The sequence below is a fragment of the Phasianus colchicus genome, chromosome 3 (assembly GCF_987193195.1).
Source record: "Phasianus colchicus chromosome 3, bPhaCol1.hap1.1, whole genome shotgun sequence".
Taxonomy (NCBI): Eukaryota; Metazoa; Chordata; class Aves; order Galliformes; family Phasianidae; genus Phasianus; species Phasianus colchicus.
In genome coordinates, this window is record NC_143438.1 from 95880957 (window position 1) to 96019391 (window position 138435).

Sequence of the window (138435 nt, forward strand, 5' to 3'; positions counted from 1 at the left end):
GAACGGCAGCGACGTGTTTTTGTGAGCAGCTGGACAAAGCCCTGCTGTGTGCAGTCAGGTGTGCAGGGAAACGCAACCTATTCATTTCGTAGTCATTTATTCACATTTTTATTGGCACGGATGGTGAGATGGAAACATGGATCTCAACCAAGGAGCCCAACACATGACGCACCAGAGCTGACAGGAGGAAAAGCATCTCACTGAGTCAGCAGGCAGATCTCATCCAAGTCCTGCCTCCAGAATGGAGAAGAGCGGAATTACTGAGCCCTGCCATACCCAAATCTCTTCCTTTCGAGCCCCAGCCCCCCTGAATCACAAGCTGCACACCTCAGTTCCATGTTAACGCGCTCCCTCAATCTGCCATCGCCACCACTGACTGTGCACACGGCGGTGCTGAGCCCTGAGCTGAGCCCTGAGCTGAGCATTGAGCCCTGAGCTGAGCTGAGCCCTGAGCTGAGCCCTGAGCTGAGCCCTGAGCCCTGAGCTGAGCATTGAGCCCTGAGCTGAGCCCTGAGCCCTGAGCTGAGCCCTGAGCTGAGCATTGAGCTGAGCCCTGAGCTGAGCATTGAGCTGAGCCTGACGCACGGCCAGCTGCAAACACAGCTTCAGACAGCAGTCAGGACAGGGGAGCAAAGGGCAAATGGAAAGCAGAGCCCTTCTTCTCAGGTGGGTTTGTTGCTGCTGCCATGGAATCCTAGCATGGCCTGGGCTGCAAAGGAGCACAGCGCTCATCAGTTCCAACCCCTGCTGTGTGCAGGTCGCCAGCCAGCAGCCCAGGCTGCCCAGAGCCACATCCAGCCTGGCCTTGGATGCCTGCAGGGATGGGGCATCCACAGCCTCCTTGGGCAACCTGTTCCACTGCCTCACCACCTCTGCATGAAAAACTTCCTCCTCACAGCCAACCCAAACCTCCCCTGGCTCACTTTAAAGCCATTCCCCTCGTCCCATCACCACCACCCTCACACACAGCCGTTCCCCTCCTGTTTATCCGCTCCCTCCAAGCACTGGAGGCCACCATCAGGTCTCCCTGCCGCCTTCTCTTCTCCGAGCCAAACGAGCCCAGTTCCTCAGCCTTTCCTCATAGCAGAGCAGCTCCAGCCCTCTGCTCACGTCCAGCTTCTCGTCCACCCAGACCCCCCAGTCCTTCTCCGCAGGGCTGCTCTCCAGGAGCTCTTCCCCCAGTCTGTATGGATACCTGGAGTTGCCCCAACCCAACGCAGCACCCTGCACTTGGCCTTATTGAACCTCACTGCAGGTTCCCCTGGGGGCTTCTTTCATTCTTTTGCAGCACCGAAGCCCCGCAGCGGCGGCAGCTGCAGCCGCCTGCGCCGAGCTTTGCGCCGAGCTTTGCGCCGAGCTTTGCGCCGAGCTTTGCGCCGAGCTTTGCGCCGAGCTTTGCGCCGAGCTCTGCTCCTCTCTGCCTCCTTGGCGGATCCCCGCAGCCTCGTGCCATTAGCTGGGATTATCGGCAATCCGGGGCAGCCAGGTTTCCCTCCTATTGGCTCTTTGTTCAAAGGCAATTATAGCATAGAGGAGCCCTGCTGGAGACATTAGTGACAAACAGTAATTATCCAAACGTGTTACCGAATGAAGCCAGCGTGACAATACCTACATTGTAATTAGAAAAGCAAAGCAAAAGCGCGAATGGGTGCATAAGCGGAGGCTTCCCTTTAAGTAACCACTATGGCCTTGGAAATAAGAAGGAAAAACAAACACAACTTGCAGAACAAAAGATTCTCAGCTTGAAAAGACGTATCCTTTCAAAACTGATTCTTAGTCACTGTTGATTGGAAACACGCAGGCAAAGTCCTCAGGCTGCAGTGTGACAATGACGGGCCATTGCAGACCCTCGGAGCTGAGATCTCTGCTAGGAAGACGCCCTGCAGACACCGCGTGGCGGTCACCCACGTTTGGCTCAATCCATTCTGCCTTAAACGTGCGTGTGAAAACCAAACCGTGTTCCCTTATTTGGACCTTAAGTTTCCCTGATAGATGGATCTTTTCAGTTTCCTGAGAGACAGACCATCCCAAAGGTTTAAATAATCAAATCGCGTTCTGCGTTCTGTTAGAGAGCCGAAGCCATGGATCTGCCCCGTGCAGATCTGCATGTCCAGCACCCTGCAGCACGAGGTGCAGAAACTGAAGACAGAGTGGCTGCGTAAAACAAAATAAAGCTGTACAGCAGTCCTCTGTTTGCAAGCACGTCAAAGCCAGGCTTGGGCTTCAGCATCCCTGGCAGGAGGCTGTGGATGCCCCATCCCTGCAGGCATCCAAGGCCAGGCTGGATGTGGCTCTGGGCAGCCTGGGCTGCTGGTGGCGACCTGCACACAGCAGGGGTTGGAACTGATGAGCGCTGTGCTCCTGTGCAGCCCAGGCCGTGCAGGAGTCTGTGATTCTGTGGGTCTCTATGTGTCCCTATGTGGCATCTATGTGTCCCTATGGGGATCTCTGTGCCCCTATGTGGGATCTGTGGTTCCCTATGGGTATTTATATGCCCCTATGTGGGATCTATGGGTCTCTATGGGATCTATGGGTCTCTATGTGTCCCTATGTGGGATCTGTGGTTCCCTATGGGTATTTATATGTCCCTATGTGGGATCTATGGGTCTCTATGGGGATCTATGTGTCCCTATGTGGGATCTATGGGTCTCTATGAGTATCTATGTGTCCACCAGGCCTTTCTGTGATTCTATGGTGATTCTATGATTTTGGCACCCCGTGGATCCCTATGGCACCCTGTGGACCATTTTGGCACCCTGTGGGCTCCCTGGGCAGCCTGGGCTGCTGGCTGGCGACCTGCACACAGCAGGGGTTGGAACTGATGAGCGCTGTGCTCCTGTGCAGCCCAGGCCATGCAGGAGTCTGTGACCTACGGGTCTCTATTCGTCCATGGCACTCTGTGCTCTGGACAAAGACCTCCAGGGTACGCACACAGGTTACAGAGCACACACGCACCCACACGGAGGTGTCCCAGAGCGGCACAGACGGGCTGCGAGCAGCCCAGCAGCACAGCAGTGCTTTCTGTGAGCGCAGTTTTGCTCGTGCTCCGCTTCAAAACGCATTTTTTTGGTCTTTAAAAGCACGAACAGAGCATAAAAGCCCTGTCAAAGGAAAACAGTTCAGGCCACGCACGATTCTACCCAGGAGAAAAGAAGAAGAGCAGAGAGAGCAGCACCACGATGGGCGCTGCTGGAGCATCCCTGGGATGGTGCTGCAGCCATCCCGACAGCAGAAACCGCTGAAGGATTTAGGAATCACAGATTTGAAGCTGTTCCACCTCGCAGGTGGCCGTCCAGCTGCACTCCCCAGAGGTGCCGGTCTGCACTTAACACGAGGGGGTGGGAAATGGAATATTCCCTTCCTTCCTGCGAGCAGGGATCATCGCCTCCTCGCATCCCAGTTGAGTAGCGAGGCGTTAATTGGTGTTTGTGCAGCATTCCAGCACGCAGAGGTGGAGGTTAATGGCTCTGTGGGTGCCACCCCATGCAGGAGCTGAGCGATGCCCGGGGCCACGCGGACGGACGGTTAACAGCAGCCATCGCTCCCTGCTCACCGCTTCAGTTGTGCCTCCCGTCTCGTAGCGCCCAGTTAAAGAAGGTCCTAGAGAAGAATGTCCCTCAGCCATGCAATGTCTGCATCATCCTGCCTATTCCCAGGCTCTCGGGGCACCGCCGCCTGACTCCTTGGTCATACAGTCAGAGAATCATAGACCACGGGATCATGGGATCATAGGATCATAGGATCATAGGATCATAGAATGAAAGAATCATAGAATCACAGAACGGCCTGGGTTGAAAAGGACCAGAATGACCCCCTGCTGTGTGCAGGGTGGCCAACCACCAAACCAGGCTGCCCAGAGAACCCATAGGGTGCCATAAGGACCCATAGGGTGCCATAAGGACCCATAGCAGTGCCATAAGGACACATAGGGTGCCATAGGGACCCATAGCTGTGCCATAGGGACCCATATGGTGTCCTAAGGGTCCGTAGGGTGTCCTAAGAATCCACAGGGTGCGACTGGGATCCACAAGGTAAGAATCCATAGGGATGCCCTGAAAATGCATGGGGTGCCATAGGGACACACAGAATCACAATATCATAGAATCCTAGAATGGCCTGGGTTGCAAAGGCCCACGATGATCACTGAGTTCCAAACCCCTGCTGTGTGCAGGGTCACCAACCACCAGACCAGGCTGCCCAGAGAACCCATAGGTGCCATAGGGATCCATACGGTGCCATAAGGATCCATAGGGTGCCATAAGAACCCATAGTGTACCACGGGGATCCACAGCCTCCTTGGGCAACCTGTTCCAGTGCCTCACCACCTCTGCATGAAAAACTTCCTCCTCACATCCAACCCAAACCTCCCCTGGCTCACTTTAAAGCCATTCCCCTCATCCTGTCAACAGCCTCACGACAACTGGTTGTGTACATGAGGAAGGATCACCACAGCCTCTGGGCCCAATGGAAATCAGAAAGGGTTGAAGTTTCTGTATATGAGCAGAAAAAGCTCGAGTAAATGAACATAATAATAATGTTCTGATTGAGGGCTACAGGCTTTACACACTGGAACAGGTTGCCCAAGGAGGCTGTGGATGCCCCATCCCTGCAGGCATCCAAGGCCAGGCTGGATGTGGCTCTGGGCAGCCTGGGCTGCTGGTTGGCGACCTGCACACAGCAGGGGTTGGAACTGATGAGCGCTGTGCTCCTGTGCAGCCCAGGCCATGCAGGAGTCTGTGATTCTGTGGGTCTCTGTGTGTCCCTATGTGGCATCTATGGGTCTCTATGGGGATCTCTGTGCCCCTATGTGGGATCTGTGGTTCCCTATGGGTATTTATATGCCCCTATGTGGGATCTATGGGTCTCTATGGGGATCTCTGTGCCCCTGTGTGGAATCGGTGGTTCCCTATGGGTATCTATGTGTCCGTATGTGGGATCTATGGGTCTCTATGGGTATGTATATGTGTCCCTGTGTGGGATCTATGGGTCTCTATGGGGATCTATGTGTCCCTATGTGGGATCTATGGGTCCCTATGGAGATCTATGGGTCCCTATGGGTGTCTATGTGTCCCTATGCGGGATCTATGTGTCCCTATCTGGGATCTGTGTGTCCCTATGTAGGATCCATGGGTCTCTATGGAGATCTATGGGTCCCTATGGATATCTATATGTCCCTATGTGGGATCTATGGGTCCCTATGGGTCTCTATGTGCCCCTATGGGTCCCTATGGCTACATATGTGTCCCCTGTGTCCCTCTGCGCCCCCTGCTGCCCCCGCCCGCCGCACGGTGTTGGAGCCGGACGAACGCCGCGCTCCCTTCCAACCCAGCCCGTTCCGTGCCCCCCCCGCCCCCCGCCCGGCCATAGCGCCCGCCCGGCTCCGCCCCCCCCCCCCACTCCCTAAAATGGCGGACTCCCCCCCGCCCCCCCTCCCCCCCCCGCCCCGCCCGCCGTGACTCAGCGCCGCCCCGCCTCGCCCCCCCCGCAGCGCGGCGCCGCCCGGCTCACGGCGGCCGCCGGGTTTTGCCGAGCGCAGCGAGGCGATCGAACGCGAAAGGCGGAACGGCAGCGGCCGCCACGCCCGGGGCTGCGGGGAGTCTCGCTTAACCCCTGCGCTGCCGGCGGGGGGCGGGGGCCGCCGGAGCCGCGGGGAGGAGCGGGGCTGCAGCGCCTCCGCTGTGCGGCTGCGGACAGCAAACGGCGTCCTGCGCTCCGGCAGCAGCGGGGCGGCAGCAGCGACGGGGAGGTGATTGTTCCCCTCTGCTCTGCTCTCGTGAGGCCCCGTCTGCAGCGCTGCGCCCAGGGCTGGGGGTCCCAGGACAGGAAGGACAGGGAGCTGCTGGAGAGGGGCCAGAGGAGCACGGAGATGAGCAGGGCTGCAGCACCTCCCTGCAAAGACGGGCTGAGGGAGCTGGGCTCGTTCAGCATGGAGAAGAGAAGCTGCGGGGTGAATCAGTGCAGCCTTCAGCACCTGAAGGGAGCCTACAGACAGCAGGGGAGTCAACTCTTGGGAAGGGCGGATAACTGCAGGACGAGGGGAAATGGCTGGGATTGAGGGAGGGCGGATTTCAGTTGGATGTGAGGGGGAAGTTGTTTGCTGTGAGAGCGGTGAGGTGCTGGAACAGCTGCCCAGAGAGGCTGTGGATGCCCCGTCCATCCCTGGAGGTGTTGGAGGCCAGGTTGGATGGGGCCCTGGGCAGCCTGGGCTGCTGTGAAATGTGGAGGTTGGTGGCCCTGCATTGGTGGGGGTCGGAGCCTCGTCATCCTTGGGTCCCTTCCAACCCAACCATCTGTGGTGCTGTGATACAGGCTGTGCTTAAGGCTGCTCTGCTGAGGGAGCCTGAGAGCCGGCCCTGCTTTGTGGTGCTGCTCCTGCATCAGCCCTGCTGCGCTCCACGTTTATAGGGCCTTAAGGGGCCTTGGGGGCAGTCCTGGGGACGTGGGGCTGTGGGAAAGGCCCTGGGGCTGTGGGGCCGTGGCTGTGGGTAAGAAGGCCTGGGACGCTCAGCGCTCTGCTGAGGGCAGCCTAGGAGCAGCCCTGCTGTGTGCTGCCGCTCCTGCATCGGCCCGGCTGCGCCGCGCACCAAAGTCCTTCCAGCCCGGAGCCAGAGCGTGGCAAGGCCCTGCCCAGCCCATGGCTGCCATCCCAGCGCCGTGCCTGGGCCTGGCCGTGCTCCCCTGCCATGGTTCCTTGGATTGGTTCCCTGCCGTGCTCCCCTGCATTGGTTCCCTGCCGTGGTTCCCTGCCATGGTTCCCTGCCGTGGTTCCCTGCATTGGTTCCCTGCCGTGGTTCCCTGCCATGGTTCCCTGCCGTGGTTCCCTGCATTGGTTCCCTGCCATGGTTCCCTGCATTGGTTCCCTGCATTGGTTCCCTGCCATGGTTCCCTGCATTGGTTCCCTGCCGTGGTTCCCTGCATTGGTTCCCTGCCATGGTTCCCTGCATTGGTTCCCTGCCATGGTTCCTTGGATTGGTTCCCTGCCGTGGTTCCCAGGCCGGCTCGCGGTGCCAGGCCCGAGCAGGTCGGACAGGCTCGGGGCAGACGGAAGGGAGCGGCCGCCCGCGGCTCAGGAATGCGCAGCCCTTATCTCTGGCTCCCCTGCAATCCTGGGGAGGGAAGGACTCTCCGGAGTTTGCCTTTCTCTCGCTCTTACTCACCCTCTGCCCTGGGTGGAGCTCGATCCTGCAGGCTCGGAGGTGCCCGTGAATCAGGCTGCAGGCACGTCCAGGGCGGCAGAGCCGGGCGGCAGCGCGACCCGCCACCTGCACGGCGCACCTGGGAGGTAGGGGAGGTTCGGAGCTCCGGCCCCGAGGGCGCTGCGAAGCGGTGGGCAGCGGCCGGGGGCTCCGCTGCTGCTCCGCTGCTCTGGGCCGGGCGCTCGGAGGCTGCGGGTGGGGGGTGGCTGCTGGGGGCTCAGGGTTGTGAGGGTTGTGAGAACTGCAGGGGGGCGAGGAGAGTCCCAGGAGGTCGCAGAGTCATCGAGGGGCCTGGGGTGAAAAGGACCGCGGTGATCATTGAGTTCCGACCCCCTGCTGTGTGCGGGGCCGCCAACCAGCAGACCGGGCTGCCTGGAGAGCCCATGGGGAGCCATAGGGAGCCATAGGGAGCTATAAGGATCCATAGGGAGCGGTAATCATCGAATCTTAGAATGGCCCGGGTTGAAAAGGACCATAATGATCATTGAGTTCCAACCCCTGCTGTGTGCGGGGTCACCAACCAGCAGCCCAGGCTGCCTGGAGAGCCCATAGGGTGCCATAGGGATCCATAGGGAGCCATAATCATCAAATCCTAGAATGGCCTGGGTTGAAAAGGACCACAATGATCATTGAGTTCCAACCCCCTGCTGTGTGCACGGCTGCCAACCAGCAGACCGGGCTGCCTGGAGAACCCATGGGGTGCCATAGGGATCCATAGGGATCCATAGGGTGCCATAGGGATCCATAGGGAGCCGTAATCAGAATCCTAGAATGGCCTGGGTTGAAACGGCCCACGCCGCTCATGCAGTTTCAAGCCCTGCTCTGTGCAGGGTCACCAGTATCGGCGTGTGTGCTGTGGAGCGGGGCAGCGTGTGGTGGCAGGGCTGGACGAGCCCTGCAGGAGGCCAAGAGCCGGGAGCATCTGCTGCAGCTGGCTGCCCCGTGCCTGCTTCGTGCCCACGCCGCCTGCCTGGCTGTGCAGCTGCCTGCCAGCACGGCCCGCGAGCAGCAGCGCAGGCGTTGGTGCAGGTACGTGCAGAGGCACGGGCAGATGTGTGTGGACGCGTTCAGGTGCACGTATAACTCATTTTTTCCACAGATGTGAGCCTGTCTGACTGAACTCTGGCTTTGTGTGTGTGTGCAGAGAGGAAGGAGGAGGGAGGTTTTGCGTTCTCAGCACTCTGAGTTGACTGCAGTCAGTGGGGCTCAATTACGGCCTTTGTCTGGCCCCGGGACCCAGGTTCTCTATCATCTACAATGGTTAGAGGTGCTTGGGGAGGGGAAGAAGCGCCGTAGAAACCTTCAGCCGAAAGCAGTCAGGTTGTGGAAGCTGCAATCAGCTCTGCTGTGACAGAGGACAAAATGCAAACAGCCTCCGTGCACAGCAGGGACAAATGCAGCACAGAACTCTGCTGGCCAGCATCGCTTTGCACGAGCTTCAGTGGCGTGTTTCTATTCTGTGATTCTATGATTCGGTGATTCTGTTGGGTGAGAGTAAGGAGACGAGCAGACAAAAACAAGGTAGCATCCCTTCATCCCATTAGAACTGGCCCCGGCGTGTGGCGTGGGGGCACGGCGTGATTCATTTTCATTTTAGCCCGGCCTCCGTTTATCCCAGGAGCTGCAGAGTTGGGTTGGGGTGATTGAGGGCGGTGTGTCTGCTGTCATCTGGCAGTGCAAATAGTGGCAGGCTGGGGAAGAAAAAAGTCACGCTCCTCGTGTGGTTGTAGGGAAACCTGCGCGTCAAAGGCAAAGTGAAAATGTCCCAGCAGAGTATGCTGTAATGGTCCCAGAGTGGGAGCAGGGCTCAGAGAGCTGACATTTATCTGCCCTCTAATGGTCCCAGAGCGGGAGCAGGGCTCAGGGGGCAGACATTTACCTGCCCTGTAATGGTCCCAGAGTGGGAGCAGGGCTTGGGAGGCAGACTGAGCCCTGCCTCGTGGCCCAGGCAATTGCTCTGAACAACTGGAACTCGCCAGCAAACCCGGCAGGATTGGACTTCTTTCACTTTCGTGAGTGAGGGGAACACTTCGGGGCTGCTTTTCAGGCCCCATTTGGCAAACCTTGACGGAGAAGAGTTGTTTTCTGAAGCCTCAGTCAGGGTGAGGGGGATCGTAAAGGGCATTTATCCTCCAGATTGCACCACGCATTATTGGGCCTTTTCTTGAAGTTACACACGTTCTCAGGAAATAGCAATCCAAGTGGCAGGCCCAGGGGAACCTCATGAGGTTCAGCAGATCCAAATGCCAGACCTTGCACCCGGGCTGAGGCAGCGCCCATTACCAGCACAAGCTGGAGGATGAAAGGATTGAGTGCAGCCCTGCCAAAAAAGCCCTGGGGGTGATGGTGGATGGGAAGCCGGCACTGGCCGGGAGCCAGCACCGTGCCCTTGCAGCTCAGAAGGCCGACCTGGGCTTTCCTGGGCTGCAGGCAGAGCAGATGGAGGGAGGGGACCCTGCCCCTCTGCTCTGCGCCTGGGGCCTCACCTGGAGATGAGCGGTCCTCAGCACGGGAGGGACGTGCAGCTGTGGGTGCGCATCCAGAGGAGGCCACGGGAATGATCCCGGCATGGAACGGCTCTCCTGGGAGGACAGGCTGAGAACTGGGCTGTGCAGGGAAGGGAAGGGAAGAGGAGAGAGGAGAGGAGGAGAGAGGAGAGGAGAGGAGAGGAGAGGAGAAGAAGAGAGAAGAGGAGAGGAGAGGAGAAGAGAGGAGAGGAGAGGAGAGGGGAGGGGAGGGGAGGGGAGGGGAGGGGAGGGGAGGGGAGGGGAGGGGAGGGGAGGAGAGGAGAGGAGAGGAGAGGAGAGGAGAGGAGAGGAGAGGAGAGGAGAGGAGAGGAGAGGAGAGGAGAGGAGAGGAGAGGAGAGGAGAGGAGAGGAGAGGAGAGGAGAGGAGAGAAGAGAAGAGAAGAGAAGAGAAGAGAAGAGAAGAGAAGAGAAGAGAAGAGAAGAGAAGAGAAGAGAAGAGAAGAGAAGAGAAGAGAAGAGAAGAGAAGAGAAGAGAAGAGAAGAGAAGAGAGAAGGCTGCGAGGTGAGCTGAGAGCAGCCTGTCAGTATCTAAAGGGGAGCGACCGGACGGAAGGGGACAGACTCTTGAGCAGGGTCTGTGGTGGCAGGGCAAGGGGAGATGGCTTCATGCTCCAAAAGGGGGGATTTAGGTTAGATATAAGGAAAAAGTCTTTTGCTGAGGGTGGCGAGGCACTGAACAGGCTGCCCAGTGATGCGGTGGATGCCCCATGGGGGCTTTGGAGGTAAGGCTGGACCCGGCTCTGAGCAGCCTGACGGGGCTGCGGTCCCCGTGCATTGCGGGGCACTTGGAGCAGGCGCCTTTGAGGGTCCCTTCCTAAGGATTCTGTGATTCTGTGACTGACCGAAGGAGAGCGAGTTTGGCATCAGCACTGCTTCCTCATCAGGTAACCCCTCTGAGAGGAGAGGACCCGCTTACCTGCAGAATCTCAGTTTTCAGCCCTCAGCACGCAGCTCTGAGTATTGTTGTGCCCCTGTGCCACTGCGCGCTCTTTTTCTTGCACAAGAGTTCAGACTGACAAGCTGAAATGCTTTCTCAATAACCACTTCACAGGGAAAATTACAACATGTAACTTCTCTTCTCCCTTGCCCTTCCACTGCCCCATAGGAGGATCCTGGACCTTCTGCTATGAGGAAAGGCTGAGGAACTGGGCTCGTTTGGCTCGGAGAAGAGAAGGCGGCAGGGAGACCTGATGGTGGCCTCCAGTGCTTGGAGGGAGCGGATAAACAGGAGGGGAACGGCTGTGTGTGAGGGTGGTGGTGATGGGACGAGGGGAATGGCTTTAAAGTGAGCCAGGGGAGGTTTGGGTTGGATGTGAGGAGGAAGTTTTTCATGCAGAGGGTGGTGAGGCACTGGAACAGGTTGCCCAAGGAGGCTGTGGATGCCCCATCCCTGCAGGCATCCAAGGCCAGGCTGGATGTGGCTCTGGGCAGCCTGGGCTGCTGGCTGGCGACCTGCACACAGCAGGGGTTGGAACTGATGAGCGCTGTGCTCCTGTGCAGCCCAGGCCATGCAGGAGTCTGTGGTCCTGGATGAATGGTTCATTTTGATTCTGCAGCAGTTCATATTTTCAGGGGTCCTTTGCACTGACAGGCAGAGGTGAGTGGGAGTGCAGGAGGCATCCAGCAGTGCTGAAAGGTTCCCAGCTCTGCTCTGCCGCTGGCTGGTAGCATGCAGTCTGTTTACTGCTCACTGGACGTTTTGCTGCTTACATCGGTTCACAAGGTGAACTCAGACGTGTGTAGAGTGGGAGATGGAGCTGTTATCATCTGTAGGAGTTCAGTGAGTGAACTGAATAAATGAAGCAATTTATTTTCTGGTGAGTGCGACTCCAGGTGAAATGAAGTTCCTGAACCACAGCAGAGGCGGCATCTTTTAGAACGACGGCTGTGATTCGTGTTCAACCACCGGGAGCAAAGAGTGGCTCCGTCTGCTCGGATGCTCTGGCGTGGGGCTGTCAGCAGGGGCTGAGCAGGTGCCACGCGTGGAAGCCTGGAGTTGCGTTCACACAACACTGTGACAGGAATAACAGATTTCCTAACTGTCTTCCAAATAACAGCAACCCAGGCACAGCCTGCAACCGAGGGAAACTCGGGATGAGAGCACTGAGAGACTTAGCAGAAATACGGACGGGAAGGTTGGATGTGGTGGGGCATCCTTTGCTGTAGCTCTTGTGAAACTTCCATGGCAGTTTGTTACGTCTGCACCAGGAAATAAATGCTGGGGTGCACTGAAAACTGGAGGTTTGGCCTTAAGCTGAGAGATCCTCCCTGGGTAGAATTAAAATCCTTAGCTGAGAATGCATATGGGAGAAGGTCCTGGAAGGGATGAGCGTAGCTGTCACTGTCAGTGGTCTGCTGCAGCAGGATTAGAAAGCGCCGGCCTTCCATCCATTGCAGTCAGAGCTCGAGAGCCAAACACACCTTCACCACGTTCCAGGAGACGGATCCATTCCCACTCTTCTGTCTAATGCAGCATTTCCTTGAGAGCAAGCCAACGTTCTCCATGTCCTGTTACCATGCCAGCCCAGGCAGTTTGAGCGTAGGCATCGCTGTGCTCTCCTAGAAGTTGGGTATGGGCTGCCTGTTCTCCTGTCTTCAATTTTATCAAACCAAAGGCACGTTTTTAAGTTTTAAGTTTCTGAGCTTTGGAGGCTCAGGACATTTTGGGAGCCTGGCAGTCCTTCGCTGCCCACCACGCAGAGCCATAAGTGATGTCGTTTGACAGGGGCCAGCCGTGGCCCGCTCACTCCTCTGGGATCACAGCTGAGAAATCTCTCCTCCCCACTGCTCTGCAGGCTGTGTCCTTGGTGGCACGCAGCGCCGTTCCGCCTCGCTCCTCCATTGCAATCTGGCAGCCCTTCACACGCCGAAAGCACGAAGCGGTCGTGTGGCCGCGCTGGGGGTCTGGCAGGACAAAGTGAATCACTTTGGGTTGCCCCCTCCTCTTGCTGGCACCCGGGCGACAAAAGCAAGGTGTGTAAGCCCAGGACGTTGCGCACACCTGCATGTAGGCACGGGCTCTCGGGCAGAGATCGTTTGCCAACCAGCACGGAGCAGCCGCTGCTTGTCAGGCCATCCCATCTGCTTGTGCACGGGGTGCTGGGGAAGCCTCAGCTTTTGGGAGTGTCTGAAGCAGAGGAGCAGGTCCGGCCAGGGAAGGCATCGCCTGAGAGAGGCAGAGTGGGAACTCGCTGTGCAGGCAGGACGCGTCACAGCAAGCACTGCACTCAGCGCTGCAAAGGTGATAAAGCTGCCCGGGGTGCTGAGGCATCGCCAGGGCTGGCACGAAGCAGCCGCAGATGGAAGGGAAGCATCGAGCCGGTTTCCTTCTCTTAGGTGGAGAAATAGAGTCCGTCTCAATTCGGTTTTGATTCAAGCCTGACGTTTCATTCAGCAGAATGAAGAAAAACGCAGGTCTTTTTTGGGTCGTTGTTTAAATGTAGGGCTTTGTGGCCGCATCGCGATCCTGCAGTCACCTTTCCTGAGCCCAGAACTTCACACTGCTCTTCTGGAAGTGAAGTGTACCCAGTGGGGCTGCGGACGTCCCTCCCTGCAGCCCTGAAGGCCAGGCTGGACGGGGCTGTGAGCAGCTGGGCTGTGCGGCTGTCCTGCCTGCAGCAGGGCTTGGGGCTGCCGGTCCTAAAGGTCCTTCCAGCCCAAAGCATTCCGTGTCTCTGTGCCCGAGGACCAAATGAAGCACAAGGCAACATGCTCCGCATACTTGTACTTAGTTTCTGCTGCTAGTTTTAGTCTAGAGGTAAAACTTTTATGTCTGCCTTCTGTTATTTCCCCTCCTCTGCCCTAGACGAGACGTTACGGCTGGACGCCTGTCCCTGCAGTACCTGCAGCTGTGCCCACATCTCTGAGCTGTTCTGCTGTGGGTGGGCAGCGTTCCCTGGTCTGATGGCTTCAGCGGAGCACAAGGCAGAGTGCTTGTGGTGATAGCAAACTGATGAAGGTGCTCCCAGCTGCACCTGTTTAACAGAGCCAGCCTCAGGCTGAGCCAGAGGAAGGTTCCGTAGGAGATTCGCTCCTCAAAGCAGCCCCTGGTAACTGAATGGAGAGCTGCACGCTGCTTTCCCTCCTCCTGTTTCTCCCCTGCCAATGATGGCATGAGGATGGGGGGGAATGGCTTTAAAGTGAGCCAGGGCAGGTTTGGGTTGGCTGTGAGGAGGAAGTTTTTCAGCCAGAGGGTGGTGAGGCACTGTTCACAGGTTGCCCAAGGAGGCTGTGGATGCCCCATCCCTGCAGGCATCCAAGGCCAGGCTGGATGTGGCTCTGGGCAGCCTGGGCTGCTGGCTGGCGACCTGCACACAGCAGGGGTTGGAACTGATGAGCGCTGTGCTCCTGTGCAGCCCAGGCCATGCAGGATTCTGTGCTGTGGATGAGGAGGGCAGGGATCACCTACAGCAGCAGCCAATGCGGCGTCTTTGGGAAAGCCTGAGCAGGTGGTGGGGGAGACCTTCGCTACCAGGATGAGATCCTGCCTGTCATCAGCCCCTTTTATCTGCTTTCATCTCCCACCTGTCAGGTTTTCAGCAAGCTCCTTCCTGCTTTCCTCCGTCCGCTGCCCTGAGCATGGGAGGAGTTGTTCAGAAGCAGCTCCAAAGTCTGCCTCCTCCTCCGGCTTCTTCCTGCACTGACAGCTGTGCTGAACTGCAGTGCTGAGCAGCGACTTCTGAGGAGCAGCATGTTGAGTGCTGCTTGGTGCTGCTTGGTGCTGCTCTGTGCTGCTCTGTGCTGCTCTGTGCTGCTCTGTGCTGCTTTGTGCTGCTTTGTGCTGCCCTCTCCTCCCCTGTGTTCATTGTCGCCTCTCCTCGTGGGCTGGGAGGAGGAATTTCTTGGGGAAGAACTCAGATCTGCAGTTTGGGTTCATTCATTACCTGCTATGGAAAGGTTCTAATTAATGACTGGTGCTTTTGGAAAGCTAGTCTAGAATCTGGAACAAGTAAATTCACTGCTGTGTCCTCCTGTTCCACGCACCCTCAAAGGTGGGGTGTGATATTCCCAGTGAGGCTGCTCATCTGCTGCATGCAGGTTTCTTTTCTCTGGGCACTGTGAGAGTTCTTACGTTATGAAACTCCATCCAAATGTTGTGTTCCCGGTCTCCCTGCAGAAGCTGGCCTTGGTACAGTGCCCATGAGCCACTGAATTGCAGAGCAGGTGATGCGTACCTGCTGAATTCGCACACCTCCCTGCTCCTTTGCACCCCTTGGATATCTGTGCCTTTCATCTCTTTGCCACGTTTAATGTGGTTTAGATTACGAGGGCTTCTTAAGCAAGGACCAACGTAATGAGAGCTGATACTTCATCATCTGACTCCCATCCAAAACCTTTTCCCGTACCCGAAAATTGAAGCAAAGCAGCAGGGGCGTTTGCCTGTCCCCACCTGGGATTCAGGGAAGTCGTGGCTTGTTGCCGGGGCAGTTCGGCAACGGGAGAACTGAGAGGAGACTAAAAAGAAGGTAGTGATCCTGTCCTACCCACGAGCAGGATGCTCCCTGCTCCGTGGTAGCCCAAAAGCAAACGGAATGCTCTGACAGGAGCAGAGCTACTCTGTGCTGGTGCGCGGCTGCCATAGCACGAGGAGGACGTGGAATTATCAGCATCCAAATGAAGGCTGCAGAGGTGGTGAGGGTGTGGGGGGAGATGGATGAGGGGCAGCTGCGGACCCTCGGTGTGTTCAGCCCAGAAGGAGGCTGGGGGGAGGCAGCAGTGAACACAGCCATCGCATCCGTGGCTTGAAGAGGCCGGCAGGGCGAGCGCTGGGAAAAGGCTGCACAGCGGGGGGCGCGGAGCAGCTCCGCAGGGCGGTGGGATGCCACGAGTGCTGCAGCTCGGAGGCACTGGGGCAGCACTCGGACATTGGCTCTGGGCTTTTGGTGGTCAGCGTGGGGCCGCGCGCTGGGCTCGGTGATGCTGTGGTGGCTGCGCCGCGTGGAAGGTATTCTTCTCTCTCACCTTGGAGCTCCGACCCCACCGCTTCCAATCGCGATACGGGAGAAGAGGGAAATTCAGAGGGGCTCGAGCAGAGGATTGCTGGAAACGCGCACGAAGCAGCTGGAGGCGGTGGTGTCCACCCAGATGTTGAGTTGATGTGCCATCAGTGCTGCACGCTGAGGTTCTGTAGGCACTGATTTTCCTACCCAAAGCCAGAAAAGAATGGCTAGCAGGTTCCCAAGCAAAGGAGGCTGTTGTTTGAACCTGAACTGTAGAACTTCTGCCTCTGGCTGCTGTGGGTACTGAAATTATGGGTGGATTTGGGGAAACTTTGTGAGTTTATGATAGCAAAATCCTTTGAAGTTACTGAAGCACGCCTGGCTCAGGACGTTGGTGTGCCTCAAGGAGCTAAAATGGAGCGAGGGGAGCTGGTGAGGCATTATAAATGCTCGTCCTACCTCTGTGCGTTCTCCAGGTTCTGCAGGATTCTTCGACCCTCTTGGAAATGGGATTCTGGATACCAGAATATTTGATCTGATCCCATACAGAGCACTTCGTGTTCTGTTCTCCCATTTCGGAAGCATGCAGGAAAGCTGGGGTTCAGGCAGTGAGGATGAACGCTGGGCACTGAACACGCGGGGACTCTTTGTTTAGAGAGCCCAGAAGTAAAGACCTTCAGTGCTACAGAGTCCCGGGTGTAGTGTTCTGCATGGGGTTGGGAAAACCTATAATCCTTATGCAGGGTTATGACCTAAATCAACATCGTTCGTGTGAGGAAGAGTCATCAGAGCAATTTAATGGGAGAAAATGGCTTGACGTGTGTCATTTCAAATACAGTTTCAGATTAATGGCCACCCACAGCAGCCCTGCAAGGTGAGGTGTGTCATCACAGAGTGGATATTGCAGGGCTGCCTGTGTGTAAATCCCCCGTGGGGAGCGCAGGGCACCGCCGCTCACTTCCACTGCAGAGCTAATTGCCTTTCACTCCTGGCAAGGAAGGTGCACGGCGCTATTGCCACGAGGTTTCTGCAGGCACGGCCGGCTTCACTGCGGTTGTGTGCTGGCTCCGAACTGCAGCAGTGATAGCCGGCGAGTGTGCGAGCAGCATTTCCGTCTGTGACAGCAACTTGCTCTCAGAGCCATTGAAAAGATCTGTCACAAAAAAACAGTCGCAGAATCCTAGAATGGCCGGGTTGAAAGGGACCGCGATGATCACTGAGTTCCAGCCCCTGCTGTGTGCAGGGTCACCAACCAGCAGACCAGAGAACCCATAGGGTGCCATAGGGATCCACAGAGTGCCATAGGGATCCACAGGGTACCATAAGAACCCGTAGGGTGCCATAGGGATCCACAGGATGCCATAATAACCCATAGGGTGCCATAGGGATCCACAGGGTGCCATAAAGATCTACAGGGTGCCATAGGGATCCATAGGGAGCCATAGTCATACAATCACTGTAGAGTCACAGAATGGCCTGAGTTGCAAAGGAGCACAGTGCTCATCTGGTTCCAACCCCCTGCTGTGTGCAGGGCCACCAACCAGCAGACCAGGCTGCACAGAGAACCCATAGGTGCCATAGGGATCCACAGGGTGCCATAATAACCCATCGGGTGCCATAGGTCCACAGGGTGCCATAAGAATCCATAAGGTGCCATAAAGATCTACAGGGTGCCATAGGGATCCATAGGGAGCCATGATCATGGAATCATGATAGAATCATCATAGCACGGCCTGGGTTGCAAAGGCCCACAGCGCTCACCTGGTTCCAACCCCTGCTGTGTGCAGGTCACCAGCCAGCAGCCCAGGCTGCCCAGAGCCACATCCAGCCTGGCCTTGGATGCCTGCAGGGATGGGGCATCCACAGCCTCCTTGGGCAGGCTGTTCCCATATAAGTGATAATAAATACTGGAATTATTAAATCCAGAGAGAAATGCAGGTAACTCCGGAACAAAGCCTCACCAGCCTGGCTGAAAAGCCAGAACAGTGCAAATGAAAGCAGGTGCTGCTGGTGCAGGGTGATTCGTACAGTTATTTGTCCTTTGGGATTACAAACAGTTTGGGCTGGTGATAGTGTGAGTGTTTTTATTGCAGTAAGGCCAGACTTCCCCAGGTAATCTAAAGTGCTGCTTTCTGAAGTGTGATTGGAATCCTATGTTACGTCAGTAGGCTTTCTGCTGGGCTGCTGTCCATCATTAAAGAGAAGGTATTAATGCTCATTGATGGCAGTGGGTCTGTGCCTGGTGCTGCTCAGGAGGATGCTGAAATGTTCAGTAGTCGTTAAGCAGTGCTGGTAAATTGCAGCGGTAGCATAAAGCTGTAGGAAATGGTAAATAGCAGTAGATGAAACGTCCAATCTGATGCAATGTTTGTTAAGGTGGAGAACAGCGTAGCAGAATGCAGGACGGAGGTTGGAATCGAACACCGGGCATCATGCTGTGATGTGCAGCATGAGATAAAGGCGCTGTTAGGGCACTTGTCCTTGCTCTGGTAAACTGGGGCAGAGACAAATGGCATTTGGAGAGGAAGTGCGGAGAGTTCGTCACAAAAAGCCACAACATTGCCCAGAGACAGGGAGCAATGGAAGGTGAGTTGGGTTTGGCACGGACGGAGCTCGGACGCGAGGCACCCTGCACTGGGACAAGGATGTGGCACTGGTCATCTTCCTACTAATGGAGCCAGTGAGACAATTAACATCGGAGGGCGAAGATTAATTTGACTTTGAAATGAGGTTCGGTGGCACTGAGCAGAGGCGAATGGTGGCTGAAGGTTGCTGAGAAGATGGGCGGCTCACGGCCCCGTGCTACTCTTCAAACAAAAGCCATTTAATGCATTACATAATGAGATGCATTACACTGCAACGTAGTGCCTGGGAGCTGCCTGTGAGTGCGGGGCTGTGCAGGATGATGGGTTGCTGTGCTCTTTTCTGCCTTCCCTGTCTGCCCTTCCGTGCTCTGCCCGCTGCTCCTTTGGCTGCCAGCAGTCAGAAGTGCAGAGCGGGCTGTCAGCCCCGTGCCTGCTGCTGCTCCCCTCGACTTGGAGTGCAAGCGATGAACTGCTCGGGTTGAGGCCGTGTCTGAAGCACTGGGCGAGTGCTTTCCTCATGGCTGCAGGACTGTATGTGGGCCTTCCGTCTTCCTTGGACAGCCACGGCTAAGATAGAACGAGAGGGAAGCGCTGAGCTGCAGCATTCGGGGCTGGCAGTGGTCGGTGCTGAGCCGGAGGTCTGCCGTGCTGTACAAGGTAATGCAGCGCCCCTTCCTGCGCTCTTGGGCAGAAGGAAGCTGTGACTCCAACACGCAGCAGGCGTTGGAATGGGAATGAATGGGAATGCACGCTTTCAATTATGAAGGAGCTTATAGAGATCGTTGGATAGGTTTGTACTGAACAGACATCCCAGCACGTCAGAGATGTTTGCTCTCTGTTTGATGTTTTGATCAGTAGAAGAGCAGTGATGATAAAGCTGTTAGGTACTCGAGTGTTGGGAAGCCAGCAGAAATAGAAGGCGCCCGCACGGAGCACCTTGGGTCCCTTGGTAAAGCGATGCATCAGAAGATGCAGCTCATAATGTGCTAATTAAGAATCCATTTCATAGGTGGAGAAAGGAGACTGCACCTCAAGACCCGGCGGGTGTCAGAGTAAGCCACGAGCTGAAGTTCAGCGAACGGATGGCTCTCATTGCACACGCAGCCCATTTTATTGGCGCACGCAGCTGCCCTGGGGTACCTGAAATGTGGCAGCCGTGGCACAGAGCCCTGTGAGAGGCTCAGCCTTTCTCAGCCGGCAGCTGGAAGGCAGGAAAAGGGCCTGTGGGCACCTGGGCTGGCATTAACCCGTGCGCAGGTACCTGCATTGCTCCCCTTCCCGTAGTTTGTTTGCACTTCTTTGTCCAGCTTATCAAACAGTGAAGGCTCAGGAGAAGCTGGGATGGCTCCTCTTACTGCCCGAGGAGTCTGCTCGGATGGTTCTGAATCAGCAGGGCTGCAGAGCCGGTTAATGAGTAAATTAACCAGCAAGCCTGACGGCCTGAAAGAAATTCCCGGGTCCCATTCTGCCGTGTTCTGCTCGCAAAACCGAGTGTCAGACAGTTGCCAGGCCATCGGCAGGATAAAACGGGGCCTTGTGCAGTGTAGGGGCAGCACTCTTGTGTGCTCCATCTTCCCCCTTCTGCTATTTCATTGTAGGTTCTATCGCTGTGCTGCTGCGGGCCTTCCTCCAGGACGTGGCACAGGGCTGCACGGAGGGATGCTCAGCAGTGAGGGAGCGTTTGCAACGTGGCTGCTGCCAGCTGCAGAAGCTGGAGGAGCTGAGTGATGGCTTGGAAGTCAGGGGAAATTCTTTACAGAGAGAGCAGTGAGGTGCTGGAACAGCTGCACACAGAGGCTGTGGGTGCCCCATCCATCCCTGGAGGTGTTCAAGGCCAGGTTGGATGGGGCCCTGGGCAGCCTGGTCCAGCATTAAATGAGGAGGTTGGTGGCCCTGCGTGTGGCAGGGGGTTGGAGCTTCGTCATCCTTGAGGTCCCTTCCAGCCCTGGCCGTTCTGTGATTCTGTGATTCTGTGAATGATAGCAGAGCATGTGGTTCGGTTCCTGAATCACAGAATCAGAATCCTAGAATGGTCTGGGTTGAAAAGGACCACAGTGCTCATCCATACAGTGCCATAGGGATCCACAGGGTGCCACAGGGATCCACAGGGTGCCATAGGGATCCATAGGGAGCCATGATCATAGAATCATGATAGAATCATCACAGAAAGGCCTGGGCTGCACAGGAGCACAGCGCTCATCAGTTCCAACCCCTGCTGTGTGCAGGTCGCCAACCAGCAGCCCAGGCTGCCCAGAGCCACATCCAGCCTGGCCTTGGATGCCTGCAGGGATGGGGCATCCACAGCCTCCTTGGGCAACCTGTTCCAGTGCCTCACCACCTCTGGCTGAAAAACTTCCTCCTCACAGCCAACCCAAACCTGCCCTGGCTCACTTTAAAGCCATTCCCCTCGTCCTGTCAACAGCCTCACGACAACTGGTTGTGTATATGAGGAAGGATCACCACAGCCTCTGGGCCCAATGGAAATCGGAAAGGGTTGAAGTTTCTGTATATGAGCAGAAAAAGCTTGAGTAAATGAACATAATAATAATGTTCTGATTGAGGGCTACAGGCTTTACACACTGGAACAGGTTGCCCAAGGAGGCTGTGGATGCCCCATCCCTGCAGGCATCCAAGGCCAGGCTGGATGTGGCTCTGGGCAGCCTGGGCTGCTGGCTGGCGACCTGCACACAGCAGGGGTTGGAACTGATGAGCGCTGTGCTCCTGTGCAGCCCATGCAGGCCGTGTAGGATTCTGTGATAACTCTCAGTCTGTATCAGCCTGTTTTCCATTCTGCACGACCACGAGGTGCAGGCAGTTGTTCCATTTCTCACACACCAGCAGCTGAATTGCCCATGCAATAGGACCCCATCTTACCCAGTGCCTTCCAGGTGGCTCCCAAGAACTGCCCTACTACTGCTTTCGCTCTCCAGAATCCCGTTGTTTTTTTCCTAAGATCTGCAGAATGTTTAAGAAAAGTCCTACTTAGGGTTTGTGTCATCTGCTCCCAAACAGCCGTGCTGCTGTGGGATTGCTTTGCAAGGAGGGGACTGGGGAAGCAGCCTGACAGTGGGAATTCGGGATTTCCTCACACTTCCATTCTGGGTATCTGAAGACTTCTGGAGGGAAAAGAGCTCATTTGTACGGCGTTGCTGCCTCTCCTTGGGGACAGCACAGTGGTCTGCTGCTCCGAATGCACGGTACCCACCCTCAGGGCTGTCCTTCTGTCACTGCAGCTCTGGCGCATTGAGGTTTATAGCGGCGGATCCGTAACTTCTGTTGTGTTTTTGTTTTTTCCCACAGTTCTCAGATTTGTGCGCCTGCTTTTGAAGGTACCAGCAGCACCCGAAGGACTCGAGGAGCTGAATGCAGAGCCCTAGCAGGCGGGCACAGGATGGCAGGCTCAGCAGACGGCAGCTGCTCGGCACGCAGGGTCTGATGGTGCATCCTCGGCGCCGCCTTCCAAGGAGCTGCCTGCAAGTGGACGCAGCACCTCCCTCCCCACTTCTCACCCCGTGAGCCCAGCAGGGTGACGGTGCAGATTTTCCAGCCCGGTCACTCGGCTGCAGGACCAGAGTTTGCCGTGATCCAGTTCAGGTTTTGCTGCAGCCCTCTGGCTCCGTTTTCACAGGTAAAGGTGACGTGGGGAACCGCCTCCCTTCCTGCCCAGCCCCACCTCAGCCCCGCAGCTCTGTGCTGCGGCCCAGAACCACAGCATCACAGAACGGCCAGGGCTGGAAGGGACCTCAAGGATGATGAAGCTCCAACCCCCTGCCACGTGCAGGGCCACCAACCATCCCACCTAATGCTGGACCAGGCTGCCCAGGGCCCCATCCAACCTGGCCTCCAACACCTCCAGGGATGGACGGGACACCCACAGCCTCTCTGGGCAGCTGTTCCAGCACCTCACTCCTCTCACAGCAAACAACTTCCCCCTCACATCCAACTGAAATCTCCCTCCCTCAATCCCAGCCATTTCCTCTTGTCCTGCAGTTATCCGCCCTTCCCAAGAGCTGACTCCCCTGCTGTCTGTAGGCTCCCTTCAGGTGCTGAAGGCTGCACTGATTCACCCCACAGCTTCTCTTCTCCATGCTGAACGAGCCCAGCTCCCTCAGCCTGTCCTCGTAGGGGAGGTGCTCCAGTCCCCTGCTCATCTCTGTGCTCCTCTGGCCCCTCTCCAACAGCTCCCTGTCTTTTTGTCCTGTGGGCTCCACATTTGGACGCAGCGCTGCAGACGGGGCCTCACGAGAGCAGAGCAGAGGGGCACCTCCCTGTCCCTGCTGCCGCCCCTCTGCTGATGGAGCCCAGGATCCCATTTGCCTTCCAGCCGGCTCCGACCGCCGCGCTCAGCGCCGCTCCCCCCGCTGCCGCCGGTGATGCCGTGCGCTGAGCAGCGCGGTGCTGACGGGCCGCTCTCGTCCCCGCCCGCGCCGACAGAGCTGCTCCCCGCCCGCCCCGCGGCGCACCGCACCCTGAGCCCAGCCCGCAGAGCCGCAGCCCGTGGCTTTCCCAGCCCGTGGCTTTCCCAGCCCGAGCCGACGCTCCTCAAAGCGCACGCGGAGAAATGACAGCTTCCAACACGTATGTGCGCAGCCAACGCCCTCCTGCTGGCTGTTTTTGCTGCGGCAGCACAACTGGGTGCAGATGTCTGTCCTTGTTTGTCTCATCAGCCTCCTTCCAAACCCTCCCGGGCTGCTGTCCCACCCCGGCTGTCATCTCTGTATCCAATCCCGCAGGAATCCCTCCAGCTCTGTGTTTGCCTTAAGCCAGCGACTTACAGGAAAACGCGAATAGGATTTTGCTTTTTCAGAAATGCCCTTCTTCTGTGGTTCGCTTCTTGCTGGTTCATGTTGACAACCAGGAAGCCTGAGGTGACTCCAGCGGCTTCCTCCATTGCAAACAGACACAGCCCCGCTCAGCCCTCCTTCGTTTCCTGCCCTTCCCCTCCAGCCACACGTCGTTAGACAGTGGGAAAGGGTTCTGACAAAGCGCTGCCTGTCCCTCCTGCTCACAGCTGCCTCCTCGGGCACTTCTTGTTGCCACCAGAGATGCAGGAGCCCAGCGAATCTTGGTGCTGACCAATGTAGGCACTTTGAGAAAGCAGGCAATTTCCCCCATAGAACGGCCTGGGCTGCACAGGAGCACAGCACTCATCAGTTCCAACCCCTGCTGTGTGCAGGTCGCCAGCCAGCAGCCCAGGCTGCACAGAGAACCCACAGGGTGCCATAATGGTCCCCAGGGTGCCATAGGGGTCCGTAGGGTGCCAAAATCATAGAATCACCATGGATCACAGAATGGCCTGGGGACCACAATTCTCACCTGGTTCCAACCCCCTGCTGTGTGCAGGTCGCCAGCCAGCAGCCCAGGCTGCCCAGAGCCACATCCAGCCTGGCCTTGGATGCCTGCAGGGATGGGGCATCCACAACAGAATCACAGGACGGCCCGGGTTGGAAGGGACCTCAAGGAGCCCTGCAGATGGGGCCCCACAAGAGCCGAGTGGAGGCGGGCATCACCTGGCAATCTCCTCCCTGTCCCGCTGGCCACCCCTTTTTTAATGCAGCACAGAACACAGCTGGCCTCCGGGCTGCAGCGCACGCTGCCGGCTCACATCCAGCTTCTCGTCCTCCAGGAGCCCCCGTCCTTCTCTGCAGGGCTGCTCTCGGGGAGAAGAGCATCTCCTTGTGTCCGACTTTCTGCACGCCAGGCTGCAGCTGTTCAGCTGCCACCCCCCCACCAGGCACAGTGCCGCCTCCTGCTGCCATTGCCCCCTCCTCAGCCCCCCCCGCTGCCACTTCGGCCACTGCAGCACCGGCACTGAAAGCACGCTTGCAGCCAAACCGAGCCGCCAGCATCGCTCATCCTCACCTGGATATTTGTTACCCTGCCTCCTCACCCATTTCCCCCTGCGCGGGTGTCCAGCCCAGGCCCAGCAGTGCTTATCAGCCTGAGCCTCGCGCAGTGAGCGCTGCGATGCGCACTCAGCTCGGCAGTGGGGCTGACCTTGTGCAAGTGCCAACTTACACACCCACAGTTTAGGAGAGGCAGAACTGCGAATAGCAGCGGCTCAGGATTTGCACGGTGATGAACCCAGCTGATTTTTCGTTCTGCAGTTCAGTCATCAGTGGGAATTTAGTTTGGAAAAGACCTGTCTGAAGCAGTTTTATTCACTCATTAGTTCTTGACTCAGAGATAGCTGGCCGTTGTCAGCAGTCGGGGTCTGTGAATCCCGGTGAGACATCAGTTGCTGTGGGATGAGACTCAGAGGTTCAGGTGGATCCATGCGTGCGCTTCAGTACAGCTGGCTGCTGTGTTGAAGTGGAAACGGTTCTTCATCCTAGGATGCAGTGATGCTGGAAGTGACAGAAGAGCCACAGTCAGATGAGAAGCGGTGCCACCCATCGGATTGAGGGTCAGAGGCTGCAGATGAGCACCGTGCTCCTTTTCAGCCCGGGCCGTTCTGTGATTCTGTGCTTCTGTGGGATCAGCTTGGTATTTCCTCACCAAGCATGGCAAGCAGGGATGCAGAGGGAAGAGTGGCAGTACTTCCCCAGAGATTCTTGTGGTCCTTGGCGATACCTTTAATGGTCTTCAGGGGATTTTCTCTCCATCTGTGGAGATGCCCATTTGCTTCCTGAACGCCTGCAATACATCAGTAGCTAAAGCATCCTTTGGGAAGGCATTCTGCGCAGTTGAGAAAGCCTTCCTGATGTCCAGTGTGAAACCACTGCCTGCTCGTTTCGTTTGAAAGCCTTTCATTTCTTGTCTTGAGGAGAAAACAGCCGTCTGTCCTGCTCATATTGCGTAGACCTCTTCTCCGGGCTAAAGATTTGCACTCAGCGTTTGTAACAGCCTTTTTAGATGTGAGGATGAGACTTTGGCATCTGCCACACCAGGTTTTGAGTTCCCTCTAACCCCGGATTCTCTCATAAGAAAAGCTTCAGATTAGCTGACGTTTTTCCTTTTAATATCCATTTTTTGCCTTCTTGGTTCATTAATTGATATCATACAGAATTAAGTCGCTCCATCAGCATTTAATTCTCTTTGCCACTTTTATTGTCAGGTCAGCACCATGAGGCCCCTCTGCTTTCTCTGCCTTCTTTGCGTTTGCGGTTACGTTCAGCTGAAGGTAGCACTTCCAGGCATCCCGCCTGCACGGCTGTCCCCCTTTATGGGTTTTGTCTGGATGTGCTGAGCAGCGCAGCCTCCAGCACAGCCCACGGGCTCCTGTGATGCTGTGGAGCACTGAACCCCGGGAGCATTTCCTTAAGATGAGGGGTGGAGACACTGCCAGCATGGCTAGGGGCGGCTGCAGAGGTGACTTGAGCACAGCGACAGGGAGGCATTCAGTGCTCACCACTTCACAGCGTGGTCCTGAAGACTTTTTTCCTTCCTCCCACAACCACGGCAACCATTTCTGCATCGAATGCTATTGAAAACAGGAGCTCCTCCCACCCTTGTGCTCAGCACCCCTGTGAAGGCACTCGACACGAGCAGTGGAGGGCTGCCGCGCTCCTTTCTGGCGATGAGGCAGGCTCTGTGATGTGCGTGATGGAGGCACTGGCATCACGCTGCAGGGCAGGAGGCCAGAGAGCTTTGCAGCTGCCTTCAGGTCAGTGAGGTGCCATGATGTGAGCTGCTTTTCTGCCACGATCAACTGTTCTGAACTGAATCAACTTTTGCTGGTGCTGGAACAGCTGCCCAGAGAGGCTGTGGATGCCCCGTCCATCCCTGAGGTGTTGGAGGCCAGGTTGGATGGGGCCCTGGGCAGCCTGGGCTGCTGTGAAATGCAGAGATTGGTGGCCCTGCATTGGTGGGGGTTGGAGCTTCATCATCCTTGAGGTCCTTTCCAACCCTGGCCATTCTGCGATTCTGTGATTTCTTTCAAAATCTGCTTAAAATCAGGTTTGTCTCGAGTCTCAAGCAGTATCTTCCCTACGGGCACTCAGTGAAACACCAAATGCCTTAGCTCAGCTTTTCCCACCCTTACCAGCAGGAGTCTGAATGAGAATCGTGCCCCTTGTTTTTATTTCTTCGTGGCTCTTGTGAGCACACAGCAACGTGGTGCCCTTAAACTTGCCTGCGTTCCACTTACGGCCTCGCGCTGTTAACATCAGGTGATGTTAAAACACAATTTCTAAGGATTCAGTGGCGGCATTTGTAGACAGAATTGTAGGGGTTGGAAGGGACCTCCAGAGATCATCGAGTCCAACAGACCTGCCTGTGCATTTGCACTGACTGCAATATTATGCACAGTAACTTTATTATTATTATTATTATTATGCATTTGGAAATGAGCTTCAGTGGCATTGAAATAATAACCAGCAGCACTGTTTTTTCAGAGAAAAAAATAGGAAGATTAAAATAAAAGACAAATTTTAGCTTAGCTATGAGCAATCTCTGGCCCAGACACCCCTGCATCGTTTTTGTTCATCACTGCGATGCCTTGATTTGTTTTGCCCCAAATATTTAAATCCTCCAGTGATTACCACCTTTGCCTGCTTTAAGGCGAGCATTAACTATGAATAAACCTTCTGGTAGTCCCAGATCTGGATACAGACTGGACGAAGAACCCCTTGGGAGCAGTCCTGCTGACAAGGACTGGGAGGTCCTGGCAGATGAAGAAGCGCGCCAGCATTGCGTGCCTTCATCCCGGCAGGTCGATGGTACCCCGGGCTGCATCAGAAGCGTGGCCAGCAGAGCAAGGGAGGCGGTGGTGCCTCTCTGCTCTGCCCTTCCGAGGCCCCGGGGGGAGGAGTGCAGCCAGGTCTGCGGTCCCAGGGCAGGAAAGTTGTGGGGGTTTCGGAGAGGGCCCAGAGGAGGGGCATGAAGGTGGTCAGGGGGCTGGAGCAGCTCTACTGGCAGGACAGGCTGAAGGAAACGGGCTTGTGCAGCCTGGAGAAGAGAAGGGGTGAGCTCACTACGGCCTCTCCGTGTGCAGAGGGAGGTCGTAAACAGGAGGAAAACCAGCTTTGTACGTGGGTGGGTAGTGGTAGGGCAAGGGAGAACAGTTTTCAGCTGAGGGAGGGAAGATTTAGGGTAGGTGTTGGGGAAGCTTTTCTCTGAGAAGGTGTTGAGCTGCTGGAACAGATTGCCCAGAGCCTGTGGGTGCCCCCAGGGTGTTCAAGGCCGGGTCGGATGGGGCTGGGTGGGATCGGATGGGGTTGATGGGGTTGATGGGGTTGGATGGGGTTGATGGGGTTGATGGGCTGAATGGGGCTGGATGGGGCTGGATGGGGTTGATAGGGTTGGATGGGGTTGAATGGGGTTGGATGGGGTTGATGGGGCTGGATGGGATTGGATGAGGTTGAGGCGGTTGGATGGGGTCGGATGGGGTCGGATGGGGTCGGATGGGGTTGGATGGGGTTGATGGGATTGGATGGGGTTGATGGGATTGGATGGGGTTGGATGTGTTTGATAGGGATGGATGGGGTTGGGTGGGGCTGGATGGGGTTGGATGGGATTGGGTGGGGTTGGGTGGGGTTGGATGGAGTTGGGTGGGGTTGGGTGGGGTTGATGGGGTTGACAGGGTTGGGTGGGGTTGGGTGGGGCTGGGTGGGGCTGGACGGGGTTGGGTGGGGCCCTGGGCACCCTGTGCTACTATTTGATCTAGTGGTTGGCAGTTCTGCCTGTGGCAGCAGGGCTGGTACCTGATGATCCCTGAGGTCCCTTCCAACTCCGGCCATCCTATGGTTCTGTGATTCCCCAATGTACTCATCCTATGGTTCTGTGATTTCCCAACATTCTCATCCTATGGTTCTGTGATTCCCCAGCGTTCTCTTCTTTTCTGATTTTGCCATCGTGACCCCTCAGCTTTCACTGTTTATGAGGACGGATGTGTCCCTGAAGTGGACCTGCTGCCGTACTCCGGCCGTTCTCATTGCTGGCCCTTCTTTTCTTACAGCTCTCCCTCCCCTCATGGCTCGCCGATCTCAAAGCTCCTCGCAGGGGGACAACCCTCTTGACCCCAACTACCTTCCCCCCCACTACAAGGAGTATTACCGCCTGGCTCTGGACATACTCACCGAAGAGGGCAAAGAGAGTTACGAGCGCTTTCTGGCAGAGGAGGCAGCCCCTGATTTCCTTTGCAACTCGGAGGTGGATCACATCCTGCAGAACCTTCAGAAACCCCAGTATGCCAACCAGGAGGGCAGCACCGACACGGCGGGGGACAACGACGTGGACGGATCCTCCGGGACCTACTGGCCCATGAACTCAGACCTCGCCGTTCCGGAGCTGGACCTGGGCTGGCCCATGGTCTTTGGGTTCAGGGGAACAGAAGTAACGACCCTGGTGCAGCCGCCGCCCCCCGACAACCCCAGCATCAAGGAAGAGGCTCGCAGAATGATTCGAGCTGCCCAGCAGGTGGGACGCGAGGGCGTGCGGGAGCAGAGACCGCGAGCGTGCGAAGGACACCCGGCCTCCTCCGCTGGGCTCCGCCGCATTCCCCGGGGACCTGCAGAGCAGGAGGTTGATTCTGAGGCTGCTGCTCATTTCATCAAAGCCGCCTCTGTTCTCTGGGCGCGAGAAAAACGGCGTAGGGCCGCAGTAAAGGGTTCAGAGGATCACGGAGCAGCCGAGGTCAGAAAGGGAGCTCTGAGGGGGTGCAGCCCAGCCTCTGCTCAGTCGGCGCCCATTGGCTGCTGAGGGCGTTTCCTCGAGCGGCTCCAGGAGCGGAGGCCGCTGCCTTTGAGGGCACCCCGCTGTTAATCTGCAGGCAGCTCACAGTAAGAAGCTTTTCTGTAGAAGTGGAACGCCCCGCGTTGCAGCCTGTGTCCGCTGTCCTTTCAGTGGTGGCGCTGAGATGAGTTCCACTCCACCCTCCCCACTCCTTCCCAGCAGGTGGTACTGCGGGAGCTGTTGGTAGCAGGTGAATGGTTGGACTGCGTGACCTTTTAGGTCTTTTCCAGCCTTGGTGATTCTATGATTCTATTGTTGTACGCTGATAAGAGCTGGGAAGGACAGGCAAATCCTACAGAGCTTTGAACCACGGAACAACTTTGGGTGGTGATGGAGATGATGATGAGGGGTTTCCCTTCGCATCAAGCAGCCCCAGCTCCCGCAGCTGACACTCACATGCCCCGTTTTCTGGAGCTGCTGTCAAAGCTGCGATTAAAAGCTGCTTCAGAAGGCATGGCGGCATCTAGAGGTGGCTCTGCTGACTCAACGTTGCTCAGGAATTTATTTAAAAGTGACAAATGTGCTGGGGGAGCGAGGGGGTGGCAGCCAGGCAGGTCAGCGATACCCGCCAGCGTGGTTCTGTGACCAAAAAATGCTGCTGTGACCACTGGGTTAATGAGGAAGGGAATAATCAGCGGCAGTGAGGACTTTCGCTCGCTTTGCACCTCATATACACAGTGCACATGTCAGGTAGGAAATCTGTGTCCAGTCCCGGAGCCCATGGAATAGGAAGTTGGAATGGAGTCAGTTGAACAGTGCAGCTTTGGAATGTGCTGGGGGACACGAGCAGGGAGCCCCAGGCAGGCACAGATCTCTGAAGCCCTCCCCGTTTCTTTCCCTAGGTGGTAGCCATCGTCATGGACATCTTCACTGATGTGGATCTGCTGTTTGAGGTGCTGGATGCTGCTGCTCGCAGAGTCCCTGTGTACATCCTGCTCGATGAAATGAACTCCCAGCTTTTCCTCGATACAGCTGCTAAATGCAGAGTCAATCTGAACTACGTGGAGGTGAGCAGACCACAGACCAACCCGACCCGCAGTTCCCATCCTGAAGGGGTTCATCTGGGGCACGTTGGGCTGTTCTTGCAGTAAAAACCTGAGAAAGGGGAAATCTGGGCCAGAGAATAGAGAAATGTATACGTGAAGCCAGGAGAGCTGGCACAGTATAGGCCTGAAGGCAAAGGCAGGCTGATAAAAAGGATTGCTCATCCATTGTGCACGCAGACAGAACAGCTGGTGCTGGAGCCAAGAATGGCGGCAGGAGGGACATTAAGAGATAAGGGGAAAAAAGAGAGGCAGGGGAGGTAACAGCCTTGTCTGCTTTGCAGTTCCTACGGGTGAGGACGGTTTCTGGCCCAACCTACTACTGCCGCACGGGGATGTCTTTCAAAGGACACGTGAAAGAGAAATTCCTCCTGGTCGACTGCATGGTGGTGCTGAGTGGCAACTACAGGTGAGAAGCCCTGTGATGTTAATGGCCCAATGCCGCTATATATGTATGTTTGTTTCCTGGGTAATGCAGTTTCAGCTGCTCCAAGCGAGGAAGTGTGAAACCTAACTCAAAAAAAGTGTCGCCAACTCTAAGCAAACAACCCAGTCCAAACCAGAACAGTTAAAAGAAACCCAGGAGTGTGTATTTATGTTTCAAGTGCAAGTTAGATGTATGGAATTACCCATTTCCCATGTTTTCCTTATTAACGACTACACTATGCTCATAGAATCCTAGAATCCTAGAATCCTAGAATGGCCTGGGTTGAAAAGGACCGTAATGATAATTCAGTTTCAACCCCCTGCTGTGTGCAGGTCGCCAACCAGCAGCCCAGGCTGCCCAGAGCCACATCCAGCCTGGCCTTGGATGCCTGCAGGGATGGGGCATCCACAGCCTCCTTGGGCAACCTGTTCCAGTGGTGGAAATCAGGATGAATTTCTTCAGACAAGCAAATGGTGAAAGATGGAGTAGTGCAGCGGAGTTACTTGATGCTAACACAACTTTACTTCTCTTTGTAGTTTCATGTGGTCTTTTGAGAAGATTCACAGGAGCATCGCACACATCTTCCAGGGCGAGCTGGTGGCCAGCTTCGATGAAGAGTTCCGAATTTTGTTTGCGCAGTCAGAACCTCTCGTTCCTCCAGCCAACGTCCTGGCAAAGGCAGAGAACCCGTTTGCCATGGCTCCCTTTGGCAATAACATGCCATTCTTTCCTAAAAAAGCACCCCTCATGTTCCAGAGGGACGACAACCTTTTTCCCTCCTTTATGGACAGGGTTGATCCAGACAGGTACTTCCTGTCCAACTTCCGGCGCGACGATTTGTTACGCCACACCGTGGAGGGGTCAGCCATGCGGATGTACAAAAAGGTGGAGATGGAGAACGCTCAGATGGACCCCGTCAGGGGTTTTCTCCGTTCCAAGCAGCTGGAGTTGGATGCTTTTAAGAGACACAGTTTTGCAGAAGGAACGTTTGAAAATTTTGCTTCTTCTAAGCAGTATGCCAGGCAGATGTTCATGAACAATATGGACGAATTTAAAATCCAGGCTAGCCATTTCCAGAAGGATCAGTTCTACCAGTACCAGTTTGAACACCCCCACCTTTCCGGCAGACCCCAGGGATTCTTTGACAGAATACGAGGTGGCAGGCCGGGATTCAATGAGTTGGAAGAGGGAGGACCTCTTCCCTACGGAGAGGGACCCAGATACCCCGAACTCGAATCCGGCTTCCCACAGGAGGGTTTCCCCTTAAGGCTGGATTACGTGCCTTCAAATTCTTCCAGGGAAGTGAGGCACGGCTCTGATCAGCTGAACCCTGCAGGCAATGGCCCAATGGGAATGATGCTCAGACGGCAGAATATAGGACAGAAGTTTATTTGCCAGACTTCTCCTACGCAGAAGCAAAGCCTGGAACAGCGCCTGTTCTTACAAGACAAAGATGAGGACCAAGATCAGGACAAGAACACTCAGGAAAATAGAACAGGTTTACGCAACTGGAGGATTTCTTCATACCTCAGTGCATACCAGTCAGAACCAGAAGAAGGTCTCCCAATGCCCATGGAATCGGAAGCATACAACGATGTTCTCGGGGATCCCCTCGCAAAGCACCCCACTGACCTCATCCCAGCATTCAAATCCCCTTTGTCTTTTAACAGCAAGTCACTGGCGGTTGAAAATGCCAAGGAATTTGCAGATCCTGAAAGAGGAGGTGAAGATTCACCTATGATGAAACAAGACGCCTTCAGGTCCAGAATAAATCCCTTGATCCAGAGGAGCTCAAGACTCAGGTCCTCTCTGATTTTCAACGCTGCCAAGTTAGATCAGCCTAACACAACAATAGAGAAGGTTCAGATGATCCATAAGGAACAAGTGTCCAATGAACTGACAAAGGACAACGAAACTATAAAGACAGCCACCTCGTCCAAAGTGGCAGAGCTTTTGGAGAAATACAAAGCTGTGGGCAAAGACGCCGAGCGAGCTACCGTCACTCACACCAAAGCTGTTTCTAGTTTTCTCCAGGAGGAATCACAGAACGCGGAGAAGAAATGCACCAAATCCCTGCAGTATAAGATTCTGGAGAGCAGAGTACTGGAGTCCAAGGACTCCTGCAGTACTTACAAGATGCACGGAGAGACTGACAGGGCGTTTGGAATGGCTTCGTCGACCCCGCAGCTCATCGATGCTTTGAGTAAAGATCCCTTAGCACATCTGGGCGCTAAAGTGGACAAATTATCGTCCCGGTTTTACCCGATAGAGAGTAAACCTGCTCTTCCAGAAAAGGAAAGTCTTATATTTGTAGGAGATACTCAGAAATTGGCTCTTCCAGAAAAGAAGGAAAGAGTGACGTTCAAGGAAGACGCTGAAAAATTGGTCAGTGCGGAACTGAAGAAACCACAGGTGAGGACGGGCACCACATCAGTCATCGAAAACCTGTCTAAAGGCCCGGGATCTGACAGCTCCCTCAATAAATCGGAGGAAGAGTGTTCCAAACAGGAACAAAATACAATGGAATTTTTAAGAAAAGGATCCCTACGGTTGAAGCAGTTTCTGAACCCGAAAGGTGAAAAGAAACTGGAGGAGGAACCCAATTCTGAGGTTGGAAAATCTGACAAACAGCCCATGGGTCTCAAAAGATCTTCCATAGGCGACTGTCAGGAAATGCTGGTGGAGGAAGAAAAAAACCATAAATTTGCAACGCCGCTTCCTCCCAAAAGCAGCCAAGCGACACAGGGCAGATTTCCTTCATCCACAGCCAACATTCTGTACAGCAGCAATCTCCGCGATGACACCAAGGTGATTTTGGAGCAAATCTCTGCTAACAGCCAGAAGAACAGAGCCGAACTGGCCAAGCAGCTGCCATCCACCAGCAATCCCGATCTTTCTAAGTCAACTATGAGCTTGGAAAGGAAAAGCGAGAAGGAGAAAAGCTGCAACATCCACAGGTCAGAGAGCTTCGGGAGCCAGAAACGAAACCTTCAGCGGCAGCCGTCGGAGGACAGAGACACCCTGCTGAAAAAAATGGAGAACATGAGGAAGGAAAAGAGGGTGTACAGCAGGTTTGAGGTCTTCTGCAAAAAGGATGAGCATATGGGTCAGAGCGAGGAGGAGTACGACACAGACGCCAAAGACAAGAAGATGGGAAAATTCATGCCCAAAATCCTGGGGACCTTCAAGACCAAAAAATGATCGTAGGAACGCTATTTAGTTCTGTCACTGACTGTCAAAGCCGATGGGGAAGAAACGCGTTTATGGTGGCTGTGAAGCTCTTCGAGGTTGGCGAGTGGGATGTGTTCAGCATTGCTCCTTTGGCACAGATTGCCCCGTAGGGTCGTGTGGTAACAGGAAACCTTATTACAGTATATTTAAAATAAAATTATTCAATTGCCAAGATGCTTAAAATAGCGATGTCTCTTTATCTGACGGTCAGGGAGTCCTCCCAGCAGTCAGGAAAAACAATTCCGCTTTCAGTAAGGAAAGAAACAGAAAAAAAATATAAAATCAATGGTTGAATTCAGTCAATGTCAGCAAAGCACTTACGTTGTTTCTCAGTGCAGATTTGGTTACTTTGCATGAATGGCCGAGCTGATACAGAGCTCCCTTTTTGAAGAATGACAGGAGAAAAATGTACACGAGTCACTTTTGTTCCCCTAGGTGTGACTGTGGTCTGGTCTGGCAGAAAATGCCCAGTTTTCCTACTTACTGCTTTATCAGCCTGCTGGTTAACTATTACTATTGGTTTGTTTTCTTGTGTGTAATGGAAGCACTGCATTGGAGACTGAGCCGAGAACAGCAGCTGGAAGGCCATAAAAGAAGAAAGTGACGATTAATTGATGGAGAAAGAGATGATTTCAGAACCATCGTCACACTTTTCAGCTGAGTGAGAATTTAAGCCTTTATAGTTAAGTAGTGATTTATGTAACCCCGATCCATTAGTGGAGAATCCCTCTGAAATTCCACAAAGTCCATTAAAAGAAGGGGGAGGGCTGCTAGCATCTTTGGTTCGAGATCAGAAGCGCTTTACTCACAGCTTCCTTGCAGGGCTTTGGTATCAAGCTTAGGCACGCAGTGTTGAACACCGCCCGGATCAATCAGTAATTAATTACAGGTACAGAACCAGTCAGGTTTGTGCTGATTGCTGTGTTGCAGAGCCGTGACAGACAGAAGATGCAGAGGCCAAGAAGCAGTCGGACACAGGCTTGAGTTTCCCTTTCCCTCAGCTTGGGCTGCTTCCACGAGCATCCCTAGGATTGCCAAACTGGGATCTGACTTCATTTTCCTTTATTTTTCCTGGCTAAGGAGGTGGGAGAGAGGAATGATCACGCACGGAAATAGGCTTCTGCATTTCTTGTTTCCATCGGCCGGAGTTACAGGTTTGGCTCCTGAGCTGCAAGCTCAGCAAACCTGTTGAGGCTCACGGCTGATGGACGGAGGCTGCTTCGGATCCTGAAGGTAACTGTGAGCCTGCAGCTGCTCTCGTTAGGATACTGCCTCCCACGGCAGCAGGTTTACCTGGTTTGCGTAGCTGTAATGATGGCTGTTTTTCTGCTCATTGGAAAACTTAGGAAATGAAGATATGAAAGAAAATTACCCAATCTCCAAATTACTGCTGATGGTGGTAAAAAAAAATAAAATAAAACAACTGTAAGAATCAAGGGAGCTTATCATTTTAATATAAGAAATTCAATCTAGAAGTAAATTTGAGAGGAAAAATAAGGAAGAACCAATCAAAATCGGGGGAAAAAAGGCTGAAGTAGCATTCTTACTAATATTCCATATTATACAAATGTATTCTGTCTCAGAAACAAGCTGTAATTGGTTACACAGCTACAAATTCATAAGTCAGGGCTGTACACAAACGTCATCTTAGTACTGGATCCGATCCGCTGGCTGAGAAGTCCCAGAATGAGCTGCAGTGATTGAGACACCTGTCAGACGGTGCAGATAGAGCCTCGCCATGCTCTGCTGTGTGTATACATGCACAGTGGTACTGCGCTGCACACCAGCCCTGTTTGGGTAACACAAATAGTTTCTTACTTCCCCAGCCTTTCACAAACCTGCTCCAGTATCGTTCTATATGAGACGCTGGGAACGGGATGATTTCTGTAGGGGCAGATTAGACAAACATCGTGGAATTCTGCTGTCGCTGTTTGGGTTGGCAGGATTTGATCCTGCTCAGCACGGTGTGCACAAATGTGTTCCTGAGCAGAACTAGAATGGCTCATCTCTTGTGGTGCTGAGTCGGTCAGCAGCTGCTGTGGGTTCTGTGCAAATACTGCTGAGTGAGTCATAGTCACAGAAAGGCTTAGGTTGGAAGGAAGCTCACGGATCAGTCAGTTCCAACCAACTGCCATGGGCTGGGTGCATTGTGGTCCTCCAGGCCGTTCTAGGATTCTGTGATTCTCTGGATCCCTATGGCACCCTATGGCATCCTATGGATCCCTATGGCATCCTATGGATCTCCATGGCACCCTATGTATATCGTGGCATCCTATGGATCCTTATGGCACCCTATGGATCTCTATGGCACACTATGGATCCCTGTGGCATCCTATGGATCCTTATGGCATGCTATGGATCCTTATGGCACCCAATGGGTCCTTATGGCACCCTGTGGGTTCCTATGGTACCCTATGGATCCCTGTGACACCTTTGGGTTGTCTGGGCAGCCTGCTCTGGTGGTTGGTGACCCTGCACACAGCAGGTTGGAATCAGATGAGAATCGTGGTCCCGTTCAACCCAGGCCATTCTACATCCTGCTTTCATCCATCAGGACCCCCAGGTCTTTCTCCATAGAGCTGAACAATTCCGTTGGTAAGGACAGAAGCCATTCTGAGGCCGTTACAAAGGTAGGGTTGCAGTCCATCACTTCTCAGCCTGAGCCTTGTTCGCAGTGAGCGCTGGATCACAGAACGACAGAATCACTGAGGCTGGAAGAGACCTGCGAGACGTCGGTGCTGCCCTGGACTCACAGCCCGAAAATGAGCTCCGCGCTCCTGCTGCAGTGAACGAGAACCAGCAGCTCAGAGTGCAGGTCAACGCGCTGTGTTGGATGCTCCCTGCACAGACCTCCCCCTCTGCTCTATCAGCTGTTCAGAGGCAGGCAGGAATTGCCTGTTTTATGAATAGAGCAGGATAAAATAGGATTTTATACGGCTGCATTTCCAACCCCCTGCCAGACTTAGGTGACCAGACTAGATACCAAACGTAAAGGTGCTATTTTCTTTTTAATTTAGCCATAGACTTCGGTGTTTAGGTACTAAAAAATAAGATGGACAAGCTATCAATGGCAGCACTACTCACATTTTCAGTTTAATGCCTGAATTCTCTCTTTGACCATAGTTCCAAAGCTAACAACACTAACTTCTCACAAGTGAAGTACAATTTCAGGGACAGAGACCTATGGAAATTAAATAAGAATGTATAAAGAATCAGCATTTGACCAGTTTCAAAATGGACTCTATGTAAAGGACCAATGAAAACTATGGGCTGTGACGCTGCAGTCCCACTGCTGCCTGGTGACAGCTTCGTGATGCTGCAGCAACAGCACCTCTTGCTTTCTGAAAGAAAAGAAGTTGCCATCATCTTGCATATTGAACAGGGCATCCCTTGTACATTTCCCCCTGCAAACAGCCACTAAACTATACGTTTTTTCTGTAGTGCAACACAGAAGATTTATTACTGCAGTGCTGATATGATGAATACATGGTAGGTAGAGTATGAAGTATTCTAGCAGAGCCCACTCATACTTCAAAGGCTTTTCTACTTGCTTGCGTTGAAAGTAATCATCACTGATTTTGCTTATTCAGGCTTTCATTCGCTTGCCCTGAAAGAGTCATACATCAGTTAGTGTGATACAAAATGAAGGGCTTGAAGATGAAGATAAGGATGAAGAGTTCAGCCTCCTTGATCTTCAGGAAGCAGACAGTTAATTGTTCTGCTCGAGAAAGGCCTGGGCCGAGGCAGTGCCTCTGACCCTGCTGAAGAAACGTGACTGTCTGAAGACAGCCAGCGCTCCGTGATTTTCTGCAGCAGTGAAAATCAGGAATACGGACAGGACTCTCACGGTATGGGAGCAAACAGCTGGGAAGGCTGGAAGGCAAAAGGATTCATTTCTTTTCCCTGTTGGTTTGTCCCAGGAAAGCAGCGCGTTGTTCCAAGCAATGAATTCCCGTTCAGCTGGGACAGCTTTTATACTGAGCTCCCGTTTGCTGCTCCCGGCTTCGTTAGGGGGCTGATGAGGCCTGGTTTGAACTCTTCCATGTTGGCTCCTTGTGTTGCTGGGAGGAATTTCGTATCGGAAGAGTCTGCAGTGCAGATTTGCATATGGTTCCATAGGCCTGAGAATAACTGCCCATGGATGCCTTCGGATCGCCGGCAGCTCCCACGTTCGCAGTAATACGGAACATCTTCTTACTGCATTTCAGAAGGGGGTGAACATCTCTGCTGTGAAATTCAGTATTTCGTGGGTTCTGGATGAGAAATAAAAGCCGAGGCAGTTAGGAATCTGCAAACAGCTTTCTGAAACACAAACAAGGAACACAGAATTTGCATCATCTGAGCAGTAGAAGGCATCGTGAATGTTAACTAGCAAACACTGAGGACAGTGTGCTGAAAATGGCATGAGGGAGAAAGGCTTTCAAATAGGAATGTCAAGGATGAGCTAATGGCACAGGAGCAAAAAAGCCTGTTGGGATAGTAACTATTCCCAAAGGTAGTGAATGCTTTAAATAAATGCACAAAACAGATCATCTTCCCCAAAATACCCTCCTGGTTTCTGCCAATCGAGTGGCTTGGTGAGCGTCTGGGCTGGAAGCTGCAGATGGAAACCAATCCAGCAATAAAGGTTAATCGTGTGCCAGTGCAAATGCTCAGACTGCTCAAACGGCCGAGAACAAGAGTTGCTCCAGCCTGGCTGGGTGCTGAAAGTGAACGCAGAGCAAGTGGGAATGTCAGAACTTTTCAGCTCCTGCTGAGGCTGCAGGAGGAAGATGGAGAAGTCATCATTCACCAAACACACCATCGGTCACAGTGCTGAGGAGCATCCACTGCCGCTGACAGTGGTCAGTGTCAGCCTTCTAGGGAACAAATACAAAGCACAGGCTGTGTGCAGCACGGTCCTCTCCCCGTTAGGCACTTACAGCAGCAGGGAGCGAGTCACAAGTACCCACAGATCCTCCAAATCACGTTGTTCCTGTCCTTCACTGAGAGGTGGTGAGGCTCGGGGAGGCTGTGGATTCCCCACCCCTGGAGGAGCTCCAGGCCGGGCTGGACGGGGCCATGGGCAGCCTGAGGTACTGCCTGGTTTAGTCACTGCGGCAGGGGGTTGGAAATGATGATCTCAGTGGTCCTTCCAACTCAAGCCATCCTGTGACTCCACAGTTCTCTTGAATGCCCGGGCTTAAATATTCCGGGGAAAAAACTGTTCTCATAAAGCCATCAGTCGGCATCAGGCATGTTGGAAGTGTAAGGTCAAAGCCACACCTCCGTCCTCAGTGATTACTTCACATGGGGTTTTAAGTACATTACCAGACAAAAGGCTGGGAATGCAGGTATTGCAGCACTGAGGATTAGAACATGAAAGCCCCTGTCTGAATCTACTGCATACCAGAAGTAAGTTACCACGGGTAATTTCCAGACACTTCAGTCAGCACACTCTGCAGCACTGTAGTAAAGGATATTCACATATCTCTGCAAGCCCAACTGCCTTATTAAACTCAGCTACTGGCACATTTCACTGACGCTACGTACAGGCAATGAGGCTGAATTCCATCTGAGGGGCACTCACTAATTAATAACTCTCAGCGACATCACTTGCCTCTCATCTGAGTTTCTTTACCAAGTTACAAAATGATGTTTGGTCACTGAACGGTTATCTTTTCTTCTGCAGAGGGCTGCTACTTACACAGGAAAGGTTTTCTTTTTTTCTGCAGAGGGCTGCTACTTACACAGGAAAGGTTGTTCTGTACACTTGCAGGAAGCAGCTGAGGATTTGCATTTGCCCACGCAATTTGTCTCCTCTGCTTCCCATTGGTGACAGTTCTCATCTGCTGAGGAGGTGGTGCAGAATGGTTCCTGATCACAGCACCAGAATTTGCATTACCTGCTGGAGGAAAAATGTGAGAGAAGGTAGGAAAATTGTGAGGACAAAGAATGCATTGAGGTAGGGACAGAATAGAAAGACAGAGTCAGCCACTTCCCTTCCTCTTACAGGACAAAAATACTCAGAATGAATCATAGAATCATCATCGAATCCTAGAATGGCCGGGTTGAAAAGGACCACGATGATCACTGAGTTCCAACCCCCTGCTGTGTGCAGGGTCGCCAACCAGCAGCCCAGGCTGCCCAGAGAGCCCATAGGTGCCATAGGGATCCACAGGGTGCCACACGGACCCATAGCAGTGCCATAGGGATCCATAGGCTGTGCTAAGGATGCATAAGTTCCTTAATGCACCCTGCAGATGCATAGGTCACCTTTGGGTGCCATAAGGATCCATAGGGTGCCCTAAGAATCCATAGGGTGCAATTGGGATCCATTGAGTGCCATAAGGATCCATAGGGATGCCCTGAGGATGCATGGGGTGCCATAGGGACCCATAGAATCACAGACTCCTGCATGGCCTGGGCTGCACAGGAGCACAGCGCTCATCAATTCCAAACCCTGCTGTGTGCAGGTCGCCAGCCAGCAGCCCAGGCTGCCCAGAGCCACATCCAGCCTGGCCTTGGATGCCTGCAGGGATGGGGCATCCACAGCCTCCTTGGGCAACCTGTTCCACTGCCTCACCACCTCTGCATGAAAAACTTCCTCCTCACATCCAACCCAAACCTCCCCTGGCTCACTTTAAAGCCATTCCCCTCGTCCCATCACCACCACCCTCACACACAGCCGTTCCCCTCCTGTTTATCTGCTCCCTCCAAGCACTGGAGGCCACCATCAGGTCTCCCTGCAGCCTTCTCTTCTCCGAGCCAAACAAGCCCAGTTCCTCAGCCTTTCCTCATAGCAGAGCACTCAACTGCAGGAAGGCAGTACCTACTTCGAACAGCAGAGTGTGTGATGGGGTTGTATGTCACACTGATCTTTGATGTCTGACACGACGACGCTGAGAAGTCTTTGCTCAGGTTGGACAGCTCTGCCTGGACACCGCCTGCACTCCCAGCACCCACGTGTGGCTGCTCGGGCAGAGGCGGTGTTGGCACTCTGAGGCTCTTCCTGGTGGTTAAAGTCGCAGGATTGGAATATGGAAAGAATGGTCTGGGTTGAGACTGACTCAATGCAGTGCCTCCTCTCTGCATTTGCTCCTTTGGATTGCCATTTATTTTCTTTTCAAGGATCATCTACAGAAAAAAGAGAAGCTGGTCAGACTTCAAACAGCTAAAATCAAAGCAGGGGAATAAGACACAAAACGTAGGAGACAAACGTGTAAATAAATTATTTCACAGGATATGAAATAATTATATTAGTACACCAGATTCCACTGATTATTTCAGAATGATATTGCAGGTAAGTCCTGATATATTGCAACTAGCAATTAAAATTCCTGACTCTGTTTCCCAATCCTTCATACAGAAACAAAAATGGCTGTTTACAAGGGTGGATGGTGATAGGAAAAAGGGAAATGGTTTTAAACTGAGCCAGGGGAGGTTTGGGTTGGCTGTGAGGAGGAAGTTTTCCACCCAGAGGGTGGTGAGGCACTGGAACAGGTTGCCCAAGGAGGCTGTGGATGCCCCATCCCTGCAGGCATCCAAGGCCAGGCTGGATGTGGCTCTGGGCAGCCTGGGCTGCTGGCTGGTGACCTGCACACAGCAGGGGGTTGGAACTGATGATCCTGTGGCTCCTGTTTGCAGGATGTCCACCACTGCAGTTGCAAATTAACACTTTTTCACAGGAGGATTGGTCTCCAAAAAATCATCCATTTCTCACACTACTGGCAGGACCTGGGGACGCACAGCAGCAGTCGCCTCATCTCTCAGGTTGATGGATCCAACACATTTTGTTCTAACAGGTCTGGAGCCCCAGTACAAGAAAGACAGGGAGCTGCTGGAGAGGGGCCAGAGGAGCACGGAGATGAGCAGGGCTGCAGCACCTCCACTACAAAGACAGGCTGAGGGAGCTGGGCTCGTTCAGCATGGAGAAGAGAAGCTGCGGGGTGAATCAGTGCAGCCTTCAGCACCTGAAGGGAGCCTACAGACAGCAGGGGAGTCAGCTCTTGGGAAGGGGAGATGGCAGCAGGACGAGGGGATGGTTGGAATTGAGGGAGGGCGGATTTCAGTTGGATGTGAGGGGGAAGTTGTTTGCTGTGAGAGCGGTGAGGTGCTGGAACAGCTGCCCAGAGAGGCTGTGGATGCCCCGTCCATCCCTGGAGGTGTTGGAGGCCAGGTTGGATGGGGCCCTGGGCAGCCTGGGCTGCTGTGAAATGTGGAGGTTGGTGGCCCTGCATTGGTGGGGGTCGGAGCCTCGTCATCCTTGGGTCCCTTCCAACCCAACCATCTGTGATTCTGTGTGAATGAGACGAAACACCACACTGTCACTGTAAGAATGTAAGGAAAGCCCAAGGGAAGGCAAATAGAAGAAAATGGCAGAATTCAGTCAGTCCAAGAATGACAGAGACTTGGGGGATTAAGGCTTCAGCAAACAGGGCAGAAGAATGTACCTCATACAGTTTGTTTCGATATTCTGCCACAGACAGCTGAGTGTCATCACCCAAAGGAAGAATCACATCGTAACCCAGAGAGGGCTCCCTGGCAGGGCAATGAAACCTGGAAGAGGACAACACGGTGTAAGGCACTAAGACTAAACCCCACAGATTAATATTATGCTAAATTAACTATTGTTAAGTCATCTAGCGTGACCTCTAGAGTAAACAGGCTTAGAGAGGGTAAGGAATTAACTTTTTTTTCTTTCTACAATTAGCATAAGGGCAGCTCGTGCTAAAAGCAGCTTTATAGCATGTGAGCAGAATGCAGGGATTGGCACACTGGCATCGCTCACCTTCTCACATACGGATGCTGGAGGGCCTCCTCTGCCGTCAGTCGTTTCTCAGGGTTAAACACCAAGAGCTTCTTCAGAAGATCTAAGGCAGGCAAAGGAGTAGAGGATGGTAAAATCTCCTCAAACGTTACCCGTTGCCTACAAGTTAGGAAACAATTAGATAAGCTCACATCATCTACTTCACAGTCCTCAGGGTGCTGAGAGTTGGAAGGGGCCTCTGAGGGCACTGCTCCTTCCTTGTCCCTTCTTTATGATAGAGGGGACCGTCTCAGCTGAAGGTCAGGACTCTGGTTTAGCCACAGCATCCATCTGCGTGCCCTCAGGTCCAAAGATCCCCTCACTGCCCTGAGGCACAGCACAGTGCAAGCAGTTCTCTCCCTGTGGCGCAGACGAGGCAACTTTTCTTTTGGCATTTCATCACCTCAGCAGGAAGTTGTGCTCGCTTGGGTGTGAAGTCCCACAAAACTGGAGGTGAAATTCACTCCAGGTGTTTGCCCAAATTCCCTCACACACCTCACGCCTGATGACTCGAGCATCTCTGGGCACATCCCTCTGTGGCATCCATAAATGATGCTTATCCTCCAGAAAGCCAGAAGGATACTCTGGGAGGCCAGCTGAAGAAATCGTCATAAATAGGCATGCATCGTTCACACGAGCAGCAGGAGACCTGATGGACATCACGGTCTGAGCCCTCAGCTAACCCTCCAAACATCGGGTCTATCTGTGAGCATCCAGAGAACCCATACAGCTCACAGCTAGGAGGACAGTACTGCCAATTCCCTCATGGGAGGGATGCCCAGATCACGGCAGATATGAGTACAAAGTAATTAGAATGGCCTGGATCGTTGAGTTCCACCCCCCTGCTGTGTGCAGGGTCACCAATCACCAGACAAGGCTGCCCAGAGAAGCCATAGGGTGCCATAAGGATCCACAGGGTGCCATAGGGGTCCATAGGGATCCACAGGGTGCTGTAGGGATCCATATGGTGCCATAAGAACCCATAGGATGCCATAGGGACCCACAGGGTGCCATAAGAACCCATAGGGTACCAAAATCATAGAATCATGATAGAATCCTAGAAAGGCCTGGGTTGCAAAGGCCCACAGTGCTCATCAGTTCCAACCCCTGCTGTGTGCAGGTCACCAACCAGCAGCCCAGGCTGCCCAGAGCCACATCCAGCCTGGCCTTGGATGCCTGCAGGGATGGGGCATCCACAGCCTCCTTGGGCAGGCTGTTCCAGCACTGGAAGGTGAACACTGGGATAACTTTCTGTCCACGCTAAACAGCCGTTGTTGACATCTGAGACACATTTAACATAGAGAGCTTACCGGGAACTCATGCGGTCAATAATCGAGGCCCTGTAGTCTGACTGCATAGCCATAATATCTGCAACAACAAAATGATAGTCAACGATTAGCAGAGCTTTATAGTTTATGTAGGAAAGCAAACACATGGCATTAAAATGTATAAAACAGAGGAAATGAGCCTAATAAATGTCATGGAAAATTATTCTAATAGAGATCAGGAAATCTTATGGAGTGGGGACAGAATATTTACTTACACATTTTCTGATAATGTTTCTATTTACATCCTCATGGGTTTCATAAACATGTGCTCTCACACTCCATACTTGGAAGCACCAAGACATGTGAGGCAAAATGACCTGCTCCAAATCGCTGCTTTACACAGAGAATGAGATGCCAGCTGTTTGTACTGCACTGCTGGGTTCTTTTTGACTGCTGGCAGTGAGCTGTTTCCTGGACCTATCTGTCAGACCCTTTAAGTCAACAGTCGCAATGGAACAGTCTTTTTTTTTCAGAATCTTGCTTCTCAGTTCCCTACAAATCTCATGGAAAAGTTGCTGCTCACAGTTCAGTTTTCCGTGTTTGAAAAGTTACAGCCTTCCTCATTTGAAGGATGGACTGTTGGATGCATTAGGAATTGGCTGGCTGAATGCAGCCAAAGGGCTGTGATCAATGGCTCTGTGTCAGGGTGGAGGCCGCTCACAAGTCTGTGTCCCTCAGGGTCTTGGGACCGGTGCTCTTCAGCATCTCCATCAGTGACAGACGATGGCATCGAGTGCAGCCTCAGGGAGTTTGTGGATGACACCAAGCTGAGCTGTGCAGTCAATACACTGGGAGGAAGGGAAGCATCCAGAGGGACCTGGACAGGCTGGAGAAGTGGGACCATGAGAAAACCTAATGAGGTTCAATAAGGCCAAGTGCAGGGTGCTGCATTGGGTCAGGGGCTGCACTTGGGTTGGGGCAATGCCAGGTATCCATACAGACTGGGGGAAGAGCTCCTGGAGAGCAGCCCTGCAGAGAAGGACTGGGGGGTCCGGGTGGACGAGAAGCTGGACGTGAGCAGAGGGCTGGAGCTGCTCTGCTATGAGGAAAGGCTGAGGAACTGGGCTCGTTTGGCTCAGAGAAGAGAAGGCTGCAGGGAGACCTGATGGTGGCCTCCAGTGCTTGGAGGGAGCGGATAAACAGGAGGGGAACGGCTGTGTGTGAGGGTGGTGGTGATGGGATGAGGGGAATGGCTTTAAAGTGAGCCAGGGGAGGTTTGGGTTGGCTGTGAGGAGGAAGTTTTTCATGCAGAGGGTGGTGAGGCACTGGAACAGGTTGCCCAAGGAGGCTGTGGATGCCCCATCCCTGCAGGCATCCAAGGCCAGGCTGGATGTGGCTCTGGGCAGCCTGGGCTGCTGGCTGGCGACCTGCACACAGCAGGGGTTGGAACTGATGATTCTTGAGGTCCTTTTCAACTCAGGCCATTCTATGATTCATTCTATTATTTAGATTTCCAGACCAAAATTACAATTTACTACGACTACACAAGTCCAACTGAGGTATGATGCTCTGTTTTAAACCTTTGCCATCTTATAAAACTGAAGAATGTTTTGAAGGCCTTGTTCTTCCTTCTCATCTAATCAAGTACAGGTCTGTTTTACTATAAAATTAGCATTCCTCAATTAAGTTTTCCTTCCTTGGGAAGATGTTAGAAGAAGTCATAACAGATATCTTCTTCCTGATCCAGATGGGCTGCTGCTTTCTTTCACTCTTTTTATCTCTCCTTTAAGTAACTTCCTCCGTAGGAAAAAGCCTTACCTTCCGGCGATGGGGCAGGAATGACCCTCAAGATCTGCTCTATTTGATTGATGGTTGATGTTCCAGGAAAAAGAGGTTTTCCAAGCAGCAGCTCACCCAGAATGCAGCCAATACTCCACATGTCTACCCCTTTAGTGTAGCTACGAAGAAGAACAGAACGGAGTTTGGACTATTTTCTTAGTACCTGGCATTCATATAAGCTATTTTACCTTATTTTGCAAGAAGATTAAGTTTACTCCATATAAAACCAGAGAAGGAAATATATGAAAGGTGGGTTTCAGAACAAGGCAATATCTACTTGTCACATTACCACCAGCGAAGATACAAAGCTGCTGCTTAGAAACAACTGATGGGTGTAATATGATTTTTCAGGGCAGAATGCAGCTAAAAAATAGTTACCATTATTTAAGCATATTCAATGGCAAACAGTGGATAAATCACAGAAAGGTTTGCATCGGAACAGAACGTAAAGATGAACGAGTTCCAACCCCACTGCAATGTGCAGGGACTTCCCATTAACCACACTGCTCAGAGCCTCATCCAGTGCGGGCCCTGAGCACCTCCAGGGACGGGACTTCCTCACCTTTTCTGGGCAAACTGATCCAGTGCCCACCCACTTTTACATCCTACCTAAACCTACCTCCTTTTATTTCCCCTTCTCTATCACTACATGCCCTTGTAAAAAGTCCCTTCCCAGCTTCTCTATTGCCCTCCTTTAAATACTAAGAAGGTATAAAGTCTCCCTGGAGCCTTTTCACTTCCCAGCTCTCAGCCTGTCTTCATAGGAGAGGTGCTGCAGCCTCTGAGCATCCTTATGGCATCCTCTGGACTCACTCCAACAGATCAAAATGACCGTCTGCAAAACATCCAGATTTCAAATTTGGGGTATAAAACCCACATGTATTTTCTATTGGGAAGCATCAGCTAGTACTGAAAATCTTCCTTAGGCAAAAGTAGAATAAGGCAAAGCTTTCAGCTCCAGCAGCAAAGAAAAGCAACGTACTTGAAAAGATGAGCAGGGCTGCAGCACCTCCACTACAGAGACAGGCTGAGGGAGCTGGGCTCGTTCAGCACGGAGAAGAGAAGCTGCGGGGTGAATCAGTGCAGCCTTCAGCACAAGGGAGCCTACAGACAGCAGGGGAGTCAGCTCTTGGGAAGGGCGGATAACTGCAGGACGAGGGGAAATGGCTGGGATTGAGGGAGGGCGGATTTCAGTTGGATGTGAGGGGGAAGTTGTTTGCTGTGAGAGCGGTGAGGTGCTGGAACAGCTGCCCAGAGAGGCTGTGGATGCCCCGTCCATCCCTGAGGTGTTGGAGGCCAGGTTGGATGGGGCCCTGGGCAGCCTGGTGCAGTGTCAGTATGGAGCTTGGCGGCCCTACATGCAGGAGGGAGGTTGGAGCTTTGTGATCCCTGGGGTCCCGTCCAACCCCAGCCATGCTGTGATTCTGTGAAAAGTAGCAAATGGAGGAAAAAAACTGCCTGCTTGGGTCCTTAAAGCCAAATTCTGAATAAGAGGACAGAGGTACTCAACAAAATTTTGCAATGATTCAGATTTAAGGAGAGAAAAAATAGGTCTGGTGGGAGAAAAGATGAAACATGAGCTGATATTGTAGGTAAGTGGTCAATCTAAGAAGCCAGGAAGGAAATGTATATGTAAGGAGAATTCCCTGCTGCAAAAGAAGTTGAAATGCATGTTGAGAAAACGGACCGCTGACACTGCACCCGGAGCCATCCAAAGTGAAAAGATTTAAGACTTCTCAGTCAAAAATTTTCCCCAGCAGTGAAGGAATTCCATAATGCCTTTCTTCTGCTCACTGCACGCCGTTACCTCCGGGAGGAAAGCAGGATCTCAGGGGCTCGGTACCAGCGTGTGGCCACGTACTCTGTTAAGGCAGGGCTGCTTTGTTCTTCATCCATCTGACACAAAGAACGGGCCAGCCCAAAATCACAGAGCTTCACAAAGCAGTCTGCATCCAGCAAGATATTCGAAGGCTGAATTGAAGAAAGGAAAATGAATGAGTTCTTTATGCTCTGAATGGCAGAAGGTCATTATCAACATTCTTCTACTGGTTGTGTTCTTTTCATGCTTTTCCAGTTAGTGTTTAACAGAAAGTCTGAGTGAAAGATAAGGACTAGGAACTGAAACACACCTTCTGATCCCTGTGAATAACATTTCCTGAATGGATGAATTTAGTGGCTTTCAGGAGTTGATAGAGAATGTAACACTTGTGGATGTCTTTCAGTACATTCCCCTTCTTAATCACAGCATGTAAATCTGTCTCTGTAATTCACAACAGGAAAAGATTACCGAGTTGCAAATAGAAGTTGCTCCAAACCAGGTCAGGATGGACCATTTTACAGACTGCAGCCTTTCAAGTGAACTCTCAGAGGAGGTTAACACCTCAATGACTGATCGCATTGCAATAGGATAACAGAAGCACAGACTACGGAAGGGACCCATAAGGATCATCAAGTACAACTCCTGGCTCCACAGAGGACCACCCAAAAATCACAGTCTGTCTGAGAGCACTGCTCAAACACTTCTTTAACACTGGTATGAACCCTGCCCTTGGGGAGCTGTTCCAGTGCCCAGCCACTCTCACTAAAGAACCTTTACTCACTTGACCCTCCCCTGCTGTAGCTGCATGCTGCTCCTTTGGGTCCCAGTGCACACAGATCAGGGCTCCCCCTCCTAAAGAAGCTGTGGGTCACCACGAGGGAGACTTCATTGTGGCCTCCAGTGCTTGGAGGGAGCAAATAAACAGGAGGGGAACGGCTGTTTGTGAGGGTGGTGGTGATGGGACAAGGGGAATGGCTTTAAACTGAGCCAGGGGAGGTTTGGGTTGGATGTGAGGAGGAAGTTTTTCATGCAGAGGTGGTGAGGCACTGGAACAGGTTGCCCAAGGAGGCTGTGGATGCCCCATCCCTGCAGGCATCCAAGGCCAGGCTGGATGTGGCTCTGGGCAGCCTGGGCTGCTGGCTGGCGACCTGCACACAGCAGGGGTTGGAACCAGCTGAGCATCGTGGGCCTTTGCAACCCAGGTCACACTAAGATTCTGTGATCATTCTATGATTATGGCACCCTATGGGTTCTTGTGGCACCCTATGGATCCCTATGGCACCCTATGGGTTCTCTGGGCAGCCTGGTCTGCTGGTTGGTGGCCCTGCCCGTGGCAAGAGGGTTGAAACTAAGTGACCATTGTGGTCCTTTTCAAACCAGGCCATTCTATAATCTGTGATTCTATACCTTCAAGTCCCACATTCAAGTCACTTATGAAAATTAAAATTAGAGATAACAGTCACTAAAATGGAACCTCTCCACCCACCAGTGACTGGAGCCAGTCTGAGTCCGAGCCTGCAGTCTCTATTATCATTATATTATCTATTACTTGCAGATTATGCTACAGTAATTGTTCCATTATTACACAATTTTCTTACAGCAGAATTATATATAGTCTCTTCTACATGAACTCTGCCATCTCTTCTATCTCTGAAAGTCTTCTGATTTGATGCTCACTGCCCTCCTTCCATTCCAACCCAACATTTCTCTCATCATTGTTATTCCCTCCAAAGTTTCACTGCTGTTCCCATCTAATCACAGGAAGGAAGTGATAACAGGGAAAGAAGAAAGATAACTTGCAAGACAGAGTGTGTTTAAATAGCCAACACAATGCTCAGTCACCCATAGACTCGAAAATGAGGTAGATGTCCTTGTTGTTCTGAGCTCGGATAACATCAAGCAGTTTGATGATATTTGGATGCTCTCCAAATTCCTGCAGAGGGAAGAGAGACCCAGCAGTCAAAGCTGAGTGCCTTTCTTGTGAATCATACAAAGAAACGGTAATTATTTCCTTTTGTATTATTCTCTAGGACAAACAGTAATGTGCAGTTTCCTTCATCAAGCTTCTACTTGAAATATCAAATGTATTTAATCCTTCTCCATAGTATGGAACCAGTCAGTTATTCAAAAACTCCGTTTAAGGTATTGATACTGCAAATGTTGCTGTGTTATGTGTGAGTAAAATTCACTCAACAGCACTGGAACAGGTTGCCCAAGGAGGCTGTGGATGCCCCATCCCTGCAGGCATTCCAGGCCAGGCTGGATGTGGCTCTGGGCAGAAGACTCAGACCATCTCTTCACTGCACTTGGGTCACTGTGATTTTCTAATGACTGCTTTGCAAGGCAGCGGAAAAAAAAAAGTGAAAGGTCATGTCAGTACTGAACTCTGCATTTTGAAAAAGAATGAGAAGAAAATATGTGAACAGCAGAGATAACTGAAAAGCTATTGGGAAACGTTGGGAAAATGGACCTTACCCGTAGGAACATAATCTCACGAAATGTTCTCTAGAAAGAAACAAAAAACCATTATCACATTAACAGAATGACACAAGAGAGCATGGGCTTCCTATGGGAAGGTTAAACCCATTCTCAGTTCTAAGGAAATGAGGAAAACTTCATGTAGTAGACAGGTGGGAAAAAAAACAACAGTTGCTCCCTTAGATAAGTGTACGTGTGCTCTCCAAGTTTAGGTACTGCAGGACATCATATCGGCCATCCACGTAAGTTTAGGTTGGAGACCAGGAAAAACTTCTTTACAGGAAGGGTTGTTAAGCCCAGGGAGGTGTTGGGTCACCATCCCTGGATGTGTTTAACAACCACCTGGATGTGGTGCTCAGGGCCGTGGTTTAGCAGAGGGCTGTCAGAGTTGGGGCAGGATGGTTGGTGATCTCTGAGGTCTTTTCCAACCTGAGCTATTCTATGATTCTATGCCTTTATGGACACATTTTATCCTCAGTGACTTTAAACAATAGTCTGTAGATGTTACAAAACACAAAACCTATCATTTTTTGCTTCTTATTATCCTAATGGAGCTGCAGACTGTACAAATAGCCAGGTGACAAGCAACTTTTACAGACACAAATAAGAAAAATATCTGCGAATTCCCAGCATAGCCCTCAGGACATGTTATAAACAGTCTCTTACCTGAGCATCCGTTCTGTTCCTGAAAGCATCAAAAATCTTTTTAACTGCAACTATTTCTCCTGTCCTGCGATTGATGGCTTTCCATACAATGCCGTAAGCCTGGAGGGGAGAAAGGGCAGGTGAGTGGAACACTGCAGCATCCCAGCTGAATTCAGACCTTCAGTGTGGGAATTCAGTAGAGAAACTCAACAATTACCTACAAGAAAGAGAAATTAGTCCAATAATTAATACTTTGTTCATTGGAGGACTGAGAACATCCATATTGACTCTGACCAAAGGACCTGAACCCATGTGTGACAGGACGAGGGGAATGGCTTTAAAGTGAGCCAGGGGAGGTTTGGGTTGGCTGTGAGGAGGAAGTTTTTCAGCCAGAGGTGGTGAGGCACTGGAACAGGTTGCCCAAGGAGGCTGTGGATGCCCCATCCCTGCAGGCATCCAAGGCCAGGCTGGATGTGGCTCTGGGCAGCCTGGGCTGCTGGTTGGTGACCTGCACACAGCAGGGGTTGGAACCAGGTGAGAATTGTGGTCCCCAGGCCATGCTAGGATTCTATGATTATGGCTCCTTATGGGACCCATCCTCCCTGTGGATCCCTATGGCACCCCATGGGTTCTTATGGCAACTTGTGGGTCCCTACGGCACCCTATGGATCCTTATGGCATCTTATGGATCCCTATGGCACCCTATGGATCCTTATGGCACCCTGTGGGTTCTCTGGGCAGCCTGGTCTGCTGGTTGGTGACCCTGCACACAGCAGGGGGTTGGAACTCAGTGATCATTGTGGTCCTTTTCAACCAGGTCCTTCTATGGTTCTTTGATTCTATGTTCCAGGTTCACAAACATTCTTGGGAAGTCCCCCTGAACGCCATTATCTCTTATCTAAGTATGAAAACCACTCAGCAAACACAGGAACTGTTTTACTTCGTTCAGACATTTAAACATTAACACGAAAGCAGTGACACCACTGTGCAGCCATAAAACACTCCTTAGAATGCGGAAAGATTCAAATGTACAACCAGAAATAAGCAAGTTGGATTTGTCCCACACGGCAGACCGAGTAATGAGCATCTGCAAGGATCACGTTAATTAACAGCCATCCAGAACAGCCAAAATTCAGGTTAAATTCCCAGCTCCATAGAGTCATGGAATGGCCTGGGTTGAAAAAGCCCACCATACTCATCAGGTTCCAACCCCCTGCTATGTGCAGGGTCACCAACCAGCAGACCAGGCTGCCCAGAGAACCCATAGGGTGCCATAGGGGTCATAGGGTGCCATAAGGATCCATAGAGTACCATAAGGATCCACAGGCTGCCATAGGGACCCATAACAAAGATGAGCAGGGCTGCAGCACCTCCACTACAGAGACAGGCTGAGGGAGCTGGGCTCGTTCAGCATGGAGAAGAGAAGCTGCGGGGTGAATCAGTGCAGCCTTCAGCAGGGAGCCTGTCAGTAGGGAGCCTACAGACAGGAGGGGAGTCAGCTCTTGGGAAGGGGAGATGGCAGCAGGACGAGGGAATGGTTGGAATTGAGGGAGGGCGGATTTCAGTTGGATGTGAGGGGGAAGTTGTTTGCTGTGAGAGCGGTGAGGTGCTGGAACAGCTGCCCAGAGAGGCTGTGGATGCCCCGTCCATCCCTGGAGGTGTTGGAGGCCAGGTTGGATGGGGCCCTGGGCAGCCTGGGCTGCTGTGAAATGTGGAGGTTGGTGGCCCTGCATTGGTGGGGGTCGGAGCCTTGTCATCCTTGGGTCCCTTCCAAGCCAACCATTTGTGATTCTGTGATTGTGTGATAACAGTGCCATAGGGATCCACAGGGTGCCATAGGGACCCATAAGATGCCATAGGGACACATAGCAGTGCCATAAGAACCCACAGGATGCCATAGGATCCATAGCAGTGCCACAGAGATCCATAAGGTGCCAAAGGGATGCATAGCAGCGCCATAGGGACCCATAGCAGTGCTATAGGGATCCATAGGGTGCCATAGGGACCCATAGCAGTGCCATAGGGATCCACAGGGTGCCATAGGGACACAAAGCAGTGCCATAGGGACCCATAGCGTGCCATAGGGATCCATAGGGTGCCATAGGGACTCATAGCAGTGCCATAGGGATCCATAGGGTGCCATAGGGACACAAAGCAGTGCCATAGGGATCCATAGGGTGCAATAGAGACACAAAGCAGTGCCATAGGGATCCATAGGGTGCCATAGGGACCCATAGCAGTGCCACAGGGATCCATAGGGTGCCTTAGGAACCCATAGCAGTGCCATAGGGATCCATAGGGTGCCATAGAGAACCATAGCAGAGCCATAGGGATCCACAGGGTGCCATAGGGACCCATAGCGGTGCCATACGGATCCAAAGACGTGCCATAGGGATCCATGGGGTGCCATAGGGATCCATAGGGTGCCATAGGGACACAAAGCAGTGCCATAGGGATCCATATGGTGCAATAGAGACACAAAGCAGTGCCATAGGGACACAAAGCAGTGCCATAGGGACCCATAGCAGTGCCATAGGGACACAAAGCAGTGCCATAGGGACCCATAGCGTGCCATAGGGATACAAAGCAGTGCCATAGGGACCCATAGCAGTGCCATAGGGACACAAAGCAGTGCCATAGGGACCCATAGCGTGCCACAGGGTGCCACAGGGGCCCACAGTAGCGGCAGCCGTGGAGCGGTTACCTCTGACTTTCGCCCTTCCGCTCGCTTTAGCAGCGCTTCAATGCCCGCTTTTCAGCAGCTCGGCTCGCTCTGCCGCCCGCGCTCAGAGGAAGGCGGCAGGGCGGAACCACGACCGGAGGCAAAGACCCGAAGCGGCTCCCCGCTCCCCATCCGCTCACCCCCTTTCCCAGCCGCCTCTTCATTTCGTACTTCCCCGCCACGGCCGCGTCCAGCTCCGCTTCGCTCATCGCGGCGCCTCTCCGTCGCCATGGAAACGGACGCGCCGCGCCGCGCATGCGCACAGGGCGACACGGCCGTGCCGCGGGCGGTGCGCTGTGCGCCGGGATCGGCGGGGGCGCTGTGACGTCATCAAAGCGCGCGTATCGCAGTGCGCTGTGCTCTGTTCTTTTCCCCTTTCTTTTTTCCCCCTTCCCTCCTTTCTCTTTCCTTTCTCTTCCCCCCCTTCCTTCTTTTCTCTTCCCCCCCTTCCTTCCTTCCCCACTTCCTTCCCTCCTTCCTTGTTGTTGTTCCTGCTTTAGACACTAAAAAGGGGAAGTTGCTCTGAAGAAGCAGAGCACAGTGTGCTTGTATTTGGTAACTCCTTGGAAATAGCTGATGTGAAAAAGTAGAAGTACCACATATGTTAGTAAAATACTTGGAATGTAGTTGCTGAATTGTGTGATTAATTCTTGCTTGCAAAACTGCAGTAGTTTTTAAATGTTCCAAATAGTATAGGTACAGTATTGTGGACCAGAAGGCACATTGTGGGGCTGTTCTGTTTGGAGAAGAGGCCCTCAGCAAGAGAAAAACAGACTTAACGAACATCAAAGAGGCCGGGGCCTCCACACAAGGCTGGATTGCCGTGCTCTGCGGGTGGGTTGGGATGCAACAGGCAGGGATCAAGATACTCCTCCTGTCCTCCTTCCAAGCTTATCTCCATGTAAGGACGAGCAGATGTGCAGAAACAATGACCAAGTGTTGAATGAGCAAGTGAGAGAACTTAACTAATTAGTGATATATGCTTAGCTAGCAACAATTGACGTTTATCCAGTGTCCATATGTTTAGTTGAGCATTGGGAAGATTGTGAACCTGCAGCTCTCAGCCAATGAGGAGCCAGGGGAGAAAGAGATAAGTGTCAAGTAACAGGGCATAAAAGATGTAACGCTGTTTTCTGCGTGCTCTCCTGCTTGCAGGAGGCCCGGCATTGCAATTGCAAATAAAATCTGCTTTATCAGAGATACCGTCCTGGAAAATTATTTGGATATTTCCAACACATTGCCTTCCCTTTCCCCTTCCCCTTCCCCTTCCCCTTCCCCTTCCCCTTCCCCTTCCCCTTCCCCTTCCCCTTCCCCTTCCCCTTCCCCTTCCCCTTCCCCTTCCCCTTCCCTTTGCCCTTCCCCCTCCCCCTTCCCTTCCCTTTCTCCTTCCCCTCCCCTTCCCCTCCCCCTTCATCCCTCTGTCCCACCCCCTTACCCCCTCTTCCTCCCTCTTCCCTTCCCCTTCCTTCCTTCCTTTCTCTCCCCCCCCCTCCTTCCTTTCTCTCTCTAGCAGCTGTTAATGTAAATGCCTGTAATGCACCTCTGTCCCTCCTACCCACTACTCTGGCAGACACTGATCCCGTAACATCCGTGCTGACAAGCTGATCTAAGTGTAGACCAGATCATCCCTAAATGACTGCTGTGACATTTGGCTTTGTCTCTCTCTGTATGCCATGCCCAAGTCACCCCCTAGCAGCCTTTTAATACGACGCATGTACTTGGTTAAGAACTGACTGAACAGAAGATCATCTTGTCTGACCAGAAAAGAATGACAGGATGAACAGTTTTGTGCTCGTGCTTCTTGGAGGTTTGTGACACCACCTGAACCAGCTGCACTGATTGCTTTTTTCAGGTTCCTAAAGAAAGTCTGGGGAGGCGAGTGACCGTACATCAGTTTAACAGGGTTGACCAGCCAGGGCTGTCTCCACCAGGTCCCAGCTACTGGTGGCAGCCGCCTGGTAGAGTGTCTGCACTGGGGTTTTTCCAGCAGATGCCAGTGGCTGCCAGCCAGCAGGAGCCCCACACACCCCTTAGGACCACGGCCATGTATAGATGTGTGTGTAGCAGTGGGAGACAATGGGGCATCATTCATCAAGATAGGAAGGTCCTCCACAGAAAGCAAGGGTACTTAGGTACAGCTGCAGGGCAGTTTGTGACAAGAAGTTTCTTGCAGCTACGTGCAGAAGCTTGAGGCAGTTTACTTGTGCTCCCAGGCTAATACAAGCCCTTTCCCAGGGGCTTCTCACCTCCTCAGGCTGTGACCTGTATTCTTCCACGCAGTCAGTATCAACTTGCAGAATACATAATAATAGGCTGTTAGAAGCCCCTTTGGCCTGCTGTTCTGTTTCCATTATCCAGTTGGTAGGAAAGGTAAAAATGACTGGAGGTCACTGGGCTCCCTTTGCTCCCTGAGACCAGAGTAAGAACCTCAATTTTCAGAAACTCATTTATTTGATTTATTAGCCTCAATCCCAATTAGCTTGTATTTCTGCTGTTAGTAAGATGGTTACACGGACTGCTAACTCAGCTGCTGGAAACAAACAGGTATCGACAGTGACTGGAAGAGCAGCTGAGGTCACCCACTGCAGTGGTTTACCCAGCAGACAGCGCAGGGATGACTGCTGTTTGCCTTCTACACTGACTACCTGGATAAACGGCTGGACTGCAATTCTTACAACTGCTGGTTGTGCTGCCCCTGGGAGGCTGTGGCAGGCTGGAGAAATTGGTCTTCAGGATTCTCATGCAGTTCAGTGCTGAAAAACGCCAAGTTTTGCACTGAGGGATCAGCAAGTTTGCTGCTGACGCCAAGCTGAGTGGTGTGGCTGAGCGGTGGGAGGAAGGGATGCCATTCAGAGGGACCCCGAGAGGCTGGAAAGGGGGGCCTGGGTCAACCTGATGAGGTTCAACACAACAGAGTGCGAGGTTGGGCACTTGGCCGGAGGAATGCCAGGCATCCACACGGCGGGAGGAGCGGTCCTGGAGAGCAGCCCTGCACTGAAGGACCTGGGGGTCCAGTGGGTGAAAAGCTGAACGTGAGGCAGCAGGCTGTGATGGCAGCTCGGACAGCAAACGGGGTCCAGGGCTCCATCAGCAGTGACAAGGAGCTGAGTGTCCCACTCTGCTCTGCTCTTGTGAGGCCCCGTCTGCAGCGCTGCGCCCAGGGCTGGGGGTCCCAGGACAGGAAGGACAGGGAGCTGCTGGAGAGGGGCCAGAGGAGCACGGAGATGAGCAGGGCTGCAGCACCTCCGTACAAAGACAGGCTGAGGGAGCTGGGCTCGTTCAGCATGGAGAAGAGAAGCTGCGGGGTGAATCAGTGCAGCCTTCAGCACAAGGGAGCCTACAGACAGCAGGGGAGTCAGCTCTTGGGAAGGGGAGATGGCAGCAGGACAAGGGAATGGTTGGAATTGAGGGAGGGCAGATTTCAGTTGGATGTGAGGGGGAAGTTGTTTGCTGTGAGAGCGGTGAGGTGCTGGAACAGCTGCCCAGAGAGGCTGTGGATGCCCCGTCCATCCCTGGAGGTGTTGGAGGCCAGGTTGGATGGGGCCCTGGGCAGCCTGGTGCAGTGTCAGTATGGAGCTTGGTGGCCCTACATGCAGGAGGGAGGTTGGAGCTTTGTGATCCCTGGGGTCCCGTCCACCCCAGGCCATTCTGTGATTCTGTGATGTCACTCTTGATAAATAAAATCCAGAGGTGTTCAGCTTGAAATGTGAATGACACAGCAGGCTGCTATTCCTGTCTGCCTCTTACTTTTCAAGTGAAAAACTACAGCAAGAAAAAAAATAAAAGAAAGCAAAGATTGAAGGAAAAAAGAAAAGAAAGCAAAGATTAAAATGAATGTATGGTACTCATTGTTAAGACCAAAGATCAAATATCTCGAGTGCATATATTGTTTGAAGAGTTTGGTTGCTTGCTCATTTATTTTCTGTCCTTTGCAGTCTAGCAGAAGGTAAAGTCAATGAAGTCTGTGCTGTATTTGAGATTTTGGAAATCGAAGTTGCTGGAGGAGTTGGCCTTCGCCAGTTCGTTGTACGGTGCCCATAAATACAGTCTGCGGCGTCAGCTGCGTCCGTGCCTCCTTTCGTCCTCACACAGCATCAGCCGCCCCGACCGCTTCTGAGGCTACCTGGCTGCAGCCGGCGATGCCCAGCAAGGCTGCTGACACAGCATCACTGGCGAGGAGCAGAGGGGTGTTCCTTCATGCCGGTACCCGCGTTTGAAGGGGCTGTGAGAGCTGCGGGCGCCCCGCTTTCCTCCTGCTGGCGCAGCCTGCGCCGTGCGCGCGCCATGTCCTGGCTGCACCGCCGCTCTCGAAGCAGCTGCTGCTGCTGCTCCCTCAGCTCAACCTGGGCTTCCTTGAGGACCTTCGAGCACTGGATGAGCCCCAGCAGCTCCTGGCGCAGACGGCGGTTCTCAGCTTTCACTTGTTGGATGTGCTGCATTAGGGACCGTATTGCTGCCTCCTCCGCTCTCTTGGCGAGGAGCAGGATCTTCTGGCGAGAGTCCTCCTCGCGATCGGCTTTGGCCTGCAGAAACCTGCTCTTGATTTTGTGCATTTCTTCCGAGTGGCGGATCTTCGTTACCAGCAGTTCCTTCTCCAGCTCTTTGATCTTCTTCGTCTGTTCCAGCTGCAGGTCTTTGAAAGGCTGCAGGTCTTCAACCTCGTCGCGCATAAGAGAATACTTCGCCTCCATCTCCGTCAGACAGTTTCTGACCTGCTTTTCTTTTTCTGCGTACTGTGAGACGAGCTCCTCTTTCTGCTGCTGGACCCGAGACAGATCGGCTTCATTCTGCTCGCTCAGTGTTATCAGCAGGTTCTGACACTTCTGGCTGTGTTTCGACAGGTAGGAGAGATAAACGTTACTCTCCCTCCGATTCCGCTTGGCTTCCTCTTCGAGGAATCGATTCTCCCGCAGGAAACGCTCCACTCTTCGCACGTACGTGTCCATGTGTTCTGCAAGGACCTCGCATTCCTTCTGCAGGTATGAATTCCTCTCTCTGACAAGCGCTTCCACGGCACTTTTGGATGCATCTCCACTTTTGATTCCTTGTAATTCTTCCTTGTTTCCTGTTCTCACTTCCTTATTTTTCCCGGCACCAACGCTGTCCTGTTTACTCTGTTTTGCCTTGGATGCCATGTTCCACGGTGGGATATCAGCCTTTGGCGAACTGCAATGGGATGGAAGATGATACATTTTGATTAAGCACTTGTACTGCACACATGAACATGACTTTTTCTCCCCAGCCGTGCCATTTTATGTCCTTCTGATTTCAACCGCTGTGTCAGCCACTCGTCCCGGCTTTGTATCGCCACATAAGGGTGGAATCGTCCCTTCATCCAGCTTGTCCATGTTGAACGAGACCTGATCAGCACCGAACCCTGGGAAACACCGACTCACAGAATCACAGATGGTTGGGTTGGAAGGGACCCAAGGATGACGAGGCTCCGACCCCCACCAATGCAGGGCCACCAACCTCCACATTTCACAGCAGCCCAGGCTGCCCAGGGCCCCATCCAACCTGGCCACCAACACCTCCAGGGATGGACGGGGCATCCACAGCCTCTCTGGGCAGCTGTTCCAGCACCTCACCGCTCTGTGTAAGGAACTTCACACTGCTGGTTACAGGCATCCTACCAGACTGGCTGATCACCACCCTCTGAGCTCTGCCAGTCCGCCAGTTCTCCGTCCACCTCAGCATCCACTCATCTGTCCTGCACTCCTTAAGTTCATAACCAGGAGTGGGAGACGACGGTGTCAAACACCTTGCTGAAGCCAAGTCACATCCATTGCTCTGCCTCTGTCCACCCAGCCAGCGATGATATCACCGAAGGCTACTCGAGCATGATTTCCCCTTGGCAAACCCTCGTTGACTACACCTGATAACCTTCTTCTCTTCCAGTTGCTGGAATGGCATCCAGAACAAATTGTTCCTCTGTCACATTTCCAGGTGAGCTGCCTGGCCTGCAGTTTCCCAGATCCTCCTTGCCAGGAGCGACGCTGGCTTTCCTCCAGACCGGAGACTCCATACCCAGACTGGGGCCCCCATATCCCGAACTGGAGACCCCGTAAGTCAGACCGGGATGTCCATAACTCAGGCTGAAGACATATATCCCAAACTGGAGACCCATTAACTCAGACTGGAAACCCATAACCAAGACTGATGACCCCATGGGACTCCCTAAATCAGACTGGGGACCCCATAGCCCAGACTGGGACCCAATAACGCAGACTGGGGACCCCATGAGTTTAGGTTGGATATCAGGAAGAACTTCTCTACAGAAAGGGCTGCTGAGCAGTGCAGTGGCTGCCCAGGGAGGTGGTTGGGTCACCACCCCTGGCTGTGTTTAACAACCACCTGGATGTGGTGCTCAGGGCTGTGATTTAGCAGAGGGCTGTTAGAGTTGGGGCAGGATGGTTGGGCTGTGGTTGGACTCGGTGATCTTTGAGGTCTTTTTCAGCCCGAACAATTCTATGATTCTATGCTGACAACCTCCTCTCACTGGCTGTACTCTAGCAGGGTGCTTGGAGCAAATGACAGACAAAGGTCAGCCTTAATTCATCATTATTAAACTGAGCCAGGGCAGGTTTGGGTTGGATGTGAGGAGGAAGTTTTCCACCCAGAGGTGGTGAGGCACTGGAACAGGTTGCCCAAGGAGGCTGTGGATGCCCCATCCCTGCAGGCATCCAAGGCCAGGCTGGATGTGGCTCTGGGCAGCCTGGGCTGCTGGCTGGTGACCTGCACACAGCAGGGGTTGGAACTGATGAGCGCTGTGCTCCTTTGCAGCCCAGGCCATGCAGGAATCTGTGATCATTCTGTGAAGGGATGATTCTAGCTGCTGAAGCCTTGCCTCTTGTATTTGCACGATAGCAGCCAAAAGATAGAAGCTAATAACTTGCAGCTTGCCAGAGCAATCTTCTGCAGTAAACCTTGGGCTGCCCAAAAGCTGTTTGAGCGTTGAAGGGCAACCTGCTCCGGGCGTCCCTGCTTGAGCGAGGGGTTGAATAGGTGACCCCCAGGAGTCCTGCCAACCTCAGCCATTTTGTGACTCTTTGCAACTCTGAGGGTAATGGAATGGGAATGCAAAAGGCTCAGGGAGCTCCTCAGGGAAGCAGTAATTCGTCAAGTAATTAGACATAATTTTTGTGTCGTCAGTGATGGAGGGAATTGTCGAGATAGCAGTGAATGGCAGTGTGGTTATTTGGATGTAAATTCAGGCTGTGAGCCCACAGTCCTGTTACAGAATTTGCTATTTTTTAAGCAGGCGTTTCATCAGAGGTTTTTAGCATTCAGCATTATGTGTTAAGACTGCTGAGTGCCTGCAGCGTGCAGGACAGCTCAGTGCACAGCAGATACCGAGGGAAGGAAAACAGATTAACGATTGTTACGTTACAGACAGTCAGAAATACAGGAGTGAACTGTACGCTGCATGCTGAATTTCTCAGTTGTTCCAAAGAGGAAAAGGATGTCAAGGATGCGGAGCCAGAAGTCTGATCAGACTCACGTTTTTCACGAACATTTGTAAATGAAACTTATCGCATCCTGCTGGGACTGGTAGGCCCTTTTAAAGAAAGTATGCAAAATTGGAGCAGATAGGTGAAGAAAATAGAAGAAATATATTGGTTAAAAATCTCTTGTCGGAGTAACAGCAGAACGGGGGCCAAGCTGGGAATGTGGCAGCTGTATGAGGAGCGGGGGAGGGATAGGGAGACATAAGCAACATAAGAATCTGTGCTGTGGTGTTTTGGGGAACAGGTTCCAAAGAGCTGCAGGGTGGCAGAGTGGCAAACAGCAGAGCTGAGTTAAAGCTGGTGATGTGGTTTGATGGGAAGGGAACCGCAGAGCTCCACGAACGTCAGAGAAATGGCTAAACCTGCACTGAGAAATGCTGAGGCTGCAATTAGACAAAACGCCTTGGGAACAACGCCCGAACACCAACCTTTCCTGCTGTCGTGGTCGTCACAGCGGTGCCATGTAGCCCCTTCTGGCTGCTCCTGGCTCTCCGGACAGCATCTCCTTGCAGCCACCGAGCTGCGAGCCGCTGTGTTTGTAAGCCGTGTGCGTCCATGGTGATGAAATGCTGCGAGGTCACAAGAGCTGGGACTGAGGTTCTCAGAGCCGATTCTGTTCATGGCTGCGTTGCGAGGACTCTGACACTCCTGCTTACCTACAGGACTCAAGTTAGCAGAAGCACGAGGGCAGTTTGGCTTATATGATTTTTTTTGTGGCCACTACATTGACAGGCTTCAGCTGCCTCTTAGGATTTACTGTAGGAAAAGTTACGTCTGCAGCCAGGCTTCTCCTTCAGAATTACATGCCAGTATTTACTCAAGCACTTTCCTATCAGCACCTGAAGGGAGCCTACAGACAGCAGGGGAGTCAGCTCATGGGAAGGGGAGATGGCAGCAGGACAAGGGAATGGTTGGAATTGAGGGAGGGAGATTTCAGTTGGATGTGAGGGGGAAGTTGTTTGCTGTGAGAGCGGTGAGGTGCTGGAACAGCTGCCCAGAGAAGCTGTGGGTGCCCCGTCCATCCCTGGAGGTGTTGGAGGCCAGGTTGGATGGGGCCCTGGGCAGCCTGGGCTGCTGTGAAATGTAAATATCCAGATTATTTTATTCAGTCACTTTTACACACATCTCATGTTTTGAAGACCAAACTCACCCGCTGATGAAACAAGTGCTGTGTCAACGCATCCTACGTCAGTGAGGACGTGAGGAAAATGGAACGGGATGCCCAGAATCACAGAATGGTTTGGGTTGGAAGGAACCCCAAGGATCACGAAGCTCCGACCCCCACCGCAGGCAGGGCCACCAACCTCCACATTTCATTCCTGCTGATTTTATCTGGCACCTGTGGTTCCTACTGAAACCACTATGAAGTGTCTGAAAGTTCCTGCTTACACCTCAGGTGACTTCTGCTTCCCTAAGCCCTGAGCTGCAGCTTTTCCCGAGCGCCGTGCGGAGCAGCACTGCCAGTACAATTCCTCCTCGGTACAGAAGGCATTGCTGTCGATGACATTATTTTGTAATCCTTGCACTTGTCCTGCTAATACACCTGCAGGTTTTCCACTCGAGGCAAAATAACTTCAACTTCTGCTGCTGGATTTACTCCAGAGCCTTCGCACAACATTGCTGCTTTTTTTGGTGCCAGTTACTTCTGATAAGCAGAACATGCATGAGGCTGGATTTTTTTTTAGAGCAGAATTTAACTAAGCAATTATCTAACTAATTGAAACGGTTATATTGCCATCTCTACGTAACAGCTTTGCTGCCACTGCGTTAAGTGTCACTGTGACGTAACGCAGCCACTTCCCAGGTAGCACGGCGTGGCTGCAGATGTGCATTATAGAATCATAGAATCACCAAGACCTAAAAGGTCTTTTCCATCCAGTCCAACCGCTCACCTATTACCAATGGCTCCCACTATTCCCACGGCATCACAGAAAAGAAGACAGTAATAGTGAAAAGGCTTTATCCAGCCTTCTGGGGGATTTCTTTTTCAGGCAGTTCAGGCTCACAAGAGCTAAGCTAATTAAACTTTAATACAGAAAATATTTTCAATCAGTTATTTTGATATCAGTAAATGCTATGATGATTTTTTCCATTCTCATCCTGAAGAAGAATCAGTTAGCAAACCAATTAGCTTGTCAGAGTATAAAGCTCTTCTATAAGCACTTAGCGCACGTTTGGTGTTTGGTCGAAGCTTTCCTTGGTTTTCTTCGCCTTTTTTTAGTTTTACGTTATTTTCTCCCCCCTCAGCCTCTACATAACTTCGCGTTTTTCCTCTGCCCCCGCGAGAAAGAGAACGGAGCGCCAGAGGCTGCGCTGCGGCTCCGCGTCAATCCGGCCGCAGTTGTTGTTTCCGCGGTCTCCGGTGCCCCCTGGTGGCCGATCGGTGGAATTGCAGCCGTCTACGTTTGGTGCCGCAGGCAGCAAGGCGCATGCGCCGTGGCACGCGGAAGGGACGCACGTACGTTCTCGTCGCTCTGCGCAGCAAATCTACCGAACTTTGTGATAGTCAGTCCTCCGGGTAATAGTGCGCATGCGCCAAGAAACTTATAAATAACATTAATTTCTAGAACGCCTTAAGGTGCGGGCGAGCAGTCAATTCTTGGACCGCTGTCTTAGCAATACTTTCCTCTCTTCCAATCCGCAGTGCTCCTTGTTTATTTCCTCGGGCAGCCTGCACTCGAGCCAGCCTCTGGAACAGACTATTGTGGTTCCCAGGGCACCCTGCGCCCATCGAAAGCGTAATGAGTCGAAAATAACGCATGCGCAGTACAGTGCAGAGATATGCGCATGCGTAATGATTTACCGAGACTCGCACCTGCGCAGTGCTGTGCCGCGAGGGGCGCATGCGCAGCGCCGTGCAGGAACAAGCGCATGCGCATTGCGGAAACGGGTCTGGCGCATGCGCAGTGATGTGCCGAGATTGCCTAATACGCAGTGCTGTGCCGAAACTAGCGCATGCGCAGTGCAAGACTGGCGCGTGCGTACTTCCTTCTCGAGACTTGCACATGCGCAGTGCGATGCCGAGAGTGGCGCTTGCGTGGTGCTGCGCCAATGCTTGGGCATGCGCAGTGCTGTGCCGTGAATGACGCATGCGCAGTGCAGTGCATATTCAGGCGCACGCGCAGTGCAGTGCTGAATCAGGCGCATGCGTAATGCCGTGCCGAGAGTGGCGCTTGCGCAGTGCGGTGTGGAGACTCGGGCATGCGTAATGCTGTGTCGACAGTGGCGCATGCGTAGTGCCGAGACGATACTAGCACATGCGCAGTGCAGTGCCAAGAGTGACACATGCGCACTGCTGTGCGGAGGCTGGGGCATGCGCAGCGCGGTTTCGAGAGCTGCATTTGCGCAGTGAGGTGCAGAGGCTTGAGCATGCGCAGTACTGTGTCTGGAGTGGCGCATGCGTAAAGCAGTGACCAGTTCGGCGCACGTGTGTTGCTTTCCCGGCACTTGGTGTGGGGTTGCTGCCGTGTCGGTGCTGCTGCGCGCCGGTATCGCGAACTTCCGAGCTGCTCGCGTTCCACTGTCGCTAAGAGGGCTTTTAAACGGCTGGGGGACGGTGCAGGGCTGGGGGTGGAAGGGGCTGTGTGCTACTTCATCGTAGCTGTGAGGAAGTTGGGTGCCACGAGGCGCTGAGGGGCAGCTGTGAGCCGAACCGGTCCGTTCCCGGGCGGCTCGGGCATAAAACGGCGGAAATAGACGAGGGGCATCCTGGATTGGAACCAGATTGTTGGACCAGACGACCTTTAGGGGTCCCTTCCAACTCAAATATCATTATTTTATGATAATGTACATTTTGTGATTAGAAGGGGAGAATATCGCTGGGCCGGCGGTCCGAGAATCGACTGTTTGCCCGTCCCCGTAGTGGTCTGTCGAAACAATTGCTATCTTTAAGTTGTCGGGCGCGTGTCCGCTATTACCTGGAGGACCGATCACCATAGAGAGCGGCGGATTAGCTGCGCAGAGCGGTTAAAACGTCACTTCCGCATTTCTGCGCGCGTGCGTTTTGCTGCTTGCGGGACTGAGCAGCGGGCAGCGCAGTTCCGCGCATTGGCCACGAGGTGGCAGCAGAGACCGCGGGAAGAACTCCGGCGGGATCGACGGGGACCCGCGGCGCCGTCCGTGGCGGTCCGTGCTGTGTTGTGGTGGCGGGGAAGAACACGAAGGTAGAAGGAAGGGGAAAAGACGAAGACAACAGAGGGAACAGACTCCAGACCCTGGAAAGCTGTGCTTATGAGTATCTGTTTAAAAAAAAAAAAAAAAAAAAAAAGGTGTTTTTTTTTTCTTTTTTGCCAGCATCCATTGCATTGCTTTTTAAATGTTCATGTACCAATATGTAACTGCCCAGCAAATTTAATGATAACGAAATAAAGCACTTTGGCAGACAGCACAGGGCTATACTAATGTTTGCTCAGCCTCTGCCTTGTTCATATTTTAATGTATTTTTTTCCAAGGCCTTTCTTCAACTCCAGGTTTTATTTTTGGCTTTTTATTCTTTTTAATGCTATAAAATGGGCAGTTTAGTCCCTAGCAGGTCTACACAGGCAGTCACAGCACAAAGCTGCAGTTCTGAGATTTGTGTGGACCATTACAGTGTTTCCACAGAGATTAACGAAGTTCTCCACCTAAGTTTACAGATGGAAAACATTAATTCACTTGCACAGAAAGAATCGATGTGTCACAGCTGCCATCGGCAGGACGGCCAGAGAGCTGTGCAGGTCCATCAGGCTCAGCTGCAGCTTTTCATCTGCCCTTCTCTGGTCCTCCTGCAGCTGGACAGATAGCCCACAAGGGCACGGGGGACGCAGACCCCCCTGCCAGCCGCAGCAGTCGCTCCTGCCAGTGCTCCCTTTCCTCCTGACCATTCCCAGTTTGCAGGCTGGAGCCCTGTGTGGCAGAGGAGGAGAGAGCTGCAGGCAGAAGGAAAACAGTTTGCTGGGATTCCTCCAGCCCGCTGCCAGATGTCTTCTCTGGCATTTTGGGGATGGGTAGAGAACTGTGGGAGCAGCTTCGAGGCTCTGGGCAGTAAGGAAGGCAGCAAAGATGCAGCTTCAGGCAGCGGACTCTGAGCTGGAGCGGTGCAGCCAGGCACGGCTGCACAGCTCACAGTCTGGACACACGGAAGAAGTTCGTCCAGCTGAGGGCTGCAGGGCTGTCCTTACCAAGCACTCCCCCATGCTGCAGTTCTGCATGGGCACCGATTGCTCAAGCTCTTCTCACTGCAGGAGCTCAGAAGCGACAACAGCCCCGACCCCAAACCAGGCAGGTAATGACAACATACACACACAGATACACACCCGATACAGAATCTGGCACTCTACAGTCCTCCCAGAGCTTGTTGCTGCTTTTTAGGCTGCTCCACCGCTATTCTGTCCTTTTCCCTTCATTCCCCTATGTCTTGCCCCCTTCCTTCATCCTGTGCCTTCCCCATTCCTTTTTCAGGCTTCCTCCTTTCTTTCCTCACTTCCTTCCCCATCCCTTCCCCCTGCAACGGCCTGTGTTCTGCTGCTGTTTCAGCTGACAATCCTGAAACCACACTTTTCAAAGACATTGGATCAGATCGCATACTGTCACTGATTTAGAAAATAAAACAAGTGCAGTATTATGTACGGATAACAAACTCCTACCTGCTTGAAAAACAGTAGCAGCTCCTCATCCTGGAGTGTCACCATCACCCCCACATTGGGCTGGCACTGCTCATCTGCCCCGCAGTGCTGCTCAAACTCCTGGCACAGCCTGCTATCTCCCTGTGTCACCTCTAACGTGTCACCTCCACGTGTCACCTCCTCTCTCCTCTGTAGTTCTGACCCCACGCGTAAACCCCATGTCCCTCCGTGTCCCCCCATGTCCCTGTGTCCCCATATGCCCTCTCATGTCCCCTCAAGTCCCCCCATGTCCCCTGCCCCACTTCACTCCATGCCGATGTTGTCGGGTTGAGGACAGGGATGCCTGTGGGAGTGGAGTCCAGGGAGACGTTGCTGGCCATGCGCAGTGGGGTGATGGTGTCCTCGGGGCATGGCTGTGACAGTGGGGCGGGGGTAGCACCCCACAAGTGGGGATCATTGCCCCCAGAATGGGGCTTGTGCTCCCTGCATGTGGGCAAGTTGTACGGGGAGTGCGTTCTGGAGATGCTTTGTCTGTTCTCCAGATCTGCAGTGACTTCAGCAATCCCACGTGGTGCCGCAGCAGAAATGGGTCCTGCGGTACGTCAGTGATCTGTGACTTGAGGAGCGCAGGGGCTGCACGAAGTACGCACGCTGCAGCCTCCCTACTTCTTTGGGTTTTGGGATTGATGTCTGAGCCAAAAGGCTACACGCTGCCATACAGGCAGGTGCCAAGTTCACCCTGTCATTGAGGACACCAAATCCCCTATGTATTAGAAATTTCACCAATTGCCATTGAGGACAGACTGGAATCAAAATATGTGGGTCATCATAGCTCGTCCATTGATAAAGCTCCCCTTGCTGGACAGGCAGACCCAATTGGCTGCTGGTCATTACTTTTTTTTTTTTTTGCTTCATGCCTTTATGGGAACTTTGAGATCACAGCCAGAAGCAGTGATGGAGCACCTGGTGAGGGGTGTAGCCCTGCAAGCACAGGTGGAAGCAATGCACCTGTGGGACCAGGTGGGGCTGAGCCTCGTTCCACCCCTCCCTCACCTCATTTGAGGGCCCAAAGGCAGTGCCTCTTTCTGGTGACTTTCTCTGGGGGTTGCTGGGTGAGCTCTGCTTCTTGGAAAGCGGTAAGTGATTCTTTCTTTATTCTAGGGTTTTGATCTCTGCCTTTCTGTGGGGATCCTAGGCTGGTTTAGAGTAGCTATATTTGTTATGCCTGTCCTTATGATGCCCTTCAATTGTTTTTTGAGGGAAGCGAAGGGGGTCTCTCCCTTTCTCTGAACTGGTAATGCAGGGGATGGTGTACATTCCTTTCTTTTGCTCTTATCTCATTTTTGGAATGCTTCAATCAGCCCCAAGGTAACACTGGTTGGCTGACTGTTCATTGTAACTCTGGAAATGCCTGGAGCTAATGCTCTTTTCCATAAGGGGATTCTGCCTTCTCCAGATCTTCTTTGCAACTCTTTTTAAGCTCAGTACTTCTCGTGAAGTCTCTGTTCCCTCTTTTGTGATTCTTATTGCAAAATCTCCAACCTGAGGCTCTAAACTTGGTTTGTCTGCAACCATGTTGTCCCAACCCGTTTTATGACATGTACCCTCTGTGTCCCCCTCCACGTTCCCTCTGTGTCCTCACATCCCACCTGTGTCTTTGTGTCCTCCCTGTGTCCTCTCCCCACGTCCCCCTTGTTTCCTGTGCCACATATTAATTCCACCCATGCAGAGTGTTGTTTAGGGGCATGTATTTAAATTATGTTCTGTGTCTCTTTGGATCTCATTCTGTTTTGCAGCTCAGTGGGGTTTAAGGGTTTCTGGGGCTCTTCTGGTTAGTGGTTTAAGCACTGTGAAATCTGTGGAGCAGAGCCCCTCATGAGCCCCTTGTTCATGCATCACTTGTATGCAGGTGGATTTCGTGATGGCTGTTGGAAGCTCAGTTGAAGATGGAATGGGGGTTACAAGGGGCTCTCTGGGGTCTGTTCTTCCAGCCCAATAAGCTACGTGGCTGGTGATAGAGTATGGTGCATCTATCAGGCTGGGACCTGAGCTTAAGAAAATCCCTGGGCCCCAGTGGCCATTTTCTTCATCCTCATTTAGTGAAATACAGTCGCTACTACTCAAGCATAGTGAACACAAGTATTCTGTTCCTGTTTTTGTCTGGTTCTCTCCTAGATCTCCCTTACAAATTTGTTAGTAGTAACAGATGCCAGGGCATAGTTCTGAGAGCATGCTGTGGCCGACCACCCTGGATTCCTATGGTTTTTTCTGTTTCTTGCAGATCTTGCTTTGTATTTATAGGAAATGTATTTATAGGAAAGATTGCCCTCTTCTGGACCACTTTGTCAGGATCACCCCAGATCTCCATCCTAATTGTCAGGGGATGCTCTTAGTTTTCTAATCTGTATGATACCCAATCCCCCCCCCCCCCCTTCCTTCCATCCCCTGACTCACATTAAATAGCAGCTATGCTATTCAAATTGCAGCTATGGGACCCAACAGTGTGATGAAACAAGGCCTCTGGTCTGCTGAATACTGGGACTGTTACAGAGAGGCTCTATGACTGATATGGATCTTCCTGATTGGACTACTTGGTGAGTTTCCCCAGAGCTGCTGAGTGTGGAGGCTTCCCTGCCTGCCCTGATTGCCATCAATGTCTTTTGTGTCATTGTGCCTCATGGCTTCAGGTATCATACCATAGACTTCTTAGAGTCGGAAGGGACCATCTATGATGATCTAGTCCAACTCCCCCACAAGGAACAGGGACATCCACAGCTAGATCAGAGCCCAATCTGGCCTCACCTTGGAAGGGACAGGGCGTCCAGCACATCTCTGGGCAACCTGTTCCACTGCCTCACCACCAGTGCTGTAAAAGATATTTTCCTTATATCTAACCTAAATTTTCCTTTGTTCTTTCCTTTTGCTCCCCTTTAAGTATTGAAAGGCTGTTACTAGGTCACCTTGGAGCCTTCACTTCTGCAGGCTGAACAGCCCCAGCTCTCTCAACCTGTCCTTGGAGAAGGGGTGTTTGATCCCTTGGTTCTTTTTTTTTTTGTGGCCATTCTCTGGATGTGCTCCAACAGGTTCGTGTCTCTTGTGCTCAGAGGACTCTACATCTGGACACGATCCCTGGATACAGGATTGTGCAGAATATGGACTCACATAAGGGAAGCCTCTTTACTTCACAAGTCCTACAGGAGCTAATGAGAACTTCAGAAATGAAGTGGGAGCTCCATACTCCATGGCACTCAGCCTTTTCAAGGAAAGTAGAATGAATGAATCGGATGTGAAAAAGCACTTGTCAAAATTGATTTTAGAGACAAAATTACCTGGACAAAGTGTTTACCTTTAGCCCTTGTCAGAATACGAACCGCTCCCAGAAAACACTGGTGGTGTGACTCTTTGCAAGAAAGACACAGAGATTGCACCCCTCAAATGGTAGTGGACCCTCTCCCTTGCCGCAGTCAAGCTGAGAGAGCTAACTTGGCAGAGGAGGAATGGCAGCAGGTCCCAGCTTGGTGATGCAGGCAACCCCCATCCCGACCTACCTCGGTTCCCCAGGTGCCTCTATGTAATAGGTTTGAAGCCCTGAAACTGGAGGATGCGGTGGCTGAGGATGAGGTGGGAGAACTGCCTCCAAGCGTTCCCAAGGAGAGGCATCCAGCTCCACGCTTAAAGACTGCCTCCTCCATTAAAGAAAGGAGGGTGATAGTCATAGGAGACTCCCTTCTAGGAGGAACTGAAGGCCCAATATGTCAGCCTGCCCCCACCCGCAGGGAGGTGTGCTGCCTCCCTGGGGCCCGGGTCAGGGATATTTCTAGGAAACTTCCTAGTTTGATCTGCTCCTCTGATTATTATCCCTTATTGATAGTCCAGGCTGGCAGTGATGAGGTCACTGACGGAAGCCTGAGGACTATAAAAAATGACTTCAGGAGACTGGGGAGGTTAGTTGAAGGAGCAGGCGTATAGGTAGTATTTGCCTGTATTCCTACAGTGGCAGGGAAGGATGCTGAGACGACCAGAAGAACACACCTTATAAACACGTGGCTGAAAGGCTGGTGCAAAAGCAAGAATTTGGGGTTCTTTGATCATGGGGCGGCCTACTCGGCACCTGGCCTGGGGTCTGTTGATGGGTCTCACCTGTCGCGAAGGGGGAAATGGATCCTTGCCCAGGAGCTGGCAGGACTTGTAGAGAGGGCTTTGAACTAGATATGAAGGGGGTAGGGGATAAAACCAGGTCTGCTAGAGATGAGCCTGGGGGAGCGGCAATGGGATTAGGGATGAGGCGAGGGGCTCGGCTGAAGTGCATCTACACCAATGCACGCAGCATGGGCAACAAACAAGAAGAGTTGGAAGCCATGGTGTGGCAGGCAAGCTATGACCTAGTCGCCATTACGGAAACGTGGTGGGACTGCTCCCATGACTGGAGTGCTGCAATGGATGGCTACAAGCTCTTCAGGAAGGATAGGCAAGGAAGAAGGGGTGGTGGTGTGGCTCTGTATTTTAGAGAGTCCTTTGATGTTACTGAGCTTGTGGCTGGGGATGATAAGGTTGAATCCCTATGGGTAAAGATCAGGGGAAGGGCTGACAAGGCAGACATATTGGTAGGCGTCTGCTATAGACCACCAAACCAGGATGAAGAGACAGATGAGGTGTTCTATGAGCAGCTGGTAGAAGCTGCGAGATCGCCAGCCCTTGTCCTCATGGGGAACTTCAACTTCCCTGACATATGCTGGGAATACAACGCAGTGCAGAAGAAGCAGTCTAGGTGGTTTCTGGAGTGTATGGAGGATAACTTTCTGATGCAGCTGGTGAGAGAACCTACGAGAGGAGCTGCCCCTCTAGACACTTTTTGACCTGGTAGTCTCTGCTGGGGAGCAGACTAAACCACCCACGATTCAGGAGGAAACAGTCAGAGACCTGCTACTCCAACTGGACTGTCACAAGTCCATGGAGCTGGATGGGATTCACCCGAGAGTGCTGAGGGAACTGGTGGAGGTGACAGCCGAGCCGCTCGCCATTGTCTATCAGCGCTCCTTGTTGACTGGTGAAGTACCAGAAGACTGGAGGCTTGCCAGTGTGACTCCCATCTACAAGAAGGGCTGTAAGGAGGACCCGGGAACTACAGGCCTGTTAGCCTGACCTCGGTGCCAGGGAAGGTTATGGAACAGATTGTCTTGAGGGAGATCACGTGGCAAGTGTGGGACAACTGGGGGATCAGGCCTAGCCAGCATGGGTTCACGAAGGGCAGGTCCTGTTTGACCAACCTGATCTCCTTCTATGACCTGGTAACCCGCCTGGTGGATGAGGGAAAGGCTGTTGATGTGGTCTACCTAGACTTCAGCAAGGCCTTTGACACTGTCTCCCACAGTATTCTCCTGCAGAAGCTGGCAGTCCATGGCTTGGACAGGTACGCTCTTGGCTGGGTAAGGAACTGGCTGGAGGGCCGGGCCCAGAGAGTGGTGGTCAATGGAGCTAAATGCAGCTGGCGACCGGTCACAAGTGGTGTTCCCCAGGGGTCGGTGCTGGGGCCTGTCCTCTTCAATAACTTTATCGATGACCTGGATGAGGGCATTGAGTGCACTCTCAGTAAATTTGCAGATGACACCAAGTTGGCTGGAAGTGTCGATCTGCCTGGGGGTAGCGAGGCCCTACAGAGGGATCTGGACAGGCTGGATAGCTGGGCTGAAGCTAATGGCATGAGGTTTAATAAGACCAAATGCCGGGGCCTACACTTTGGCCACAGCAACCCCAAGCAAAGCCACAGGCTTGGGGCGGAGTGGCTAGAAGACTGTGTAGAGGAAATGGACCTGGGGGTGTTGGTTGACGCTCGGCTAAACATGAGCCAGCAGTGTGCCTGGGTGGCCAAGAAGGCCAATGGCATCCTGGCTTGTATCAGAAGTAGTGTGGCCAGCAGGAGCAGGGAAGTAATTGTTCCCCTGTACTCAGCTCTGGTGAGGCCGCACCTTGAGTATTGTGTCCAGTTCTGGGCCCCTCACTGCAAGAAAGACATTGAGGCCCTGGAGCGTGTTCAAAGAAGGGCAACAAAGCTGGTGAGGGGTCTGGAGCACAGGCCTTATGAGGAGCGGCTGAGGGAGCTGGGATTGTTCAGTCTGGAGAACAGGAGGCTCAGGGGAGACATCATTGCTCTCTATAACTACCTGAAGGGAGGTTGTAGTGAGCTGGGGGTCGGCCTCTTCTCTCGTGTAACTGGTGATAGGACTAGAGGGAATGGTTTCAAGCTGCGCCAGGGAAGATTCAGGCTGGATATTAGGAAATACCACTTCTCTGAAAGGGTGGTCAGGCACTGGAATGGGCTGCCCAGGGAGGTGGTGGAGTCCCCTTCCCTGGAGGTGTTCAAGGAACGTTTGGATGTTGTGTTGAGGGATATGGTTTAGCGAGAACCATTGCTGATAGGTGGATGGTTGGACTGGATGATCTTATAGGTCTTTTCCAACCTTAGTAATTCTGTGATTCTGTGAAAAGACTTAGGAGTATCACCATACAAAATGCTGTTTGGGTTGCTGTACTTGGGAGTGGTGAGATGCCCACTCTCGAAACCAAGGATAAGTTTCTTAAGAACTATATACTTGGATTGTCTGCTTCTCTGTTATCCCTTAAGGAATGTGGACTGTTGGCTCAAATTCCACCTCTGGAATTTCCAGTGCATGCGTTGGAGACTGGGTCCTAATACGCACCTGGAAGGAGTCAAAGCTTCAGCCCAAGTGGGATGGACCATTTCGGGTGCTGCTGCAGTGGATGGCGTCTGCCTTGACTTCAGCAATGCTTTTGATACAGTCTCCCACAACATCCTGCTAATGAAGCTGAGAAAGTGTGGGATAGATGAGTGGATAATGAGGTGGGCTGAGAACTGGCTTACTGGCTGAGCTCAGGGGGCGGTGATCGGCGGTGCGGAGTGCGGGTGGAGAGCTGTGAGTGGCAGTGCTCCTTGGGGGTGGTGCTGGGTCTGGTTGTGAAAGGTAGATTGTGTTTTTGCAATAGAAGCTTTTAGTATTTTCTGTATGTAGTATTGACCTTTGCTGAACTTATAACCCTCTTGTGAAATAGCTGTTTACCTTCCACTAAGAAAGTTGCTGAACAGAGTGAGAAGTTAAAGATTTTGGGTGTTCTGAATTGAGCCAGGCACAAAATGAGGCCAATATGCAGGGTGGAGAGAGAGAGAGCACAGGACAGAACGTGTTCACTCTTGGAAATATTGCCCTCCTATCTCCATGAAGAAGTACAAAACATACCAAAAAACAACAGTTTGGTAATGGACCTTATATGGAAATATATCATAGCAACAGCATAGGCGAGACTGTGAGTCTGAGATGCTCAACCAATGAGTGCCAGGAAAGCATTGCCTGCATAGGATTTAGAGTACAGAACGGAACAAATTTTGCTGAGTGGTGTGATTTCTCCCTTGCTAATAGGGAGCGTGTGCCTGTTATTGCAATAACAAATAAACTTTGCTGCTACCACTAAGATACTTGCCTAGCCTGAAATTTGTGACTTTGAGTGTTTCTCACATGGCCTTGTTCAATATCTTCGTCAATGACCTTGATGAGGGGATAGTGTTCACCCTTAGTAAGTACACTGAGACAAAGCTGGGAGAGAAGTGGTTGGCACACCAAAAGGCTGTGCTGCCATTCAGCAGGACCTGGACAGGATGGAGAGCTGGGCAGTAACAAACCAGATGAGGTGTAACAAAAGCAAGAGTTGAGTCTTACACCTGGGAAGAATAACTGCAAGTATCAGTAGAGGCTGGGATGTGACCCCCTGGAGAGGAGCTCTGCAGAGAAGGACCTGGGGGGTCCTGGTAGACGACAGGTTGGCCATGAGTCAGCAGTGTGCCCTGCTGGCCAAGAAGGCCAATGGGGTCCTGGGGTATATTAAAAGGAGCATGGCCAGCAGGGCAAGGGAGGTGATCCTCCCCCTCCCCCTCTGTTCTGCATGGTCAGGCCTCACCTGCAAGACTGCATCCAGTTCTGGGCTCCCTCCCTGGTACAAAACTGACAGGGATCTCCAGGAGGGAGTCCAACAGAAGGCCACGAAGATTATAAAGGCCTGGAGCATCTCCCCTGTGTGGGAAGGCTGGGTGACCTGGGTCTGTTCAGCCTTGAGGGAAGAAGACTGAGAGCAGATCTGATTAATACTTTTAAATATGTTAAGAGATCTGTGGGAACAGAAGAAGGGGAAATGGCCATAAACTGGAGCATAGGAAGTTCTGCACCAAAATGCAAAGGAACGTCTTCACAGCGAGGATGCTGAGCGCTGGAACAGGCTGCTGAGGGAGGCTGTGGATTCTCTTTCTCGGGAGATGTTCCAGACCCTCCTGGGTGCCCTACCTGTGCAGCTTGCTGTACGGAGCCCGTTGTGCAGGGGGGTTGGACTCAATGATCTCTGGGGGTCCCTTGCAACCCTGATTCTGTGATTTTATTCATTGCTTCTTGCAGCAGTCCAGTGTTTCAGAAGAGAGAAAAGCACGGTGGGCACAAACTGGATTTCTGTGGTTGGTAAAGCTGTGCTGAGAACTGGGCTGGCTGTTGCACCTGGAAATGTGTGCAAAGTCTGCAGACACAGAGGAATAACTTTTCCCTGCAGGTTGAGCTTGTCTAAGGTAGGTCATTGCTTGGTGAGCTGCTTCTTTAAAGTACCAACCTGTATAAGAAAGGTAGTTTAAAAAGCAAGCCTGCCAGTTCATTTTTACCTAAGTGATTTTTTAGCAAGGAAAGGTTTGAGATGCTGTTTGCTAATGGAAGATGGAGAGAGGAAAAGCATGTCAAAGGCGTGCTGTGCGTAGCCACCGCATAGCATCTGCACCATTTCCCCCTGCACAAAGGAGCAGCAGCTCAGCAAGCTTGGCCTGGGCCATGGAAGGGAGCAGACAAACATCTGGACCGACCCCAAGCGAGCTGGTTCTGCAGGTTGGTTGTCTTCTGCTGCTTGTCTCACATCCTGTTGCTCAGCAGTAGATTTGTTCCTGCTCAGTGCTAACAAGAAACTCACACAGCATTTTTGTTTCAGCTGTCCCAATGCTTTGATCCCTTGCTGCTTGGATGGGGCGTTTGAAGAACGATGCCTGTGCTGATGTCCAGCCAGGCTCTGGGGATGAGTCTCCACACCCAGGTATGTCTGACAGGACTGAGGGTTGGGGATCGGGCCAGGTTGAATCCAGCGTGCTTTGTCCTCTTGTTCTTAGTGCTTGTTTTTGCTCAGGAGGGCAGGAGGTGAACCTCATGAACCAATGCCTGCAGATGGGGTTTGCAGAGAAAGAGGTCCTGCAGGCCTCGTGTGGCAGCCACGGAGCTGCAGCAAGGCTGCATCAGTGTAAAACATCAGAAATCCACGGAGGTGTGAAGGGGAGCTGTGGGCTCCAGTATCGCAGGAAGGGATGCGCATACTCGGGGTTTGGTTGTTGTGTGTGTGTTAAGTGACTGTGATACCACTGCTGGGCCAGTTTGAGTGTATGGAACAAGTGTGACATCCTTTTTGATGGAGTCCTGTCAAAGGAGTCCCATGGATTTGAGATCCAACTATCAGCCTGTGGGCATCATCCAGGAGTTGGGGTAGGGGATGAGGCAAGGGAAGTTGGGGTAAGAAAGTTATAAAGCAGTCTGGTAGTAGTTCTGTGTTTCTCCCATCTCCTCCTTTATTTCCTTCCAGGTGAAATAGATCGGTGCTGTAACTTGCCCTTGAATTAAAAAAGAAAAAAAAGGACTCTAGTGTGGATTTTACATGGGCCCAGCACTGCAAGGTACGCTGCTGGGAGGAAGCGTCCATCTGCCTGAGGGCAGGAAGGCCCTGCAGAGGGATGCACTGAGGACAGTTGTGCGAGGCTCAACAAGAGCAAGCGCCAGGTCCTGCACTTTGGCCATGACGACCCCGTGCCAGCTTCTCCAGGATTTGGCTGAGGTAGAATTCCAAGCACCCCCTGATTCTAGAATGTTGGGGTGGGCTGTTGGAATATTCTGGTCTTGTGATGTGGACTTGCCTCCCCACCCTGTCCGTCATGGTGGAGCAGCCTGGTGGCCCTCAGTGATGTCATAAGGGCTAGAATGAGGGGAGGAGCAGTGCGTGCTGCGTCCCTTCATTGGAGCGCTGGAGCTCTGACTGAGCAGCTCGCTTGTTGCACTTGTGCATCGACTGAGTACCTTTGTCTTCACACCGTCTTGTGCAGCATCTTGTAGGTAAGCTGAGACAGTGTGGGATAGACGGGGGGGCAGTGAGTGTTGAGAAATGCTGGCTGGCAGAGCTCATAGGATCATATTATCTCCATTAGAAGAGCAGTGGCCAGCAGGGACAGGGAGGTGATTGTGCCCCTCTACTCTGCTCTTGTGAGGCCCCATCTGCAGTACGGTGTCCAGATCTGGAGCCCACAGTACAAGAAAGAAAAAGAGCTATTGGAGGGGGTCCAGAGGAGAGCCACAAAGATGAGCAGGGGACTGGAGCACCTCCCCTACAAGGACAGGCTGAGGGAGCTGGGCTTGTTCAGCCTGGAGAAAAGAAGGCTGCGGGGTGGCCTCATTGCAGCCTTCAGTACCTAAAGGGAGCCTACAGACAGGAGGGGAATCAACTCTTTGGAAGGGTAGATAACAGCAGGACAAGTGGAAATGGTTTTAAGTTGAGGGAAGGAAGATTTAGGTTGGATGTCAGGGGAAAATTCTTCACAGAGAGAGCGGTGAGGTGCTGGAACAGCTGCCCAGAGAGGCTGTGGATGCCCTGTCCATCCCTGGAGGTGTTCAAGGCCAGATTGGATGGGGCGCTGGGCAGCCTGGTCTAGTCTTAAATGGGGAGGTTGGTGGCCCTGCATGCGGCAGGGGGGTTGGAGATTCATGATCCTTGAAGTCCCTTCCAGCCCTGGCCATTCTGTGATTCTCTGATATTGCTTACTCTTGACCATCAGGCGTAATTTTTGCCCAATAAATGCATTCCGAAGCGATCCATAAATGAGGCATTTGTCCCATGTTTTTTCCCTCACTGTCTTTGCTAAATTGTGGAAGCTCACTGACCCGCTCTTTCTCTCTCCTCTCTCCACCCTCTGCCTGCTTCCCTGGTGCAGCTTTTGCTCGTGGAAGATCAGAGCAAAGTGACAAGGAACGGCTGCGAATCCAAGGCATTTGTCTACCACGTTCTGATCTCTTGCCAGGTACCTGCCATGCTTTGTCCCCCCACATGCTTTAGCAGCCCGTAACGCCCCACGTTTAGTAACACAGCCTCATCCAGCTTTGATGGGACGCTGGTCACGTGTGGGTTTTTTCCACGTGCTCTCCAGCTCAGCCCTCACAAGGATGCTGTCTGTGGTGCTGTGACCAGCTGGTCTTAAGGAAACCAATCCCTTAGGCAAAGAGTCCTAGCCCCAGCTTGTGCAGAGCTGCACAACATGACCCAGGGACACCAGCAGGCATGCTTCGGCTGTGTGAGTGTGCCCGACAGCTGTGGGGAGCACAGCAGAGATGCAAGCAGAGGAAATCCATGTGCAAGGCTGGGCAGGTGCTGGTGGTGAGGCTGCTGGGAGATGAGGGCTGGGGAGCAGATCCACCCCCAGCAGTGACACCTCTCACTGCCCTGCTGCTGCGCTATCAGAGAGCTCAGGGCAAATGCATGTGCTGCTTTGTGCCAGAGTCCCCACCTGCTAGCAGAGGGATAGCCTCTTGTGAAGATGCTGCATAACAGGCTGCCACGTTTGAACTGACGGAACACAGTGGTTGTTTCTAGAACACCTGCCAGTGGGTAACTGAGGGTAGTTCTGAAGAAGTCTCTCAATAGTGTGGTGTGTGAACAGAGAAAATAAAAGTGTGTTTCTTTTCAGTTCCAGCTTGTCACACCCGTGCTGATGGCCGTGGCGTGCAGTGAGATCAGCTGTGGGCCTGACGTGGCGTGGGCAGAGGTAGAGTATGAAGCTCTGATTGGTCTTTGTTCCCTGACTGGAGCCAGCAGAGTGCAGCAGAGCCGCAGATGTGCTCTCCTGCTTTTCAGGAGAGGCCGAATCCTTGCAGCTCCTTACGCTCCTCTTTGGCAAGACAGTAGTGCCAGTGTGGCAAGTTTATAAAAGTACTGGAGCCATCTCGGTTGTGGTGTTTGTCCTCTACTGATTTTTCCCTTGAAATAGCTGCAGAAACAACAGACATTTCTGCTCCTGTTTGGCCTCACTGTTGGTTGAACTGCTCAAGAGAGCTGCTTTGTGCTTGCAATGGCACTGTTTGCACCTTGTAACTGCAGCCGTAGCTTTCGTTTCCCTCTTCACGGTCTCCTAGCATCTTAAACAGTCAGCCTTCCTGCACAAAGAGTGCAGGAAAGGATGGGGCAAAATGGACAAGGCCACCTGTCTGCGTCAGTGCCATTGCTGATTAGTCTGGGTAGGGAGAGATGCATCTTTGCATTGCCTGGCGTGTGCCTGCTGCACACCAGGAAGAGACACAGCTGTTATTAGACTTGCAGTTCCTTCTTATGTGCCCATGATAAGGACCGAGTGCGTTTCCTGCAGCTTTTTCTGCAGATGTGCTCCTCACCTTGAAATCCTCCCTATTTGTTCTCCGCTCCTCACCGTGGCCTGTGCTCTCTGTTTCAGACTGAGAACAAGGGGAAGCCCCTGCTGGTCCATGAGGAGTCAGCTGTGAATATTCCAGCTATTGCTGCTGCCCATGTTGTTAAGAGATACGTTGCCCAGGCAGCGGATGAACTCTCCTTTGAGGTAAGCAGTTAAAGGCGTTCCTTGTTGTCCTGTACAGAAGAGTATAAGGTGTGAATGCATAAGGAATATTCTCAGACACCTTCAGAATGCTTTGTGAGACGAAGCTCAGAAGATTCAGTTCCAGATCAGACTTGCACCGGGTTGGATGCAGGGAGGAGTTCAGCCATCTCTAAAATATGGCTTTATTTGGCTTCTGAATCTTCTGATCAAACAGATACTGCCCAGTATTGTAGCCTGGTCCCTGAGCAACAGCAGACCAGCATATGGAGTGTGTAGATCTGTTCAGGAAGCCCTGCCACCTTACGTGTGCGGTTTAATTGGAACTCTTCCATACCCTGCTGCTGTTGAGAACCATTTCCTACTGCACAGCTGTATTCTGTATGTTGTGTAACGTAGTGACTCTTCTACCTCCAAGTTCAGTTGTACAACGGCAAATGCCTTCAGAGCTGCACTGGTGCAATTGCTCTCAAGCTCGGCGATGTTTGGCAGTGCAGAAGAATGCGGTCATTTGAGTTGTGCTTTCCTCCCAGCCGTGCTGAAGCTGGGATTGACGTTGCAATCTCTTGCAGGTGGGAGACATCGTGTGTGTCATTGATATGCCCCCCAAGGAGCAGACCCCCTGGTGGAGAGGCAAGCACGGCTTTCAGGTAGGCACAAGCTTCAGACTGGAGAGTGCAACTTAAGTGAAGGCAGGAAACTCAGCTTAGAGCTGCTCTGCCTGCACAGGATGCCTAACGGACGTAAACGGTTTCCCTGTGTCAGTGTCAGAGGACCTTGCCTCTGGCTGCAAATGTTGAAAAATTATTACCTTTATGCAGGCCATATTCTGCTGGATAGTTTTACAGAGTGTCAGGCAAGCACGTTCCGAGGGAAATGTTATGTGGATTTTGGTTTAACAGTTCAGACCTGAGAAATGCAGCATGCAATAGTTGGCCTCTCTTTTTGTTCTTGCTACAGGTTGGATTTTTCCCAGGGGAGTGTGTGGAACTCATTAATAAGAATGTTCCTGAGGCTCTCATCAATTCAGTGCCAAAGCCAGGTACGGATGTTACATTTGATGGTGTGGGGAAGAAAAATGAAGTTTCTTGGGGGGTGTGTTCCATATTTAATACCTCCTTTATCCATCCGACGTTGTCCTCTGTATTGATGATCCTTCATGCACACCACGGGGCAGAGATTTGGTCCAATCCTCGTGTGTTTATGACTGGAATTGGGGGAATTATAGGATCTTCATAGACTGGCTTGGGATGGAAGGGAGCTCAAGGATCATTAAGCTTTCACTTCCCTGTATCAGGCTGGGCTGCCAGCCCCCACATTTAATGTCAGATTAGACCAGGCTGCCCAGGGCCCCATCCCACCTGGCCTTGGGCTCCTCCAGGCATGGGGAACATCCCTTTTTGTATATACTTGTTAGTAATGTTCTTCCGTTTTAACATGCTCTGTAGAATGTGCTGTGCTCGGCCTCGTCCTACTGAGCCAAACCTGAAATGACCTGGCTTCTTCCTTTTGTTCTGCAGTGCCCAAGAAACGCAGCAAGATCATCACCTTCCTTCGTTCCTTGGTGAAGGCCCGCCCAAAGAAACCGACCGAGCGGGAGGTGGAGAAGGAAAAGGTGTTTGGCTGTGACCTGGGAGAGCATCTTCTCCACTCTGGTCGTGATGGTAAGGAACAGCCCATTCCTGAGATCTTCCTCTCTTGGGCATCTGAAGAAGATGAAAGGGAGATCATATCTAGCAGGGGGCAGGCTGATAGCAGTGGAGAGACGTGTAATGGGAGGTGATGGCTGAAGGATAAAGTGAGGCAAATGCTCCTCAGAGACAAGCACATTTGTATTTGCTTCAACCAAGCCTGGCTGGGCTTAGTGGATGGGATGTGACGAGACCACAGCCTGAACCAGAACTTGAATGAGGAGCTCAAGTAACCGCTGGCACGTGTTCTTTAGTCCCCCAGGTCCTCCAGAGCTGCGCCGAGTTCATTGAGCAGCACGGCGTGGTGCAGGGGATATACCGGCTGTCCGGCGTCGCGTCCAACATCCAGAGACTGCGGTAAGAGTGCTGCGACTGACACAGCTGGATTGCATTTGGTGTGGCTTTGGGCTTGCCTTCCTCTTTCTCAACCGTTTTTGCGTCCTTCTCTCCAGGCAGGAATTTGAGTCTGAGCAGATTCCTGAGCTCACCGTCCGTGACACTCACAGCGCGAGCTCCCTCTGCAAGATGTACTTCAGGGAGCTCCCGAACCCTCTGCTCACCCACCAGCTGTACGGCAAGTTCTCGGTAAGCACAAGGCAACATCTTTCATTTCCCTCTTCCCTGGGCCTCTTGAGAGATGGCTGCAGCAGTGCCCCAGCTCTGAGGCCCTTTTGCTGTCAGCCCCGTGAGGTTTACTCGCATTGGTTTACTAGCCTGATTTGTGTCTCAATCCCTTTCTGCACTCTTCCAGGATGCTGTTGGTGCCGCTACAGAGGAGGAGCGGCTGGTCAGAATGCAGGACGCCATCCAGCAGCTGCCCGCTCCTCACTACAGGTCAGTGCTGCCCTCAGCCTGTTGAGCTCAGCCTGCTGCATTGCAGAGGGCAATGATGCGATTCCAGGCTTTGTCTCATGCCAGCAACACGATGCCTGTGTATGCTGAAGGGTTGAAGGCTCCATGGGGTTAATGTTTGGGGTCAGTTCCTGGGCACGGGGGCACGCTTGGTGCAGCTGATGGCTGCAGCTGTGCTGTGCTGGGGCTTGGTGCTGCAGCGAGGCACTCAGTTAAGTTGGATCTGCTTCATCTTCCGTGACAGTAGCAATAACAAGAACTAGCATGAATGGAGGTTTGCTTTCTGAATTGCAGCACGGCATGCTCGTTGGTGCTGAACGCTTGCCTCTCTTGTTTTCCAGGACACTGGAGTACCTGATGAGACACTTGGCGTGTCTGGCTGGGAGCTCCTCCATCACAAACATGCATGCCAAGAACTTAGCCATTGTGTGGGCTCCAAACCTCTTAAGGTAAACTTCTGGTTCCGTTTCAACACACTGCTTCCATCTGTTCTCCAGTTAAGAAAAGCAGTCCTCCCTTTTTCTCCATCAAATGTGGTCTTCTCCTGTAAAATCTGTGGCTGACAGCAGAGCAGGAGCCTGGCCTGTTCTCCAACCCCACGGGCACAGTGTCTAGGTGACAATTTCTGCTTTCTTCTTTAGATGGGACTGCTGTGTCCTTGATCATCCAGGAGCATTTCTGCCGTGGCATCACTGATTGCCCACTGCGGAAGTCTCCAGAGCCTCAGTTGACAGCTTTTGGCTGCAACAATTCAGACTTGGGGAAGCGATCTTGGAGAAATGACTTCTAAAATCTGCCTTTTCTACAGATCACAGCAGAACGAGTCTGCCTGTGCCAGCGGAAGAGCCGCCTGCATGGAACTGCAGGCGCAGTCGGATGTTGTGGAATTTCTCATCAACCACACAGACGTCCTCTTCTGCTCCAAATCCGCATCAGACATGGCAGATGGAGCAGGTGAGTGTCTTCCTCCATGAGCTTTATCTTGATCAGACACCCTGATCAAATCCAGGCCTTCTCCAGGGCCTTTGAGATATGCTTTTGCTATCGAGGGGACAGCAGACTTCTGGGCTTCGATTAGAATCTGGCATCCTGTTGCTGGATGCTGAGAATGTCCAAGCCCAAACTTTACTAGGAGGAAACTGTCACTGTCATGATGATGTTACAAATACAGCACCTCCCCCAGAACTGTGGTGGCTGTGCTGCTGCTTTCTGATCCTCGCTCTTACCTGTGGTTTTCCCTTACAGGGCACAATTCTCTCTCAGGGCCCAGGTCTGTGGGGGTCTCTTCTGCTGCCACAAAGCTGCTCAGCCTGGAGGAGGCACAGGCACAGAGGCGAGGCCACAGCAGCTCTCCCATCATGCCAGAGAGCAGCCGGGACCTTGAAGTGGAAGAAAGCCCTGCAGCTGAACAGGGCAAATTCCACACAATCATCAACTTCCCAACTGAAAGGTAAAGAGGACTTTCTTTTCCAGCACCTATCATCATTGTTTGGGTGGGTTTTTGTAGTTTTTTTTCCCCATTATTTCTAGTGCCAAAACTTGCTGCAAGTAAGTTACGCTAATGATGGGGTTTTCCAGATTTCAGGGCCAAGTGCCTGAAACCAATGCCAGTTCTCCTCTAAGCAGAGCAGTTGGTCAGACTTGCTGGCACTAGAAATTAAACATGGCAGTGAGATGAGGCCGATCAGCTGCTAATGTAGGAGTCAGAGATGCTTTTGAACATTCTTTATGGCTGCACGGTTCCTCAGAAAGCAGTTACGCCTGACAGCTCAATAAAAGCCATCCCTCAGATGCTGTGCTGTACAGCTGTGGAGCCTTTGCTCACATGCTCTGCATCTTGCTTGATAGAGTTGAGGGAAATTTAGCCAGCCAGACTTCAGGGCTGAGCTATAGGAATGGAGCCATCCTCAACTGTTGGAAACAGAGCGAGTTTGTAAGCTGTGTTTCTGCAGAAACCAGGCAATGCTAGGAACAAGCAACTGCTGCCAAGAGCTCAGTGCAGCTCTTCCCTCACCCTGCACCACGCACGACTCACAGCATTCACTGTTTTCTCTCTGCAGACAAAATCCACCCAGCAAGATGAGGGAATCACTAGCTAGCAGTTGGTGTTGCTGCTTCAGCGTAAGAAAACCATCCTCTGTGGCCAAACGCCAACTGCAGCGCATTGCCAGGCAGCCCTCAGAAACAGCAGTGGTAGTCCTGGCAGGTAAGGGTGCAAATGCAGCTTTCAAAATCCTGCTTTTCAGGAACACAGAATTCAAGCTTGCAGTGCACTTGTATCTCCTTCTAGCATTCAAGCGTGTGCCTAACATCTTCAGTTCAGCCCTGATCAAGAACCACAGTCATAATTCAGCTTGTGAAAGTTTGACACTAATCCCTGTGTATCCTTTCTAGGTGAATCGAGCCCTTGCCAACCCAGAAGATCCAGGGCAAGTAGCAATGATGCACTATGTCCTTCCATCAGTGGAGAGCTCATAGGGAGCACGAATCGCTGCAACTCCAACAGCAGCCTTCCATGTAACAACCGTAACAACAGTGATGGAGTGAAGGAGCTCATTGAAGTTTGTGCCCTCATTACACCTGGCTCTGCTGAAGGTGCTGACCTGAGCCTGCCAGACACCACAGTCATCAGTGCAGATTGTAACCCAGTGTCTCTGCAGTGCATCCCATCCCAAGCACAGTCTGAGTGCCCCGAAAGCAGCACCTCCATGCAGGAACAGGCCAGGATCAGTGAGGAGGAGCAGAACCTCTTGGATGGGGACTTTCAATCAGGCCTCCAGTCCCAGGCACCGGACAGCAGCACAAGCTCTGAGCCACTCTCTCCATGACGAGAGAGGATGAGTGCCATCTTTACCTTGGGCCTCTCACACCCTCCTGCCTTTTATATAATAATAAAAGCACACTCGTGCTCAATCAATGTCTTGACTGCCTTCCGAGTCTTCACACGGATTGGGATGAATGCCACACACAGCAAGGCACCTCAGCTTGCAATGCTGTGGCTGTGGGGTGCGTGCCGCAGAGCTCCGGGTTTGTTCCCATTTTGTCTGGCTTTGGGATGTCTGCAGAGAGAGAGATCTCTGCTACCATTTGGTCTGGTAGCAAATAATCTCTCGCATCCTGGATGCTGCTCATGATAATCCTAAGCTTCCTGGCTGTGGCTTTGTGATGCTTTTCAGGAGGAGCTCACCTTGACCAACGTCAGGCAGTACTGCTTGGTCTGCAGCTCAGTGGCCATTTCCCTTTTAGGCGGCTGTTGCAGAAGAATCAAGCAGCAGAACCTTTTGCTCACTCTGGAGCACACAAGTGATACAAAAGAAGAGACAACCTGGGAATCTCTGGGTCTGCAAGACTGCACAGACACTCACTGACTGTGTTTGATGCTCCCTCCCATCCTTGGTTTCCTTCTCCCCTCCTCCTTGTCTGATCCCACTGCTGAGCCATGATCAAGCACCCCAGTGTCGCAGAGCATCATGCAGAGCCGTGCTGGGAACTGCTCCCCTTCCCCTCCTGCAGCTCGGCGTGCAACCTCACCTGCTTCTCTGCTGATCCCACACGTGCCATCGAGATGCTCTGGCGCAGGATGTGCCTCTAACCCAAAGCTCCTTCCCACCCTCCCAAGAAAAAGCAAACCAACCGCACTGCCACCAGCACAACCCCACAGCAGACAGCAGGGAATGCCAACAGCTTCACACTGCTCCCCTTCACTCCCATCCCAACTGTGTGCACATGGATAGGTGGAAGGATGAGGTTGCAGGCTGACCTCTGCTGAGGTGAGTGAGGGCTCACCGTGTTGCTCTGTGGTAGATTTGTTCATGTTCAGTGCTAACAAAAAACTCACACGACACTGAAGGCCTTGCAAAAGTCTGGCAGGTGATGTCAGTTGCTGTTTGCCAATGGAAGAGAGTGCTCAGGAGTGTTTAATGGTGGTAGATCTTGCCTGTGACTAACTAACTCCAGCTTGCTATGGGAAACTGGGGAATGATGCCACTGTATCCTGTGAAGGCAAGATACATGTTGGCACCTCCCTGCTCCCTCTTATCTGCTGGCAAGGCCAGGGAGATGGGAACAAAGGAGTTTCCGCTAAGATTCTGGAGCCAGAAGCTGTCACTCCAAAGACAGCTGACTCCACTACTTTGAAAGCATTGAAAAGGGGCCATCATCACCATGGTCACCGTCATCATTGCCGTTGTCAACAGAACAACAACACCTGATGACCCACCACTACTGAAGATCAATGGCTGAACTACGAACCATGCTGAATTCATGGTGGTGACTATCTCCCTCTTACTTCCTATAAAGACTCCTTGCTTCTTCTTTCCTATCTTTTCTATTGCCCTCCTTCCGTTCCCCACTACCCTAATTCATAATAGCGTCCATCCCCCATAGGATCCCCCCCACCCCATAGGACCCCCCCAAACCCTATATGATCCCCCAAACCCCATAGGATCCCCCAAACCCCATAAACCCTTCTCTGACCCTAATATTTTTGCCCCTCCCCCCCCTCAATTTGCAGCCCCCCACCCCCTCCTCCTGCAGGCCGCCCAGATCCAAGCTCAAAGCCCCACTTCCCATTTGGAGGGGGGAGTCTGGTTGCCCCCCAAAACCCATAAGACCCCCCACAAATCCCATAGGACCTAATAAGACCCCCCCAAGCCCCCATAGGACCCCCCACACCCCATAGCACCCCCCCCAATCCTATAGGAACCCATTGGACTCCCCTTACCCCATAGCATCCCCCCAAATCCCATAGGATCCCCCCAAACACCAGAAGGACTGGTGGGAGAAGTGAAGGTTGGGGACTGTCTTGGGCAGAGTGACCATGGAACTGTACAATTCTCTATTCTTGGGGATGTCAAAAGAGTGACCAGCAAAACTACTTTCTTGAACTTCCAGAGGGCGGACTTTGATCTGTTCATGGCACTTGTAGCACGGGTCCCTTGGGAGTCGCTTCTTAAGGGTAAAGGGGTCCAGGAAGCCTGGATGCTCCTCAAGACGGAAATCTTAAAGGTGCAAGAACAGGCTGTCCCTGAGTGCCATAAGGCGAGCCGCAGGGTAGATGGCCAGTGTGGATGAGCCAGCAACTACTGCTGAGACTCAGGGAGAAACAGAGAGTCTACGTCCTCTGGAAGAAGGGACAGGCTAGTTGGGGAGATTACAAGGGAGGAGCTAAGGTAAGCAGGGAGGAAGTTAGGAAGGCAGAAGCCCAACTTGAACTCAGACTGGCCACTGCAGTAAAAGACAATAAAAAATCCTTTTATAAATATATCAATGGCAAAAAAAGAACCAAGGACAATTCTCATCCTTACTTGATGCAGCAGGGAATGTGGCCACTGAGGACAAGGAGAAGGCTGAGGTCCTCAATGCCTTCTGTACATCTGCCTTTAATAGCCAGACCAGTTATCCTTTGGGCATTCTACACCCTGACCTGGAAGTCTGGGACACTACTCAGAAAACACCCCCAGCGATTCAGGTGGAGGCAGTCAGGGAGCTCCTCCTCCATCTGGACTGTCACAGGTCCATGGCACCGGATGGCCTACACCCTCGGTTGCTGAGGGAGCTGGTGGGGGTGATTGCTGAGCCGCTCTCAGCCATCTGTCAGTGCTCCTGGTTAACTGGAGAGGTCCCAGAGGACTGGAGGCTTGCTGATGTGACTCTCATATTCAAGAAGGGCCGTAAGGAGGATCTGGGGAACTACAGGCCTGTCAGCCTGACCTCGGTACTGGGGAAAGTCATGGAGCAAATCATCTTGGGGGAGATTGCACGGCATGTGTGTGGTGCCCAGGGGATCAGGCCCAGCCAGCACGGGTTCATGAAAGGCAGGTCGTGATTGACCAACCTCTTCTCCTTCTATGACTGGGTGACCAGACTGGTAGATGAGGGAAAGGCTGTTGATGCAGTCTGCCTGGACTTCAGCAAAGCCTTTGGCACGGTCTCTCACAGGCTTCTTCTGGGGAAACTGGCTGCCCGTGGCCTGGAAGGTACACTGCTTTGGGTAAGAAACTGGCTGGAGGGCCATGCCAGCGGGTGGTGGTTAATGGAGCGAAGTCCAGCTGGCGACCTGTTTCAAGTGGTGTCCCACAGGGGTCGGTACTGGGACCCATCTTGTTTAATATCTTAATTGATGACCTAGACGAGGGGATTGAGTGCACCCTCAGTAAGTGTGCAGATGACACCAAGTTGGGAGGTGGTGTCGATCTGCCTGAGGGTAGAGAGGCCCTTCAGAGGGATATAGATAAGTTGGATCGCTGGGCTGAGCTGAATGGGATGAGGTTCAACAAGGCCAAGTGCTGGGTCCTGCACTTTGGCCACAACAACAAGTGGCTGGATGATTGTGAAGAGGAAAGGGACCTGGGGGTGTTGGTTGATGCTCGGCTGAACATGAGCCGACAGTGTGCCCAGGTGGCCAAGAGGGCCAACGGCATCCTGGCCTGCATCAGAAATAGTGTGGCCAGCAGGAGCAGGGAGGTGATCATCCCCTGTACTCAGCTCTGGTGAGGCCACACCTTGACTACTGTGTTCAGTTTTGGGCCTCTCACTACAGGAAAGACATTGAGGCCCTGGAGCGTGTCCAGAGAAGGGCAACGAAAGTGGTGAGGGGTCTGGAGCACAAGCCTTATGAGGAGCGGCTGAGGGAGCTGGGATTGTTCAGTCTGCAGAAGAGGAGGCTCAGGGGAGAGCTCATCGCACTCTACAACTTCCTGAAGGGAGGTTGTGGGGAGGAGGGTTTGGCCTCTTCTCCCAGGCAACAAACGGGACCCGGGGAAATGGCTGCAGGTTGTAGCAGAGGAGATTTAGGTTGACTTAAGGAAGAACTTTTTCTCTCAGATGGTGGTCAGGCACTGGAATGGCTGCACAGGGAGGTGGTGGAGTCGCCATCTCTGGCAGTGTTCAAGAGGCGTCTGGATGAGGAGCTGCGAGATCTGGTTTAGTGCTTGTGGTAGCAGTGGCAGTGTGAAGACGGTTGGACCAGATGATGTTATAGGTCGTTTCCAACCTTGTGATTCTATGATTCTAACTTCCAGACAGCCATGCATGATGTGAGAAATGCTTCAAGATGCTTTCCTTTGATTGTTTCTAAGTGGCCAGATATTTGTTAAATATCCTTCCAATATGAATGGGCTGCCATATTTTTTAACATATTTATAAAACCTTACTCCTTTGCTAGTCAGAAAATATTCTTTCTTTTTTCCCCTCCCTAGTTGTGCTAGTTTTCTGACATGAATTAATTTCTTCCAACTATTCTCTTCCATAAAACTGCCGTTACGAATTAGAACCCCCTCAAAAAAGCTTTCAGTAGATTCACAGCTTAAAGATTGCAAATTGCTTGCAAATGGTATTTCTGTGTTAAGACAAATTCATTTTGAGAGAAATATGATTAAAAAAACCACACTTTTGTAATATTTCTGCTTTTTCTGAAAGATTCTGATCTTTCTTTAATTTTTAATTTTTTTAATATTTTTTTTTGCGGGTGCAATGTTGAGCTTTGTGGTGATCAGTCAGAACTTACAGTGCAAATGTGATTCCTCAATCTGGTTAAGTTTGAGGAACTCAGAAGAAAAAGCAGTCTTAAAAGTAATGATGAGATTATGGACTTTCACAAATAACCAAAGGCAATAACAAAATTCAGTAACTGAACAATCTCACAAACATTTTTGTTTGCCTCTGCCTTTCTCTACTCTGAAAACCCATAGCAGTAATGATGCTAGAGCTTATCCTGTTCAGAATTTTTTCTGTCTAGTTGTCAGACTGAGTTGTTAGATTTCTTTAGAAAGAAAGATATCATTAATTCTGTTAGATAAACTGGTGGAGGTATAATGAGAAATAAAAACTTCTGGAATAACCAATAAGTACAAAGTATAGCTAGGGGCAAGCTGAGCAGCCATTGGTAATCTGTCATTATGTCAAGTAACTCAGGGCTTTGTGTCTGTTGCTCCTTCAGCAAGGTTTTACTAAGAGCACATCATATTTGACAAGTCTGACTGCCTTCACTGATTGCTTATGTGGGCAGGAGGCATACATTACAGGACATACATGCCAGGACAGAGCAACTGATCTTGAGGTATGAGGGACTTTTAGGGGTTTCCTTTGCCAGGGAAACACCAAGAAAGTAAAGCGACCCTACAGCAACAGGCAGCTCTCATAGGAGTGGCTGATATGGCCAGGGTGTTGTCAGGGCAATAGGAAACCATACTCACAGCCCTGAAAAATGGCACAGATAACAGCTGGGAAGCTTTCTATATGGGGAAATAGCTGTAATTCTACTAGGAAGAAAAAAGTATGCCTAAAAACCTCATTCTAGTACACTAGGAGGTTTTCTGAAGCCAGATAAAAAATGTTTGTAACTAATTCAAAAAAATACAAGGTATACAGTGTTTAAGTGATGCTGTTGAGAAATTCCAACGGTATGGTGAAGATAACAGAAAGCTGTTGTCTGTAGCTGCTGTTATGTTTCTTTTAAGGCTATGTTTGAATTATTCTGTGTTAATCTATTAATCACACCGTTGTCATACAGGGGCTGTTGAAAAGATGAAAAAACGTGAAAAGTTAATACTGAAATGGCCTAGAAAGTATTTGTGTCCCAGTATTTCACAGAATCATTCCTGATGGAAGGACCTCTAAGAGCATCTGGTCCAGCCATTGTCTCATCTCCACCATGCCCACTAAACCACATCCCTCAGTGCCACATCTCCACATTTCCTGAACACCTTCAGGACTGTGACCACACCGCCTCCCTGGGCAGCCTGTGCCAATGCCTCACCACTATTTCTGAGAAGAAATTTCTGCTCGTGTTCAATCTGAACTTCTCCTGGGGTGACTTCAGGCCACTGTCTCTTGTCCTATCCCTGCTGACGTGGCAGAAGAGGCCGGCCCCCAGCTCTCCAGAACTTCCCTTCAGGCAGCTGTGGAGGGCAATAAGGTCTCCCCCGAGCCTCCTCCAGACTAAGCAATCCCAGTTCCCTTAGTTTAATTTGGAGCTAAACACCCTGCTGTAAGGATTAAAAAGTAATGTGTATTTTTATTGAATAAAAAGGGTGTTCAACATTATCTGTAATCATAAGAACTGAATTTATGGCCACTGACATAGATTGCTGACAAGGTCTATGATTTACCTGCAACAATGAGGAAACCCGTGAAGTCTATGTGAAAATGATAAAAACTGACCAGAATAATTGCCAGCCAACTTTTACATTAAAGACTGGTATATCATTTCTGTATTTGGCAGGGTTAAGCAGTCGGCAGTTGAAAAACAAAGCACTGGATTTTGCAATATTTGTGAAATGTGAACAAATGAACCGCTTTCAGATGTCACGTACTGCCTTCTTCTGTAGCAAAATTAAACTCTGAAGAAATACATTTTTCCTGTATTTTGCCTGTATTTGTGCCTGAGATAGCACAGTTGTTTCACAGAATAGACACAGCCACAATCAATAATCCAGCAGCATGGTTTCCAGTTACATCTATTTTTTCCTTTCTTTGCAGGAATTCCAGTTGTTTTAAACACGTTGTCGCATTTTTACACCAGTTATACAAACAGCTGTGGCAGGTGCAAGAATGAGAGCTGGAGAGCAATGCATCAAGTGCAGATGTAGTTTAAAATAAAAGCTGGACGTAGGAGAACAGGCTGAAAAAGCTTAAGTATGAAAGTAATTATTTTTCTAGGTGACATTTCCTAGACCGAAATGTTGCTCTTCTGTAGAAGCAGATGCTTGTAGTTACTGCTTCTATTTTCAATCAAGTAGGCAATGGATGAGATTTATTTGAAAACATGGGCTTCTGTTGTGGTTTGGTGATTTTTGTTGTCTTCCACTTGAGAACATCATGTGGACCAATGGGAGTTAAGGAGTGAATTTTCTGGTTCCATTTACTGCCTTTTGTGGGCACTTTGAGTATCCTGATGGGAGGGGGGGAAGGGGAAGGAGAGCAGCTACCATATAGAGCTACTTCATTACCTAGTTATTTACAGTCTGATTTTGGCAGAAGAGAGTGAAGCAGCTTAAGACTGATGATAGTCATAAGAAGCATGCCTTTATAATGCTTGCAGATCATAAGCTGGGACCTATTTGTGAGAACAGTGCTCTGCAAGACTAGTGCTCGTGTTTACAAGCAGTTCTCATGGTTCAGAGTCCAAAGCCGTTTTACAGAAATGAAATCTTTTTTTTTGAGATTAAAAAACACAAAATACACAAACCCACCCCCACACCAAACCCACAAATGAATTTCTTAATAATTTTGTAGATGTGAGGGAAACTATTTTGTCAAAGCAATGGCATTTCTTAGCTTGAATCGAAATGTCTGTAAATGGGAGCAGTGATATAAGAATGCTGTTAAAGTAAAGGTGACAAAGTTCTTTGGTATAGTAAATATAACTGTTGGAAATCAGTAGGTGAAACTTGTACTAGGAATAATGGCATTTCAGTTCTGAGTTTATTGGGTCTTTTCCTGATGCTTCTGGATGCTACCTTATTATGGTTCATTTAGTTTGGGGATTTTCTTGTTTATTTCACAGAAAAACTGAGTTGGGCATGGTCTTGTGAGTGATTGCTGGTGGTACTGATTTTCCTGGTTTTGGTCTCAGTCCTGCACAGCTACTGTAGTGAGTTTGCATTGTTTTTGTCCCACAGGAGTCAACACTGCCTTTTCTGGAAAGGATCATAGATGCCTGGGAGTGGATTTGGCAGCTCTGATAAAGCTGAGCGTAGCTGTAGATGAAGCAGGACTGGACAGTGATGTCCCCACCCTTTCCATAGCAGAGGTGGTGCTCACCTACATGGAAAACAGCAGGTCAGGTGAGCTGTCCTTTGTTAGCTGCGCTGTGAAATGAGAAGCAGAGGCTTCATTGTAAGTCGTGGGAGACTTGTGTCTTAAAACTAAAGCCTCGTGGATTCTGTGCAAGTTCCAAACAGCTCCTTGCATTGTAAGTATGAGGGAGCAGTTGATTCCCACAACATCAAAACAGGAGGCAGTGTGCACAGCTGGAACACAGGAGCTTCTGTCTGAACATCTGCAAACGCTTCTGGACTGTGTGAGCGATGGGCACTGTCACAGCTTGCCTAGACAGGCTGTGGAGTCTCCCTCCTTGGAGATCTTCAAAAGCTGTTTATGGGGGTGGGTAGTGATAGGGCAAGGGAGAATGGCTTTAAACTGAGACAGGGGGTGTTTAGGTTTAGGTTGGATATGAGGAGGAAGTTTTTCAGCCAGAGGGTGGTGAGGCACTGGAATAGGTTGCCCAAGGAGGCTGTGGATGCTCCATCCCTGCAGGCATTCAAGGCCGGGCTGGATGTGGCTCTGGGCAGCCTGGGCTGGTGGTAGGTGACCTGCACATAGCAGGGGGTTGGAACCAGATTATCTTTGAGGTCCTTTGCAACCCAGGCTGTGCTATGACTCTACTTGGCCATGGTCCTGGGTAGGCAGCTCTGGGTGGTTCTGCTGGTGTAGGAGATTGGAGCAGATGGCGTCCAGAGGTTTCTCCAATCTCATCTAAAAGGGAGGTTAGAAAAATAAAAAGCAGAAGAACCTTAAGTACTGTGGGTTTGTTTGTTTGTTTTTAAAATTTTGGGGTCTTCTTATCCCAGACTCTCTCTACGACTGGATGAGACTTTCATAGATTCCCAGTACAGGTTTCTCTTTTGTATGTTAACTGTCAGGATGCCTTAATAGCATGCATTATGTGGCATCTGTCCTATAATAGGTGGTCCCACAGGTATTTAATTATTCTTACATGCATCTGCCCAACAGGTCAGAAGCCTTGATTCAGTGGGCAGCAGAGCATTTCTCTCATGCATGCTTTCTGCTCTATGAGCAGATGCACCCAGAGGACCCCTTTGGACGTGTCATGCAACAGCATTTTAGTCAGCTGAACTCTGCACTTTGTTCTTTGTCTCAAAGCCTGATTGTGAACCACAGCAGAAGAGTTTTTTTGAAAAAGTAAATACCTGCAGCCCTAAGAGCCATGGGAAACTGGAACACCTGGAAAAGGGTGTAACTGTAGGTAATTTTAGAAGTCGTCAACTGGGCCAGCTGGGTTGAAGCAAAAAGGGCCAAGGCAGAGCTGCTGCCTGCTCTGGTAATGTGGCTAGTCATCTGAAGGTCCCTCGCCAAAAGCAGCCTGTTTGCTGTGTGGGTTTAAGGCAACATATGGGTTCCTCTGAGCTTTTCATGTTAGATATTCTGTAGAAATTTTTTGGCAAGACATCTCATCAGAATTTGAGCTGCTGCTTCTTTCCAGCTAGACAGTTTTAAAGACCCGTGCAGATGCTTCATTGAGGGTCTTTGTTTTCTTGCGGGAAGTGAGTCTTTTCTTCCAGAAGGAATCATCTTGAGGGATTTCTATTTTAGGGCTGGACTGAGTGCAGTGTCAAGGATGTGAGTGAGTGTTTCACCTGTTGTATTGCAGAAGATGAGCAACACAGAGTGCAGGCTCTGGAGCCTTCTGATGAACGTGAGGTAATCCTTGCCAACATTGAAAGAAGACTCTTCTGTGTAAGAAAAGATTTGTGTTCCGTGCTCAGTGAGAGATATCTTGGGGAGACAATCTCAGCACTGCAAAATAGCTGCTGTTATAAAGGGTATTGTTGACCCTGAAAATTTGCAAGTGCTCCAGTTGCAATTCTTTTGATGCAAAAATGCATTGAGGATTACTTGAATACATGGAAAGTATGCTTGGAGTCAGGTTCCTGACCTGCAAATGTGTGGGAGCATTTCTGGAGGGAGTATGTGCTGCTCTTGCATTTCCCTGGGCTGTTAGTGTTTTGTCATTGTTGAATAGGGTTTATTAGCTATATTCAACAGATGTTTTATTCTGGTTTTTTTTTTTTTTTTTTTTTTTTTAGGCGTTCCTATAATAATGACTGAGTTTTAGCTGTGACTGTATTCTGTGCCATTTTTTATGTTAAGTTTTGCAAGTGTCAGAAATGTAGGAGAGAAGATAAAGCAGGGACAATGAGTAACATTGAGGTAAGTATTGTATAAGATAATTACTGGATGTTTCTCGTTCTACCTTGTGGTTCTCTGTTTCTAATTCTAGAAGTGTAACAGCCTGCAGTATGAGAACAGTTTAATGTGGTTGTGTTTACTTTGCCACCAGGCATCGTGAACAAAATCGTGAACTGAAATTCTGGCAGATGAGTACAGTGGTGTAGCACTGTTTACAGCAAGTATTGTAGAGGAAGGAAATGTCTCTTAAAGTGAGAAAGCAGACCTTGTGTCATTTCGTTACAGAGGAAGGTGATGAGTCCATGCTGGGAGATCTGTGTAGGAGTAACTGATAGCAGGGAGCTCAGTGATTGGCCTTTCAGACAAAGACAAGGTAAGATCGGGGTCATGCTGGAAACAAGCTGAATGGAATTAGATTAGAAACACCGGGTACGTACTTAGTGCTGAGGGTGACTAATTTCTAGAATAATTTTCCTAGAGACAAATAGCAAACTCTTAAATTTCCAGTATTTACGTTCACTTTTTATTTGCCATTTTGCAAAAGTTTCATCTTCACCTAAGATGAAATTTGGGCTCGTGATGTTGATGCTGTTATTTCTTTGCACTTTAAATTTCTTGTTTATTCCACCTTGTCATACAGCGGGTGAATATATTCAGTCCCCTGGTAGTGAACACACTCAATTCCTCAATGTCCACAAAAGCCAGGGTGACCTCTAGTATTGCTACTGACGTCTTGTGCAGGCCTCTGCTTGTGCTGTTTGCCTTTGAGTGATTGCGCAGTGAGACTGGAAATCATGGTTAGGTATGATCAGACAGCAGAGGCCAGGCTGTATCTTTGAACATTTCTGATTTCTTTAGGGTCAGTCATATTTCGTGACCTCTGGGGAATCTTAATCCCTCTGGTGTACAGCCTTCACTCCTTTTTATGATCACAGCTGGGAAGCAAAAAGGGAAGCTGCTTCTGAAGAAGAGCATTCATCATGCAACTTACAATACAGCTGTGGAACTCGTTGCTATGGAATGTGTGTGTGAGTTTAAAGAGCAGCTGGATAGTTCATGAATGAGAAAACCACCCAGAGTTATTTGATGGAGCAGGGAATCCCTGGGCTGTATATGTTTTGAGGGTTAGAAGAGATTGTACAAACTTGTTCTTTCTCAGATGCAGTTTTAGGCTTCTGATTTTGGCCATTGCTGGAAATACTGTGAAGCCAGTTTCATTTGTGCCTTGTTTGCTCTGGCCATTTGTTAGTAGCTTTTGGTCTGAGATTTTGAGAGCTCATGCTTGTTTTTGTTTCTTCTTTTTGTCTTGATACAGGAATGGCATCTGAAGAGTTCTTCTTACTTTGCCTTGTCTGCATGAAAGGGGATGGAACCCTCCTGGACTCCGTTCTTATCCAACGTGACAGGTATGTACTGACTTGTTTTTGTAGTATTCTTTTATCTCACACAGGCTCCTCTGATAGATTTGAGGAGACAGTAAAACCCTGGGAGGAACAGATGAATGGTAATATCCATTTGGCTTTTTCCATTCTCATTCACTAAGGACTGCTCATTGCCAGGTGAAGCCAGCCCAACAAATTCCTGCTTTTGGCTGCTTGCTTCCTTTAGGGAGCAGTAAGCAGAAGCTGAAAGTTGGTGTAGGGTATTTGAAAGTGCTGCAGATTGATTTCTAGGGCATGTCAGATTGTCAGATGGCTGCATCAAGTTCCTTTGCAATTTTTGTTTTATTTTTAAAGCTAAAAAGTGTTGGTTCTTGTTTGCTTGAAATTTAGGTTATTGTGGTCCTCGTTGGCTTGCAGTTCCTCCTCATCATGGCCCCATCAGGTTGGCTGGCAGTGTCAGTGAGTTGGCACGTGCAGCTCAGTCTGAAGTTCTTGGCTTGAGACGTCAGCACTCCGCTCTTATAAAACCCAGTGTGATGCTGAGCACTGGAGGCTTTGGGGAGGAGAATGGACATCACTGTCGTCTGCGGAGTTCTCCTGTTCTTGTGAAGTCTGCAGGTCCTGGCACAGCAGGTGTGTGAAAGAGGAAAACGCTGATAAGGATGGGGGAAGTGTTTCAAGTGGGATGCTGATGGCAGGGGTAAGGGAGATGTGTTTGTGCTGGCAGTGAAATGTCTATCCGTGAGTGATGTCACAGTGCAATTGCACTGGCAGGCAGAGAGATGTGAAGGTTCGGAACGTCTCAGGAGAAAGAACAGTGTGACCTGTGGTATCTTCTGTCTCTAGAGATGAGCGACTGTAGCAAACTGCCATGTCTCTCAGACAGCCCAGCCCTGGTGGTAGGAGGACGAAGATCCCCATCAAATGCAGCTTTGGCAATATTATGGCTGAGGTTCCCAGAAAAATGGCTGTTGGATAGAGAGACTCCAGCATAAGAAGTGATGTAGCTAGACTGGGATTCTTCTAACTGGAGGAGAGTTGAGGGGGCAGACTGTGAGCAAAGAAACTGTTGAAACAGGGTGGCCTGAAGGACAGACAAACAGGAAGACAGAAGCACCAGCTGGAATTGTGAGGCAGATTTCAGTCCAACTCCAAACCTTCCTCATCAAGTACTGCAATTATTCTCTGAAGCTGCTTGTTGCAGTTTGCTATCTACTGAAAGTTAAGCTGAACTGAAGAAGCAGAGTGGGTACATTCAGAGAAGGAAAATCTCTTCAGGGTTTCTAAACTGAAAGACCAAGCATCTGAGTGATTAAATACCCGCTTTTGGCTCCTGCTGGAAATGGGGTGTAGAACAAGGAGATCTGATCTGTTGTTCTACTTGCTGTTACCTAATGCACCTAATGAGTGATCTCTAATGGAGAAAAGAAATTAAACAGCACCCTTTTTGAAACTCTTACTTCTTGAAGTTTGATAATTTCATGTTTCATAGGCCACGTTATCTCCAGTGGTAAGCAGAACTGGAACCTGGGATGCAATCTGTTCTGAAAGAGTAATTCTTTGAGCTCATTTGTGACTTGCGTGTTTCATGATTCATCTCAGCAGAAAGAAGAGAGAGAACTTCCTCTCCATAGGATAATGTTTTAGTTTGGGAGCATTATGGAGCAGAATACCTAGCTCTTGTTCCAGAAGTGCCTCAGGAAAACTGCTGTACTTGTAGTAGCAGTTAGTAACTACTCCTTAGTTGTGAGGTCTAGAATCAAGCTGGGCAGTGACATGCTGCAGGCTTACGTAGTAAAAGATACTCACTGCAGGGGGCAAAAACTTGGAGTTAATAGCAAGTGGTTGGTGAGATTGGCAGTGAAATTCAGGAGGTGAAAGCTGTCCTTAAGCTGTTCAATGCTTCACTAGGAGTTGTTGCAGGGAAACAGCACAGGAATTACAAAGCAGTCTTTAGTTGAGTCTATAGCATGCTTTGAGTTTGTGAGACAGTGTTCATTTGAGATCATAATGCTGTAACTTACAGTTCAACTTTCCAGACTAAGTTTTACATTAAAAAGTCAATGCTAAATGGAGGAATACCATTTTATGAATAATAAACTATTTTTTAATCTTGGTTAGACTGCACTGCATCGTTTTTGCTTTGTAGAAAAATCAGCATTATGTGACTTGCACAGTCCATGATGAGGATGCGGCTCACATCCTTGACCTCTACCCAGAGTGCTCTTTGACTTTTGGACCTCCTTTCTGAGACCTCTTCGGGTTAACTCCTACTCCTTTAAATTATCCTTGGTTTCTCTTTTTGTGTGGAGAAATATACCTTCTAGTTTTATGAAGCTTCACCTCCGTTATTGTTTTGGTTAAATCTGTGTTGTTATGTTGCTATGCTTTGTGTTCTTGAGAGTTTTCTAGTTTTATTATTTCAATTGTCCAAATTTTCATTTCTTAATGCCATTAAGTATATTCTCAAGAAACAAGTTTTTCTTTTCCTTTTGGTTTTGTGACTTTGGTTTGTGAATAACATTCAGGCTTTGAGCAGTCAGTCAGTGCATGATAAACAAGCGGATGATGGGAGTCTTCTAATGACCGCAAGCCTAAGGAATACATCATCTAAGGGAAAATATTTTCAGTTTTCTAACCCATGTACCTTGTGTCTGGTCTCTTTGTTTTTGTTTTCCAAGACTAGTGTTCGTATCTGTGAAACAGTTTATTGTATTCATTGCTGAGGTTTGGAAATCCGAAATGTTCCTCAAGTTGCAGGAAATAAAACTGCGTGAGCAGGTATCTTGGATCAGCTCTCCTTACATGCAGGCAGACACTTTCGCAGCGTACCAAATTCTGCCTTTTCCACCTGGTTGTATTTTTCTGTAGGAGAGAAGGACCTGTTTGTGTCTGGAGGCCGCTCTGCTGTGCAGCCAGTGCTTGGGGACTGGTATTTCCTGCACATCCCAGAAATTTCCTGCGCTCTGGTAGGAACTGAGGGAGACCCTGGGGATAGAAATTGCTGCTGTATGGGAAGCTCAGCTAAACCACATTTCAGTACTGCCGTGCCACCTGCTGTTGTACTCCACACTGTTTAGTGTTGAGGTAACTTCTAAACGCTTTCCTATTGACTGACTGACAGTCTTCAGAGAACAGCTGTAAGGGAGGGCATCTAGTCCAACTCCTTCAAGCCACTGGAACAGGTTGCTCAGCTCATTGTGTGCTTGGGTTATGATGACATCCAAGGATCGGCAACCTCTTTGGGCAACCTGTTCCAGTGGCTGACCACCCTCATAATAGAATGTGGGAGTTTTTTAATGTGTAGGTGGTTTTTCTAATGATTTTATTCCCATTTGTGGCCATTTTCTCCTGCTCTGTCTTGGATGCTTCTCAGAACATTCTTTCTTTGTGCTCCTTCATCTCTCCCATTGGACATTTATGCATATTGGTAAGACTTTCCCCTGAAGATTCTCTTTGTGAGGTTCCTGTCCCGTAATTCTCTTTGTGGTACTGTACTGGACTCGCTGCATCAATTCCCTGGTTTTCTTGTATTGAAGAATGCAGAACTAGTCACAGCACTTCATGTGTTGGACTTGATGATCTTCATAGTCCTTTTCCAACCTGGCTTTGATGCCTGGAATTGTTTCTCCTCGTGCTCAGGACTTCTTACGTCCCATTGCTGAGCCTGATGAGCTTCAGCTCTTCCCATTTTTCCAGCCTGCTGTGGTCTCTGGCAGCACAACCAGCTGATACGTTAGATATGCCTCCATGGTTTTTATCAGTTATCATAGCCTGATTGTTCCGGGCATCCCCGAAGTGCATGGAAGTAATATGTCTAGAAGTTATTGCTGTGAGCAATGAAACACAAAGAAAATGCAGAGAAAGTTGATTGTCTTTAGTCATACTGCCTTTCAAACAGAAATAGACAACTGACTCCAGACTGCATGGAGGAACTTGTGTCAGTAGCTGTTAAAAGTAGTGACCACCTCCAGCAGCTCTGGAGAATTCCTGAGACCTGAGAATTCCTCCTTCTGTGGAGGGAGCCCTGTCCTGTGTGCCTCAGGACCCAGGATGTATGTGTCCCAGGACAACAGACATGGCAGCTTCTTTTTGTTTGCAGGTTCAACCAGCAATGAGGTGAGCATACATCCCAGAGACTTGCACAGGAACATGAGCACGTGTAGAACACACTGGTATGGCCATCTGCACCGACTGCTGCCAATAAGATAATGCTTTCAACAACACCCACTGCGCATTCCAGGATTCCAATAAAATGTACGTAGCCCACTTCTCTTCCTCATCTTTGATAAGAATTCAAATTCACTGATCAATGCATATATGCCCTCACTCTGTAGACTGACAGGCAATGCAGATTTGTAGTTCCCTCATGTCTCAGGATATTCCCTGTGTACAGCTGGTACCCCTGACCAGATCGTAAGCCCTCTTGCCTGCTCAGAGTCTGATGCTGGCCAGCTAGTCTGGCTTGAGGTTTGCTAGCAACCAGATCTGCACACACTTATTTCACAGGCACCTTGCACTCCTGGATCCTGTGAATACCAGTGTGTAATAATAATGGCTGTGTCTGTGTAAGAGCCTGGACCATGTGCTGGAGGTAGAAGGCTGGTTAGAGCAGCTGAGTGGACTAGCTGCAAGTTTTCTAGCAAATGAGAGATGCACATCCCACACACATGAGGTTCAAGGAAGATAAACACAGTGGTCCCCTTTCCAGCAACTGGCATCTGGGCATCTACTGCAGCAACTGATGCTGAGACTCTGACTGGCTTCAGTTGCCTACGTTGCCCAAGTAATTGAATCTAGGACCTGCACAGCTCCTGTTACCAATGTCCTTGTCCCAGTGACTGAAGCTAGAAACCTTACTTGTTCCACTTGCTGTGTGAGGCTCACGCTGCAGTATCAGTCTGCCACTGGTCTCTGCGATAGAGCAGTAATAGCTGGCACTCTGGATACAGAGCCTTTGAGAGCCATGAAATTGCTCTCCCTGGCACCAGAGAACTTGGAGTCCTTCATCACAGTAGTGACTCTGCTGCCTCATGTTTCCTAATGCGTGTCTCTGTAGTCACAGACACACAGTCCCACTATCTCTCCTATTAACATGTATTGGGTATTTTGGCAAAGATAGTTAAGAAAGTATAGGTAGTACTACTTTTCAAATATGTAATACTGTAGATGGAAACACTTCTGTGCAGCCATTCTTAGAGGAATCAGCCCTGTGTGCGGGTGGAAGGCTTTTTTATTGCTCCTTATCGTGCTCATTCGGTCTGTTCTCCTCCCCAACTTTTCCCATCCTCTGCCGGGAAGGGATGTGGTATCACAAGCACAGGAAATGCAATAGGAACAGAGGCACACTTCAGGCTGGACTTCTGCTGTCACAGATTCCTGCTGAGGTCCGGTACCAGCAGGCCGCCACTCTCACAGTGCTGCAGTTGCAAAGGAGGAGTGCTGATTGCTGGAGGTTTGGGAGCAGCTGAGCAGCCCTTCAATTCCGTTTTCCTTCTGAGGGAGACTGAACATGGCTTTCGGTGGCAGATTGTAGAGACACAGCCTCCTCTCACCCCAAGGTAAGCAGAAGGCATTGAGCAGTGCATTCTAGGCCTGCCTCTAGCTGTCTCTCCTTCCTAATAGAATACAATGGAATGTTAAACTGGCAGGTGTTGGCATACTGCACATGTGCACGAGGGAAAACTTGTGCTTGTTGGTGGTGTGTGCTTTCACTGGCTGTGTGTGCCAGACATCACTGTCATTGACTTAATGATGGTCTGTGCTTGGACTACACAATCAATGCGGGAAGTACTGGAATTTTTCTTTCAGGGTAAGCAGTATTGTGTGGAAGAAGGTGGTAGCTTCAAGGTCATTCCCAGAAATGGAATGGAAAAGCAGTCATAAGCATTTCCCTGTTTGCGTGATGTAACAAATTTCTGGAGATACCAAGGATAGGATCCACATGTACAGATCAAACTGGAATTTGTGACTACTCTATGTATATATACATATAGATTATAATGTATAAGCAGTATGTGTGCACCTGGCTGACTTTTCTGCATTTTCCTGAAAATAGGAAGCATAAAGCATGCTTACATGTAGTTTAGTGTTTTCTTATTCTCTACAGCAGAAGTTAGAAGGGAATTAGTATTCTTTAGATAAAAGAGGCTACTCACGTTTGATAGCAGCGAATACAATATGAAGTTTTATCTAAAATAGTACAACTTTTAAAAAGTGACTGAGTGAGTCGATGCAGATTGATTGGGAGCTGCCTTTGTTTATGATTTCTTTCCTTGAACCAGGCTGCAGTGCCTGCCAGTACTGTGCTGAAGTCTTGTCCTAGTAGGTATATAGTACCCAGTGTGGATTGGTCCCAAGTTTTGAAAGACTGGGAATGTCAGTGACTTTCTGTATAGTTAGTATTACTGCTAGTGTTATTGCTTTGGTGTCCACCAGGAGTCCCAGGTCCTGTTCTGCACTGCTGCTTTCCAGATGGGTGGTCCCAGCAGGTCCTGGTGCCTGGGGCTGCTCAGGACTTTGCATTTCTCCTGAACTCTGGGAGGTTTCTGTCAGCCCGTTTCTGCAGCCTGTCACAGTCCCTGTGGGTGCCAGCATGGCAGTGGTGTGTGTGCCACTGCTCCCAGCTTTGTGTCAGCTGCAGACTTGCTGTCCATCATGCAGACAAGTGATGGAGATGTCAGAGTGGACGGTCCCAGCTGTGACCCCTCCAAGTGGGCTTTATGCTCTGGGTCACCACTCCCTGGGCTTGGCCACGTGGCCATTTCCCGGCACACCTCGCTATCTGCTCATCTGATCATCAAGTAGATCTTGTGGGCACAGTGTTGATGGCCTTACTGAAGTCCAGGTAAACAATATCTACTGGTCTCCCCATGCAGAAAGGCATCAGGTTGGTCAAGCATGAATTCTCCTTGGTGAATCCGTGCTGACTGCTGCTGGTGGTTTTCTTGTCCAGTAATTCTAAGGGCCTGACGAGTTCAAAGACATTTTCTCATTCTCAGTCACTGACTTGCGGGTTGTTCAGTGAATGGAGTATCCTAGAGGAGCACCTCATGGTCTCCTTGCTGTTACGTTTTTCTCTTTTAGCCCACTGTTGTGGGTGCTGTAGCTGATTGACTAGCTGGTTGCCAATGGATGTATTGTGGCTGTTCATAATTTTCCAGTGAGAGTAGCTATATGAAATAGTTCTAGAGCACTGTATGAGGTGATTGATATCTGTTGAAGTCCTGTACATTGAAGGATTACTTGCTAAGTCAGATCTCGTTTGGTGAAAGTAATGATTGAAACTGCTTTTACCAAATGCCTGACTGATGAAGTGAATCCTCTTCCCTTTGCTTCCTAGTGGGGGGAAAAAGGAAGTCTCACGCTCGGATTTTGATTTTTGAGTCATTTGGACAAGCCACAAGTTATGTGTCTTGAGCTCTTTGTCCAGGCATCCTTTTCCTCAGTGTCCAGTTTGTCATCTTGGCCTTTGTGTACCTCTCCATAATGTGTCCTCCAGACTATGCAGGTTTCATCCTAAGGACTTTACATTCTTCTTCTCTTTCAGGAACGTTTGCAGTGGCCCTTATTGCTACCTAATCATAGCAATGTTTTTCTGCCAGATGAGGAGGAGATGTTGCTTATTGATAGTGGTGATGGGAACTGCTTCTCCTTTGGGACACACTGGAATCCAAATCCTGTCTCACTGAACCTCAGCAGCATTCTGACCAGCCACTAACAGGGACCAACCAGGACTGAGCTGTAACGCTGCACCATGGTGTGACATCTGTTTACCTGCAGGTCCAAGAACAACCAAATGCTACTTACAACGTTTTTGGTATCCTGAATGCATTTATGAAGGTGGGATAAGGAGAAGGGGTTAAGAAGTGAAGTTCTGTCAAGGGATTGCATACCTCTTCTGTCTTTTTTTTTTTTTTTTTTTTTTTTTTTTGTAGTCCTTTTTTGTGTTGTTGCAAACAGTGTTTTCCAGAACTAGCTTTGTAGGCCTAGCTTCATAGAATCATAGTATCCTACAATGGCCTGGGTTGAAAAGGACCACAATGATCATGTAATTTCAACCCCCTGCTATGTGCAGGGTTGCCAGCCACCAGACCAGGCTGCCCAGAGCCACAACCAGCCTTAGAGGTGAAGTAAGAAACAGTGCTGTGTTCAGGAGCGATGTAAGTTTGCACAGTGCTGACTTGTAGGTCAAGCGAAGTCACTGAGTCAAGACGCCATTGGAAATATGCAACCAAGCATAACTGAACATGAAGCAGAATGTGTCACTGGTCATTCTTGAATGTTTCTAAAGGCCTTTGTAAGGGTTTGTGGAAGGAGAGTGTCTGCTCCCTTAAGGATATTTGGTCAAAGACTATTTTACAGTGTAACAAGGGAAATAGGAAAGGGAGGAAGACATAAGCAGGACCATAGAGAGATACAGACCTGACCAGCAAATGATAAGCAAGGCTGTAATGGGAAGCTGCCTGCTCAGGCACAGTTATTGATGGGGGGTGTAAGTGTGAGAGTGTTTATTCCAGCAAGGTTATCTGCTAGGGACTTTGTTGAGTGGGAAACTAAAGGAAAAAGGGGAAGGCAGAAACCAAAATAAACGATGATATAGACCTGACCAAACAAACATAAAGACAATGACAAGTAACAAATCTCTGATAATACAGGACAGCGTGGGACTCAGTAGAGCCTGCAAACCCATGGTGAGGTGCACAGAGAAAAGGGGAACCAGGGATGGACAGAGTGAAGGTACTGGAAAATCAAGGTTATGAAAGTTGTGTGTAAAATAGAGCTGGTCAGGGCTTGTCTGGCATTTGTGTCTGTTGACCACAGTCTGCTTATGATTTCTTATTAAATCTGAACTCGCTCTGTATATTCACACACTCTGCCCCATGTGTATGTATTGCTGCAAGGCCTGGTGAGACCTGTGTATGTGACCAAAAATTTGGTGCCAGCTCTGGAGTGGCATCAATGTCCTCCAGCCTGAGCAAAGATCCTGGGTCCCCAGACATTGGGCTGCTAGCCAGTGGCTGCTCAGGAGTGATCTCAGGCCGTAGCAGCTGGAGGAGGCAGTCAAACCCTTTACCTCTCTTAGTAGTCTTGATATGACAAGCTATGCTTTTTCTTGCCAGCAGCTCGGCTCCAATCTATAGCTCTTGCTTGTTACCTGGGAGGATAATAGTGCAGACTGGGCTGCCCAGCAGGAGGGAAGTGCTGAGGCTGTGGGAGTGGGTGTGGGGCAATGGCCCTCCCTTGTTTACAGGGGGTCCTTGTGGTCCTTCAGGCTCTATTTCTCCCTCAGAGGTGGAGATGCTGCCTCTCAGCCTCCTTCCATCGTGTCCATGCTCTGCAGCCAGAGGAGCAGCAGGCCAAAAGACAGAAAGCACAAAGACCCAGCCCTGCTCACAGGGCCATTCACAGCCCAAACCAGCTGGGTCCACAGCCCTGCTGACGGGTGAAGCATTTCTTTAGCCAAGCTGCTTTTCCTTTTTTCTCTTCTCCTCTTCTCTTCTGCATCTCTCCTGCCTTGTGGCTCCACAGTAGGCCTTTGTTTCTTCTCCACCAGCAAAGGAAAGAAGATGAGACCCAAGAGGTGCCAGCTCCCGAAGGACAGAGTGGGACACAGCCTGCAAGGACATCCCCACTATTCCAGCTGCCCCTACCAAGGGCAGTTTTTCCATTCTCTTGTCCTTCTTTGCTTTATCCCTGATGTGTCTGCAGTGTCACTTTCCCTTCCTTGTTCTCAGACCCTCTGCAGCAGGAAAACTTACTGACATAGACAGATGGGGTGATGGTCCTTCAGCCATCCTGTGGAGTCTGTGAGCCTTTGAGTTTCTGCTGAAGTTGAATTTCGTAGCTGTAAATTGAGGAACCATTCATCTCTGTTTTTTTTTTCTGTCCCTCTGCTCTGCTTGCTGTTTTTTGTTTGTTTGTTTTATTATTGTATCTGTATGCATTCCCTGCAGCCAAGCCTGTTTTCCCTCCTGTTCTGCTGTCCCTCGAGTGCTTTTTCAGTTGGTAACCATTAGGCTTACTGTTCCTTGTCCTGTGTGTAAGGGTGCAGGATCCAAGTTCAAAAGATCACCATGTCAAAAGGGGCAAAAGACCAAAATTCTCAGGCTGAAGATAGGTGCTGTCAAAAGAGGACACAGACTGTCTCAGGGAGTATTTAGGGTGGCCCTGGGGAGCATCTGGGATTAACCTGGAAACTTCTTGGACATCCTGGAGGACACAGAGGAGTTTTGGTAGGATGATGTTGTGAGCTGCAGTACACTGTGGGGTTCTTGGAGGCTCTTTGGTTTGGAGGTGACTGAGGGGTAACTATGTAAAGGGTGCATGGCAGGAGGATGGAGCCAGGCTCTTCTCAGTGACATGCAATAGTAGGACAAGAGACAATGGGTGCAAGATGGAACAGAGGAGGTTCCACATAAATGTGGGAAAAAACTTCTCGCTGAGGGTGAGAGAACACTGGAATGGGCTGCCCAGAAGGGTTGTGGGGTCTCCTCTGGAGCCATCCAAAACGTGCCTGGATGCGTTGCTGTGTGACCAGATGTGGGTGTTCCTGCTCCAGCAGGGGGATTCTGTGATTTATGGCACTCTGGGAAGTGCCTAGGGTGCCCTCCATCAACGAGGGGGACTTGGAAAGTAATCCAGGGTGCCCAAGAAATTGAGTGTCCCTAGGAAGCCTGCAAGTTTCACAAGTAGGCTGCTAGGACCTGGGAGTACTTCAGAGTGTGCTCAGGTCCAGTGCAACGTTCCTGGAAGCTTCTAGGGCACGCTGTGCAACCTGAAGAGCAGCCAAGTAACCACTGAGGAGCTCTGACAGTACTCTTAATGTTCCCCGGAATACAGTGAGAGCATTTTGCAGGCATCTTAGGGCACCCTGGAGCAGACAGAGGAGCACTGGGAGGACTCCAGGGTGCCCTACAAAATAGCAGGTAGCACTGGGAAGCCTCCAGTGTGTACTGGGAGGACACTGGAGCACTCTAGCAGACAGTAAAAAGCTTTGGGAGAACTCTAGTGTGGCCTAGAGTACAGCAGGGTATCTTGGGAGTCCTTTAGAGTACAAGGGGAGGCCTTTGGGGCATCCCAGAGCACGCTGAGATGCTCCAGGTTGGTAGTTTCAGGGTGATCTACTGGACAGGGCCTCCACACTGACTTAGATAACAATGATATACTGGGCTTCTTGAGTAGCTGAAGGATGTTTTGCTTATCAGCAGACCCAGTGTGTGTTTTGCTTAGCATTAGTTGGTTTTGTGAAAGCAAGTGTTGTTCAGTCAAGCATGCTAAACATCAGACCAAGTCTATTTTGCTTAGCACTGTGGGAAATATCCAGATAATGTATCAGGATGGTATCTCTGATAAAAGCAGATTTTATTTGCAGTTGCAGTGCTGGGTGTCCTGCAAGCAGAAGGGCTCCTGCAGAAACAGCATCACATCTTTTATGCCCTGTTACCTGATGCTTCTCTTTCCCTCCCCGGTGCCTCATTGGCTGAGTACTTCAGGTTCACAGTTTTCCCTCTGCTCAACTCAACATACGGATACTATGAAGTGTAACTGAGGATGTTGTCTTTCCCCTCCTGAATGCTTATAGACATCAACATTATCACGTTATCTCATTGTTTCTAGAAGGAATTTACCACCTCTCTTAGACACAACAGGCAGACAAAACTCATTTTCCAGCTCTGTATTTATATCACTTGGAGTCAGAAGAAAGGCAGAGCTTCACCTGAGAGATTTAATTCAGGCTGGGAAAAAATCCTTCCTCTTCTGCACTGCTGTGTGCATAAAATTTAGCAACAGGATAACTTACAGATCCCTTCTGCCTTGACTTTTGTAAATTTTTGTTCTACTTGCTCTAGAGCCTTAGGATTTTAATGAGTCCTGCACTGCTAAACCTCTGCCATATTATTTGGGTGCTCTTCACAGCGATGGTTTTCTTGTGGAGAAAATAATTGGTGTCAATTCAACAGCTTACATTTGTTTCTTCAAGTTTGAAAAAGTTGTTAGAGCATTTCTCGTCATATTTGAAGGATTTAAGCTTTTGGCCTAAAAGTGATAGAGCCCGTTAAATATGCTCTAGTTATAGCACGTTATTAATCACTGTGGCAGGCATAGAGTACATTGTTTCATTGCTGAGAATAACATGTTTTTCTTTTCTTGTGAATTGATCACTGAAAAGTTCCTCCTGAGAACGTTTGTTCTTTCCTTCTTTTGTTTATTCATTCTTTCTTTCTTTCCTTCTAAGGAAACTCAGAACTTTTAACTACAGATGTGCTGCTCTGCAGAAGACTCCAGAAATCACTGATCTGTGGTCAGCATAGGCATTAATCTACCTGGGTTTGGAGATTAAAACAGTGAACGATTAATTGAATAGCCTTGAGTTTATTTTACAAAAACAACGTAAACAGTGATGGGCAAGTCTCAAAAGGTTTACGTTAAGGTTCAAATCAGGTCAAATCCCTAAATTTCATAGACTGAGAAGCTGGCTGGAAACATACTTAAGAGGGAAAAGTGCTTTGAGGATGTATTTCAAGTTAGACCAATGGGCCCAGTGGGAAAAATAAGAAAATGTTTAGAAAACACCTCTTCATCTTGGGGCTGAGAGCCAGTGCTCTATCAAGGAAATTGCTCTATCAAGGAAAGCATGAGCATCAATATGACTTTCAAAGTCTGAATACAGGGACAAATGTAGAATTTCTCATTACATTTTATTCTTTTCATAATGACTTAGTGTTTGGTAAAACTGGGAACAAGAATTCCAGCATAGTAGAGATTTTATTCTTCTCATAGCTTTTCTTTCTCTTTGCTCCCGCAGAATGAAAAGACTTTCCTACACTGACATGGAAGATCATACGTTGTTATGCCAAATCCCTCGGGAGCATTTCTTCTGTGACACCAATGAAACAGAAATGTGGAGAGATGTCCAAACACAGATTTTGGTGCATCAGCCCTCATGATACTGCATAAATTGAGCCATAAACCACATTCATTCTTATATCTTCCCCTGGACAACTGTTTTTAGGGGCAAAGGGATGGAAAAGAGCTGGTCACTTTTTCAGAAAAACTTTCTCAGAACTGAACAGCTCTCCATCTCTGCCACATGAAATCAAGCAGAGGAGGCAGGAAACCACCATGGCTGAAACTGCTGGTTACAGGGATCAACAAGAAGGAAATGCAGAAACAGTGGAAACAGAGACGTGCAGCCTGGTCAATTTGGTGGCCTTCTACCATGGAGTGACAGCATCAGTGGGAAAATGAAGAGCAACTGACATCACCTGCCAGACTTTTGCAAGGCCTTCAGTGTCGTGTGAGTTTTTTGTTAGCACTGAACATGAACAAATCTACCACAGAGCAACACGGTGAGCCCTCACTCACCTCAGCAGAGGTCAGCCTGCAACCTCATCCTTCCACCTATCCATGTGCACACAGTTGGGATGGGAGTGAAGGGGAGCAGTGTGAAGCTGTTGGCATTCCCTGCTGTCTGCTGTGGGGTTGTGCTGGTGGCAGTGCGGTTGGTTTGCTTTTTCTTGGGAGGGTGGGAAGGAGCTTTGGGTTAGAGGCACATCCTGCGCCAGAGCATCTCGATGGCACGTGTGGGATCAGCAGAGAAGCAGGTGAGGTTGCACGCCGAGCTGCAGGAGGGGAAGGGGAGCAGTTCCCAGCACGGCTCTGCATGATGCTCTGCGACACTGGGGTGCTTGATCATGGCTCAGCAGTGGGATCAGACAAGGAGGAGGGGAGAAGGAAACCAAGGATGGGAGGGAGCATCAAACACAGTCAGTGAGTGTCTGTGCAGTCTTGCAGACCCAGAGATTCCCAGGTTGTCTCTTCTTTTGTATCACTTGTGTGCTCCAGAGTGAGCAAAAGGTTCTGCTGCTTGATTCTTCTGCAACAGCCGCCTAAAAGGGAAATGGCCACTGAGCTGCAGACCAAGCAGTACTGCCTGACGTTGGTCAAGGTGAGCTTCTCCTGGCGCAGTGTGATGATGACAGGTCTGGAGATGATCTGCACTGGCATCCCACGTAGATGGGAGCCAGGAAAGGACATGGTGGGAGGGGGGAGGTGTTAAGGAACAGCCAAAGCATGAAAATGTATCAAAAAGCCCTGAAAAGCATCACAAAGCCACAGCCAGGAAGCATGGGATTATCATGAGCAGCATCCAGGATGCGAGAGATTATTTGCTACCAGACCAAATGGTAGCAGAGATCTCTCTCTCTCTGCAGACATCCCAAAGCCAGACAAAATGGGAACAAACCCGGAGCTCTGCGGCACGCACCCCACAGCCACAGCATTGCAAGCTGAGGTGTCTTGCTGTGTGTTGCATTCATCCCAATCTGTGTGAATGAATACTCCAGAGACAGTCAAGGCGTTGATTGAGCACGAGTGTGCTTTTATTATTATATAAAAGGCAGGAGGGCGTGAGAGGCCCAAGGTAAAGATGGCACTCATCCTCTCTTGTCATGGAGAGAGTGGCTCAGAGCTTGTGCTGCTGTCCGGTGCCTGGGACTGGAGGCCTGATTGAAAGTCCCCATCCAAGAGGTTCTGCTCCTCCTCACTGATCCTGGCCTGTTCCTGCATGGAGGTGCTGCTTTCGGGGCACTCAGACTGTGCTTGGGATGGGATGCACTGCAGAGACACTGGGTTACAATCTGCACTGATGACTGTGGTGTCTGGCAGGCTCAGGTCAGCACCTTCAGCAGAGCCAGGTGTAATGAGGGCACAAACTTCAATGAGCTCCTTCACTCCATCACTGTTGTTACGGTTGTTACATGGAAGGCTGCTGTTGGAGTTGCAGCGATTCGTGCTCCCTATGAGCTCTCCACTGATGGAAGGACATAGTGCATCACTGCTACTTGCCCTGGATCTTCTGGGTCGGCAAGGGCTCGATTCACCTAGAAAGGATACACAGGGATTAGTGTCAAACTTTCACAAGCTGAATTATGACTGTGGTTCTTGATCAGGGCTGAACTGAAGATGTTAGGCACACGCTTGAATGCTAGAAGGAGATACAAGTGCACTGCAAGCTTGAATTCTGTGTTCCTGAAAAGCAGGATTTTGAAAGCTGCATTTGCACCCTTACCTGCCAGGACTACCACTGCTGTTTCTGAGGGCTGCCTGGCAATGCGCTGCAGTTGGCGTTTGGCCACAGAGGATGGTTTTCTTACGCTGAAGCAGCAACACCAACTGCTAGCTAGTGATTCCCTCATCTTGCTGGGTGGATTTTGTCTGCAGAGAGAAAACAGTGAATGCTGTGAGTCGTGCGTGGTGCAAGGTGAGGGAAGAGCTGCACTGAGCTCTTGGCAGCAGTTGCTTGTTCCTAGCATTGCCTGGTTTCTGCAGAAACACAGCTTACAAACTCGCTCTGTTTCCAACAGTTGAGGATGGCTCCATTCCTATAGCTCAGCCCTGAAGTCTGGCTGGCTAAATTTCCCTCAACTCTATCAAGCAAGATGCAGAGCATGTGAGCAAAGGCTCCACAGCTGTACAGCACAGCATCTGAGGGATGGCTTTTATTGAGCTGTCAGGCGTAACTGCTTTCTGAGGAACCGTGCAGCCATAAAGAATGTTCAAAAGCATCTCTGACTCCTACATTAGCAGCTGATCGGCCTCATCTCACTGCCATGTTTAATTTCTAGTGCCAGCAAGTCTGACCAACTGCTCTGCTTAGAGGAGAACTGGCATTGGTTTCAGGCACTTGGCCCTGAAATCTGGAAAACCCCATCATTAGCGTAACTTACTTGCAGCAAGTTTTGGCACTAGAAATAATGGGGAAAAAAAACTACAAAAACCCACCCAAACAATGATGATAGGTGCTGGAAAAGAAAGTCCTCTTTACCTTTCAGTTGGGAAGTTGATGATTGTGTGGAATTTGCCCTGTTCAGCTGCAGGGCTTTCTTCCACTTCAAGGTCCCGGCTGCTCTCTGGCATGATGGGAGAGCTGCTGTGGCCTCGCCTCTGTGCCTGTGCCTCCTCCAGGCTGAGCAGCTTTGTGGCAGCAGAAGAGACCCCCACAGACTTGGGCCCTGAGAGAGAATTGTGCCCTGTAAGGGAAAACCACAGGTAAGAGCGAGGATCAGAAAGCAGCAGCACAGCCACCACAGTTCTGGGGGAGGTGCTGTATTTGTAACATCATCATGACAGTGACAGTTTCCTCCTAGTAAAGTTTGGGCTTGGACATTCTCAGCATCCAGCAACAGGATGCCAGATTCTAATCGAAGCCCAGAAGTCTGCTGTCCCCTCGATAGCAAAAGCATATCTCAAAGGCCCTGGAGAAGGCCTGGATTTGATCAGGGTGTCTGATCAAGATAAAGCTCATGGAGGAAGACACTCACCTGCTCCATCTGCCATGTCTGATGCGGATTTGGAGCAGAAGAGGACGTCTGTGTGGTTGATGAGAAATTCCACAACATCCGACTGCGTCTGCAGTTCCATGCAGGCAGCTCTTCCGCTGGCACAGGCAGACTCGTTCTGCTGTGATCTGTAGAAAAGGCAGATTTTAGAAGTCATTTCTCCAAGATCGCTTCCCCAAGTCTGAATTGTTGCAGCCAAAAGCTGTCAACTGAGGCTCTGGAGACTTCCGCAGTGGGCAATCAGTGATGCCACGGCAGAAATGCTCCTGGATGATCAAGGACACAGCAGTCCCATCTAAAGAAGAAAGCAGAAATTGTCACCTAGACACTGTGCCCGTGGGGTTGGAGAACAGGCCAGGCTCCTGCTCTGCTGTCAGCCACAGATTTTACAGGAGAAGACCACATTTGATGGAGAAAAAGGGAGGACTGCTTTTCTTAACTGGAGAACAGATGGAAGCAGTGTGTTGAAACGGAACCAGAAGTTTACCTTAAGAGGTTTGGAGCCCACACAATGGCTAAGTTCTTGGCATGCATGTTTGTGATGGAGGAGCTCCCAGCCAGACACGCCAAGTGTCTCATCAGGTACTCCAGTGTCCTGGAAAACAAGAGAGGCAAGCGTTCAGCACCAACGAGCATGCCGTGCTGCAATTCAGAAAGCAAACCTCCATTCATGCTAGTTCTTGTTATTGCTACTGTCACGGAAGATGAAGCAGATCCAACTTAACTGAGTGCCTCGCTGCAGCACCAAGCCCCAGCACAGCACAGCTGCAGCCATCAGCTGCACCAAGCGTGCCCCCGTGCCCAGGAACTGACCCCAAACATTAACCCCATGGAGCCTTCAACCCTTCAGCATACACAGGCATCGTGTTGCTGGCATGAGACAAAGCCTGGAATCGCATCATTGCCCTCTGCAATGCAGCAGGCTGAGCTCAACAGGCTGAGGGCAGCACTGACCTGTAGTGAGGAGCGGGCAGCTGCTGGATGGCGTCCTGCATTCTGACCAGCCGCTCCTCCTCTGTAGCGGCACCAACAGCATCCTGGAAGAGTGCAGAAAGGGATTGAGACACAAATCAGGCTAGTAAACCAATGCGAGTAAACCTCACGGGGCTGACAGCAAAAGGGCCTCAGAGCTGGGGCACTGCTGCAGCCATCTCTCAAGAGGCCCAGGGAAGAGGGAAATGAAAGATGTTGCCTTGTGCTTACCGAGAACTTGCCGTACAGCTGGTGGGTGAGCAGAGGGTTCGGGAGCTCCCTGAAGTACATCTTGCAGAGGGAGCTCGCGCTGTGAGTGTCACGGACGGTGAGCTCAGGAATCTGCTCAGACTCAAATTCCTGCCTGGAGAGAAGGACGCAAAAACGGTTGAGAAAGAGGAAGGCAAGCCCAAAGCCACACCAAATGCAATCCAGCTGTGTCAGTCGCAGCACTCTTACCGCAGTCTCTGGATGTTGGACGCGACGCCGGACAGCCGGTATATCCCCTGCACCACGCCGTGCTGCTCAATGAACTCGGCGCAGCTCTGGAGGACCTGGGGGACTAAAGAACACGTGCCAGCGGTTACTTGAGCTCCTCATTCAAGTTCTGGTTCAGGCTGTGGTCTCGTCACATCCCATCCACTAAGCCCAGCCAGGCTTGGTTGAAGCAAATACAAATGTGCTTGTCTCTGAGGAGCATTTGCCTCACTTTATCCTTCAGCCATCACCTCCCATTACACGTCTCTCCACTGCTATCAGCCTGCCCCCTGCTAGATATGATCTCCCTTTCATCTTCTTCAGATGCCCAAGAGAGGAAGATCTCAGGAATGGGCTGTTCCTTACCATCACGACCAGAGTGGAGAAGATGCTCTCCCAGGTCACAGCCAAACACCTTTTCCTTCTCCACCTCCCGCTCGGTCGGTTTCTTTGGGCGGGCCTTCACCAAGGAACGAAGGAAGGTGATGATCTTGCTGCGTTTCTTGGGCACTGCAGAACAAAAGGAAGAAGCCAGGTCATTTCAGGTTTGGCTCAGTAGGACGAGGCCGAGCACAGCACATTCTACAGAGCATGTTAAAACGGAAGAACATTACTAACAAGTATATACAAAAAGGGATGTTCCCCATGCCTGGAGGAGCCCAAGGCCAGGTGGGATGGGGCCCTGGGCAGCCTGGTCTAATCTGACATTAAATGTGGGGGCTGGCAGCCCAGCCTGATACAGGGAAGTGAAAGCTTAATGATCCTTGAGCTCCCTTCCATCCCAAGCCAGTCTATGAAGATCCTATAATTCCCCCAATTCCAGTCATAAACACACGAGGATTGGACCAAATCTCTGCCCCGTGGTGTGCATGAAGGATCATCAATACAGAGGACAACGTCGGATGGATAAAGGAGGTATTAAATATGGAACACACCCCCCAAGAAACTTCATTTTTCTTCCCCACACCATCAAATGTAACATCCGTACCTGGCTTTGGCACTGAATTGATGAGAGCCTCAGGAACATTCTTATTAATGAGTTCCACACACTCCCCTGGGAAAAATCCAACCTGTAGCAAGAACAAAAAGAGAGGCCAACTATTGCATGCTGCATTTCTCAGGTCTGAACTGTTAAACCAAAATCCACATAACATTTCCCTCGGAACGTGCTTGCCTGACACTCTGTAAAACTATCCAGCAGAATATGGCCTGCATAAAGGTAATAATTTTTCAACATTTGCAGCCAGAGGCAAGGTCCTCTGACACTGACACAGGGAAACCGTTTACGTCCGTTAGGCATCCTGTGCAGGCAGAGCAGCTCTAAGCTGAGTTTCCTGCCTTCACTTAAGTTGCACTCTCCAGTCTGAAGCTTGTGCCTACCTGAAAGCCGTGCTTGCCTCTCCACCAGGGGGTCTGCTCCTTGGGGGGCATATCAATGACACACACGATGTCTCCCACCTGCAAGAGATTGCAACGTCAATCCCAGCTTCAGCACGGCTGGGAGGAAAGCACAACTCAAATGACCGCATTCTTCTGCACTGCCAAACATCGCCGAGCTTGAGAGCAATTGCACCAGTGCAGCTCTGAAGGCATTTGCCGTTGTACAACTGAACTTGGAGGTAGAAGAGTCACTACATTACACAACATACAGAATACAGCTGTGCAGTAGGAAATGGTTCTCAACAGCAGCAGGGTATGGAAGAGTTCCAATTAAACCGCACACGTAAGGTGGCAGGGCTTCCTGAACAGATCTACACACTCCATATGCTGGTCTGCTGTTGCTCAGGGACCAGGCTACAATACTGGGCAGTATCTGTTTGATCAGAAGATTCAGAAGCCAAATAAAGCCATATTTTAGAGATGGCTGAACTCCTCCCTGCATCCAACCCGGTGCAAGTCTGATCTGGAACTGAATCTTCTGAGCTTCGTCTCACAAAGCATTCTGAAGGTGTCTGAGAATATTCCTTATGCATTCACACCTTATACTCTTCTGTACAGGACAACAAGGAACGCCTTTAACTGCTTACCTCAAAGGAGAGTTCATCCGCTGCCTGGGCAACGTATCTCTTAACAACATGGGCAGCAGCAATAGCTGGAATATTCACAGCTGACTCCTCATGGACCAGCAGGGGCTTCCCCTTGTTCTCAGTCTGAAACAGAGAGCACAGGCCACGGTGAGGAGCGGAGAACAAATAGGGAGGATTTCAAGGTGAGGAGCACATCTGCAGAAAAAGCTGCAGGAAACGCACTCGGTCCTTATCATGGGCACATAAGAAGGAACTGCAAGTCTAATAACAGCTGTGTCTCTTCCTGGTGTGCAGCAGGCACACGCCAGGCAATGCAAAGATGCATCTCTCCCTACCCAGACTAATCAGCAATGGCACTGACGCAGACAGGTGGCCTTGTCCATTTTGCCCCATCCTTTCCTGCACTCTTTGTGCAGGAAGGCTGACTGTTTAAGATGCTAGGAGACCGTGAAGAGGGAAACGAAAGCTACGGCTGCAGTTACAAGGTGCAAACAGTGCCATTGCAAGCACAAAGCAGCTCTCTTGAGCAGTTCAACCAACAGTGAGGCCAAACAGGAGCAGAAATGTCTGTTGTTTCTGCAGCTATTTCAAGGGAAAAATCAGTAGAGGACAAACACCACAACCGAGATGGCTCCAGTACTTTTATAAACTTGCCACACTGGCACTACTGTCTTGCCAAAGAGGAGCGTAAGGAGCTGCAAGGATTCGGCCTCTCCTGAAAAGCAGGAGAGCACATCTGCGGCTCTGCTGCACTCTGCTGGCTCCAGTCAGGGAACAAAGACCAATCAGAGCTTCATACTCTACCTCTGCCCACGCCACGTCAGGCCCACAGCTGATCTCACTGCACGCCACGGCCATCAGCACGGGTGTGACAAGCTGGAACTGAAAAGAAACACACTTTTATTTTCTCTGTTCACACACCACACTATTGAGAGACTTCTTCAGAACTACCCTCAGTTACCCACTGGCAGGTGTTCTAGAAACAACCACTGTGTTCCGTCAGTTCAAACGTGGCAGCCTGTTATGCAGCATCTTCACAAGAGGCTATCCCTCTGCTAGCAGGTGGGGACTCTGGCACAAAGCAGCACATGCATTTGCCCTGAGCTCTCTGATAGCGCAGCAGCAGGGCAGTGAGAGGTGTCACTGCTGGGGGTGGATCTGCTCCCCAGCCCTCATCTCCCAGCAGCCTCACCACCAGCACCTGCCCAGCCTTGCACATGGATTTCCTCTGCTTGCATCTCTGCTGTGCTCCCCACAGCTGTCGGGCACACTCACACAGCCGAAGCATGCCTGCTGGTGTCCCTGGGTCATGTTGTGCAGCTCTGCACAAGCTGGGGCTAGGACTCTTTGCCTAAGGGATTGGTTTCCTTAAGACCAGCTGGTCACAGCACCACAGACAGCATCCTTGTGAGGGCTGAGCTGGAGAGCACGTGGAAAAAACCCACACGTGACCAGCGTCCCATCAAAGCTGGATGAGGCTGTGTTACTAAACGTGGGGCGTTACGGGCTGCTAAAGCATGTGGGGGGACAAAGCATGGCAGGTACCTGGCAAGAGATCAGAACGTGGTAGACAAATGCCTTGGATTCGCAGCCGTTCCTTGTCACTTTGCTCTGATCTTCCACGAGCAAAAGCTGCACCAGGGAAGCAGGCAGAGGGTGGAGAGAGGAGAGAGAAAGAGCGGGTCAGTGAGCTTCCACAATTTAGCAAAGACAGTGAGGGAAAAAACATGGGACAAATGCCTCATTTATGGATCGCTTCGGAATGCATTTATTGGGCAAAAATTACGCCTGATGGTCAAGAGTAAGCAATATCAGAGAATCACAGAATGGCCAGGGCTGGAAGGGACTTCAAGGATCATGAATCTCCAACCCCCCTGCCGCATGCAGGGCCACCAACCTCCCCATTTAAGACTAGACCAGGCTGCCCAGCGCCCCATCCAATCTGGCCTTGAACACCTCCAGGGATGGACAGGGCATCCACAGCCTCTCTGGGCAGCTGTTCCAGCACCTCACCGCTCTCTCTGTGAAGAATTTTCCCCTGACATCCAACCTAAATCTTCCTTCCCTCAACTTAAAACCATTTCCACTTGTCCTGCTGTTATCTACCCTTCCAAAGAGTTGATTCCCCTCCTGTCTGTAGGCTCCCTTTAGGTACTGAAGGCTGCAATGAGGCCACCCCGCAGCCTTCTTTTCTCCAGGCTGAACAAGCCCAGCTCCCTCAGCCTGTCCTTGTAGGGGAGGTGCTCCAGTCCCCTGCTCATCTTTGTGGCTCTCCTCTGGACCCCCTCCAATAGCTCTTTTTCTTTCTTGTACTGTGGGCTCCAGATCTGGACACCGTACTGCAGATGAGGCCTCACAAGAGCAGAGTAGAGGGGCACAATCACCTCCCTGTCCCTGCTGGCCACTGCTCTTCTAATGGAGATAATATGATCCTATGAGCTCTGCCAGCCAGCATTTCTCAACACTCACTGCCCCCCTGTCTATCCCACACTGTCTCAGCTTACCTACAAGATGCTGCACAAGACGGTGTGAAGACAAAGGTACTCAGTCGGTGCACAAGTGCAACAAGCGAGCTGCTCAGTCAGAGCTCCAGCGCTCCAATGAAGGGACGCAGCACGCACTGCTCCTCCCCTCATTCTAGCCCTTATGACATCACTGAGGGCCACCAGGCTGCTCCACCATGACGGACAGGGTGGGGAGGCAAGTCCACATCACAAGACCAGAATATTCCAACAGCCCACCCCAACATTCTAGAATCAGGGGGTGCTTGGAATTCTACCTCAGCCAAATCCTGGAGAAGCTGGCACGGGGTCGTCATGGCCAAAGTGCAGGACCTGGCGCTTGCTCTTGTTGAGCCTCGCACAACTGGCCTCAGTGCATCCCTCTGGAGGGCCTTCCTGCCCTCAGCCAGATGGACGCTTCCTCCCAGCAGCGTACCTTGCAGTGCTGGGCCCATGTAAAATCCACACTAGAGTCCTTTTTTTTCTTTTTTAATTCAAGGGCAAGTTACAGCACCGATCTATTTCACCTGGAAGGAAATAAAGGAGGAGATGGGAGAAACACAGAACTACTACCAGACTGCTTTATAACTTTCTTACCCCAACTTCCCTTGCCTCATCCCCTACCCCAACTCCTGGATGATGCCCACAGGCTGATAGTTGGATCTCAAATCCATGGGACTCCTTTGACAGGACTCCATCAAAAAGGATGTCACACTTGTTCCATACACTCAAACTGGCCCAGCAGTGGTATCACAGTCACTTAACACACACACAACAACCAAACCCCGAGCATGCGCATCCCTTCCTGCGATACTGGAGCCCACAGCTCCCCTTCACACCTCCGTGGATTTCTGATGTTTTACACTGATGCAGCCTTGCTGCAGCTCTGTGGCTGTCACACAAGGCCTGCAGGACCTCTTTCTCTGCAAACCCCATCTGCAGGCATTGGTTCATGAGGTTCACCTCCTGCCCTCCTGAGCAAAAACAAGCACTAAGAACAAGAGGACAAAGCACGCTGGATTCAACCTGGCCCGATCCCCAACCCTCAGTCCTGTCAGACATACCCGGGTGTGGAGACTCATCCCCAGAGCCTGGCTGGACATCAGCACAGGCATCGTTCTTCAAACGCCCCATCCAAGCAGCAAGGGATCAAAGCATTGGGACAGCTGAAACAAAAATGCTGTGTGAGTTTCTTGTTAGCACTGAGCAGGAACAAATCTACCGCTGAGCAACAGGATGTGAGACAAGCAGCAGAAGACAACCAACCTGCAGAACCAGCTCGCTTGGGGTCGGTCCAGATGTTTGTCTGCTCCCTTCCATGGCCCAGGCCAAGCTTGCTGAGCTGCTGCTCCTTTGTGCAGGGGGAAATGGTGCAGATGCTATGCGGTGGCTACGCACAGCACGCCTTTGACATGCTTTTCCTCTCTCCATCTTCCATTAGCAAACAGCATCTCAAACCTTTCCTTGCTAAAAAATCACTTAGGTAAAAATGAACTGGCAGGCTTGCTTTTTAAACTACCTTTCTTATACAGCTTGGTACTTCAAAGCAGAAGCTCACCAAGCAATGACCTACCTTAGACAAGCTCAACCTGCAGGGAAAAGTTATTCCTCTGTGTCTGCAGACTTTGCACACATTTCCAGGTGCAACAGCCAGCCCAGTTCTCAGCACAGCTTTACCAACCACAGAAATCCAGTTTGTGCCCACCGTGCTTTTCTCTCTTCTGAAACACTGGACTGCTGCAAGAAGCAACGAATAAAATCACAGAATCAGGTTTGCAAGGGACCCCCAGAGATCATTGAGTCCAACCCCCTGCACAACAGGCTCCCTACAGCAGGCTGCACAGCTGGGTGTCCTGGCAGGTCTAGAACATCTCCAGAGAAGGAGAACCCACAGCCTCCCTGGGCTGCCTGTTCCATGCTCACCATGAAGAAGTTCCTTCTCATATCGGTGTGGAAGTTCCTGCTATGTAAACAATTCTGAAACACACTGTCTATACTATAAAAAAAATATTAAATCATGCTCTTCTGTATTTTGGAGGTTTTACATGGCACAGACTTATTGCATTTTGTTATTAAGTTTTTCCAAGTCTTTCTCCCAGTTGAGAGTACTGATGGTAGGAAAAAATTCCTGAGAGCTCACCTCCCATCTAATTAACATACCCACGTATTCCAAAGCATTCCTCTGATGCCACTGTTGTACCAATGTGCAGTGATGGCTCTGTTTTACCAGAGCACTTGGTATGATTCTTGTTTAACTGTTTCTGGAAAATAAAGGTAGGGAAAGTCCAAAATGATATAACTTTTCATTAAGATTAATCCAATTCTAAATCATTCAAATGAGATCAAGACACATCAAAAGCAAGTATTTTCAGGGTCTATAGGAAAATGAGAACTTGTAACTCCCAAATTTTTAGCCTAGGCAGAAATTCAGGCCTGCATTTCTTGTCAATTTCCAATATTCCTTACCCAAATCCCAGTGACACTGGACCTGACTAGTACTATACTTAACTAATGCTTACAAAGAAGGAAAATATGACACTTGTTGGAAGGGAGGTCACAGAAATCTCCAATCAACAACCATTGCCCTCCAAAAATGTTAGATCTTTAGACGTATAAGAACGATGTAAGAGTTCTTTCTTATTTGTAGCTGATACCCTGAGTTTAGGAATTTTTTCTAAGAATAGTGAAAAAAAAAAAAAGATATGATAAGGAGTACTTAAACCACAACATCTGTAATCAGATCAGACTCCTGCATTATGAATACTTCCATGAGTATTCCTGCAGAGTACATCACTTAGTCTCTTTTTAGCCTTGTGTTCATGGTTTTCCTGTAAGCGCTTGTCTAAACACTGCCTATAATCGTGGTTATGCTAGAAGCATTTGGATTTATTGATCCTTAGTGTGATTTGAATAACAAATTTTGATGGCTTTTTTTTTCCCCTAAAAATTTGATGAGTGGCCTGAAAATAGTTTGCCTAAAATAACCTTTAAAGACACAATGGCAATTTGTGGATTCAACATCCAGTAATTTCCTCAATAAGCTCTGTTTTTAACTTGTTAGAGCTAGCAGTAGGAATCTGACAGGTTTGATTTACAGATAGCAAGGGTAACTACAGGTCCTACTACATCATCATGAGCTGACACAGCAGCTGCATAAAGAATAACCCAAACCAACAAGATATTTGAAAACCCAGATCCTCCTTTCTCAGCCTCAGTGAAGTACAATGTGGAGACAAAAGTTAAGGACAGCTTTCAGTTTTTCAATTGAAATTTCAATATTGCATTCGGTGTTGACAACCATGGGGGTACAGTACAGAGAATTACAAGAAGATTAATTTCTCCATCTCCATCCTTCTAGACATTTATGATTATAGTAATTTAGTTATATACAAACTTTGCAAGATATCAAAGCTAGAATAACCTCTTGGTGTTGTGAAATTAAGGTTCACAAATACAAATTACAAAATTCTATGAATCTGTGATTCTGAATACAAGAAGTGACTCCACTCTGACCAGAAATGCCTATTAATTGTGTTTATTCCTTAAATTTCTGAATTTTCATTTTACTAGTCCCTCCAGAAAGAAAGAAAATCTCAGACCCTCACAATAATTCCAGACAGACATTCCTGATAATACGATTATTACATCAGACCTGGATAAAGGCAAATAGAAAGTTACTCAGAATTAGTGAAATGATTGGTAGCATAGCACTCATCTCCTCTGGCAAACAAATTAGGTGTTAGATTGATACCTGGCAATTAATTCAGTCTTCAGCACATAATTCAGAGCTTTCAGGAAAGTGATGTTCTGTCTAGGGAAGGTTGTTTTTACTACAGAAGCAGGATGTCTGGAGCCCAAGTGCAGAGTCTCAGTGTTCCACAAGCCTTGAAGAGGTGCACCGTATGTGCTGGGGCTGATGACACAGACACTAGAGCAAAGCCAGTGTGATATTAGAAACTTGATTGGCAGCTAATCTTCTGTAAACAATTTCTTGACAAAAACGGGATCTGGTCAACTTAGGACATCACCTTTAGGCTGGAGAGCAACTCCCAGAGGAATCACACAAACACTGAAGACGGTTTGCAAGAACCCCATACAAAACCAGCTCATCAGTAATCAGTTTTTAATCTGTACAACAGTTATTGGAACAGGCGCACACTTTCTGAAATTGCAGGAATGTTCACAAGTGGAATGTATATCACCTGTGTGCTCTAGCTCTTATGTGTGCATGCTAGGAGTAGTGATCCCCCATGCACCCAGTACTGCAATAAAGTCACGTTGGCTTTCTAACCTGCCAGCCAGCAGCCCAGGCTGCCCAGAGCCACATCCAGCCTGGCCTTGGATGCCTGCAGGGATGGGGCATCCACAGCCTCCTTGGGCAACCTGTTCCAGTGCCTCACCACCCTCTGGCTGAAAAACTTCCTCCTAACATCCAACCCAAACCTGCCCTGGCTCAGTTTAAAACCATTCCCCACTTGTCCCATCACTATCCACCCTCCAAAACAGAACACCTAAGCTGTTCAACAATGAAAGAGCAAAATAACCGACAGCTCTTACTTCCACTGTATGCATTTAATTCCAAACTTAAGGTCACAGGTTAATTAATCATGTGATCATTCCTGTTAGAAGAACCACTCATACTGATGTGTAGGAGTAAGTAACAGTTTGAAAATGTCACGTACATATTAGAACGTGCAGCATTTATCTTAATATATGCCTATATTGCAAAGAATTTTGTAAAACATCTGTTACAAGTACTGTGGATTGGATTACACTATATCAAACTCTAAGAATAATACAGGATGCTTTTAAATCTACACTTATATGTTTTCTTCTAACTCCTTGATAAAATTCCTTATTACCTTCAGCTTTATAGCCAAAGCAGTGTTTGAGCTTGTAATGTATTCTTGAACAGCATTATTGCTTTTAATATTTGTATGTTTAGATATGAAAAGAGAATTTGGTCATTATTTCATGATGAGAGAATCTTGATCTGTCACAACAGAATTACAAAAATCTGACAATACTGTAAAAGTAAGAATGTGGCTTTTTTTTTTTTGGGGGGGGGATGGTGAGTGTATGATTAATTCAAGATAAAAATGTTGTTTTGTAAGACGATCTCTATACCTGTTTTGAAAAATATGTGGTTTTATTTCTCATTATTTAAAAATTGTCAGGCGTGAAGAATCAGGAGGTCATTCCTGATACAAGATTAGTAAATATCTCACTTCAAGATTAGAGATCATTCTCTTTGCCAGGTGTAAATTTTAACAGAGGAGCTGCATCTGTAAGTAACTGTAGCTACACACAAGCTTTTCTTAAAGGTAGGCAGAAAATTTGGTCTGCACTGGAACAAAAATCCAGTCCTTTTTTGACTACTATACTTTTCACTGAGATAAAAAAAAATGGCATCATTCTGTAGGATGAACTAGATATATGGAATTCGGCACTGGCTCCCCAGGGCAGTGGTTTGGCACTGAGCTGACAAAGGTCAAAGCGCATTTGGACAATGCTCTCAGACACAGGGCTTGACTCACAGGAGGTCCGACGTGGAACCAGGAGGTGGACTCCATGATCCTCGTGGTCCCTTCCAAATCAAGATATTCCACGATTCTATAATACTTCTATTTCCAAGTTCTGTACACAGCGCTCAGATGCTTAACTGAAAGGTTCCATGAAACAGTGAGGTATCTACGTCCCTTTATCACTGAGTTATTCAATTTGCCAGATGGATCTTTTATCCAGTCACATTAAAAAAAAATCAAACTATTTACTTGAGTCTTCTATTCTGATACATTTTCTAGAGCAAATAAGTAGTTGCAACACAGCATCTCCACACCTCCATTCCTGGTGAGAAGATATTAGAGCATTTACATTCTGATTAAATATACTTTTTTTTTTTTCCTCCTCTCTAGTAATATTCCAGTAACATTCTCTTATGGAGAATCTAGATGTGGAGAAAATACATACAAAAGCATATAAAAAAGTACTAAAAATTCACCTTGCATATCTCTTTCTAGTATTAGCATTGACTTGATAGCTCTGTTTTTTTAATAAAATAGAGTGGAAAATGTGTAATTAAGGATCAAAAGGTCAGAAGTCAAGGTCTTCTCAACCATTAATCTTTATCTAGGTTTTTGATGTAATCCTTTGAATGCTTATCCACAGGAGACATCTGACTATGTAGCCTTCAAATTGAACGGACACAAAAAGTAAGTGCACATTTGTATGGGAACTGCTGAGTCACGGCCTGAACCTCTGATTAGTCACCTGAGGCGAGCAATGAGTCAGCCCTGGGAGCACAGGTGAAAGCAATTCACCTGTGCTGCAGGAAGGGGTGGAGCCTGGCTCCACCTCTCCTAGACCCATTTAAGAGCTGACTACCAGTGGGGAAGGATCTCTCTCTCTCTTCAGAAGATCCACTCCACTGGTCTTTCCTGAGCGAGCCCGTGGCACGGGTGAGCCTTCTATTTATTCTCTTTGTCTCGCTGTGCCCAACTCTCTTGCTTATTTCATTACTATAACATCTTAATATTATTAAATTATATAAAATTCCTTTATATAATTTTCATTGATTATACACTTGGCGAGCCAGGCAGGCAAGCCGAATATACTGAAACTTACACTATGTCCTTTCTTTGGAATTTCTGTAAATGTTCAAGGGGGAGAACACTACCCCCCCTAGATAAAATAATTCCAGGGCAGATGCCAGGATTTGCGGGGTCCCCTTATTATGAATTGTCAACTATCATTGAAAAATGGGGTCCTCTACGTGTTGTGGTAAATGTTTCCCCATATCGCCTAGCAGATTACTTTCAGGGACTAGGCAAAGATATATTAGTCACAAGAGAAAGACAATTAGCTGCTTCTACAGTGGCATGGCCACTGTTAAATGCTTTAAACAATGCTGAAATAAGGAATAATACTTTAGTGAACGAAAATGAACTTTTAAAAGATCATATTGAAAAGTTAGAACAGGAACTTGGCATATTAACAGGAAAAAACCCAATTCTACATCTTCCAATAGGTCAAGTCTGTAATATTTCAATAAACAATGACCAGGCTCCTGAATCAACGGACTGTGTTGATCAGGAAAATAAACAATCTAAATCTGATCTCGAATCTCCAATTTTGACGGATGCACTAGAAGTCCGTCCTGTTATAACTCAAAAAACAAAAAAGGTACAGGACAGACCAGCAGGGGTGCCGCCTGATCAGTGGCCCCCCGTTCAAACCCACTTGCACGTAACAGCCCGACCGTACACGGCAACAGAACTGATGGACTTAGTCCAACAATTCAGGCAGAAAGCTAGAGAAAGTGTGCCAGCTTGGACTATGGGATTCTGGGGCAGATAGTGTTCTGATGAATGGCCCGGAAATAGCCAAATTGGCCACAACGACCGTCCATCCTGCTCTTAGACAGAGATTATATGCAGGTAATCAATACAATGATGAAAACCATTCTATAATAGAATGGTTAATGGCGGCCTGCTGTATGGTATGGCCCAATAAATCTGATATTCCTTTACATACAGGGATGTGGTCCTCCATGGAAAACCTTCAAAATTACATCTGTGAATTAGGTGTAAGGGAAGCGATTTATGAAGATACCTTTGATGGCCCGGATCTGGTCAAATTCTCAGCGGGGATGAGAGAACTAATTTTACAACAAGCCCAGGCATTGGGTATATTCGATCCTACCCTCCCAGCTGAGTTGGATGTCCATGTTACTCAAGATGGCTTTGGTTGGGGCCTGTGGCAACGCCAGAGTTCTGTTTGGACCCCCATTGGTTTTTGGTCTCAGGTCTGGCATGGAGCAAAAGAAAGATATAATATGATTGAAAAACAGTTATTGGCTGCCTATTCATCATTACAGGCAGTAGAGCCAATAACCCAGACGGTTGAAGTTATAGTGAAGACCACTCTGCAGATTCAGGGGTGGGTGAAAGATCTGACCCACCTTCCTAAGACAAGGGTGGCCCAAGCACAAACAGTGGCATGATGGGTCGCTTACCTCAGCCAAAGGAGCAGTCTGTCTTCATCACCCTTAAAAGAAGAGCTTCAGAAGATCCTAGGCCCAGTGACCTATCATTGTGATGCACCAAAAGAAACACTGGTCGCTCCACCAGAGAAGAGTCCCGTTCAGGAGAGGAAATATCCTATCCCTGAAGATGCCTGGTATACAGATGGGTCCAGCAAGGGCAACCCAAGCAAGTGGAGAGCGATAGCATACCATCCTTCGACTAAGACAATCTGGTTTGACGAGTGTCATGGAATTAACTAGATCAGTTTATGCCCGTGACAGGGGGTGGTAGGCCCCTGCCCTCCCCACCCCCCGCCTGGCCCCACAAAATGGGAAGGAAGGGAGAAAAGGAAAAAAACAGCGGCAACAATCTATGGAGGTAAACTTATTTTACTAACTATGATATCGGAATGCAAAATAATACAATATAATACAATCTACCAGGGGGGAAGGATCTCTCTCTCTCTTCGGAAGATCCACTCCACTGGTCTTTCCTGAGCGAGCCCGCGACACGGGTGAGCATCCTATTTATTCTCTTTGTCTTGCTGTGCCTAACTCTCTTGCTTATTTCATTATTATAACATCTTAATATTATTTGATTATATAACATTCCTTTATATAATTTTCATTGATTATACAGTAGTCCTATGAATTTGAGGTCTGAATTTAAGCCTGTGGGCATCGCCCAGGAGTTGGGGAAGAGTACGAGGCAAGGAAAGTTGGGTAAGAGGATGAGGCTTCGGACCAGGAACCTCTTCCATCGGTATTAACTCTTGCCGTTCTCTTTTTGGATTAGGAATCCATGTGGTTTTTTTAATGAAGAACAGACTCATTGTGCAGCTTGTGAGTGAATTCATTCACGCCTGTTAGCTGGTTTTCTTCCCTACATGAAGCTGCAATTGAAATGGACACTTTGTGATCTGATCCCCTCTGGCATGCTCAGATCTGCCAAGTTGGCAAGGCCTGGCTCTTGGTTGGTGAGTTGTGCCCAAGGTCAGAGAGTTGAGTCTTGTGAGCTTTGAGTCATGTCTTCCAGTTGCACGTTGTGTTCTTTCTGTTGTGTTGACCTCTTGAGCTCCAGCCCTAAGTGAGGATGCAAGCGCTACCGCAGAAGGAACGGTTTAGATTGGAAGTGCAATGCAAAGAACTGGAGCCAGCAGGAGCAGGGAAGCGATCATCCTCCTGTGCTCAGCACTGGTGAGTCCTCACCTTGAGTACTTTGTTCAGTTCTGGGTGCCTCACTACAGGAAGGACAGTGAAAGCCTTAAATGTGTCCAGAGAAGAGCAGTGAAGCTGCGGGGCATCTAGAGCACAAGTCTTATGGGGAGCGGCTGAGGGAACTGTGATTATTTAGTCTGGAGAACAGGAGGCGCAGGGAAGACCTCCTCACTCTCTACAACTAGCTGAAGAGAGGTTATGTTGAGGTGGGCGTTGTCCTCCTCTCCTGTGTAAGTGATAATAGGACTGGAGGGAGTGGCCTGAAGTTGCATGAGGGGAGATTGAGGTTGGATGTTAAGAAAAACTTCTCCACAGGAGTGGTCAGACGCTGGAACGGGCTGCCCAGACAGGTGATAGAGTTACCATCCCTGCAGGTGTTCAAGAAACATTAGATGTTGTTGTGAGGGGCGTGGCTTAGTGGGAAATGTTGGTGGAAGGTGGATGGTTGGACCGGATGATCTTGGAGATCTTTTCCAAGCTTGCTAATTCTATGTTTCTATGAAAGACGTGCTGGTGAGTGCTTTGCTGGGTGAGCATCACCCTGCTGAAGAGCAGGCAACTGTTGTCTTTGCAGGCAGCCACATCCACAGGGATTGGATGGACCTTAACCTTGTCTTTCACATCTTATGGGCAGTAAGTCATGTGGATTTAAAGCAGGATCTTAGAGGCAACCTTGATTTCTTCAGCCACCAGAGCTCTCCACCATGCTTCTCTGTGTGATGTGAGACCATGCAGAAGTCTGGGTAGGTGAAGTCAGTTGCTCTTCCTTTTCCCCCCAGGGCTGGAAGTAGCAGGGAAACGGGACTGTGGGACATCCCAGCAGTGGGTTCCTACCTCAGCAGAACCAAATGGCTGTTCTGGTCCACGTGGTCATTTTGAGTGAATCTGACACAAATTAGAGACATGAGGGGCCTGTGAGCAAAAAGCATGCGCCGCATTTTGTGGTGCAAGATGTCCTCTGAGCTGCTGCTAAGAATGCCCAGCATGCTTTCTTTTTGATGGGAAGAGGTTTAGCAAGGATTTTTTAGATGAAAATAGATGAAAATCACGTATTTCCTTTTGACTGACCTTTCTTTCATACTGCTTCTTGAAAAGTTATCTTTGGATTCTAAACTAATATTTATTATTGAAGAGAATACATATGCACCCTGCACTTTTATCTGCACAAAGAATCCTCTGAACATCTGTTTACGTGTTTCTTTTTGGTACTGAGATGAAGCTGTGTGGAACATAGGCTTGGATGAATTTTCAATCAGTAGCAGGGACGTGTAATGCTCATCTTAGATGTCGTGCTGACAGAAAGAGCAGAAAGGTACATTTTATGGGGTTGCATGCTGCTTTTTTTTTTTTTTTTCAGTCATGACCATGGAAGCGTTACCCAGACGAAATGAACATTTGTCACCTGGACTTTCTACACATGACAGAGGAAGTGGAAGTCAGCAGCTGAAGCGTCTGGGAAGACCCCTGCATGGGAATGGTGAGAGTTACCCTGGCACCGTTCTTTGGAAATCTCAGGGCTCTGTAAGCTCTGAAGCTGTGTCGTAACTACTCCCGTGGTGCTCTCCCTTTCTTTTGTGTAGGAGAGCTGGAGTTCAACTCCTTCCTGTTTCCTGCCTATGTGCTGCCTGCCTTGTCCATGGCCCAATGGGCTTTTATTGCTCACACCCAGATTGGTACGTGTGGATATAAGCCTTTGTTTACGTTTATCTTTTGCTTGTGGTGACAGCTCATAGCTGAGCTTGTGGTTAACAAGACACACAATAGCTGGAGATACAGTTCTCTGCGTCACTAAAACACGAGCTTTGTGGCAGCCACGAGCCCAAGGAACAGCGAGTTTCTGTGTTTTATTTCTGTGCTTGCTCCCATTGCCCCGCGGCCCTGTTGTGGTTGAAGCCGGTGGGTGGCTCAGCACCACGCAGTCCTTTGCCCACTCCCCTGTTCCCCGTGGGATGTGGGAGAGTGTTGGGTGGAAAAAGAGAAGTAAAACTCATGTTTTTGAGATAAAAGTAGTTCTGAATATATATATATGAATGTATTGCAAGTGATGTACAAGCAATGGCTCACCACCCGCCAACCACTGTCCAGTTAGCCGCCAAGCAATAAAAGAGAGTGAGATGTACTCTCATCCCCTTCAAAACTCCTTCCACTTGATGCTGTATAGTATGGAATATCCCTTTGGCCAGTTTACGTTAGCTGTCTTAATTCGGTTCCCTCCCAGCTCCTTGTTGAGAGCTTTGCTGAGAATGGCCTTGGCTCTGTGCAACTTTGCTTGTCGGAAACTATAAAGATCAGGGTGTTATCAGTGTGATTTTTCTCCTAGAACCCAAACATAGCATCATACCAGATACTCTGAAGAAAAATCCCTCCCACCTGAGACTAAGGCAGCCCCCCAGTGTGTGTGCCGTAAGCCAGATAGGGATGCAGGTGTTGCATTTCCCTGGCAGTGTTGGCCAGGGATGCTGGGGAGGTTTTGGTGCCCAGCTTGGACGTCGCAGCACTGCTGTGCCTGTCAAAGCAGCATGCTGCATGCTCTCCGAGCAACGAAGCAGCGTTTCATCAACAATGTGCCATGCTATTTCCTGGATCCTGGTGCGTTTGTGTCTCTGAGGCTAGGTTTACCCTACGAGCTCTTCTTGCAATAGCTGTTTTGAATTCCATTGCAGGCGTGTGAGCAGAAGTGCTTTTACCCTTATGTTCTGTCTCACAGTGTTTGCCCATGGTTGGTAGAAGAAGGAGCTGATGGAGTCAGCAGTAGATTCTGTTGGCTTACCCTCTGTGCTTCATCCCTGGAGCTCACTGCTGCACAGAAGAGTACACGCGTGTTTATCCCAGGGCTGCAGTAAACGGGAGCCTGGTTGGCATAGCACTGAGCAGCACCTAATGGGCTCTGCAGAGGATGGCTTTGCAGAAGGAGCAGGAGTGCCTGCGTCCACCTGTATCCTTGGATACGTTCTGGCAGCGATGCACCAGCTGTGGCCACAGTGACTGAATGCAGGGCTTGGCTTGGGGCTGCCGTGTGGCACTTACTGCCCCGCCGTATGCCTGGCAAAACACAGTCACCCCTCGCCCACGACAAGCCTTTGTCTTAGTGTTGTGTTTCATGCTGTCTCCTGAACCTCAGGCACTGGAGGCAGCTTCCCCACAAGAAGGGGAGAAGAAAATGAGGTCGTCCTGGAAGCGAAAAGGTAAAAATCCACTTGGGAAAGAAATGTATATAGCAGTCTCGTAGCAGTTCTGTGTTTCTCCAGTCTCTTCCTTGATTTCCTTACAGTGAAATAGATCGGTGCTGTAACACACTTTTGAATGAAACAAAGGACTCTAGTGTGGATTTTATGTAGGCCCTGCACTGCAAGGTATGCTGCTGGGAGGAAGCGCCGGGTCCTGCGCTTTGGTCATGATGACCCCATGCTAGCTTCTCCAGGATTTGGCTGAGGTAGAATTCCAACTGCCCTCTGATTCTAGAATGTTGGAGTGTTGGAATCTTCAGGTCTTGTGACGTGGTCTTGCTTCCCCACCTTGTCTGTCATGGTGGAGCAGCCTGGTGGCCCTTAGTGATGTCATAAGCAGCTAGAATGAGGGGAGGAGCAGTGCCTGCTGCCTCCCTTCATTGGAGCGCTTGAGCTCTGACTGAGCAGCTCGCTTGTTGCACTTGTGCATCGACTGAGTACCTTTGTTTTCACACTGTCTTGTGCAGCATCTTGTAGGTAAGCTGAGACAGTGTGAGATAGACGGGTGGACAGTGAGGTGTTGAAAGCTGCTGGCTGGCGGAGCTGGTAGTGTCATGCTGCTTACTCTTGACCATCAGACATAATTTTCACTCAGTAGCTACATTCCAAAGCATAGAGGTGGCATTTGTCTCAGGGCTTTTTCCTTGTCTTCTTTGTTAAATTGTGCAAGCTCACTGATCAGCTCTTTCTCTCTCCTCTCCCCGCCCTCTGCCTTCTCCTTTGATGCAGCTTTTGCTCGCGGAAGAACAGAGCAAAGTGACAAGAAACGGCTGCGGCTTCAAGGAACTTGTTCTGATCTCTTGCCTGGTATGTGCCACACGTTGTCCCCCCCATGTGGTTTTGCAGCCTGCGTCGCACCGTGTTTAGTAACACAGCCTCATCCAGCCTTGACAGGACACCGGTCACGTGTAGAATTATTCCACTTTCCCTCCAGCTCAGCCCTCAGAAGGATGCTGTCTGTGATGCTGTGACCGGCTAATCTTTAGGAAACCAATCCCTTAGGCAAGGAGTCCTAGTCCCAGTTTGTGCAGGGCTGCACAACGTGACCAGGAGCATGCGTGCTTCAGCTGTGTGTGCGTACGACAGCTGTGGGGAGCACAGCAGAGATGCAAGCAGAGGAAATCCGTGTGGAAGGCTGTGGCCGGTGCTGGAGGTGAACTGGTGGGAGCCGGGCGCTGGGGAGCAGATCCACCCCCAGCAGTGACTCCTCTCACTGCCCTGCTACTGTGCTGTCGGAGTGCTCTGAGCAAGCGTATCTGCTGCTTTGTGCTGGAGTCCCCATCTGCTAGCAGAGGGATAGCGACTTGGTAAACTGCTGCGCAATAGGCTGTCTCGTTTGAATTGACTGAACAAAGTGGTTGTTTCTAGAACACCTGCCTATGCCAGTGGGTAACTGAGGGTAGTTCTGAAGAAGTCTCTCCATACCGTGGTGTGTGAACAGAGAAAATAGAAGTGTGTTTCTTTTCAGTTCCAGCTTGTCGTGCCTGCTGTGATGGGCATCGCGTGCAGCGAGATCAGCTGTGGGCCTGACCTGGCACAAATGGAGGTAGAGTATGAAGCTCTGACTGGTCTTTGTTCTGCTGACTTGAGCCGGCAGAGTGAGCTGCAGATGAGCTCTCCTGCTTTTCAAGAGAGGGAGAATCCTTCCAGCTCTATCGGTGTCACTGAAAAGCTGCCTGAAAAGCTTCATGTCCTTGCTACGAGCATCTAGATGGCTGTGGACGTTATAGTACCGACAGAATCAGATCGAGCGTTATAAACATGCAGAAGCTTTTTCCCCATCCTGCTTGGATTTTGTCACCCAAAGACCAAGTTCTCATATTCAGTAAGTTAAGGGAAGCAGGCACTTGTGAGCCAAGGATTGGGTCAGTGGACCGGCTCCTGTGTCCAGTCCATGGCTGAGGTCTCCAAGCAATAGGTTACAGGAAGCAAGCAGACTCTTACGCTCCTCTTTGGCAAGACAGTAGTGCAAGCGTGGCAAGTTTATAAAACTCCAGGAGTCCTCTCGGTTGGGGTGTTTGTCCTCTTAGTCTGGGTAGAGAGAGACGCATCTTTACATTGCCTGGCGATACTGCTGCACACCAGGAAGAGAAACAGCTGTTATTAGACTTGCAGTTTCTTGTTAAGCACTCACGATAAGGATCTTTCTCTGCAGATATGCTCCTTGCTCTGAAATTGTCCTCGTTTGTCCTCAGCTCCTCACCATGGCCTGTGCTCTCTGTTTCAGACTGAGAACAATGGGAAGCCCCTGCTGATCCACGAGGAGTCTCCTGTAAATATTCCAGCTGTTGCTGCTGCCCATGTTCTTAAGAGATACGTTGCCCAGGCAGCGGATGAACTCTCCTTTGAGGTAAGCAGTTAAAGGCGTTCCTAGTTGTCATGTACAGGAAAGTATAAGGTGTGAACGCATCAGGAATATTCTCAGATACCTTCAGAATGTTTGGTGAGGTTGCAGTCTTTTGCAGGTGGGAGACATCGTGTGCGTTACTGATATGCCACCAAAGGAGCTGACCCCCTGGTGGAGAGGCAAGCATGGCTTTCAGGTAGGCACAAGCTTCAGACTTGAGAGCGCAACTTTGATCAGGTCGGGAATCTCGGCTAAGAGCTGTGCTGCCTGCACAGGATGGCTCATGGACGTAAACAGTTTCCCCGTGTCGGTGTCAGAGGTGGTCTTTGTAGGAAACTGTCTCCTCGATTCACTTAGAAGCAAGAGCCTTCACAGTATGCATCAGGTCACGGCCACTGAACCCCACCTTTGGAAATACAGCAGCTAAGACAGTGTTTCAGTGTCTCAGAGTATTTTGCTTGCACCCATGCAGAACGTGAAGTTCGTGTCTTTTAGGAAGTTACTGCCTGTCAGCCAAGGTAGGGTAACAGACCCTCCGCGTGCTTGTTGCTGCTGCTGGCTGCAGAACGCTGGGTAGCTTGGAGCTGGGGATTGCAGCTGCATCTCAGTCAGCAAGAACTTTCTTCTTCTACATCTTCTACAGAAGCAATTATTTGTTTTGTAGGTCTTTTGGCTGCAAATGTTGAATAATTATTACTTTTATGCAGGCCACTTTTTGTTGGATAGTCTTACGGAGCGTCAGGCAAGCACGTTCCGAGGAAAATGTTAGGTGGCTTTTGGTTGAACAGTTCAGGCCTGAGAAATGCTGCCTTCAGTATTGCACCTCTCTTTTTTTTCTTGTTACAGGTTGGATTTTTCCCAAGTGAGTGCGTGGAGCTCATCAATGGAAAAATTCCAGAGTCTCTCCTCAGTTCAGTGCCAAAGCCAGGTACGGATGTTGCATTTGATGGTGCAGGGAAGCAAAATGGCGTTTCTTTTTGGGTGTGTTCTGTGTTTAATACCTCCTTTATCCATCCCGTGTTATAGTCTGTGCTGATGATCCTTCAGGCATATCACGGGGCATATGGCTGGTGTTTTGTAGGCAATGAGAATGAGGGAGGGCGAAGGCAGTTCTTCTGTGAGTCAGTACGAGGTTGAGAACAGCCAGTGTCCCTGGTGGACAGCTAGAGGCCTGGTTGTGTTAGTGATACGCTTGATCAGAACGTGGCTTTTCAAGAGGATCCTTAATCCCCAAGTTGAGCAAGCCAAGCAAGAGGAGTGCATTAAACTCCATCAGAACGCGCAGAGATTTGGCCCGATCCTCCCGTGTTTATGAGTGGACTTGGGGAAATCATAGAATCCTCCTAGTATGGCTTGGGATGGAAGGGAGCTCAAGGATCATCAAGTTCCAACCCCCCTGCCTCAGGCTGGGCTGCCAACCAACCTCCACATCTAATGCGAGACTAGACCCCACTGCCCAGGGCCCCATCCAACCTGGCCTTTGGCTCCTCCTGCAGGGATGGGAGAAAATCCGTTTTTGTATGTACTTGGTAACGTTCTTCCCGTTTTGACGTGCTCTGTAGAATGTGTTATGCTCGGCCTTGTCCAACTGAGCCAAACCTGAAATGAACTGGTTTCTTCCTGTTGTCGTGCAGTGCCAAAGAAACGCGGCAAGCTCGTCACCTTCCTTCGTTCCTTGGTGAAGGCCTGCCCAAAGAAACCAAAAGAGCGGGAGGTGGAGAAGGAAAGGGTGTTTGGCTGTGACCTGGGAGAGCATCTTCTCCACTCTGGTCGCGATGGTAAGGGACAGCCTGTTCCTGTGATCTTCCTCTGTTGGGCATCTAAAGATGAAAGGGAGGTCATATCTAGCAAAGGGGCAGGTTGGTACCGGTGGAGAAACGTGTAATGGAAGTTGATGGCTGAAAGATAAACTGAGGCTAATGCTCTTAAGAGACAAGCACGTTTGTATTTGCTTAAACCAAAGCCTGTAAGCCAATCCCATGCTAGCCTGAAAAGAAGGGAAGCCTTTTGGCCAAGGAGAGTGTCCTGCATATGTTTCCCTGCTCTCCTGGACATGAGATTTCCCACCTCCTTTCATTCCCATGGGAGCTGTGGTGGGACTTGCAGTGTCTCCGGCTTCCCCAGAATTACTTTCTCCAGGCTGATTCCTAGGTCCTTACACTTCTTGAATGCAAGGAACACATGTCTGTCCAGTTTCCTCATCTTGGACAGCTTTCTTCTGTAAGGAAGAACTAAGCAGTAGCCTGGCTGGGCTTAGTGGATGAGATTTGACAGGAGCACAGCCTGAACCAGGACTTGAATGAGGAGCTCGAGTAACCGCTGGCACGTGTTCTTTAGTCCCCCAGGTCCTCCAGAGCTGCGCCGAGTTCATTGAGCAGCACGGCGTAGTGCAAGGGATATACCGGCTGTCTGGTGTCGCGTCCAACATCCAGAGACTGTGGTAAGAGTGCTGCGACTGACACAGCGGTCAGTAGGGGCGCGTGCCCTGTTGTGGGTGCTCAGAGGCTTGCGCTGTGGGGCAGCTCTGTGCAGGCAGCGTGCGCTCAGCAGTGGTGCGCCAGGCTTGTCACTGTTTGATAGGAACACGGGGCGTTCAGCAGACTTGCTGGAGCAGGAAGTTCTCCTCCTGTCCTTCAGAGCACTGGAAGGCTGTGGGGGACTGCGGTGTCACCGCTGCCAGCTCTCATTCCCGTTTCCTCCTGTTTGCAGAGCCCTTTGGAGCAGCGCACACTCCTCATTGCTGCTCCGGGCTCCTGGCTTAGGATTGTAGACTAGGCAGCCAGTTGTCAGAGTCACGGGAAATGCCTTAGCAAAACGAAAAGGTCTCCTTTTGGAAACATCTCATCCAGCATGGCTCGTGTGGTGCTGGTGACTGAGTGTTCATTTTCTCCTGTTAATCGGGAAGCCCTTCCAATGCTTGATTATATTTGGTGTGGCTTTTGACTTGTTTTCCTCTTTCTCAACCCCCCCGCCCGTTTTTGTGTCCTTCTCTCCAGCCAAGAATTTGAGTCTGAGCAGATTCCTGAGCTAACTGTCCGTGACACTCACAGCGTGAGCTCCGTCTGCAAAATGTACTTCAGGGAGCTCCCGAACCCTCTGCTGACCGACCAGCTGTATGACAAGTTCTCGGTAAGCACAAGGCAACGTCTTTCCTTTACCTCTTCCCTGGGCCTCTTGGGAGATGGCTGCAGCAGTGCCCCAGCTCTGAGGCCCTTTTTCTGTTAGCCCCGTGGGGTTTACTCGTATGTCTCTGCCACATCATGCATCATATGGATGCCATTTTCGGTGGTCCCAGGAGGCGGTTATTTCCATATTCGCAAAGCTTGCGAGAATTCATGTTTTTTGTTTTTTCTTTTGTTTTGTTTTTCTATTCCCCAAGTATTTATAGAATGGGAGTGGGATTGATAGCAAAGTGCACTTGAAGCTTGAGGAGCTGAGCTGCGCAATCAGGCTGTAAACCGGCCCGCTGCTTGGACTCCTTGGCCTTGATGGCACCAGCTGCGTGCCGCTATGTTCCCCAGATGCCTCCTGGAAGGCATAAAATCTGTCTCGGCGCAGACCAACTGCACGCTGTCCCCATAGTTCCCGACCCTGTGGCAGGTATCTAGCCTGATTTGTGTCTCAGTCCCTTTCTGCACTATTCCAGGAGGCTGTTGGTGCCGCTACAGATGAGGAGCAGCTGGTCAGAATGCAGGACGTCATCCAGCAGCTGCCCGCTCCTCACTACAGGTCAGTGCTGCCCTCACTCTGTTGAGCTCAGCCATGCTGCACTTCAGAGGGCAGTGGTGTGATTCCAGGCTTGTCTCATGCTGGCAACATGATGCCTGCGTATGTTGAAGCAGTTTAAGGCTACACGGGGTTAATTTATTGGGTCGGTTCCTGGGCACGGGGGCACGCTTGGTGCAGCTGGTGGCTGCGGCTGTGCTGTGCTGGGGCTTGGTGCCGCAGAGTGGCACTTAGTCAAGTTGGATCTACTTCATCTTCAGTGACAGTAGCAATAACATGCATTGAGGCTTGCTCTGTGAACCGCAGCACCGCGTGCTCATTGGTGCTGAATATTTGCCTCTCTTATTTTCCAGGACACTGGAATACCTGATAAGACACTTGGCTCGTCTAGCCGGGAACTGTTCCATGACAAACATGCACGCTAAGAACTTAGCGATTGTGTGGGCTCCAAACCTCTTAAGGTAAACTTCTTTCTCCGTTTCAACACACTGCTTGGATCTGTTCTCCGGAAAAAAATGCAATCTACCTTTTTCTCCATCGAATGTGCTCTTCTCCTGTGCAATGTGCAGTAAGTGGCTGACGGCAGAGCAAGAGCCTGGACTGTTCTCCAACCGCACGGGCACAATTTCTAGATGACAATTTCTGCCCTCTTGTTTAGATGGGACTGGTGTGTCCTTGACCATCCAGGAGAATTTCTTCAGTGGCATCACCGCGGAAGCCTCCGGAGCCCAATTTGACAGCTTTTGGCTGCAACAATCCAGACTTGGGGAAACTTGGATCTTGGATAAATGACTGCTAAAATCTGCCTTTTCTACAGATCACAGCAGAACGAGTCTGCCTGCGCCAGCGGAAGAGCCGCCTGCATGGAATTGCAGACGCAGTCGGCTGTGGTGGAATTCATCATCAACCACGCAGACGTCCTCTTCTGCTCCAAATCCGCATCAGACATGGCAGATGGAGCAGGTGAGTGTCTTCCTCCATGAGCTTTATCTTGATCAGACACCTTGATCAAATCCAGGCCTTCTCCAAGATCTTTGAAATACACTTTTTCTATCGAGGGGACAGCAGACTTCTGGGCTTCGATTAGAATCTGGCATCCTGTTGCTGGATGCTGAGAATGTCCAAGTCCAAACTTTACAATGAGAAAAAAACCGTCACTGTCGTTACGATGTTTTGCATGCAGGTGAAGCTTGATGAAAGTGTGGCAGTGAAGCTTTCTGAGTTCCCTGCCCCTGCTTTCTAGGGTTTTTCTTTGCCCGTTTCGATACCGTGAGCTGCTCTTATTAATTATGACTTTGTCCTTTGCCTTAAACATACATCTGACCACGTGCTTATTCTGACCTCCTCTTCTTCTAGTGGCTCGGATAAGCAGGTCTGAGAAAACTATAGCATCTCCCCCAGAACTGTGATGGCTGTGGTGCTGCTTTGTGATCCTCGCTCTTACCTGTGGCTTTCCCTTACAGGGCACGGTTCTCTCTCAGGGCCCAAGTCTGCGTGGGTGTCTTCTCCTGCCACAAAGCTGCTCACCCTGGAGGAGGCACAGGCTCATAGGCGAGGCCACAGCAGCTCTTCCGTTGTGACACAGAGCAGGGACATAGAAGTGGAAGAAGGCCCCACAGCTGTACAGGGGAAATTCCACACAATCATCAACTTTCCATCTGAAAGGTAAAGAGGACTTTGTTTTCCAGCAACCGTCATCATTGTTTGGGTGGGTTGTGTTGTTGTTTTTTTT

At 50.4% G+C, this 138435-nt stretch overlaps 7 protein-coding genes, 1 long non-coding RNA gene and 1 pseudogene across 15 annotated transcripts in view; 6 read left to right on the forward strand and 3 right to left on the reverse strand.

Moving 5' to 3' along the window:
• Window positions 1-5569: 5569 nt before the first annotated feature.
• On the forward strand, window positions 5570-34491 carry SACK1H (scaffolding CK1 anchoring protein H). The gene is made up of 6 exons (XM_031609653.2): window positions 5570-7282; window positions 21549-21876; window positions 28147-28607; window positions 29765-29929; window positions 30250-30374; window positions 30929-34491. Exons 3-6 carry the CDS (start codon window positions 28161-28163, stop codon window positions 33591-33593), a joined length of 3402 nt encoding a protein of 1133 aa, XP_031465513.1. The 5' UTR covers window positions 5570-7282; window positions 21549-21876; window positions 28147-28160; the 3' UTR covers window positions 33594-34491.
• Window positions 34492-34514: 23 nt separating this feature from the next.
• MAPK15 (mitogen-activated protein kinase 15) lies at window positions 34515-53480 on the reverse strand. Of its 8 annotated transcripts, none has more exons than XM_090138286.1 (13): window positions 53323-53480; window positions 50482-50580; window positions 49813-49842; window positions 49180-49270; window positions 47648-47778; window positions 47326-47489; window positions 45498-45637; window positions 43722-43779; window positions 42394-42531; window positions 42056-42161; window positions 40439-40739; window positions 39353-39510; window positions 34515-35412 (listed from the first exon to the last, which is right to left on the reverse strand). In XM_090138286.1, the coding sequence occupies exons 1-13, from the start codon at window positions 53437-53439 to the stop codon at window positions 35266-35268; spliced, it is 1680 nt and encodes a 559-aa protein (XP_089994412.1). In that variant the 5' UTR covers window positions 53440-53480; the 3' UTR covers window positions 34515-35265. The 8 variants fall into 8 exon arrangements, with proteins under 8 accessions (XP_089994412.1, XP_089994411.1, XP_089994410.1 ...); XM_090138285.1 differs by having other exon boundaries at window positions 35271-37876; window positions 53354-53480; XM_090138284.1 differs by having other exon boundaries at window positions 35271-37876; window positions 47380-47489.
• A 3544-nt stretch (window positions 53481-57024) lies between these two features.
• On the reverse strand, window positions 57025-61670 carry CCDC166 (coiled-coil domain containing 166). The gene is made up of 2 exons (XM_031609656.2): window positions 61119-61670; window positions 57025-58348 (listed from the first exon to the last, which is right to left on the reverse strand). The coding sequence occupies exon 2, from the start codon at window positions 58315-58317 to the stop codon at window positions 57349-57351; it is 969 nt and encodes a 322-aa protein (XP_031465516.2). The 5' UTR covers window positions 58318-58348; window positions 61119-61670; the 3' UTR covers window positions 57025-57348.
• A 5723-nt stretch (window positions 61671-67393) lies between these two features.
• Window positions 67394-69658, forward strand: LOC149918805 (uncharacterized). The gene is made up of 3 exons (XR_016465687.1): window positions 67394-67429; window positions 68780-68887; window positions 69377-69658. It is a non-coding gene; the product is annotated as an uncharacterized LOC149918805 (long non-coding RNA).
• A 6626-nt stretch (window positions 69659-76284) lies between these two features.
• Window positions 76285-84429, forward strand: LOC116241252 (rho GTPase-activating protein 32-like). The gene is made up of 15 exons (XM_090138382.1): window positions 76285-76483; window positions 77356-77442; window positions 78106-78183; window positions 78865-78987; window positions 79557-79634; window positions 79945-80026; window positions 80505-80648; window positions 80930-81032; window positions 81128-81260; window positions 81427-81509; window positions 81869-81976; window positions 82336-82481; window positions 82773-82977; window positions 83588-83733; window positions 83922-84429. Exons 3-15 carry the CDS (start codon window positions 78130-78132, stop codon window positions 84353-84355), a joined length of 1839 nt encoding a protein of 612 aa, XP_089994508.1. The 5' UTR covers window positions 76285-76483; window positions 77356-77442; window positions 78106-78129; the 3' UTR covers window positions 84356-84429.
• A 2154-nt stretch (window positions 84430-86583) lies between these two features.
• Window positions 86584-103715, forward strand: LOC116239543 (tRNA wybutosine-synthesizing protein 4-like; annotated as a pseudogene).
• Window positions 103716-110204: 6489 nt separating this feature from the next.
• Window positions 110205-118365, reverse strand: LOC116242823 (rho GTPase-activating protein 32-like). Its single transcript, XM_090138383.1, has 15 exons — window positions 118166-118365; window positions 117207-117293; window positions 116466-116543; window positions 115662-115784; window positions 115015-115092; window positions 114623-114704; window positions 114001-114144; window positions 113617-113719; window positions 113389-113521; window positions 113140-113222; window positions 112673-112780; window positions 112168-112313; window positions 111672-111876; window positions 110916-111061; window positions 110205-110727 (listed from the first exon to the last, which is right to left on the reverse strand). Exons 3-15 carry the CDS (start codon window positions 116517-116519, stop codon window positions 110294-110296), a joined length of 1839 nt encoding a protein of 612 aa, XP_089994509.1. The 5' UTR covers window positions 116520-116543; window positions 117207-117293; window positions 118166-118365; the 3' UTR covers window positions 110205-110293.
• An 8477-nt stretch (window positions 118366-126842) lies between these two features.
• Window positions 126843-135421, forward strand: LOC149918806 (rho GTPase-activating protein 32-like). Its single transcript, XM_090138312.1, has 11 exons — window positions 126843-127382; window positions 127978-128146; window positions 128761-128880; window positions 128984-129076; window positions 131360-131437; window positions 132099-132176; window positions 132858-132980; window positions 133096-133173; window positions 133824-133905; window positions 134612-134755; window positions 135315-135421. The coding sequence occupies exons 3-11, from the start codon at window positions 128872-128874 to the stop codon at window positions 135419-135421; spliced, it is 792 nt and encodes a 263-aa protein (XP_089994438.1). The 5' UTR covers window positions 126843-127382; window positions 127978-128146; window positions 128761-128871.
• A 421-nt stretch (window positions 135422-135842) lies between these two features.
• The window catches only part of LOC149918807 (rho GTPase-activating protein 32-like), a 4265-nt gene continuing 1672 nt past the window's right edge, over window positions 135843-138435 (forward strand). The window contains exons 1-5 of the mRNA XM_090138384.1: window positions 135843-136106; window positions 136624-136706; window positions 137057-137164; window positions 137521-137666; window positions 138167-138368. Of these exons, the coding sequence (XP_089994510.1) occupies window positions 136047-136106; window positions 136624-136706; window positions 137057-137164; window positions 137521-137666; window positions 138167-138368 (599 nt within the window). The 5' untranslated portion in view covers window positions 135843-136046. The remainder of the gene's footprint in view (window positions 136107-136623; window positions 136707-137056; window positions 137165-137520; window positions 137667-138166; window positions 138369-138435) is intronic.

Excerpts from the sequence above, each read along its gene's own strand:
- CCDC166 (XM_031609656.2), bottom strand. The coding sequence starts at position 58,317 with ATGGCATCCAAGGCAAAACAGAGTAAACAGGACAGCGTTGGTGCCGGG.
- LOC149918806 (XM_090138312.1), top strand. Across the intron at positions 131,438-132,098 it reads TTGTTCTGATCTCTTGCCTG|TTCCAGCTTGTCGTGCCTGC; the intron begins GTATGTGCCACA and ends GTTTCTTTTCAG. Across the intron at positions 132,981-133,095 it reads CGGATGAACTCTCCTTTGAG|GTGGGAGACATCGTGTGCGT; the intron begins GTAAGCAGTTAA and ends AGTCTTTTGCAG.
- LOC116241252 (XM_090138382.1), top strand. The coding sequence starts at position 78,130 with ATGGCCGTGGCGTGCAGTGAGATCAGCTGTGGGCCTGACGTGGCGTGG. Across the intron at positions 78,988-79,556 it reads CGGATGAACTCTCCTTTGAG|GTGGGAGACATCGTGTGTGT; the intron begins GTAAGCAGTTAA and ends AATCTCTTGCAG. Across the intron at positions 81,510-81,868 it reads CTGCCCGCTCCTCACTACAG|GACACTGGAGTACCTGATGA; the intron begins GTCAGTGCTGCC and ends CTTGTTTTCCAG.
- LOC116242823 (XM_090138383.1), bottom strand. The coding sequence starts at position 116,519 with ATGGCCGTGGCGTGCAGTGAGATCAGCTGTGGGCCTGACGTGGCGTGG. Across the intron at positions 114,145-114,622 it reads CAATTCAGTGCCAAAGCCAG|TGCCCAAGAAACGCAGCAAG; the intron begins GTACGGATGTTA and ends TTTGTTCTGCAG. Across the intron at positions 111,877-112,167 it reads AGACATGGCAGATGGAGCAG|GGCACAATTCTCTCTCAGGG; the intron begins GTGAGTGTCTTC and ends TTTCCCTTACAG.
- SACK1H (XM_031609653.2), top strand. The coding sequence starts at position 28,161 with ATGGCTCGCCGATCTCAAAGCTCCTCGCAGGGGGACAACCCTCTTGAC. Across the intron at positions 29,930-30,249 it reads TCAATCTGAACTACGTGGAG|TTCCTACGGGTGAGGACGGT; the intron begins GTGAGCAGACCA and ends TCTGCTTTGCAG. Across the intron at positions 30,375-30,928 it reads GTGCTGAGTGGCAACTACAG|TTTCATGTGGTCTTTTGAGA; the intron begins GTGAGAAGCCCT and ends TTCTCTTTGTAG.
- MAPK15 (XM_031609654.2), bottom strand. The coding sequence starts at position 53,439 with ATGCGCGGCGCGGCGCGTCCGTTTCCATGGCGACGGAGAGGCGCCGCG. Across the intron at positions 43,780-45,497 it reads TCCTGCCCCATCGCCGGAAG|ATATTATGGCTATGCAGTCA; the intron begins GTAAGGCTTTTT and ends TTGTTGTTGCAG. Across the intron at positions 42,162-42,393 it reads CAGCATCCGTATGTGAGAAG|GTTTCATTGCCCTGCCAGGG; the intron begins GTGAGCGATGCC and ends GTCCTCTTCCAG.